The sequence below is a fragment of the Puma concolor genome, chromosome C1 (assembly GCF_028749965.1).
Source record: "Puma concolor isolate L17-30 chromosome C1, mPumCon1.1.hap2, whole genome shotgun sequence".
Taxonomy (NCBI): domain Eukaryota; kingdom Metazoa; phylum Chordata; class Mammalia; order Carnivora; family Felidae; genus Puma; species Puma concolor.
In genome coordinates, this window is record NC_141674.1 from 134,510,260 (window position 1) to 134,642,561 (window position 132,302).

At 35.6% G+C, this 132,302-nt stretch overlaps 1 long non-coding RNA gene and 1 other non-coding gene across 2 annotated transcripts; both read left to right on the plus strand.

Moving 5' to 3' along the window:
* The first annotated feature begins 3,680 nt into the window (after window positions 1-3,680).
* LOC112849062 (U6 spliceosomal RNA) lies at window positions 3,681-3,783 on the plus strand. Its single transcript, XR_003222511.1, has one exon. It is a non-coding gene; the product is annotated as a U6 spliceosomal RNA (small nuclear RNA).
* Window positions 3,784-32,991: 29,208 nt separating this feature from the next.
* On the plus strand, window positions 32,992-110,237 carry LOC147578447 (uncharacterized). The gene is made up of 2 exons (XR_015254277.1): window positions 32,992-33,165; window positions 110,042-110,237. It is a non-coding gene; the product is annotated as an uncharacterized LOC147578447 (long non-coding RNA).
* The last annotated feature ends 22,065 nt before the right edge of the window (window positions 110,238-132,302 follow it).

The window sequence follows — 132,302 nt, forward strand, 5'->3', positions numbered from 1 at the left end:
TCCTATATTGAGATTGGAATTTATAGGATTATTGCATGTAGTTTGAAAATGCCTTTTGGTTTTACTACAATTATCTTTAAGATATTTAAAAATGAATTTTATTTTTATATATGTAATAATTTTTTTCTATTCCTGCCAAGAATGCAGAAGTACCTTCTTTTAACATTTTTTAATAGTTTTGTTGAGATATGATTGACATGTACACACAAAAAAACTACACATATTTAATGTATACAATTTGATGTGTCTGGACATATGAATACACCCATGATACCATAAGGACAATCAAAGTAATAAACATATCCATCCTTTCCACCATTTCTTTATGTCACTTTGCTATTTAATTTTTCTAGTAAGAAAACTTAACATGAAATCTTTTAACAAATTTTGAAATTCACCATACTGTATTGTTAACTATAGGCTCTATGTTGTATTATAGACTGCTATAACTCTTGTTTGAACTATATTTTAAGTCAAGAATGTCTTTTGTCTTTAGATGAATCCAAATATCTGTAAGCATTCAGTCACTCAACAAGTGAATGTTGAAATCCAAATTTTATATATATATATATATATGTATATGTATGCATATATGTATGTGTGTGTGTGTGTGTGTATATATATATATATATATATATATATATATATATATATAGGTTTAGCTATTGTAGGCATAGAATGATCAATGCTCTTGCAAGATCTACAAGCATCCCTATAAAACTAGGAGATCCCTTTTAAATGCATATTTCAACTCGGTTATTCCTGAGATAAGAATAGTGAGATATAGTCGTAGGGTTTTCAGATCACGAACATAATCTTAACAGTGCACATTACAGCCTAATCCTGGAGTCAATTAATAAATTGGTTGAAATAGCAGTTTGATTAAAATCTCAGATGTGCTAATTCGCTTTCCTAGTGCCCTTTAATTAAGGCTTTAATAGAGTCTGCAATTACCTGCAAATTTTTTCTTTGTCTTAAATATTTGTGCTTTATCCTTAACTTTCAAAGCTCCTTCAACTCGCCAAAGCACAAGAACAACTCCTCTTAGAAATTAAGTTAAAACAGAGAATAGAGCCTTCTTTTCCTTCAAACAGACAGTTCTGTAGAACTTTAAATGCTTATTGAAATTTAAGTTGTAAATGCATATTTAACTTATGGTGTGAGTTTTTGTTGTTTTTGTTTTTCATTTTTGGGTTTTGTTTTTTTTGTTGTTGCTGTTTTTGTTTGTAGTAAAAAAATTACTTTTGGTGAATGTGATAGTATTCTGTGACATTTTCTACTTAAACTATTTCATACTTAATTTAATATAGAATACTTAACATTCAAATTTATGTTTTTTGGTGTTGAAATTTTAGCCATGGGAAATATAAACAACTTTACCTCATCTTGTTTTTAACTACCAATTTGTGAGCTTTTACTCTGTATCAGGCATTGTTCAAACTGCTTCACATAAATTGTCATTTATTACTCCAATAATTGAATTCAATAGATACTGTTGAATTGAATTCAGTATGCTGCTGTTATCCACATTTTAAAGATAATAGAATTAAGAATAACAGATTTGAGGTAAGTGGTTCACAGTTACAGGCATGTAAATAGCAGGATTACAACTGAAAGGCAGGTCTGTTTGACTCAAGAATCTGTGTTGTTACCTATGCAAGGTTTATCTCAATTGTTTGAGTTTGTTGGATTGTTATTAACTAACTAGCACTTGAGGGCTCATGCTTAAATTTCTGTTGTGTGATACGGCAAATGTTTCTATCAAACTTCCAAATACAGAGACTAATATACTGATCACTTCTTTTTAAAGGGAAATACAATGTATTGATATTGTTTTGTGGTGAATCATGACTTTACTCTGAAGAAGTTATTATCCCCCAAACCTTTCTTAAGAAACAAATGAGCAAGTAAACAGATCTCAGTCTGAAGCTTTTTTTTTTTTTTTTTAAATAAGTAGATATTCACACATGAAAAACATTGTAGCAAAAAGCCCACCCTGGATTGAACTGTCATCCAGGACAACTGCCCTCCCACTACCCTCAAAACTGTTTTTTTCAGAGGATAACTGAGTCTGTCGCTAGAAAACATGTCTAAGACTGAATCAGGAGACCTAAGAATGCTATAAAAATATGCTGTAACCACATACTAGAAAGCACCAAAGCAATGCAATGAAAAAAAAAAGGTAGTTCCCAGCTTAGTTTAGAAATATGCAAACTAATAAAGATGCCAAGTTTGGGGAGTTACCACTTAAAGAGACATTCTAGCACATTCACTAATTCAGAATAGAAAAAGTTCATCTCAAAAAATATATAGATGCTAGAATTATAATTGATAATTATAATAGATAATTGAAGAAATATACTTTGGGGGCGCCTGGGTGGCGCAGTCGGTTAAGCGTCCGGCTTCAGCCAGGCCACGATCTCGCGGTCCGTGAGTTCGAGCCCCGCGTCAGGCTCTGGGCTGATGGCTCAGAGCCTGGAGCCTGTTTCCGATTCTATGTCTCCCTCTCTCTGCCCCTCCCCTGTTCATGCTCTGTCTCTCTCTGTCCCAAAAATAAATAAACATTGAAAAAAAAAATTAAAAAAAAAAAAAAAAGAAATATACTTTTATGTTTTGCAATCACTTATGTAATGTAGGAAATTAGGTTCAAGAAAATGCACTAGTATTTCCTCTTACATCTCTACTCTTGATATAAGCTCATGGCAATACTGGTACAATCAGAGATTAAAAGATTTGGAAAGCAATTACAATTACTTTGTATAGGAAAACATGTTTAAAACTCATGTGTATCACATTTTTCACAGATATTCAGTTTTAAAAATTGCAAAATTGTACATTACATAAAAATTGTAGGTCACCTCTAACCCCAACAGCATTTGTGGGGGTAAGAGGTATGTGGAAGGAATTTTGTTAAGTGTTGGCAATAACAAGAATATTTCAAAAAAGTACTTAAGAGAAGTGGCCTATCTTTCTAGGTATTCAACTCATACAATAATTTAAGCAATATGGAAATGGTGCAAAGATTGAAAAATAAAACACTGGAAGAAAAAATATTTCAGAAAATATCTAGTTTATATGAAAATGAAGATTTTAATAAAGGAAACATTTACACAATAAAGGAAAACATATGCCTTTTAACTTAAAAACTTGGACTATATTTAAATACCCGGGAAAATAAATAAAATGTTAATTCTTATTTGATCTATTAATATTCAAATAGTTGGTATTTTGGTTACTACATCTGTTAGAAACAAAATATTTATAGATGAAGCAATTAAGTTTAAAATATTTCTTTTGGATATATATGATAATATCTGACATTAACCAATGAAATATCTATTATTTAAATATTTCAAATGCTTTTCTAAAAAAAAAAAGCAATGAGGTTTTTCAGAAAATCTTTGCTGTAATGGCGAAACTAACTTATAAATTATTAATAAAATGCTGGTGCCAGAGCCTCAGAAAAATACACATTACCTGATAAGTGTCTTAGCCCTGTCCTCTCTTCTACCACACATTTCTTCTGTTTCCCATTTTGATTGGGCGAGTCATTGTGGTATAACATTTTTTGTCATTGTTATTTCAGAGTCTTTCAACAGCAAATAACATGTTCTCTCTTCTTGGAGTGCTTTCCATATAGATAATCCATCACCATATTTACATTAAATAATGAGAAAGTAGCGCTCACTTTGGCAGCACATACACTAAAATTGGAACGATACAGAGATGAGCATGGCCCTGTGCAAGGGTGACATGCAAATTCGTGAAGCTTCCACATTTTTTGTTTTACACTTGAAACTAATGTAACATTGTGGCAACTATTTTTCATTAAAAATATAATAATGGGAAAGTAATAAGATGACATCATATATTTGAAACCACATTTCCATGCTGAGGAGCTGTAGACTCTGATTAGAGAAGAATTTTTAGAACATGTTAATTCTGGAGGAATTTGTGGATTATCTCCATAGAATCTAAAAAAGAATCTATAAATGCCCATCAAACACAATGGCATTCATTAGAAGTACTGACTATTTTGCACACAATAAGCAGGTGTTAACTAATATATATTGATATGCTTTTATAATTCTCAGCTTACTTGATATAAAAATAGGCATTTCTACATGCCCTGTTATAATTAGGATATCTTGAATCTCCATTAATAAAATTACATGTAGTAAAGTTATAAAATGAAGAAATGGGTAATTAGGTAGCACTGAATCTAGTAGTTAAGACTTAATTTCATTGATAGCAATTTTAAAGTAAGGACAGGCAATAAATTCAGAGACTCTTCTCTTCCTGATAAGTTTTATGGGCAGGCTCTAAATGCTAAAAATCAAAAATGATATTTTACCAGGAATTAGGGGCAGCACTATTTAAATACTAGTTGACTGAGCCAAGGAAACACATCTTAGGTAAGAACTCTTTCATGCTTTGTAAAATCAGATCTGTGAAAAGGAAGAAAGAGCCTGAATTACTGATAATTACAAAACTTAGAATATTTGGTAGATTAAGAGTTACATAAACTGGGGCGCCTGGGTGGCTCAGTCGGTTAAGCATACAACTTCAGCTCAGGTCATGATCTCATGGCTTGTGGCTTCCAGCATAGCATCAGGCTCTGTGCTGACAGCTCAGGGCCTAGAGTTTCCTTTGGATTCTGTCTCCCTCTCTGCTCCTCCCCTGCTTGCACTCTGTTTCTTTCTCAAAGATAAATAAATATTAAAAAAAAAAAAATTAAAAAAGAGTTACAGAAACTTTTAAGAAACTTTGGAAACACTTTAAGAAATAAGACAAAATGCTGAGCTAAGTGAAATGAGCATCTGGAATTGGCAGAAACAAAGTAACCCAGCCTTTGAGGAAAAAGGTGAAAGGAACAAAAAGATGTTATTACCTTGGCAAGGTGTACTGACTGATCTCTGAGGATAGAAACTGTATTTGTTTTGATTAATGTAATTAGGTGCCCCCCCCCCCCCGTAATAAGAGCATTGAGCATATCACCTTTAGAAAAGTTGAACTCCTGATGTTGCTCATTCTTTTGTAAAATAGGGACATATCTGGTATCCAATCTCACATGTTTAGCTAGCAGTTATGGTAGAAGAATCTGGCTTCCACACGGGCACAATTAAGATGGAAGACTGCATTTTAATTATTCTTCAGTGTGAATACACTTTCCTTGCTTAGGAGAGACACAGTATAAAAGTTTTCATCTCACCCCTTAAATTCTCTTTTCTATTGAGAACAACGAGAGCAATGGAAATCAACATGTTTATCCTGCCTTGACTCAGCCCTCACCATTCCTCATCTGGACTATTTTAAGAGCTGTCAAACATGATGCTTTGCTTTTAATTCTAGCGGATATGATCTGGCCACTACCCTTGCACTGTTTTGTTTTTCTGAAACAGGAATCTGACCATGTTACTCTCATGAATAAAATCATTCATTGCCTTTTTACTAGCATGAAGTAAAATTCATGAGCAAAGCCTGCCACAATCTGTTCATTTAGCTCTTTACTGCATTTGTACACTCTTGTTCTCCTCTTCTCCACTTGCCTTGTGTTCCTGAGAACCCAAATTTCTTATCCATCGCTAGAAGTCATGCTATTTTCCACCACCTACAATGAGAAAGCAATTACTCCTTCAAATATCCCTATGATTTACATTATTCTTAACACTTGCCCCTCCCCTGGAGTCTAACTCAGAGTGAGTAGATCTTTCATTAAGATGTCTGTTGGAAATACCACCTTCTATTTTTTTGTAATGTAATTTCAGGGACCTTACCCTCTTTTTCCTTTTTCTCTGTCTATGCCCTTTTCTTTTTTATAATAGCTAAAAAATTCTTATGATAATCAAGTTTTCACCCACATATTGTGTATCCCTCTACATATCATCTGATTGGTGCAAAGAGAAAAAATGGGATTGTCTCCTCTACTAGATTCTATGATGCTTGTTTTAATCCATCCTAAGATTGCAGTAGCTTTTTTTTTTTTTGGCAACCATAATTTCTCATTGGTTCATACATACATACGTATATGCAGTAAAATAAGACACAATTTTTTGATGAGTAATAATTGTTTTGTAATATAAAGACTTTGATTAATCAAAGAAAGCATGCATTATCTCAAGTGTGCTCTGAGAGGCTAACCAAGTAAGTACTTCCTTTTTAAAATACTTTTGTTCAACCATTGATTTATTCATTAGCCATTTTGAGACATCTATTCTATGTGCATTGCAGAAGGATTTTTTTCCCTAAGTGGTTCGACAGCTAAATCAGATAATTGAATAAAAACATAATTATCCAAGGGAAAGCTTTTATTTTGTTGTGTGTTATCTAAATCACTGTAAGCAAATAGGATTTTTTAGTATTCTGAATAAAATAGAGTTGTTTGTGTTTACTCTGATAGACTTCTTGTAAATTATTTCTCATGACCTTTGCATTATAAAGAGCACTAATGAAGAACTTGTTGCCAAGAAGCAAGGCAAAGGAACATTTCAGGGATTGTAGATTATTGAAAAAGAAACCCAGTAGCATTGCTCATATATTAAAGATCACCTTACCATACAAGGAAGCAAAAAAATATTTTTTGAGAAGACATCCAATCTTCTATTCAACTGTAAAAAAAAGAAATTCACAAACATGACTGCTTGAGTCTTGCTTTCTGACTCCCCTCTCCACCTTTCTCTCATTCTAATATTTATTAATCTGCTCTAGGGTCTATCTGTTCCATCTGTATTCATACACCACAGATTTAATGGTTCTTCAGCAATCTCAACAGTATGACCATATATCTAAGAGCAGGGAATATTACAGATTAAATGAAAAGACTTGGAGATAGGTTTGAGTTCTATGATTTATCAACTACAGTTTTGGACATGTGGCTTGACCAGAAAAAATATACATTTCCTCATTGGTAAAATTGGGGAATAACACCAAATCATCATGTTATTATGAAGTTTAAGTAAACTAAGTAAATATTATATAGTAGCTGATGTTTTAATTATTACTATTATCGTCATTCTCAGTATCCAGTGTAGAAAATGCATTTGTTCCATTGTGCCGTAATGGCTTGATAATGTCTATCCCAGCAATGAACTTTCCTTAACATATAATGTGCACATATATTGATTTGTTATCTACCTTGCTCCTATACTTTTAACGCTAGCATGCCTCTTCTTCTCAGACCTGCCATTCCTGCCATTTTCATCAACAACTTTTCTCAAGCAGTTGCCATGTTCTTACATGTCCGTGGTCATTTGGTTTAACAATAGGAATCTTACTTGAGTTTAAAATTCATTTAAGGCTACTCTGAAGTTTTTTGGATCTTTCAGCTTTTTGTTTGTTTTCGTCTGCATACATAAGTTTAGAAGAGTACTTTGCCTAATGTGGTTAGTAAGAATTTTATAAATTTTGTTAAAAAAGTGATTGAATATATCAAATATAGTTAAAAGAACTTGTTTCTATAAATTTTATGATTAGGCAATTGGCTGTGGCTTGTTACCTTTTATTCTTTTATATATTATGCAAATGTTTGTAGCTTTCTTTAGGTACAAGAATTTAATTTTCTCCTTTATCACAGTAATGTATGAATCTCAAATTACATTCAAATAGGACACTTAGAATTTATTGGTATTATATAAACTATACAGTAAACAAGTAAAGAGTGAATTTTCTCCAAACTATAAAAATTTGAATCTTTATATTAGGCAAGAATGATATAAATCATATAGATAAGGGACTGAAGACACAGGGAAATATTGAGATAAAAGGGAATTTCTAAATCTTTGACTTCCAGTCTGTTTTACTCAAAAACTTTGCCTTTTGTGTATTTAATTCACAAAAATAAAAAAGGGACTTCAATCCATGAGAAATATGAACAAAATTGGGGTTTGACAGTCAATTGATTATGATTGATTGGTGACTTCATCGTTAGCAATTTGATCATTGTTTTCCAGTTCCCACAGTCTGCTTGTCCAGCTCTCCAAGAAATGCTGCTAAAGTAGGCTGTCTCCCTTTTCTCTCCCATCTGCTGTTTTTATTTTTATCTTTAATTATGAAATTATATTCAGAAGAATGGAAAATTTTGCAATATACTATAACTATAGTAAGTTTTTCTTAATCATATGAAACAGTGGTCAGTCATGTGGTAGAAGTCATCGGGCAAGATCTCACATGGCCAGGGTTCTTATTCCTACTTTATCAAGAAAAGTAGCTGAGTAACATTTAGTCAGGTATTTTGTAACTCTTTTTTTCTGTGATTCCCTCACTTGAAAGGTATATATTGGTGCAGATTATGGATAAAGCAAAGTATTAATATTAAATCTTAAGAAATTACTCTCATATAGGTCTATTGCTATAAAAACAGATTTAAAAAATCTGTCTTAGTTTGGTCAAAACTGGCATAATGGCAGACATATACACCAATGGGTCAGAATAAAGAGCCTAGAAATAAACCCACACATACATTGTCAACTGATTTTGACAAGGGATGCAGTGGGGTAAATACTGTGTCTTCAACAAATTGTGTTAGATGGCCACATGGAAAAGAATAAAATTGGACCTATATTTTACACTATAAAAAAAAGTAAGCTCAAAATGTATTAAAAACTTAAAGATAAGAACTGAAATTGTTAAACTCCTAGGAGAAAACCTAGGTGGAAAGCTCCATGGTATGCATGTTGGTAATTATTTCTTGGATATGACACCAAAAGCACAGGAATCAAAAGTAAACATAAGTAAGTGGGACAATAGCAAACTAAAAAGGCTTCTGTATGGCAAAACAAACTTTTGAGTGAAAAAGTGACCTACAATATGGGAGAAATATTTGCAATCCATATATCTGAGAAGTTTTTAATATCCAAAATATATAAGGAACTCCTAAACTCAATAGCAAAAAGCCAAACCAAAACAAACAAACAAACAAAAAATAGCTGTGAAAAAAATGTGAAATGGACTTGAATAGACATCTCTCCAAAGAAGACATACAGACATATGAAAAGATTTTCCACATAATTAACCAACAGGGAAATGCAAATCAAAATCACAATGTGATGTCACCTTCCATCTGTTAGGGTAGCTATTATTTAAAAAAAAAAAAATTCTTGGTAAGAATGTGGAGAAATTGGAACCCTTGTACACTGTTGGTGGAAACGTAAAATGGTGCGGGTGCTATAGAAAACAATGTGGAGTTTCTTCAAAAGATTAAAAATAGAACTACCATATGATTCAGCAATCTCACTTTTAGGTATTTATGCAAAAGAGTTGAAATTAGGATCTCAAAGAAATATGTCCATCCTCATGTTCATTGCATCATTATTCACAATAGTAAAGATGTAAAGACAACCTAAACGTACATCAACAGTTGAATAAAGAAAATGTGATATGTACATATGATTGGGTATTACTGAGTCTTAAAAAAGAAGAAAATCCTGCCATACGTGACACCATGGATGAACGTTAAGAACATTATGCAAAGTGTAGTAAGTCAGTCACAGAAGAACAAATACTATATAATTCTACTTATATGATGTATTTAAAATAGTACAACTGAGAAACAGAGTAAAATGGTGATGACCAGGGCTAGGAGTACAAAAAAATGGGAAGATGCTATTTAATGGGCATAAAATTTCAGTTATGCAAAATGAATAAATTCTAGAAATCTGCTATACAACACTGTGCCTATAGTTAATACTGTTTTGTTTACTAGTTAATAACACTGTATTAATACTTAATGTATTACTTATACATATACTTATACAATACTAATGTAATACTTAATGTAATACTTAAAATTTTGTTAAATAAATAAGTACTAGAGATGTAATATACAAAATGATGACTATAGTTACTACTGCTATATGCTATATAATATGTATATGTAGCATATATGATATATATGAAAGTTATTATGAGACTAAATCCTAAGGGTTCTTATTAGAAGGAGATTTTTTTTCTCTTTTTTCCCATTTCTTTTATTGTATCTGCATAAGATGATGTATGTTAACTAAAATTATTGTGATCAATTCACAATATAGGTAAGTCAAACCTTTATGCTGTACACCTGAGACTTATACAGTAATATATATATATCAATCGTATCTCAGTAAAACTGTGAAAAAAAGAAAATATCTTAAAAAGGTAAATCTCATTTGTTTTTATGACAATTAAAAAAGAAGGAGGAGGGGGCATCTGGGTGGCTCAGTCAGCTGAGCGTCCGACTTCCGCTCAGATCATGGTCTCATGACTCGTGAGTTTGAGCCCTGCATTGGACTCTGTTGACAGCTCAGAGCCTGGACCCTACTTTGGATGCTAAGTCTCCCTCTCTCTCTCTGTCCTTACCCGCTTGTGCTCTTCCTCTGTCTCTTTCTCTCAAAAATAAATAAACATTAAAAAAATTTTTAAGTTAAAAAAATTAAAAATAAAAAGGAGAATAAACTTAAGGACATTAGGAAGTGCTCAGGTTTAGAGTAAAATTTCTGCCTCTACAAACAATTATATTGAGTAAGTCATATTAATTAGTTAATTATATTTTTAAAAAGCTATTCCATAGCTACCAATTTACCACTGTGTCTTTTCAAAGTAATTTTGAAGTCATAAAAGAAGTGAAAAACAAAGTGAAGCTTTGTCCTTCATTTTTGTCCAAAAACATTTTTGTCCTAATTAATACCCTTCCTAAATAAAATAGAACTGGAGATGATACATGGTTCACTCATATACCTGCCAATACATTCAAGAGATTCGAGCTTAAAATTTGCTGAAGAAATGAAGCAGTGACTGGGGACCAGATAGTGGAAGACTTTTGGTTGCACTGGTGACAAATCGTAATTATCTTGAAGATAATCAAGAGCCACTGTGAAGAGTTTTTAAAGTAGGGGGATAACATGATAAGATTACATTTTAGAAACATTGTTTTTCTTGAAAAACATGGAAAACAAGTTGCAGGGACACTAAAATTGGAAAATTAGGTAGTAATAAGTTTTTATAAATCCTTGGCTTATAAATCTTGGTCTTCTAAATCCAGGCAAGGGTTGATGATGGTCTGAACTGAGAGAGTGGACATGGATATCTAGAGATATAGGAGAAAAGAGAAATTCTTAGGAAGTTTAATGGTAAAACATGGTGATTGGTTTATTATTCTCAGGTTCCATTTCACAATATTCCCCCTTCTCTCATCCTTCCTTGGAAACTTAATTGCTAATGTATATTTAAAATCACCTTGAAATTTATTATTATTATTATTATTATTATTATTATTATTATTCCAAAATAAAAATATAAGTTGCTTCCTATCCTGTTGCAAATTTGGATTATCACTGACACAGAGATATTGCATTAGGGCGCTATTCCAGGAAGTGGATCTGGCACAAAGTAAAGACTTGATATTAAATGTTAGCATGCAGAAGTGAGGAAGTACTTCAGACTGACTGAAGAAAATTTGTGAGTAGTAGTTCTGGCAAAATTTAATCAAAGCGAAACCAAAAATGGAGTTTGATGGTTATACAATGATGATATTGGTTGGCATTTTTAAAAGCTATAAATGCTGGATTCATAGTTACTATGTGACTGGGAACCAAGATTCTTGAAATATGAAAATGACATTTTTGGAAGAACATTCAGTATTTGCAAACACGGTTTGCCTAGTAATTGAGAGTTGACTATGTATTAAAAAGACTTACCCAGTTTTACCATGAATTTTAGTAGAAGATACAAGCTGTACTTAAGAAAGTGAAATTGAATTTATTTTCCAAAATGGAATTGTTTGAAATATCGCCTAGTGAATTAATCTCTGAAAAGCATTATCATGTAATATTTACTTTTTCCGGACCAGAAAATGTAAATGGTTATGTTTCCTGCCTTTGAGATCTTTGTGCCTAAAATGGATGACAAAAACAATAAGCATAGAAAAGCAGACAAATGAATCTCCACTATATAGAAATTCTGAGAGGCAATGCCTTGAAAGAAGATAAGTTGAAAGAAAATAAATTCAATAAGGAAGGGTTTATATTTTGTAAGTGACCCTATGCAGGAAATTAAATACATATAAGCAGATATGAGACAAGAATTGGAAATGTTCTTTGGGTATTCCTTTCAACATTCCCAGTGTTTGTAATGATATTCATTGTAGAGCACTTTCATATCTATTATCCCTCTTTTTAAATCCTTCAAGTATATTAAAAGTTATTTACATATTATACATATTTACAATCCAACTCCCATGAGCCAGTCCAACAAAGTTTCTACAGAAATTGAATATCAATTACTTAAACCTGGATAACTGTATGCCAAAAGTTTGTTTCCCTTTACCTTTTATATTCTGTTCTGTTTTGTAAGTTAATTAATTTATTTATTTCTGGAACGTTTCTCTCTAGGCATTTTATTGCATGTGTATGCTGCTCAGAGTATTTATTCTCAAATTGTAATTAGCATATTCTCGTTTTCCTCCTTAAATATTTTTTCTTTGTGGGTATAGTTTTTTTTCTATTAAAGTAACTAGGTCTAAAGTCTATGTGCTATCACATTCAGAGTTAGAATTGCCTTATCCCCTCTCCCATCCACTCTCTGCAATTTTTCTCTCAGGCTCATGCATCTTCTTTAAACCCAAACTTTAGCAAGATTTTAAGACACCTGGTTTTAGTTTTGATTTCCCTCTTCCTCTTAGATTAGTTTTAAAGATCCACTTCATGACATCCTTCTTTCCTAATTGCCACTAATATACGAATTGTGTCCACTTCTTTCTTCCTTTAACTTCTACTCTGTCGTCTTTACAAAAACCTTTTTACAGTCTGCACTTCCTTCCATGCTAAGTTTTCCTTCAGCAGCGTACTGCCTTCTGCAGTCTCAACATGAGTAGAGAGAATGAGATACTTACCATTTAGCCAATGTTATCTTCCATTTAAATGTTGAAATAGGAAAGGTAATCAACTGTAACAGAAGTCTATTGATAGTGCCTAACCTCATACCTTCAGTGTCAGGCCCACAACTCTGTACCAGCAGTGTCTAGCACACAATCTTGTCCCTTCAGTGTCAGACCCACATTCTGTACCTTCGGTGTCAGGCACATAAGCTGCAGCTTGCTTGAATTTCTCCTGCTGTTCCAGAAGGGAGAGTCTGAAGGACTCTGCACGGGGTTGATACTCATCATCTATAACTAATATTCAAGACAATTAATTCTAGTGTGTGTGAACCACAGGCAATGCACCAATTTTAAAAAGCTCAGCATGCTTTTCTTTTCCAATGTACCTGGTAAATCTTTCCTGTCAACACGTATGACAAGTATTTTTACTGCTCTGTCTTCAAGTTTAATAAATCTTATGACTTTAGCGAATTTCTGTATCAAATTTGCATTTTCTTCTGTTGATTCTCATTCAAAATTCTTTGGCATGAGTTTTTTATATATTTTAAATATTTTCTCCTGTCTGTTTTCTTAATTAGACAACTTTAGCACAAAGGCCTATATCATGAACATAACTGGCTTATCATTTCTCTTTTCCATCTTTGCAGTATACTGCTTTCCAATGTGGAATGCATTTCTCTGAGAAGGAGCATTGGATCCATAGTCAGAGGAGAGGCTAAATGGGTGCTTAACCTCACTCCCCTTGTTGCTTTCATTTCTCTCCCTACCCACCCACTCATATGGGGATGCCTGTCACACTGGCAAACAGAGCATTTTAGCATCTGCGACATCATTCAGCAAAGCTTTCTATTTTCTGAAGGAGAACATAATTATTTGCTTGCTCAAACATAATAAATAGGGACGCTTGAGTGGCTCAGTCAGTTAAGCATCTGACTCTTGATCTCAGCTCAGGTCTTGATCTCAGTGTTGTGAGTTCAAGCTTGTCTTGGGCTCCATGCTAAACGTGAAGCCTACTTAAAAAAATAACAATAATAAATAGCCATTCACTGTTCTCCTTTAGAAAACAATTGCATTTCATCAGTCGATTGAACAGCTGTATTTTTGTCCTTGAAAGTTGACTGCTTCTACTTTAAAAATCCTTTAGTGAAACAGACTAACAGTACCAAGTATAATCGAGGTTTAATGATGCTAAATGAAGCCTTCCAACTCCATGCCTTCCCTTTCTAAACCCTTGAATTTTGGCACAATTTCAAGTATATATCCAATAGGCTTGGGAAAATTGTGCCGGAGCCTTAGATGCCTCCCTAGGGGGCATATGGAGCTGTAATCCCTAGTACCAAGTGTCTGCACCTGCCATCAAGAACTGTGCACCCAGTAAGCCCCAGCTCAAGCAAAGTTTTTATGTTTTCACACCTGAAAGTACTTTCCTCTTCTAATTTCTCTACTTCTGAATTTCTGTACATAAAAATATGAATGTACCATTTCTTAAAAATAGGCAGTGTTCTTCACACTGAAGAAATGATAAAACAATTTTCTTTACATTTGTCAATAGTCAGCCCATTGTTGTTATCCCTGGGAAAAGGAATACCAAAGAGGTGAGTACGATGATAATCTGGGCTATGTTTCTATAGGCACTTTCCACACTGTAAGGAAGTTTAGAAAGAAAGATCCAATTTTACTTCTATATAAGTAACAATTTGAAAATATAATTTAAAAAACTATTAAATATTAAGGGATGAACTTAACAAAATTTGTGTATAAAATAACAAAATATTGCTTGAGGCAATTAAAGACAACAAAGTAAGTGAAGCACTTTGCTAAGTTTCTAAATTAAAACCTTAAATTGTTGGGGCGCCTGGGTGGCGCAGTCGGTTAAGCGTCCGACTTCAGCCAGGTCACGATCTCGCGGTCCGGGAGTTCGAGCCCCGCGTCGGGCTCTGGGCTGATGGCTCAGAGCCTGGAGCCTGTTTCCGATTCTGTGTCTCCCTCTCTCTCTGCCCCTCCCCCGTTCATGCTCTGTCTCTCTCTGTCCCAAAAATAAATAAATGTTGAAAAAAAAATTAAAAAAAAAACAAAACCTTAAATTGTTAATAAGATTATTGATCCAATTTGTGTATAAATTCAGTGATCTAACACCCAACAGTCACTTTTTATCCCCCCCTCAAGAAATTGACAAGATCCTAAAATTTATATAGAAATGTGAAAGACCTGAAATAGTTCAACAATTTAAAATGAAAGAACAAAGTTGAAAGATTTTTGCTACTTAACTTTATTATTATTATAAGGCTATAATAATTAAGACAGTGTGGTATTAGCATAAGGGTATATATCAATTAAATAGAGATATCAGAAATAGACTTACATGTAACTGATCAATTTAATTTTGAAAAAGGCAATATTACGGCTCCAGCTAATTCAATGGGAAAAAAATGATGATAGTCTTTAAAATATTGTGCTCAAAGCTCTGGATATTGCAAAAGTAAAAATAAAAACAAATATTGAACCTTAACACTATATGTCAAAAATGATTCAAAATGATTGTAGATCTACAAGTAAATATATAAAACTATCAAACTCCTACATAGGTAGAAGTTTTCTTAGATTAAACCAAAAAGCAAAAAATATAAAAGAAGATTGATAAAATGGATGTTATCAAAACTAAATTTCCTCTGTGAAAGATACCAATACAAAAATGAAAAAACAATAACACCAACAAATAGAAGCAAGCCGCAAACTGAGAGAAAATATTTGCAATATGTATATCTGATGAAAGACTTTTTTCCATGTTTTATAAAGAACTCTTATGTCAGAATAGCAAACAAACAAAGAAGTAGGCAAATGGTTTAGAAAATATTAAGCAAAGAGATGTAGAAATGACCAATTCACATAGCAAAGATTTTCAACACCATTAATTGTCAGGGAAATGTAAATTGAAGCCACAATGAAATACTACTGTACATCCATTAGAATGGCTGTAATTAAAAAGACTAGCCATACATAATATTAGCAAGGGTCTAGAGGAACTGAAATTCTCATACATTTCTGATGGGACTGGAAAATGGCACAGTCACTCTGTAAACTAGCATTTTTTGTTGTTGTTGGGAAGGCTAGAATATTGTTTTGAAAAGTGAAACCTATACATATAACACAGGACCTAGCCATTCCACTCCTAGGTAATACCTGAGAATAATAAAAACATCTATCCACACTAAGATTTGTAGACACCAACTTGTATATAGCAAATTCATGCATAATAGCCCCAAACTGCAGACAACCCATGCGCTTAACAACAGATTAATGAATAAGTACTCTGTGGTATATCCACATGGTATACTATATGCCAATAAAAAAAGAATACTACTGCTGCATACTACTGATGTATTCCCAAACATGAATGAATCTTAAAAAGCATTGTATTGAGTAAAAAGCAGGTATAAAAAATAATCCTTTGTAATTCCATTTGTATGAAATTTTAGAAAAAGGCAATTTACCCATAGAGAAAACAGAGAAATAAGGGGGCTTTTTGTGTGATGAAAATATTTTCAATCTTGATTATGATGGTGGTTATACAAGTGAGTCCATTTTATTGTATTTTCCTAATAATGTGAGGGAAAATGTTCCTGCAAATTTCAGGACAGTCTGTTCACTTTTTGTGGAGCAGGGTGCCTATATTTCAAAGGACTGATATTCAGATTGGATGTATCTTATACAATTTCTCCTTGACTAGCTTTCTTCTATCTTCTTTGAAATTTAATAGGTTGCTGATTATTACTACTAGTTTTCAGTGGGATTGTAATTTGGCATTTTTTCCTCTCACATACAATTAAAATTTTTTTCTTAAGTTTATTCATTTTTGAGAGAGAGAGAGAGGGATAATGAATAGGGGAGAGGCAAAGGGAAGGAGAGAGAGAATCCCAAGCAGGCTCCATGCTGTCAGTGCACTGCCCAACACGGCCCTCGATCTCACAAATGGTGAGATCATGGCCTGAGCTGAAATCAAGAGTCAGACGCTTAACTAAGCCACCCGGGCACCTCTACAAGTTTTCAAAAATGTTTATTTTGAGAGAGAGACCGACCATAAGCAGAGGAGGGGCAGAGAGAGACAGAGACAGAGACAGAGAATCCCAAGCAGGCACCACACTGTCAGCACAGAGCCTGATGCAGGGCTCAATCCCATGAACTGCAAGATCATGACCTGAACTGAAATCAAGAGCCAGATGCTAAACTGACTGAGCCACATAGGCACCTCTGCAATATTTAAAAATAACTGAGATTGCTAACTAGTAGCCATACCCACCTGAGTGTAGCCTTCTTCTCTAAAACTCAATGGGATTTCTTTGAATTCACAGGGACAAAGTCTGTCTATTCCATTGCATCATTCTTCTGGAACCTTGATAATAGCCAATTCTACTTCCTTAACAGCATCATTGCTTGCAGTTGGTAAGTTTGCCTTAATATGACTTTTCTACCAAATATTTGCAACAGATTTCTGTTTACCTGAAGCCTTGCTGTGTTCTTGTTTTTCACACATTTTGAATTTTTGAGATGCCTTCACAGCTCTCTATGGATGAATAACTAATTCCAATTGTTATGCTGTATTTTGCCTAAACAGGTCCTTGAGCCTTTTTTAAATCAAACATAAAACTACAAACACCCCAATAGAAAAATTGACAGAACAGGCAAGTTACAATAAACATGAAAGGATTTAACTTCATAAGTAATCAAAGGAATGCAAATTAAACAGTGAGATTCCATATTTGCCTATTGTCAGAAAAAAGTAGGAATACTCATTGTTTTAAAAGCTTCAGAGAAAAGACACTGCTAGTGGGAATATCAATTGCTTTCTTAAAGTGAATTTTGAATAGATACTTTTAAAAACCTTAAAATGTATATTATATCTTGCCTAGAAATTCTACCTAATAGCTTTTTCTAAGTAATCAGACAAGGGCACTAATATGTAGGCACAAGCATATTTATCACAATGCTTTTTTAAATGTTAAAAACTCTACATTTCTAATAGTGGTAGTAACTGATGATATATTACATAAATAATGTCTGTCTATTATTTGGTCGTTCAGAAAACTGTTTAGCATTTCACATTGATGTCATGAATTTTGGTTTAAACTATATATGTATATATAGAAAACAATCTAGAAATTAATATATTGAAATGTTAACCACCAATTTCTATGTTGTGAGATTGACCATATATCTATTTTATTTCTTATGTTTTTCTCTATTTTTCAAAATGTCTAAAATCCATATGTAATGCTACTCTTATATTCAGATTTTAGACATATGATTAACTCTGTATCCCATAGGCCTATTTCGTACCTCTTGGTTTCTTTGCAATCTGTCTGCATTTGGTCTCATTTGCATTCATCCAGACTGTTTAGGATATTCCTTAAGAAGATAAAATATCATGTGACTTTCCCATAGGTTTTTGGTGACTTGTTTGTTCCCAAGTTCAAGCTACTTGCTTAGTGCATAAAATCCATCCTACTCTAGTTGTAATCTGCCTCTTCAACCTCATCTTCAGTCATTGCCTCAATCCTAATTTAGTCTATATTGTAAATTCCCCATCATCACCTTTCTCAGCCTCATGCTTTTGTGCATGTGCTTTCTTATTTCTGAAGCATCGTTTCCTTTCAAATTATTATGCCTGGCACACTACCCATCCTATATATCTAGTTAAATTCAAGATTGCTGTGAAAACTTTCCCAGATATTCCAGATCTTTTCCTTCTCTAGCCACTCATAGTATTTTGATTATATTTGAAAATTATCTTTTAGAGTGGTATTTGTCTCAGGGCTAAGATGGGGAGTAGACACCTAGTCTTACAGTTTTGCATCTTCAGAACCCAGCACCTAGAATTTAGTACATCATAAACCTCATTACATGCTTGTGGAAATAAAAGGAGAAGGAGGACTAAAGCTTGTATCAAAATGAAAGTGAAATTCACAGCAACAAAATCATTACTCACAAAGAAGTCTGGCCCAAGATGGTGACAGAGGAGACTTCTGAATTTACTGCCTCCTATGGACACACCAATTCTACAGCTACACATGGAATAGTTCTTTCTGAAAGATATCTAGAAACTATCTCATAAACTACTATGGATTAGGTGAAAGTAGACAGCTTAAAAATAGACTCTTATAGATGCTTTATATAAGCCTTATTGTAACCAAAAAGCAAAAATCTATAATAAATACACAAAAGATAAAAAGAAAAGAATCCAAGCATATCACTACAGAAAATCAAGTCACAAAGGAAGAGAGCCAGATAAGAAGAAAGAAACATAGGAATTATAAAATATATAGAAAATAATTAACAAACTGCAAACAGTATGCATCTATGAAAAATTACTTTAAATGTAAATAGACTAAATTCTTCAATTAAAAGATCCAGAGTGGCTAAATAGATAAGAAGAAGAAGAAGAAGAAGAAGAAGAAGAAGAAGAAGACCACCAAACTATATGCTGCCCATAAGAGACTCACTTCAACTTCAAGGACATAAACAGAGTGAAAGTGAAGGATTAGAAAAAGATGTTCTCTGCAAATGGAAGCAACAACAACAATAACAACAACAACAACAACAGAAAGGGAAAGCTATACTTATATCAGACAAAATAGAATTAAGCCAAAGAATGTAATAAGAGACAAAGAAGGTTATTGTATAATGATAAAGACATCAAAACAAGAATCTATAACAATTGCTAAATATTTATTCACCTCCACATAGGTGCACCTAAATATATAAAGCAAATATGAACAGATCTGAAGGGAGAAACGTACAGCAATACAATACCCCATTTGAACAATGGACAGATTATCCAGATAGAAAATAAATGAAGTGCTTAAATTATACAATAGACCAGGTTAATTTTACAGGTATTTACCTAACATCCCACCCAATAGCAACAGGATACATATTCTTCTCCAGATGTCCATATAACATTCTCCAAGATAGATCATAGTTGGGCTACAAAACAAGTGTGAATAAATTTAAGAAGATAGGTGCCTGCATGGCTCAGTCAGTTAAGTGTCCAACTTTGGCTCAGTTCATGATCTCACGGTTTGTGAGTCTGAGCTCCATGTCAGGCTCTATGCTGACAGCTCAGAGCCTGGAGCCTGCTTCGGATTCTGTGTCTCCCTCTCTCTCTGCCCCCACCCCCCCACTCACTCTCTCTCTCTCAAAAATAAAAACTAAAAATATTTAAAAAATTAAAAAATAAATACATAAATAAACTTAAGAAGGTTGAAATCATATCAAGCATCTTTTCCAACCAAATTTTATGAAACTAGACATCAATTACATGAAGAAAACTGGACAATTCACAAAATGTAGATATCAAACAACATGCTACTAAACAATAAAAAAAAAATGAGTGAAATAAAAAATCAAGAGAAATAAAAATAATCTGGAGAAAAATAAAAAATGGAAACACAACATACCAAAATTGATAGGATGCAGCAAAAGCAGTTTTAATAGGGAAGTTTATATTGATAAATACCTACATTAAGAAAAAAGAAAGAGTTCAAATAACCTAACATTATACCTCAGGGAAATAGAAAAGGAAAAATAAAAAAGCCCAAAATTAGTAGAAGAAAGAAATAATAAAAATTAGAGAAGAGATAAATTAAATTGAAGCTAAAAAAACAATAGAAGAGATCAATGTAACTAGCAACTGGGTTTTTGAAAACATAAAATTGACAAACATTTAGTTAGCCTCACCAGGAAAAAAGAGAGGACTCAAATAAATAAAATTAGAAATGAAAGAGGAGACAGTACAACTGTTACCACACAAATAAAATAATCATAACAGTCTAATATTAACAATTATATGCTAACAATTGGACAACCAAGAATAGATAAATTCCTAAAAACATAAACCCACTAAATCTGAATCATGAAATAGAAAGTCTAAACAGAACAATTACTACTAAGATTGATTCTCTAATAAAAGTCCTCCAACAAAGAAAAGGCCAGAACTAGATGGCTTCCCTGGTGATTTCAAACATTTAGAGAATTAACAACAATTCTTCTCAAACTCTTCCAAAAAATAGAAGAGGAAGGGTGTGCCAGGATGGCTCAGCCGGTTAAGCCTTCGATTGGGTTTCAGCTCAGGTCATGATCCTATGGTTTGTGATACAGATCCCACATTAGGCTCTATGCTGATAGCATGGAGCCTGCTAGGAATTCTCTCTCTCCCTCTTTCTGACCCTCTCCTACTAATGCTCTCTCTCTCTCTCTTTCTCTCTCTCTCTCAAAATAAATAAACATTAAAATAATCTTTTTTTTTTTTTTAAATGGGAGAGAACATTATCAACTGAACAGCCTTATTCTCCTACCAAAACCAAACAAAGACATTAGAAGAAAAAAACTTGCACGCCAATATCACTGATGAACATACATGCAAAAATCCTAAATAAAATATTAACATACTGAATTCAATAATACATTAAAAGGATCAAGTGGTAAGTGGGAATAATTGTAGGGAAACAAGCAAGGTTCAAGAAATACGAATCAATATGATGTACCACATCAACATAATAAAGATTAAAAATACATGATTATCTTCATAGATGCAAAAAAAATTGACAAAAATTAAATATCCACTCACTATATAAACTCTCAATAAACTGGGTATAGAGGGAACTTATGTCAACATGATAAAGGCTATGTATGACAAGCCCACAGCTAATATATTCAATGGTGAAAAGTTGAAAGTTTTTTCTTTAAGAATAGGAGCAAGATAATGCCCCTCTTTCCACTTTTATTCAACATAGTGTTAGAATCCCAACCAGAACAATTAGGCAATAAATAGGAATAAAAGATGTCCAAATTGTAAAGGAAGAAGCAAAATTGTCTCTGTTTAAGAATAATTTAATATTATCATATATAAAAAACCCTAAGTACTTTAAAACTAATAAATTATTTCAGTAAATTGTGGGATACAAAGTCAACACACAAAAAATATGTTTCTATACACTAATAGCAAATTATCAGAAGGAGAAATTAAAGTAATTCCATTTATCATTTCTTAAAAAAATAAATTTAACTGAAGAGGTGAAAGATTTCTACACTAAAAAATTATAAGATACCAATAACAGAAATTGAAGAAGACACCTATAAATGGAAAAATATTTGATGTTCATGTACTGGAAGAATTAAAATGTCTATACTACCCAAGCAATCTCTATCAAAATTCCAATAGCATTTTTCACAGAAATGGGCAAACAATTCTAAAATTTGTATGGAGCCACAAAAGACTTCAAATAACCAAAGCAATCTTAAGAAAGAACAAACCAGAGGCATCACACTTTCTGGTTTCAAATTGTATCACAATGCAATAGTAATAAAAACAGTATGGTATTGGCATAAAGGTATACAATGGATTAGTGATATAGGATAGAGAGCACTGTGCTCTCCTGTGAATCAGGAGATCAATGGAACAGAACAGAGGTCAGAAATAAACCTGTGAATATATGGTCAATTAATAGATGACAAAGATCCAAGCATATACAATGAGGAAATGATTGTACCTTCAAAAAATGGTGGTAAGAAAGTTGGACAGCCACATGCCAAAGAGTGAAACTGGACCACTATCTTACACCATACACAAAATTAATTCAAAATGGATTAAAGACTTGATGGGGTACCTGGATGGCTCATTCGGTAAGTGGCGACTTTGGTTCAAGTCATGATCTTTCAGTCCATGGGTTCGAGCCCCACATCAGGCTTTGTGCTGAAAGCTCAGAGCCTGGAGCCTGCTTCTGATTCTGTGTCTCCCTCTCTCTCTGCCCCCCCTACACCCACACCCCACTCATGCTCTCTCTCTCAAAAATAAATAAAGATTAAAAAAAATTTTTTTTAAATGACTTGAATGAAAGACCTAAACCATAAGACTCCTAGAAGAAAACAGAGGGGTTGGCTCCTTGACATTGGTGACGTCAGTGATTTTTTGGATTTAACACCAAAAGCAAAGACATCAAAAGCCAAAATAAACCGGTGGGTTTGCATCACACTTAAAAGATTCTGTACAGGGGCGCCTGGGTGGCGCAGTCGGTTAAGCGTCCGACTTCAGCCAGGTCACGATCTCGCGGTCCGGGAGTTCGAGCCCCGCGTCGGGCTCTGGGCTGATGGCTCAGAGCCTGGAGCCTGTTTCCGATTCTGTGTCTCTCTCTCTCTTTCTGCCCCTCCCCCGTTCATGCTCTGTCTCTCTCTGTCCCAAAAATAAAATAAATAAACGTTGAAAAAAAAAAAATTAAAAAAAAAAAAAATGGGGCGCCTGGGTGGCGCAGTCGGTTAAGCGTCCGACTTCAGCCAGGTCACGATCTCGCGGTCTGTGAGTTCGAGCCCCGCGTCAGGCTCTGGGCTGATGGCTCAGAGCCTGGAGCCTGTTTCCGATTCTGTGTCTCCCTCTCTCTCTGCCCCTCGCCCGTTCATGCTCTGTCTCTCTCTGTCCCAAAAATAAATAAACGTTGAAAAAAAAAAAAAAATTAAGAAAAAAAAAAAAGATTCTGTACAACAAGGGAAACCATCAACAAAAAGAAAAGGCAACCTACAGAACGGAAGAAAATATTTGCAAATCATGTATATGATAAGGGATTAACACCCAGAATTTATAAAAAGCTTACATAACTTAATAACAAAAAAGCGAGGAGCGAGGTCAGGATTGCGGTTCAGACGCCGGGCGCCGCGCGTGGCCAGACCTCAAGCCTCTCGGAGTCAGATAAGAATGCAGCCCAGCTGAGATGGTCATCGTAGCTGGTGAGCCTGAAGCAGAGAACATAGCTCCCCCCGATGAAGACTCCTGCCAAACTCAAACTGTGAGATTCCACCTACACCTGCCTAAATAACCCAGAAAACCGCCAGAGGATTAGCAGAACGGAGTCCCCGGAGCCAAGCGCAGACAAGAGGCCCACGGAAGAGGGTAGGAAGGGCAGCGAGGCGGTGCTCGCTCCACGGACTGGCGGGAGGGAGCCGGGGTGGAGGGGCGGCTCGCCGGCCAAGCAGAGCCCCCGAATCTGCCTTGCAAAAAGCGGAGGGGCCTGCCGGACTGTGTTCCTACAGCAAGCGCGACTTAGCGTCTGGGAGGTCATAAGTTAACAGCTCTGCTCCGAAAGCGGGAAGGCTGGAGGACAAAGGGAGGGAGAGCTGCTGAGCCCCCCGACGACAGAGCTCAGTTTGGTGGGGAACAGCGCCATCTCCTCCGCCCACCCCCCAGCCAAAATCCCAAAGAGAACCAGTTCCTGCCAGGGAACTTGCTCGCTCCACGCAAACACCCAACTCTGCGCTTCTGCAGAGCCAAACCTCCGGCAGCGGATCTGACTCCCTCCTGCTGCCACAGGGCCCCTCCTGAAGTGGATCACCTAAGGAGAAGCAAGCTAAGCCTGCCCCTCCTGCCCCTGTGCACCTTGCCTACCAACCCCAGCTAAGACGCCAGATCCCCAGCATCACAAGCCTGGCAGTGTGCAAGTAGCCCAGACAGGCCACCCCACCCCACAGTGAATCCCGCCCCTAGGAGAGGGGAAGAGAAGGCACGCACCAGTCTGACTGTGGCCACAGCGGTGGGCTGGGGGCAGACATCAGGTCTGACTGCGGCTCCGCCCACCAACTCCAGTTATACACCACAGCACAGGGGAAGTGCCCTGCAGGTCCTCACCACGCCAGGGACTATCCAAAATGACCAAGCGGAAGAATTCCCCTCAGAAGAATCTCCAGGAAATAACAACAGCTAATGAGCTGATCAAAAAGGATTTAAATAATATAACAGAAAGTGAATTTAGAATAATAGTCATAAAATTAATCGCTGGGCTTGAAAACAGTATAGCTGACAGCAGAGAATCTCTTGCTACAGAGATCAAGGGACTAAGGAACAGTCACGAGGAGCTGAAAAACGCTTTAAACGAAATGCATAACAAAATGGAAACCACCACGGCTCGGATTGAAGAGGCAGAGGAGAGAATAGGTGAACTAGAAGATAAAGTTATGGAAAAAGAGGAAGCTGAGAAAAAGAGAGATAAAAAAATCCAGGAGTATGAGGGGAAAATTAGAGAACTAAGTGATACACTAAAAAGAAATAATCTACGCATAATTGGTATCCCAGAGGAGGAAGAGAGAGGGAAAGGTGCTGAAGGGGTACTTGAAGAAATAATAGCTGAGAACTTCCCTGAAGTGGGGAAGGAAAAAGGCATTGAAATCCAAGAGGCACAGAGAACTCCCTTCAGACGTAACTTGAATCGATCTTCTGCACGACATATCATAGTGAAACTGGCAAAATACAATGATAAAGAGAAAATTCTGAAAGCAGCAAGGGGTAAACGTGCCCTCACATATAAAGGGAGACCTATAAGACTCGTGACTGATCTCTCTTTTGAAACTTGGCAGGCCAGAAAGAATTGGCACGAGATTTTCAGTGTGCTAGACAGAAAACATATGCAGCCGAGAATCCTTTATCCAGCAAGTCTGTCATTTAGAATAGAAGGAGAGATAAAGGTCTTCCCAAACAAACAAAAACTGAAGGAATTTGTCACCACTAAACCAGCCCTACGAGAGATCCTAAGGGGGACCCTGTGAGACAAAGTACCAGAGACATCACTACAAGCATAAAACATACAGACATCACAATGACTCTAAACCCATCTCTTTCTATAATAACACTGAATGTAAATGGATTAAATGCGCCAACCAAAAGACATAGGGTATCAGAATGGATAAAAAAACAAGACCCATCTATTTGCTGTCTACAAGAGACTCATTTTAGACCTGAGGACACCTTTAGATTGAGAGTGAGGGGATGGAGAACTATTTATCATGCTACTGGAAGCCAAAAGAAAGCTGGGGTAGCCATACTTATATCAGACAAACTAGACTTTAAATTAAAGGCTGTAACAAGAGATGAAGAAGGACATTATATAATAGTGACAGGGTCTATCCATCAAGAAGAGCTAACAATTATAAATGTCTATGCGCCGAATACCGGAGCGCCCAAATATATAAAACAATTACTCATAAACATAAGCAACCTTATTGATAAGAATGTGGTAATTGCAGGGGACTTTAACACCCCACTTACAGAAATGGATAGATCATCTAGACACACGGTCAATAAAGAAACAAGGGCCCTGAATGAGACATTGGATCAGATGGACTTGACAGATATATTTAGAACTCTGCATCCCAAAGCAACAGAATATACTTTCTTCTCGAGTGCACATGGAACATTCTCCAAGATAGATCATATACTGGGTCACAAAACAGCCCTTCATAAGTTTACAAGAATTGAAATCATACCATGCATACTTTCAGACCACAATGCTATGAAGCTTGAAATCAACCACAGAAAAAAGTCTGGAAAACCTCCAAAAGCATGGAGGTTAAAGAACACCCTACTAACGAATGAGTGGGTCAACCAGGCAATTAGAGAAGAAATTAAAAAATATATGGAAACAAACGAAAATGAAAATACAACAATCCAAACGCTTTGGGACGCAGCGAAGGCAGTCCTGAGAGGAAAATACATTGCAATCCAGGCCTATCTCAAGAAACAAGAAAAATCCCAAATACAAAATCTAACAGCACACCTAAAGGAAATAGAAGCAGAACAGCAAAGGCAGCCTAAACCCAGCAGAAGAAGAGAAATAATAAAGATCAGAGCAGAAATAAACAATATAGAATCTAAAAAAACTGTAGAGCAGATCAACGAAACCAAGAGTTGGTTTTTTGAAAAAATAAACAAAATTGACAAACCTCTAGCCAGGCTTCTCAAAAAGAAAAGGGAGATGACCCAAATAGATAAAATCATGAATGAAAATGGAATTATTACAACCAATCCCTCAGAGATACAAACAATTATCAGGGAATACTATGAAAAATTATATGCCAACAAATTGGACAACCTGGAAGAAATGGACAAATTCCTGAACACCCACACTCTTTCAAAACTCAATCAGGAGGAAATAGAAAGCTTGAACAGACCCATCACCAGCGAAGAAATTGAATCGGTTATCAAAAATCTCCCAACAAATAAGAGTCCAGGACCAGATGGCTTCCCAGGGGAGTTCTACCAGACGTTTAAAGCAGAGATAATACCTATCCTTCTCAAGCTATTCCAAGAAATAGAAAGGGAAGGAAAACTTCCAGACTCATTCTATGAAGCCAGTATTACTTTGATTCCTAAACCAGACAGAGACCCAGTAAAAAAAGAGAACTACAGGCCAATATCCCTGATGAATATGGATGCCAAAATTCTCAATAAGATACTAGCAAATCGAATTCAACGGCATATAAAAAGAATTATTCACCATGATCAAGTGGGATTCATTCCTGGGATGCAGGGCTGGTTCAACATTCGCAAATCAATCAACGTGATACATCGCAATAACAAAAAAAAAGAGAGGAACCATATGATCCTGTCAATCGATGCAGAAAAGGCCTTTGACAAAATCCAGCACCCTTTCTTAATAAAAACCCTTGAGAAAGTCGGGATAGAAGGAACATACTTAAACATCATAAAAGCCATTTATGAAAAGCCCACAGCTAACATCATCCTCAACGGGGAAAAACTGAGAGCTTTTTCCCTGAGATCAGGAACACGACAGGGATGCCCACTCTCACTGCTGTTGTTTAACATAGTGCTGGAAGTTCTAGCATCAGCAATCAGACAACAAAAGGAAATCAAAGGCATCAAAATTGGCAAAGATGAAGTCAAGCTTTCCCTTTTGGCAGATGACATGATATTATACATGGAAAATCCGATAGACTGCACCAAAAGTCTGCTAGAACTGATACATGAATTCAGCAAAGTTGCAGGATACAAAATCAATGTACAGAAATCAGTTGCATTCTTATACACTAACAATGAAGCAACAGAAAGACAAATAAAGAAACTGATCCCATTCACAATTGCACCAAGAAGCATAAAATACCTAGGAATAAATCTAACCAAAGATGTAAAGGATCTGTATGCTGAAAACTATAGAAAGCTTATGAAGGTAATTGAAGAAGATTTAAAGAAATGGAAAGACATTCCCTGCTCATGGATTGGAAGAATAAATATTGTCAAAATGTCAATACTACCCAAAGCTATCTACACATTCAATGCAATCCCAATCAAAATTGCACCAGCATTCTTCTCGAAACTAGAACAAGCAATCCTAAAATTCATATGGAACCACAAAAGGCCCCGAATAGCCAAAGTAATTTTGAAGAAGAAGACCAAAGCAGGAGGCATCACAATCCCAGACTTTAGCCTCTACTACAAAGGTGTCATCATCAAGACAGCATGGTATTGGCACAAAAACAGACACATAGACCAATGGAATTGAATAGAAACCCCAGAACTAGACCCACAAACGTATGGCCAACTCGTCTTTGACAAAGCAGGAAAGAACATCCAATGGAAAAAAGACAATCTCTTTAACAAATGGTGCTGGGAGAACTGGACAGCAACATGCAGAAGGTTGAAACTAGACCACTTTCTCACACCATTCACAAAAATAAACTCAAAATGGATAAAGGACCTGAATGTGAGACAGGAAACCATCAAAACCTTAGAGGAGAAAGCAGGAAAAGACCTCTCTGACCTCAGCCGTAGCAATCTCTTACTCGACACATCCCCAAAGGCAAGGGAATTAAAAGCAAAAGTGAATTACTGGGACCTTATGAAGATAAAAAGCTTCTGCACAGCAAAGGAAACAACCAACAAAACTAAAAGGCAACCAACGGAATGGGAAAAGATATTTGCAAATGACATATCGGACAAAGGGCTAGTCTCCAAAATCTATAAAGAGCTCACCAAACTCCACACCTGAAAAGCAAATAACCCAGTGAAGAAATGGGCAGAAAACATGAATAGACACTTCTCTAAAGAAGACATCCGGATGGCCAACAGGCACATGAAAAGATGTTCAGCGTCGCTCCTTATCAGGGAAATACAAATCAAAACCACACTCAGGTATCACCTCACGCCAGTCAGAGTGGCCAAAATGAACAAATCAGGAGACTATAGATGCTGGAGAGGATGTGGAGAAACGGGAACCCTCTTGCACTGTTGGTGGGAATGCAAATTGGTGCAGCCGCTCTGGAAAGCAGTGTGGAGGTTCCTCAGAAAATTAAAAATAGACCTACCCTATGACCCAGCAATAGCACTGCTAGGAATCTATCCAAGGGACACAGGAGTACTGATGCATAGGGGCACTTGTACCCCAATGTTCATAGCAGCACTCTCAACAATAGCCAAATTATGGAAAGAGCCTAAATGTCCATCAACTGATGAATGGATAAAGAAATTGTGGTTTATATACACAATGGAGTACTACGTGGCGATGAGAAAAAATGAAATATGGCCTTTTGTAGCAACGTGGATGGAACTGGAGAGTGTGATGCTAAGTGAAATAAGCCATACAGAGAAAGACAGATACCATATGGTTTCACTCTTATGTGGATCCTGAGAAACTTAACAGGAACCCATGGGGGAGGGGAAGGAAAAAAAAAAAAAAAAGAGGTTAGAGTGGGAGAGAGCCAAAGCATAAGAGACTGTTGAGAACTGAGAACAAACTAAGGGTTTTGGGGGGTGGGAGGGAGGAGAGGGTGGGTGATGGGTATTGAGGAGGGCACCTTTTGGGATGAGCACTGGGTGTTGTATGGAAACCAATTTGACAATAAATTTCATATATAAATAAAAAAAAATAGGAACAAAAAAAAAACAAAAAACAAAAAAGCATCTGATTAAAAAATAGAGGATCTGAATAGCCATTTTCCCAAAGAGGACATACAAATGGGCAATAAGGGCATAAAAAGATGCTCAACATCACTAATTATGAAGGAAATTCAAATCAAAATTACAATGAGATGTCACTTAACACCTGTTGGAATGGCTATTATCAAAAAGAAGAGATAACAAAAGTGCTGGCAAGGATATGGAGAAAAGTAAACATTTGTGTACCTTTTGTAGGAGTGTTAATTGTTATGGTCATTATGGAAGACACTATGAAAGTTCCTCAAAAATTTAAAAATTTAAAAATAAAACTACCATATGCTCTAGCAATTCTATTTCTGGGTCTTTCATGTATATATGAAAGAAATACATATTCTTTCATGTATATATGAAAGAAACAAAGTCACTATCCTGAAGAGATATCTATACTACTATGTTACTTACAATAGCCAAGACATAGAAACAATGTAAATATTCATCAATGGATGAATGGGTAAAGGTGTTGTTGTTATTATTATTATTACTATTAATTATTATTCAGGCATAAAAAGAAGGAAATCCTGCCATTTTTGACATGGACGAACCTCAAGAGCATTACATTAAGTGAAATAAGTCAAACAAAGAAAGATCAATTCTGTATGATCACACTTATTTGTAGAATCAGAACTCATAAAAACAGAAAACAGATTGGTAGTTGGTAGTTGTCAGAGTTGGAAGGGTGGCCTATGGGAGACATGGGTGAAGGTCAAAAGGAACAAACTTCCAGTTGTAAGTCTTGGAGATGCCATGTACAGCATGGTAACTATAGTTATTGTGTTGAACATTTCACAATGTATACATAACTAAATCATTATGTTGCAGTCCTTAAATTATTATAATCTTATGTGTCCAGTGTATCTCAATACAACTGGAAAGAGTATTAACCACATATTAGAGCTAGTAATTAGAGGAATCAAATATAGTACTTAATGTTCCCTGATCAGTATTGTTTTTCTTTAATCCATCTGTCTTTGTAAAGTGTTTTAATGGCACTACCTGTATTAAAAATCACACAAACTTCTGAATAAGATTTGTAAACTCTAAAGCAATAAATAATCATTTTTAAAAACAAAATTGTACAGAAATCTATTAACTGCCTTTGGGGATAGCTGTTATCCACACCATGGTGTTAGACTATATTTGGTTGATGCTTATAAAAGTTCTATAAAAGAGAGTTCTGTTATAATCCTTAAAGCTTGATGACTGAAATTTCTTTCTTTCTTTTTTTTTTTTTTTTTTTTTTTTGTTCTGAGTAAAGACCAGATAAAATATGCTGCTTGGTTTTTATTGAGGAAAATATTCCCTTGTAAGATAATGTAAAATATCCTATGATTTCTAGAAATGTATTCACTAAAGCAAAATGGATCAATTTGCCAAAAATTAAATGAAGCAATATTCAATCTAACCATCTGGGCAGGATGATATTTGTGTACCTAAACTCTTCTTGACATTTTCATTGGTTAAGGAATTACTCTTCACTTCATGACTCAAAGTTGCTTATGCTTCAGTAAAAACATCTGCTTAGTCTCTTTCCTGAAATGACTATTCAAAAATTATAAATAAAGCAGTATTTGAAAGTAATTCATATATTCATTTATAAATTACCTGGAAGTTTTAGATTTAAAAAGTAGGTATTTTATATACATTTTTACAATTCTATATGCTATATGTACAATTTCTCATCACCACAATGTTAAGAAAATCATCAATGAAAATATTTCCTTTGTAAGAGAAACCACTAATACGTGAACATGCCTTTTGGGGAAAAAAGGATATAATCCCTTTCAATAATCTGAAATCCAATTCTTTTCCCTCAGAAATGAACACAGTTTTTGGTTTGATGACCTCCTCCAAAAACAATTTTGTATACTGATTAAGTGTAAAACATATACCTGTAATTTTAAGTATTAACATAATATGTTTTGTGTCACAATTTGATTTTCTTCAATTATTAATCTCTTTCTTTTAAACTGTACATACCAAGAATGTATTGTAGATTTTTTAGTCATTCTTCAATTTGAAAGGGATTTAGGTCATTTATTTACTTATTGTTGTTTATATCCAACACTATTTGAGGCTTTACTCTGTACCCTTACCTTAAGTGGTCTAAATAAATTATGTAATTTATTTTTCACAAAAACTCAATAAATAATTTCTGTTATTGTCCCTACTTTACAGGCAAGGACTAGAGAGAGAAAACAAGGTCACACTGCTAGTAAGGTGTGGTTTCAGGATTCAACTTCAGTAAATCTAACTCCAAAACTGTGCTCTTTTCTGCTATTTTGTATATTTTGCTACTGCTATTTCAAACATTGGCCTTCAACTCTTAAAAGACCACCAGGAAAATCTGTAACCAGGCAATGGTAGGTTGATTAGATTGACTTCGATAAGAGAGAATATCAAGTTGACATGGTCTTAGGGATGTCTTGGAAAAGGGAATCAGGATTTTAAGATTTGGGCAAGGTGACTTTTTAAGAAAGTCTTACATGGTAAAGAACTGAGTGGGATTGAGCAGAATTTATAACATAACACTTTCAAATTGGTGGGAACAGACAGGTGAGGTTCTGGAAGCAAATTTTGACAAGAAATCTGTTACTCTTGATGAGTTAGCCTGTATTATAATTGATTATTAGTCTTATCTTCCTGGAGTGTATATCTAAGTTCTTTTGCCTGTTCTTGATATTATTTAACAATGGGACAGGAAGGTATATTTATCTTCTCACCAATACTGATACCGTAAAAAGAGTTTTGCATGACCGTTCATGTATGTGCACAATAGTTTTCCACTTTTTTTTTTTAAGCTTATTTATTTTGAGAGGGAGAGAAAAAGAGAGGGAGAGCAGGGAAGGGTCAGAGACAGAGGAAGGAAGAGAATTCCAAGCAGGCTCTGCAATGTGAATGTGGAACCTGATGTGGGGCTCGATCCCATGAACTGTGAGGTCATGACCTTAGCCAAAATCAAGAGTTGGACACTCAACCAACTGAGTCACCCAGGCACCCCATGCACAATATTTTTCTATGATAGATCTGTAGAAGTTGAAATTCTGAGGCTCTACATTTGTGTAGTTTTTAAATTAACAGGTACTGTCAATTTGTGTTCAATAATGCTATAATAATTAACATTTCCAACAAAGATATATGATGCTCAATTCCCCATACTCTCACTAACACTATATATGATCAAGCTATTAATTTTACCAACCTGGTAAGAGGAAAGTGCTGTTTTATTTGATATTTTAATTATAACTCCCTTGATGTTTTCCCCTATATTTTCCTAACAAATTTGAACAACTTTCTTATGGTCCTCATTTGTATTTTGTCTTCTGTGATGTATTTGGTTTTTCCCTTTGTCATTTTTTTGTCCTATTGATTTGCAGGACTGTTTCATATAATAGAGTTTCTTGCTCATGTGTTTAAGGAATGGCTTGGTCAGCTCTGATAAAAGACTTCCACTGAGTTCAGGTAATTTCACCTGTACCAATTTTGGACTTTGGTTGAGGACAGCAGATACAGGGAACATTTACTTTTCATGGAGGAAATGGAAGTTCCTAGAGAGGTGAGTGGAAATATGTGATTTCTCCTCAGAGTTAATATATCTTCACTTCCATCCATATTTTACTGCTGAAAACAAATCACATGGACCATCTCCAAATCAATAGGGTGGCTGAATTTACTCTTCTCATGGGTGTCACAGGAAGAAGGTAGTAATTATTTGTGAACAAAAATCTAATCTACTCACTTATAGTTAAAGTGCACTCTAGCTTAAGCCCTACCAGAAGATAGTCATGATGCAGACTTTAGTGAATATCATCTCTATATATGTTTTTGTAACTACTGAACAAATATAATACATGTGTGTATGAACTACATTGCATAAATTGTTGTATTCATGATTTATCCATGTTTAAAAAATAATCACTAATAGACATGAACAGATTCTCAATCTGGTAATTAGGGAAACAAATTTAAATAATAGGATATAAAATTTTTGTCTCTTTTATACAAATAAATGTGATAACCCTTAGTGTTGGTGTGTAACTATGAACTGGAGATTTTTATTTATTGGTAATGAAAGTATTTATGGAGAAATAGGGATTTGGTTTTGACTCATCAATCTGAAGTTTCACAAGCCCCTACAATAAAAGCAACTTCCCTTGTCTTTCTGAAAAAAATTACATAATGCAGGAACTTTCTATTTTTTCAAAGTTTTATAAAACTCAGCCACATAAACTTTGGGGACTAATGTATATTTTGTCATAAAACATGGACTACACTTTTTTCCTATGGTTATTATACTATACAGACTTTTTTCTTGATTTGTGAATAAAATTAGATAATTTGTGTTTTTCCATTAGATATTATTATTCAGGGACCCTATTGATATCTATATTTTCTCTGTATATCTCTCCTTGGTTTCCAGCACTGCTCTGAGGAATTGCCACTTTTTAAATCTATAGTTTACATGGCTTGGTTTGGGGATGTGAGATAAGCCAGTCTATCTAGGTTATCAACGTGATTTCCTCTATTCATTAAAGCTGTGAGCCTGGACAGACAACGTGTTAAATGTGTTATCTTTGACATGCCACATCTCCAAATTTTAACACTTAGTATACATACTTCAAATTTCTAATTACTCAAAGGGTAATGCATATAGAAATCCACATGTTTATTTTTTTTAATGTATTTTATTTGAGAGAGAAAGCATGCATATGCACAAGTAGGAAGGGACAGAGAGAGAGAGGGAGAGAGAGAATCCTAGGCAGGCTCCATGCTGTGAGTGCAGCATCTGACTTGGGGTTCTGTCTCAAGAATCATGAAATCATGACCTGAGCTGAAATCAAGAGTCAGATACTTAACTGACTGAGCCACCCAGGTGGCCCTAGAAATCCAAATGTTTAGGTTTCCAAGAAAATGTAGTAATTTCCAATGAGACTTGTTACTGCTCTTGACCATGATTATATCAGAGAAAGTCTCATTGATTTGACATCTTTTTTCTCTTTTCTTTCAGCTAGCACTAGGTAAGAAGTCAAAGGTGGTGATGTTATTATTTCTTCCTCAGTTTGCTCTATAGTACATATTCTGTGTTTCACTGTTTTTATGTTCATGAAAATTCTTCATGTTCACATGACTTGAGGAATGTGGCCAATTTTCAAATTGAAATGGGGGATGAAACTTAATGTTATCTGGCCAACTCAGAAAATAATCTTGATTTTGAGATTCATATTTGGACAAATTATAGCTACTTCATTCTGTATAATTAAAGTTTATGTGCACATTTTTATATACATATTTTACACAGGTTTTAGTAAATGTTTATATGGATTACTGCAATGTATTACAGATATTTTAATTAAAAAATTTTTTTTATGTTTATTTCTGAGACAGAGAGAGACAGAGCATGAGTGGGGGAGGGGCAGAGAAAGAGGGAGACACAGAATCAGAAGCAGGCTCCAGGCTCTGAGCTGTCAGCAAGAACCCCACACGGGGCTTGAACTCACAAACCATGAGATCATGACCTGAGCCGAAGTTGGTCGCTCAACTGACTGAGCCACCCAGGCGCCCCTATAGATATTTTAGAAATTATCTAGTTTTTCTACGCACAAAAAATTATCTGGAGTTTGGAGTCTCACATTTTTTTTCTAAGACAGAGAATTCCAGTTATATTTTATGAACTTAACTGAAGTTGGGAAGATAATAAAGGCAATAATGCAAAAGTTAGAAAGTTGAGTTATTCTAAATTATGAATATAAATAATTGAGGTGTTTGGACAATTTGTAGAGTTGGATCTCTCAGAGTTTGCTCTTGACCAAGAGCAGAATAAAAATCTGCCTAATTAAAAAAAAAAAACTTTAAGATGAAATTAGTGGCAAAACAATCATCACAACCCACCTGCTCTGCCCAAGCGATCCTCATTGATAACTAATAATTCATCCAAAAACCTTTCCATATTCCTTACATTACAGTTTTACCAAAATATTTTTCCACATAAATATATAATATGGCTGCTACAAATACAACCTTACCTCAAAGTTATTTGGTGAGAGGGTAACTAAAGTTCCTATTATTTATTTTCTCACCAAGGACTTTGGGCTAAGGTTATATTTAGAATATTCATTGAGTAGCCACACCAGTCCCAACCAACTGGCCCATAATGAATTAGCCTGCTGTCTAATATATTTCAAAAATGAGATGAGATACATATTTTAATGTAACCCCAAATGTTCTTTTTATAAATAGACAAAATATCTCAGCTTCAAATTCACAGTTTATATATATCAAAATTAAAAGGACATAGTGGGATTTTAACATATTTGAACAAATTTGGAGGTCTCAAGCTGCAATTGTGTTTTAAAACTTCTTTGTATGAACGAAATTGCTATTGGAAATGATAATTGCATTTCTCAAATACCAATATAATTCCAAACATTAAAAAATTCAACACATTCCCACTCATTATTTGTACTTCAAGCATAGTGCTGTTCATATTCTAATTAATCATTATCATGTAATTTCTAATTACCTCAATTTTAAACCATTAAAAATTAGAAGATCAAAGTTTTAAATGATAGTCGCAATGAATTAGCCACCAAGAGTTGTGAGAGAATTGAATTTAATATAAGAAAAGAAAAATCTATTATTTTCAAATGTCATTTTTTTCATTAAGTGAATTTTACTTTGTATTAGCTGAAAATACCATATCCGGTAATTTTAGAAGTAAATTGAAAGACCTAATTATTGAGAGGAAAGATCAACTGATTAACAAGATAATATTTCAAAAGCTTCTATTTCCTCTAATGATACAAAACTATAACATATTAATATATTTTTGCTGTTGACTCATCCCAGAACAATTTTCAGTTTTCCAAATGAGAGAGTACTGCTAAATAATCTATAACATTTTACAGAACAAACTTCACCAAAGTGCATAGTTTCTTTCTATGCCACAGAGGTGATCATAGGAGATCAAAGTGAATTGAAATTTTATGTAAATATCAATTAAAAGAACTTCGGTTCTGACAAAAATAAATCCCATTTCAACAAGCGAATGAGCTCAAGTGACATCACTGTTGGGCTAGTGGAGGAGGGTAACATTCAAAGTGCTTTAGGGGTAAAATAGCAGTTTCTTTTGGAGGTTCAGAGTTCTAATACAGAAAGTAAATATGTCATGTTCACCTAAATAAATACTTTTTAGAATAATAGCTGAAAGTTAATTCCAAATTCAGAGAATGCAAACTCTGAGAAGTTTTATAGTAGAGCAGTGGAAATAAAGAGCTAATTTAGTAGACATAGAAAAATGTAAGACAAGGAAATCTACACAATAATAATATGAGAAGCAATTTAAAACTGGGACAGACCAAAGGGGTCCATGATTCACTGTGAAATTTAAACATGATTAATAGGAAGCGATGAGTTGAAATCATATTTTGCCATTTAAGGCACTGGTGTTAAGGGCAAGTTTAAATGAAGGAGCGGTTCCCAACAAAAGGTAAGAGTTCTGCTAAAGATAATTAGGATCAAGTCTCATTTACATGAACAAACAGTTTTAAATAGTTACAAAGTTTGCTGGTGTCATTTTGTTGTAGATGGAGTAGAAAATATAAAGGATAAGTTGGAGGGAAAAACAATTCTCTAAGAAAATTGAAAAAAAAAAAAGAAACATATCCTGGATTTAAATAGGTGTGTCATAGGAAAAAAAGTAGTATAGCAAAATAATTACTTTATTTTTCAAAGTACAACCCCAGGCCAGAAAATAAAACAGGAATTATGGATTTCCAGATATACAAATATAAAATCTTTTAATACTTATAGGATTAGATCTCAGATCTGGAACATAAAAATATAATTATTTTTAAAAAGCCCTATGTTACCCAAAGAAATATAATCAACTGGAAGTTTGAGGAGGGTAAGAAATTTTAGGCTCTATGGAAATACATAGACATCATTTGGACAAGACTAAAAGAAGACAAGAGAAGTAATTACATTGTAGTAGTGTACTACTGCCTTCCATGAAGAAAGAGGATATTGGCATTTCTTTTTTCCAGTAAAGTTTGTTGAGCCATTTCGGTGGGAAATTGTAGAGTGGTTATATGTAATACAGAATATATGAAATGTTTCCCTTTTCTAAATTCAAATTTCCATGAAGGCTTAATTTGCCTTGCTGAGCACCAAAAGGATAGAGGAACAATGAGGTGGTGTTTTTTGAGGTTTTTTTTCCATATCAACAAGGAAGAGCCAGTTCATAAATTGAAAATGATAAGAATGCAGTGGGAATTGACCCTACATTCCATATGTGTAATGCTGGAGGACAGTCAACTGCAAACTAAAGATTGAGTTGTTTCCTCCTTTGAGGTTCTCCATTGATAAGAACTCAATTACATTGCACTGGCATTAACTATTGATATTCCATTTTCCCAGATAAACTTTGAACCCTTCAAAATCAGCCATAATATTTTATTCATCTTCCTTAATGCATAGCACAATATGTCTTGTTTGGAAATTCAATGCAGTTGATCCTCATTTTTCATAGATTCTATATTTACAAATTTGCCTACTGACTAAAATTTATTTGTAACCCTCAAATCAATCAATGCTCATGATAGTTTCACAGTAATTTAGAAACATTCATATGTACAGAGAGGTAAGAAATGTGAATCACCCAGCATATGCTTTCCCAGCTAAGATCAAACAAGAAGGTGGTTTGCCTTCTTATTTTGGTTCTCACAGTATAAACAAGTGTACTTTTTGTGGGTTATTTAATTCGATGTTTTTCATATTTCATATTTTAATATTTTATTATTGATGTCACTGTTTAAAAAGGCGACCAAGCAGAGTGTTGGGTGCTATCTACTGTTCCTAATTACAAAAGGCTATGATATGCCTTACTGAGAAACTATGTGTGTTAGACCAGCTGTGTTCAGGCGTGAGTTATAGTGCCGTTGACTGTGGGTTCAATGTTAATGAATTAACAATATGTAAATAAGGTGTCTTTAAGCCAAAGACATGTAAAACAAGGTTATTTATGCAAAAATGTGTGGCCATCTAGATGTAAGCATCTAACCCTGCATTTTTTCAAGGAGCGATGATTCAGTATTTGTTAATTCAGTGTTTATAGTAACTTTACAGAACATAACTGCAGTGAATAATGAGAACCAAATGTATATATTTCCTTGAAAAAGTGTTCTTTCAGGTATGTATTTATTATTCATGAAGCTAGTTAGACTTACTTTTTTAAAATAAATGCTACTCATATTTTTTTTTTTTAAGTACAGTTAATCTGCAATTAAATAGATTCAGGTTTTTATGTATTGAGTGGCTGAAGTTCTTGGATTTAATTTCTACCTCCACCAGTTGCATTCTGAATGACATGCTATAACTTTACATTGTCTCTAACTTCTTTTCCCTCATGTATATAAATAATTTCCTCAGGCAGTTATCCAGACACAAAGAGCTAGTGTACAACAAAATATTTTCCATACCCTACAATGCTGAAAAAATAATTATCCTTTGATTATATAGATTTGATCTATGGTGACAAATTAAACTTATTTAAATAATTACTACTGGTATAAACATTTTACTCTTTTTTTTAATTGACTCAGCAACTACTAGATATTTGGAAGGCATTATATGTGGGGCTGTGAGCATGAGGAATGTAAAACTATAAAGCTCCTATTCTCAAAAGAGCTTATAGTTTAGCTGGAAAAATTTGGCATTCGTTCATTTTTTTAATAACAGAATAAGGTAGTAAATGATAAACACAAAAAAGTCAATTTCCATTAGGGCACTAAGAAGGGTGAGACTATAAACAAAACTTCCCTCAAAGAGCCAGTATAAGTGATAGACAGTTCTTTCACATGGAAACAGGAAGAAACAAAGTGAAAAATTTATGTTTGGGGCATTTTATTTTTCTGAATTTTAAAAATTATTTAAAATTTGTGAAGAAAAATATTCCTAAGAAACATTCCTGTGCAATAATTTTTACCTAGATGAGGTACAATATGTTTGATGTCAAGTTTGTTCCAACAGGCAATTTGGGGATTCATCTAACACACTTTGTTTCTTGCAAAAAATAACACAGACTTTTCTTGACTTGGTATATGCTTTAATGATGTTTGCTAGTTGTGACATGATCTCTATTTACACTAATTACTAACTGCTGTAATTATATAAATCATACTTATACATGCCAATGTACTTAAGATGTTATTTAAACAAAAACTTATTTTCCCTACCTGCAACAGGGGAGGATGAGGTGCTGAGATGTATTAAATAAGGAGGGTCAAAAACCAGAGATAGCATGAATTGTGCAAGCAAATTGGTGGGGAGAGGAGACAGGCATTCTTTATTTGTGCTGAATGGCCCTTCTTGTTTCTAAACCACTTTCTTATCCCTTAGTCATAAGTACAAAATGCACAAAAGTTGGGATTCATGTAAGAAGGAACAGTCTTATTGGATGATGTAGCAGTCCATCCCAAATGCTATTTCTTTGTAACCAGATTCTGTGTACCTATTGCATCCTTTACTTCTCTAACACATTTTGAATTTTGCTAAGCATATCAATAAATCAACAGCTAGTGCTATCGGAAGCCACTGATAAGCCTGGTTCTTCTATATATTATTTATTAGAAGAGAAAAGACAAAGAATGTATTAAACAGTGATAACATATCTGACATTTGACTTTCAATATTCCACTTGAGTGTCGTGACAATCCGATGAGATTATGATTAGTTCTATTTTGCCTATTGAAAAAAATAAGCTGGTTTTGATGAATAGTTTTCTAAATTTACAGTGAATGAATGGTAATATTGGTATTAGAACCCTGACTCTAATAGCTGCACTGGTACTATATTATATCAATAGCACCTATAGAACCCCTGTTGGAATCCTCTTAAGCCACAGGCATACACACCCCACCACTCAGACACAGTTTGGCTATAAAATATGTCTGAAAGAAAAGTTCCTTTTCTCTATGGCAAAAGCTGACAAATGTTTGTTCCATTATTTTTTCCTTTGATTCTGGATCTTGCTTGCCTGAGCCTGCATTTCCTACTAGGATTTGGGTCTCTGGCTCTTTGGGCTCTTGTTCCCTTCCCCATTGCTATTCATATTCCATAAGTACTGGTTAGTGTAGAACAGAGATCAAGGTATCAGTAGTCCTCTGATAAAATCTCAACCTTGGTGTTGGAGTAAATAGTAAAATGTACTTTATCTAGAAGCCTTACAGAGTTCAATAGGTTTGGTTTGGTGGTTGACATCAAAAAGGCAGAAGAGTGTTTTTTTAAGGATTGGAGGTTAGAAATTTAAGAGTAGGAAGACATGGAGAACTGTGGAATATAGGTTCAGTTAAAAAAAAAAAAAACAGCTTCTTATACTATCTCATTTTGTATAGACCCCAAACTAATTTATTTTTACTTGAGTATAGTTGACATGTAATGTTACATTAGTTGCAGGTGTACAACATAGTGATTTCACCATCTCTATACTTTATGCTGTGCTCATCACAAGTACAGCTACCATCTGTCACATGCAAGTCTATTAAAATATCATTGACTGTATGCCCTGTACCTTCACCCATTTTGCCCATCTCCCCCATCCACCTCCCCTCTTGAAACCACCAGTTTTCTCTACGTATTTATAGTCTGATTTTACTTTTTGTGTGTTTATTCATTTGTTTTGTTTTTTATTCATTTGTTTTTAGGTTCCACATATGAGTGAAATTGTTTAGTATTTCTTTTTCTCAGTCTAACTTATTATCACCTAGCATAATACCCTCTAGATGACTCATGTCATCTTACATGGCAAGAGCTCATTCATTTTTATGGCTGCATAGAATTCCAGTGTATATATGAATACCACATCTTCTTTACGCACGTGTCTATCAGCAGACACGTTGTCTCCATATCTTTGCTATCATAAATAATGCTACAGTAAACATAGGGGTGCATGTATCTTTTCACATTAGTATTTTTGCATTCTTCATGTAAATACCTAGAAGTGGGTTTATTGGACACATGGTAGTTCTATTTTTAATTTTTGAGGAACTCCATATTGTTTTGCGTAATGACTATACCAATTTACATTCTCACCAATAGTTCAGGAGGGCTCCTTTTTCTCCACATCCTTGCGAATACTTTTTACTTCTTGCCTTTTTTATAACAGCCATTCTGACAGGTACAATATCTTGTGGTTTTGATTTGCATTTCCCTGGAGATTAGTAATTAGTAATGTTGAGCATCTTTTCGTGTCTCTGTTGGCCATCTGTGTATGGAAAAATGTCTATTCAGTTTCTTTGCCTAGTTTTAATCACTTTTTTTTTTTGATGTTGAGTTGTGTGGATTTCTTATGCATTTTGGATATTAATTCTTTATTGAGTATACAGCTTGCAAATATCTTGACCCATTTAGTAAATTACCTTTTTGTTCTGATGATGGTTTCCTTTGCTGTGTAGAAGCTTTTTTAGATTTGATGTAGTTCCATTTGCTTTCTTTTGTTTCTGTCTCCCTTGACTCTGGAGTCAGATCAACAAATATATCACTAAGACTGATGTCAAGGAGTTTCCCACCTATGTTTTTCTCTATGACTTTTACGGTTTCGGGACTCACATTCACATTGATGTTGAACATTCAGGCTTTCATCCATTTTGAGTTAATTTTTTGCATATGGTGTGAGATTGTAGTCAAATTTTATTCTTTTGTATGTGGCTGTCCAGTTTTCCCAACATTTATTGAAAAGACTGTCCTTTGTCCATTGTATGTTCTTGGCTTTCTGGTGATAGATTAATTGTCCATATGTGTGTGAATTTATCTCTGTGTTCTCAATTCTATTCTGTTAATCTGTGTGTCTGTTTTTGTACCCATCCCATACTGTCTTGATTATATAGTTCTGTAATATAGTTTGAAGTCAGAGAGCATGATATCTCCATCTTTGTTCTTTATTAAGATTACTTTTGCTATTCAGGTTCCATACAAATTTTAGAATTATTTGTTCTAGTTCTGTGAGGTATGCCCCTTGAATTTTGATAGATGTGAGCAATAACTTCATTTGTTTTCTAAGTCAGTCTTCTATTTCATAAATTTGTCTGGTGTGTGTGTGTGTGTGTGTGTGTGTGTGTGTGTGTATACACATATATACATAAAGATATACATATTTACATGAGTATATATTGTACACATACCATACACATAGCTTTATTACATTGTTTCAACATACAAAACTAATATTATACATATTCTTTTGCTTGTGAGATACTTGTTAGTAGACTCTTAAATGTTCATGAAAATGACCTAAAAACTATAAAATCCTATTCTATCAAAGTTATAGCTGTAATTATTTTTTTTTGTTATGGGTTGCTTTAGTTTGCTTTTTTTTTAATGAATTTTGAACAGCATGATATATACCTGTTACAGTAGATGAGATTTAGGGGAGAATTCCTAATTAAAGTACGTGTGTGTGTGTGTGTGTGTGTGTGTATAAAATATATATGATATATTTATATATTATATATATATATATATAATATATATATAATTAGCCTTTAGAATAAATAGCTTTGTAAGTTGTCACATTTTCTCTGAATGTTGTTAGAAATAAATACTAGTCTTTTAGGCTTAATTTTGCTACATTTGTATTCTGGCTAGGGGGATTGAATGGATAAAATTTTCTGGCATTCTGTTTCTTCAGGCAAGTATTCCAACTCGTAAAGAAAGAAATGAAGTGTAATTATCTCACATTTCACCTCTATACTGCTGGCATAGAAACCTAAGACATGCATTGTATTTATCAAACACAATTACCACTATTTGTCTGTTTCCTCATTTATGAGCTCTTTGAGAAAAATGACCCCATTTTAATGTCTTTGTTTTTCCAGTACCTGGCATAGTACTTGAACATAGGGGATACTGGAATAGTTTATTTGGAGAACTTTCTATGAGAAGAGGTGGCTAGGCCAAGAACAGGGGACACTTTTTAAAAAGAAGAAAAATGGTCTCTTTACTTCAGCTGTCCCCCTTACCGTATCTGTCCCTACAAAACACCTGGCCCATGACTCTTAAAATACATTGGTTGCATTTCATCGAACATTAGTTAAGTCTTTATTTCGACAAGTGGGAATATCAGTATCAGTGCCAATATCAACTGTGGGAGTGGGTCAGTTTTTATGTTAATTGCTAACATAGAAACCAAGATGTTAACTTTTTTTAATGTGTGCCATTGAAAGAATTCTTACCATTTTCTTTATTCCAAATTTGTGAGTAGATATTTCCTGATATGATGTTGAACCTCATGACAGAGAAATGAGCCTTTTCAACAGCCTTTCAATGAGTCAACAACTGGCCTTTTCCCATATGTGGTAAAATATTAAATATTTTAAGTATTCACATTGATAATTCATTAAGCTGACCTCTAGTAAAATGTGGATTTCTGGGTTTTGGTCTGTTTCCGTGCACAGGCTTCCCCATGATTTATATGTTTTACAATGACTTCTACTTTCCAATCTTCTTGTCACCAATTTTACTCTTTCTGATCAGTCTTTTCTGTTGCTCTCTCTGGAGTCTCATTTCAGTCTGCCTCATAAAAAATATATTAGTTATCATCCTAAAAGACTTGCAGCTTCTGTTTCTGTTCCCATCTACATGCAGACTGCTCTAACAGGCATCAGTGGGTCTGCTTGCTCGAATATAGTAGGGTCCAGGATTATTATTCAAGGTAGCTTCTCCAGGTCCCAATGATCCCCTGGCCTTGTGCTAATGGGTTTTTCTCCTAAAGATGCAAATAATAGCTGCCTAAAATCCTGTTTTAATTGTCTGAAAATGAGACAATCTGGCATCCTTGCAGACCCATAAATAATCCTCTGAAACTACTTGCAGAAATACTGTATCAAGATGTTTTTTTGAAACTTTGTAGTAAAAAATGTGCAATGCCAAATTGCTACCATAAACCAGATCACATCTGTAGGAGGAGGGGGTTTGCTGAAAGAAGCTTCTCTCTGAGTCTCCCCTTTTACTATAGATATAAAAATCACCTTTATTCATTAATATTGCTGTACCAGTGATGTTAGGATTCAAACACAGTATCCAAAGAGCCAGTGTAAGGTTGGGGCTTTAAGAAAATGAAAAGTGAGGCTTAATTTGTGCTGCAGTCAGATTAATTGTGCTTATTTTTTTAAACCATATTGGTTAAACTACATTCTATCACTATTTAAATGTATACTTCAAAACTATCCAGAAGTGCATTTTAAGCACTTTGATAATTTGTACCTAGGATTAGGAGAGTAAATAGGTTAAATTAGAGTAGTAAAGAGTTCTTGATGAAACTTATTAAATAGAATGTAGCCGACCCATATGGAAAATTGAATGCAGAGAGCAAGGGTGTTAATGTTAACCAAGCCTCAATATTTATAATTGGCATTTATATTTACCATTACGTACTCAGATGTACAGTCTCTGAAGCATAGTAAGTATGCAATAAATATTTATTCAACACATGAATTAATGACTATAACTTTTAATACCATCCTTAGTTTCTGATAAAAACATTGCATATAGTTTCATAGGTATTCACTTCAACAGTAATTAGACATTCATCCAGAAATCTAATTTCCATAATCTTAGCCCTCTGGAAAGGAGTCAAGAGCCCCACACTCTGCATGTGAGAATATTGTACAGCTTTTGGTGTTCACAAATGAGTAACTCTGCTACCACAGATATCAAGTAGCATTGTGTTTAAGAGTTAAACAGAAAAAAAAGATGCAAAACACAACTGCTTAACATTTCAGGGTATGGATACAGAGAGATAAGTTTCAGTCATATAGAATATTCATTTTCACTGAAAGTTTATATATTGTTATACCTTGATAAATAAGTGATTTTTTTTTCATTAAGACTTTGATGAAAACAAGATGCCGGAGAAGGAGAGGGTAGGAAGAATATGTGTCACGATTCATCATTATCAGACTGTAGTGGGGACTGGATTATTTAGTGAGCCAGGCACAGTGAACGCTAATCAGTGAAAATAGAAATTATCTGATTAAGCAATCTTAAGAGACAATACACATTACAAAAATAGAGGATTTGGCAAAAAAATTCATTTATCCTGTTCAGCCTTATTATTCTTCCAGAAAAAATTATTTAAAGAATTTATGAAAGAAAAGTTTCTTCCTTAATTTATTTCTAGGGGAAAATAACGTTAGAATAACTTTTCTTAGTAGCCTGCATTATCTCTTAGCAATCTCTACTCTCAAAAGGCACTTCATAATATTGAATACAAAATTTTGCCAAGTGACAAGCTGATAAATTATCCATGCAAATATTTAAATATTTACCAGCTTATATTTCAACTTTTTATTTCTTTTCATGGTTCTCTATTCAATGTTTAAAATGTTTTGGGGGCACATTTTTTTTCTGCATTCTCTGTATCAATTAATAAAAATTTCTGGGCCTCTTCAAAATAGTATCTGAATGTATAATCTGTTGAATGTGGAAACAAATCAATCAAAAGATAGTTACTGATTTTAATTTTAGGTCTATATGAAATAAAAAGATTTATGTCACTGTCTCAAATAACAGGAAGATTGGATAAAATATTAAAAACAACATTTTTTAAGATATTGGGCAACAGGCAGCCAGGATGGTGATTCCTGAGTGAGAGAAAACAGATAAGGTGAACCCTCTGATCACCTCAGCTTCCTGCCTAGAAGCAGGAAGGGGTTGTAGTGCAGGGCGAGAAAACCTGCAGAGAATGTGGTGGTCACTAATATAAGACGATATAGATCGAAGTTCAGGGAGGTCTTAGTGCTTATAATTTGTGGCTCAATAATGGAGAGGGATTGTTGCCCAGAGGGAAGGGCAAAGAGCTTTGAAGAGGACCCCTCAATTCTTCAGCTGAGTACCCCTCAATACATGTGTTAAAGGAAGTTACACAGGTTGGGGAAAGGCTTTCCAGAAAAGAGGAAACCTAACAATTTGCAAATCTCACACATGGTTAGGAATAGTTCATATTACCACCAGTCCAAATGGAAAAATCTCAATAAATAAGGCATCATAGTTCTCAGAAAGATACCACCTTAATAATAGAGCTCAATTGGCCATAGATTAAAGACTGCTCTGCACTGACCTAAAAAAGCTTAAAAGCAAACCTCAGATGTATTAAACAAATCCCAAGTAATGTAAACTACATGCTAAAAAAGTCCAATACTACTTACATGAAAGCAATAATATGAGGAACCCAAAAATGTAAAATTCATACTTCAGCATCCAAATTTCCAGACATGCTCAGAAGCAGGGAAATATGACCCATAATGAGGATAAAATTCAAACAATGCAAACAAAATCAAACAATGCATGAAGTAAATTTTAAATTGTAAGTTCTAATTATAATTGTATTTAAAACAGATCCAGAAAAATAAAATGTGCTCCCTATATACAGAAGAGTGAGGAGAAAACACAAACCTGATAAAGAGAATAAAGTGAATAAATGCAAACAAGAAACACAAATGGAAATTCTAGGGAGATAAAATGTGATACCAAAATTGGAAATAAAATAATGAAATTAGCAATAATTAGGTATTGAAGAAGAAATCAATAGACTTAAAGACCTGGCATTAAAAACTAAAGTGAAGCACTTAGAGAAGAAATAGAAGCAAAACAACTAGCAATTCAGTCACCTGAGGAACGATATTAAATGTACTAAAATATCCATAATTTAGTTCTCAGGAGAGAAAGCATACAAAGAAAACTTGAAGAAAGTTAAAAAATAAAAAATAAATTAAAAGAAATTGATGGAAACTATAAAACTAAATACCCTGGAAATTCTAAGAACACAAAGCAGAATAAACAAAGAAAACCATACCAAGGCACACTGAAATTAAACTTTTAAAAACTGATGATGGGGCGCCTGGGTGGCTCAGTCGGTTAAGCGTCCGACTTCGGCTCAGGTCGTGATCTCACAGTCTGTGGGTTCGAGCCCCGCGTCGGACTCTGTGCGGACAGCTCAGAGCCTGGAGCCTGTTTCGGATTCTGTGTCTCCCTCTTTCTCTGACCCTCCCTGTTCATGCTCTCTCTCTCTCTCTCTCTCTCTGTCTCAAAAATAAATAAACGTTAAAAAAAAAAAATTAAAAAAAAAAAAAAACTGATGATAAGGAGGAAATCTAAAAGCAGAGAACAAAAAAGGTAAGAACAGAGAAATCATGAGTGAAGTGATTAAGTGATATCTTTAAAGTGCTAAAAGAAATAACTGAAAAACTCAGATTTGATAGCCAGCAAAAATAATTTTTTAAAACATAAAAGCAAACTAAAGACTTTTCAGACCAAAACAAAACAAATCAACAAACAAAAAATAAACCTGCCTTATCACATATGTTTAAAAGTCTTTTTGGCAGAACAAAAATTTGGAGCACCCCAAACAGTAATTATGCAGTTATCTACAAATGGCATTGCCTATCTTTAAAATGTTCTTTAAAATATAACTGCCCCAGGGCACCTGGGTGACTCAGTTCGTTAAACCTCTGATGGCTCAGGTCATAATCTCCCAATTCATGAGTTAGAGCCTGGAGCCTGCTTCAAATTCTATGTCTCCCTCTCTGTCTGCCCCTCCCCAATTTGTGCTCTGTCTCTCTCTCTCTTAAAAATAAATAAATATCGGGGCGCCTGGGTGGCGCAGTCGGTTAAGCGTCCGACTTCAGCCAGGTCACGATCTCGCGGTCCGTGAGTTCGAGCCCCGCGTCGGGCTCTGGGCTGATGGCTCAGAGCCTGGAGCCTGTTTCCGATTCTGTGTCTCCCTCTCTCTCTGCCCCTCCCCCGTTCATGCTCTGTCTCTCTCTGTCCCAAAAATAAATAAACATTGAAAAAAAAAATTAAAAAAAAAAAAATAAATAAATATTAAAAGCATTAAAAACATCATTTCATCAGAAAATACCTAAAAAATAAATAAAATAAAATATAACCTCCTCTTTATAGCAAAAATAATAAAATGTATCATAGTGTTTACAACATATGTAAAAGTAAAATACATGACATCTGTAATGCAGAAGAATAGGAGGTGGGAAATAATGGCAAAAACAAATCTCAATAATTTCATTCAATAGTCTTATAACACTCTTCATGAGAACTGTAATGCATGCCACATATGGAATTGAAAATTTTGCAATAGCCACATGAAAAAAGAAACAGGTGAAACTAATTTTAATAATATATTTTATGCAACTCAATATATGCAAAATATCACTGCAACATGTATCCAGTGTAAAAGTTATAGAATATTTTATATTTTCCTGTACTAAATCTTTAAAATCCAGAGTGTATTCTATGCTTACCGCATTTCTTAGTATCAAGTGCTCACTGGCACTTGTTGGCTATCATATGGAACAAAATAAATAGATCATGATTGCAGTGCTGGTTGTATGAACTATAATACATTTGGCAAAACTTACCTAATTGTATGCTTAAAATGGGTAAGTTTTATTGTATTGCATTATACTCAGCATGTAGATACCACCCAAATCACACTATAGAATATTTCCATCATTCTTGAAAGTTCTCTCATGACCTTTCCAGTCAATCTCAACCTTACCCATAGAAGTTAACACTATTTTGACTTCTATCACTGTGGGTTAGTTTTGCCTATTTTTGACCTTCATATATATAAATTAATTTATCATTTATTCTTTTGTGCCTCTCTTATTTTATTTGACATGATCTTTGGAAGACTCATTCATGTTGTATATATAGTTTTTTGTTTTGTTTTGTTTTGCTACTAAGTGGTATTCCATTATATGAATACAATTTTGGTATCCATTTTTCTCTTGGCAGACATTTGGGATGGTCTCAGTCTCTAACCATTATGAATAAAGACACTATGACAGTGCCTATCACAGCTCTTTGTGTATATATAAAAGTATTTTTCTTAATACCTGATAGTGGAATTGCTATTCATGGACATTGCATATGTCATTTGTGTTGTTTATTAGGAAATGCCAAATAGTCTTACAAAACAACAGTGTTTTATATTCTCACCAACAATGTATAAGAATTACATTTTCTTCACATCCTTGCCAATATTTAGTATGGCCAATATTTATAAATTTTAGTGATTTGAAAAGGTATGTAGTCGTTTCTCTTTGTGGTTTTAATTTGCATTTCCTTGATAAATGATAATACTGAGAATTTTTCAAATGTGTATTGACCATTATATATCTTATTTGGAAGGTGCCTGTTCATTTATTTTCCCCATTTTGATTTTTGGAATGTCTCTGTTTTTATTACTGAGCTCACTTTCCCTCAGTCATATTTCCTTTCAATGATGTCATCTCACCTTTCATCTCTTATTTGATAAAATAGATAATTCAATACATTGAAAAGGAAAACTTGGTGATTGTAAATTTTATGTGTTTTTAATAACAAACTATTGTTCCAAATGATACTTGCTTTTTTCATCTTGCATCAAAATTATTTAGCAGAATCTTTTTCAATACCATGTACTTTTTCCCTCATTTTAGGCTGATAAAGCCTCTCAAAGTCTGGGTGACTAATTTTCATTTGATCTTTTCAGTCTCCTACATTTCAGACTTTCAGCTGAAGGACACATTGAGGGAAGCAACTGCAGACCAAATTTCTCCTCTCGAATGATGATTCTTTTAGCATGAGGAAAGGGCCTCTATTTCCAAGGACTGATGATCATGGAAAAGAGAATTTATTCTTTAAGGTGTTTTGTTTTGTTTTGTTTTGTTTTGTTTTGTTTTGTTTTGTTTTGTTTTGTTTGCTAGACACTGTGCTTGAAAAGCTGCCATATAGAGAATACACTACTCCCTTGACTTTTTTCTGTGTTTGCAGTTTTTCTTGATGACTTCCCAATCTATAATTTTCCTCCATTATTTTGACCCTGATATTTTTTTATTTTATGATATGTGGGCACCAGGTTGATTTTTTAAAAAGCATAAGATGAGAGGTTATTCACTTGGCTGCCTCAGGAAGCAGATCATGGTCAATAGGGAAAGTGGCTCCTGACTGTATACTACATCAAATGGTTTCTGTAACACTTATCATATCACGTTATAGTTAGCTTTTTTTTTTTTTTTTAAGTGACTGCTGGCGGAACTCAGAACTCATTCAAAGGCTGCAATAACTATCAGAACACTTTTCACCAAGCCTTGTATTAAACATTTCACAAGCAATATTTTTGTTAATTCTCAAGATAATATTTGAGGTAAATACTATTATTACCTCTATTTTAAAGACGAGAAAACTGCTGATGAAAGGTGTTAAGTACATGGGCCAAAGTCACACAGCAAGGTGAAAATAAATGAAAGTAAAAGTCTCAGTAGGTCTTTTAGGGGTATAAAAAGCATATTGGTAGAGTCTCTCCCCTTTGTATTCATCATTTTCTTGCAGACTTGACTCCATATTGATATTGTTCAAGACCAGTTGCCTGAGTAACACTTTCTTATGGTGATTCGTTTTTATCCTATGCTTTCCTGAGCACCGACATACTGATGGTGACAGTAAGTAATCATGGATAGAGAGGAGCCCACAGATAGTGACACAGATAAAACTCAAATCTCTCCTGTCCTTCCATAACTCCCAATTTCCATTTTTAAAATTTTTTAAATGATTTAATATCATCCCGTGTGGTATTTTTCAAAATTCCAAAGTAATAAAGTAGCTTCATATGTAATTAATTACCTCTAAATACTCAAAAGCAAGAGCTAATTGAAAAAAAATCTGCTCTGTGAAATGAATTTTCCTCTACTTTTAAACTTATAAGGGGCGCCTGGGTGGCTCAGTCGGTTAAGCGGCCGACTTCGGCTCAGGTCATGATCTCGCGGTCCGTGAGTTCGAGCCCCGCGTCGGGCTCTGTGCTGATAGCTCAGAGCCTGGAGCCTGTTTCAGATTCTGTGTCTCCCTCTCTCTGACCCTCCCCTGTTCATGCTCTGTCTCTCTCTGTCTCAAAAATAAATAAAAGTTAAAAAAAAATTAAAAAAAATAAACTTACAATACCTTAATATTCTTGAATAAAATGAAGTTCTTTGTTAAAGATATTGTATAGGAAAGTAGGGAAAACATAAACCTTTCCATCTTAGAACATTTGTACAAGTAAAATATAATCACTTTTATTAAACTAGACAGACTAACAAAAAAGCAAGTTTAAAAGAACTGTCCTGAAATCTCAGTACCATGCATCTCTTATCTTACCACATTTTCTTTTGTAAAGACATGACAGGAAGGGCAAAAACGAAATAATTCCAGACATATTCTGGTTGAGTTGTGTGGGGCGGGAGAGATACAATTCATTCAACCACTCAGTAGATCCACCCTCTTTTAATGAATGCTATAATGTTCTCTAATGCTAGACGTTTTATAGTTTCAAATGCCTTTAACTTTAAGTTCTTATTTATATTCAAGATGTGAATTTCCTGGCAGTTCCTAACACTTTTTCATAAAAAACTTATGATTTTGTCAGATGACATACTCTGCTAAATGGAAATATTTCAGAGTACATAAAGGGCCTACTAATACCATAGACCAGGGGTTGACAGTTTTTTTCTGTACAGAGCCTGATAGTATATAGTTTAGACCTCGTGGGTCAGACCTTCAAAAGTCCTTGCTTTGCAGGGTAGATGGAGAAGGTCCAGAAAAAGATGACTATGGCAAGCTGAAACCATGCAAAGCAATCTCATAATTAATGGATAAAATTATGATTGTTCCGTAGTTTTAAAACTTTTGTCAAAATATTAAATGGTCACAGCCAATTGTGAGCATACAGGAAAACTTAAAAAATAGTAAAACTAATATTTATATAGTATACTGTGACTTCAAACATTGAAAATGTGGAGAATTAAAAAAAATTAGACTTATTATTCTGGTTGTGATAGTGTGTTATAATTTTGGAAGATGTTTACCATTGGATAAAGGGCCCATGGGAGTTGTCTGGTTGTTTCTTAGCACTGCATGTGAATTTACAGTTAAAAGAAAAGATTGATTAAAGAAGTAGTTTGAACAATACTTGCTTTCTTCTTATTGTATAGCTGAATAGATGGAGTGGGCATCTTTTCTGTGCACTGGTGAATTGTCATGCTTCTTTCTAAGGTTGCATCAGCTTCCAATGTTTTATCCTTTGCTCTTTCAATTTCAATAAAATATATCCAAATTTTCCTTTATTGTGAAGATTTTGCAGTGTCACTTCCTCTGAGACATCTTCACCTTTTGCATCACAACCACTTTATTACACTTACTATGTTGATAAATTCTCCTTCATCAAATTCCTCAAGCTGTATATCCAGTGTCTCTCTAATGATAGTAGTGTTAACATTCTGATGGTCAGCTATAGCTTCTCTAGCTCCATTTATGTTAGACTCAAATTTCACCTCAATCATTATTACTTTCTATTTCTTCAAAACACTTTTTGAAGTGTTCAAAAGTGGCTAAGTCTCCTTTTGGCTAAGTCTCTTTCTTGATTATTCATTAAAAAAAATACCACTTGGGTTTATCACTAGGAAAGTAGGAGGTAACACAACAACATGCTTTTCCGTCTGTGTGTGAACTGAACAGTTGATGCTCAAGGATCATTTGATGATTGGGGACTGAAGAGCTAGCAGCAAAGTCTGTGCTTAATGGAAGTACAGTTAATATAACGTGGTGACTGAAACTTGAACCATGCTCTTGGGAGACTAGTGTTATCTAAATAAACTGTGATAACTAAAATTGTAAACATCAGAACCATGCAAAGCAAAGACTGCCTGTGCTCTAACCTGACATTGCAGTATGAAAGCAGCTGTAGTCAATATGTAAATATGTAGTCACTGCTGTGTTCTAACAAAACTTTATTAACAAAAAAAGAACCTGGCCAGATTTGTTCCGAAGGTCAAAATTTGAGTCTGCTGTGTTAAGTGACCAAAGTAGCAAGTCTTCTTGCACGGTAGTTTATAATATAGCTTGGACCTGCTACATGCAAGGGTCCTTTCTTGCATTGCCTCTTGTCCGAAGCTGGCATCTGGGTCAGCAGCTTAAATGAGTAAGAGCAGTATTCCCAAGTGTGGAATATGCTGTCTCCGTAACCTCAAGATGCCAAATGAGGGCTGTGCTTCCTTCTTAGTGACGGGAGATCCTATTTGCAATAATTTTGCCTTTGTTATATATGGCATATTTTGGCATATTCCAGTTCACTGGACCCATAAACACCTCACTAATATGGGTAGCTCCTAAGTCTTTATAGGTTTGAAACTCCTATTTCTTGACTACATAGATTTTTTTTTACCAAGGTTGCCAGAATACTACTTCTTACTCATCATGTCCAAGTAACATAATGACAACTGTATTACTATATTCTGCTGAATATCCATAGGATCCTAGTCTCTTTGAACTACAGTATGATAGAGAGAAGGAGACTTAACATAAATATCATAATACATACTCTTTTTTCATTCCACATGATTGTTAACTACCTCTGATCACCTTCCTAATAAAGAAGAAAAAATATTTTCTTCAGATAATGACTATATATCATATACCTATAGTTATGCTAATGTGCTTTAACTACTCCTACCAGGAAAACAGCAACTGGGGCTAGTCTTTGGTTGAATTTTTAATAGTCTATTATTAAACTTCACAATCTGTCTCACTTTTGTGATTAAATGAGATTAAATGAGAACATGATAAAGATGATCACTCCTGCATCCTTTAAGACTACAAGGGTGACACTAATCTCTGCCATTCCTAGGATATAACTTTAGGTTTTAATTTACTACCTTGACCAAGTTGTTGAAGGGAGTGTTCCAGGAACTTGCTTTGGCCTTTCCCATTGTAACTCTTCATAGGAATCGATGGAAGGGCATGGCAATTTGAATCCATTGCTTCAAAAGTCTTTCAAATTCCTCCTATTCTGTCTTTTTAAAATCTTGGTAGTTTGTGGCCAATTTGATCACCAAATGCAGTGGAAGTAATAATATATGCCTTTCAGGGCTATGTCGGGAAAGGTCATGCACTGTCTACCTAATACCCATGAAATCTTTGCCTTGGGAAAAAACAGCTATCATGTAAGAACTCCAAATACTCTAGAGACTCAGCATGCACTACTGTAGATGATGTCCTCATCTGAGCTGTTAACCAACAATCAAAGAATCAACTGGTATACAGGTGACCAAGTTATCTTGGATATATAATCCAGTTGAGTCTTCAGATGACTGCAACCTCAGCCAACAACTGACAACAGAAGCATCAGAAGTCCTAAGTAAGAACTGCTCAACCGAGTTCTTCCTGAATTCCTGATCCACAAAAAATGAGAAAAAATAAAACGTTTATTTTAAGCCATTAAGCTTTGGGATAATTTGTTGTATACAATAGTAACCAGAACAAAGGGTTATACAAACTAACAAGTAAGGTGTTCATTTTGATTATATGTTTGAAGACTTGGAAATTTACTAACTTTGTGGAACAAGTGAAACCAGAGTGAAAAGAACCTGGGCCAGATTTATTTATTATCTACTTATTATCCATTTATTATCTTTCTGCTGTATATTCCCAGGGTATGATTATTGAGTTAATATTCACATTCTTTGGGGGAAGAACTGACAGAGTCATTACATATTTCCCATGATGTTATAGGGTCTGGAGACCCAGCTTCCCATTCACTCTGAGTTCTTGGTTTATAAACTGACTTGAGTATTGAAACTGGGCTAGGTCTCATAACTTTTTACGGGGGCTGCTTCTCTTGACTGCCTTATCAGCCAGTATGGATAATGTTTGTTTTATTTTATAAATCAAGCAATGTCATTGTTGGCTGACATATAGCTTTTTCCCAGAAGCATTGTGTTCTACTAACAGTTACCATAGTGATGGTTGACATTGACATAGATTTCAATAATTTCACTCATCTTTCTCCTGACAATTAAACCTTACCACCTGGTCTCTATTAATTTGGCATTCTATCACCTTTCTTTCAATCAGATAACATCATCTTTTAAAATAATTCCTAGCCTACAGGAGATAGTCATCACAGATATTTACAATACTGGTGTACCCCTCGCTAATACTTTTCTTCCCACTTTGCTAAATAAATTGTACTCCGGGTTCTCGTAATGTTTCACAGACTTATGTATTATATGCACTCTAACAGCATATGTTCTTGAACACTTTATCTTTTCTCCACTCTTTACCAGGGTATCTCTTCATTTCTCTTTATTTAGTGAGGGCAATCACTTTTTCCAACTTTGCACAACCTACCTAGTAGTGATTAGCACCATTTCCCAGGTTCCTTGTCAAAATGTTAAATTTTACGTGACAGGAACATGTTCCCATATGAGGAAACTCTCCCTTATGTAACTGTATAGTTTGTTACCCTAATCCCATATATCCCAAGCTCAGACTTTTTCTGCTGTCTAGCATCAGAAAATAAGAATATTTTTATATATTTCCAAGGAGGTATTGTGACTTTCATATATTGCCTTAAAACAGTGATCAGAGTCTTTCTTTGTCTTTTTCTGATGCATTGTTAGTACCCTGCAAGAGTCACCTAATATCATACATTATAATGACTACTTCTCTTTTACTTCTTAAATGCTTGAGATATTGTATTCTCCAGTGCACTTATTTTCACTCATTCACTACTGGTTAAAATTTAATAATTGCATTGCTCTAGCATACCAAGGCTTCTCAGTACTCCCTGTACTATCAAAAATAGGATTCACAATTGCAGCCAGCCAGTGGGTCATCTAGCTCTATTATACCATTTTATAGTTAACTCTTTAGAATCACTCTTGATACCAATTGGCTTAAGTCACAGTCTTCAGAAACAGTATCTAAGATAGGAATTTGCATGCAAAAGCTGTACTGGGGAAGAAATACTGGAACAACAGGTGTAAAAAAGTGAAAATAGCAGGACTGAACACAGAAAGAAGTTGAACTGTAATGCAGATGCAACAGAAGGCTCAGGCAGTACCATAGGCATCTTTGGATCACTCCAAGTCAAAGTAACAGAGCCAAGACTTCAGAGATGTGCAAGTACCAGTCACTGAATGTAAGCTGACACCAGCAATGACCATGACCTTGGGAGAGGCAGCTTTCTTAGGCTGAAGGCAATTTCTAAAATGAATCAATCATAGGCCGTCTGTAGCCAATAGTCATGACTGTTGGAGGAATGAATGTCTCCATCCTGAGGATCTGTGAGATATACAGCAAGATGCACTACAATTGCCAAGTATGTAAATAAGGTCATTCAATGGTTATACACATATTCTTTGCGGAATCTGTTTTCAGCAAGGAACTCAAAGTTGCGAATGACTGTGTCAAACAACCCTTCACCAGAAGAGATCTTATGGTGATGGTGGCAGGGTGAAAATATGTAGCAATTAGAGTACAGATAGCATGTTTAACTAAATTAGAGGACAGTGACTGCAGGAATAATAAGTAAAAAAAAAAAACAACTAAGAGTTTGAAGTTTGTGATACAAAACAAAACTTCTGTAATTAAAGGATGTTATTATGAACAAATGCAAATATAAAACCCAAAAGTTGTCTTCAAAAAGGGGTAGACCTGGAAAAAAGGGAAGTTATCTTTAAGTGGTAATGAGTCTCCTATGTGGCAGCATAAAAGAGTATGGAAACCAGAAAAGAAATAATAGACTTGAGCATTTCAGACAGAAAAGGTAGCCCAACAAAACTTTTATAGAAATGCAACCCTTAGACTCCCTCCCCAATTAGAGGTCTCATCATATATTTTGTGAAAGAGAAATCATAAACAGACTTCACTGAAGGGTATATCCAAAGAGAAATGGTTACAGTCCTCTTCCCCTTGTAGACTTTGGACAAATATAATTATCAGCATATAGTCCATATTAAACAATCTGCAAGTTAATAAATGACTATAGAATACTTGTGTTTAGCAATCCTGCTAAGCCAACTCTGCCTGGTTGTGGCAACCAGTATTCTATGGTCTCAACAGACAAAATTAGTAGCCTCTACGTATAGCAGTAGCTTTATAAGTAAGTCTTAGACTTACTTCTGCCTAGATTGACTGCCTGTAAAAACCATTGCCCCAGTCACAAGAATTTTGATAGAATTTAACTGTTAACAAGACTAAAAACTCAATTTGGAATGAAATTTTTAAAAATAAAATTAAAAATAAACTACATTGAGAGAATCAGAAATACTTTAGTAATATAAAGTTTATAAAACATTTTAATTGGCAAGAAATGGGAGAGAGAAAACATTAGAGTCTTTCTGCTTCTCTAGATTCTAAGCAGTGTGGGGGCAAGAGATGACTGTATTATGTTCACTTGTGTAGTTGCACTGATTAGCAGGCTTGATACTCATTGATCAATGAGACGAAAATATGCCTCAGCAATATTTTAATGTAATTGTATGGACCTCTAAAGCCTTGTACTTCATGTTTTTTTGTTTGTTATTTTTTTCTTGAAACTTGTTCTGCTTTGACATTTGGATTTAGGTTTATCATATCCTTCTCTTTCCCTGTTTGTGACCTATCTTATCCAGATCTGGCCATTTAATGTCATTTCCTACCTCCTAATGCCTGATACAAGTTTTTCTCCAGTGTTCTCCTTCTGTCCTAAATTCAATTAAAGCTTTTCACCATACAATGTTGACCTTCAAATCCATGCAGTAGAGCCCTTTTTCTTCTTACTGACTAAAGTCAGAAGGAAAACATTTCCATCCTGTCAGCTCTTTGCTATCCTTCATGGATTTCCTTTGCTTATAACTTTGGCTGTTTAAATTTAAAGTCACACTTTAAACTCTGAAATTCAAAAAGTGTAAGTGAATCACCAGAGTCATTTAACTAGTAAGAGGACAGCTTGTTAAGAAAGATCAACTTTTGATGATATAACAAGTAACAATGATGATATATCACATAACAATTTTATTTATTCAAATATTACAATGTAGTGAGTCTGTTAATATCTTGGAATTTTCAATACATTCATAGTCATTTCTCAGTAATTAAAAGAGTTTCAGTTCAGTATTTAGTATGCCATCCCACTATTTAAGAAACATTCACATTAAATTAGATTCAAACGTTTTTTCTTCTTTCCACCATTTCAGACAAAACACTTGTGACTTTAGTGTTTTGAAAAAAGAGCAGGAAAGGGAAATTCTGACAGAATCACTATTTACACACTCCCCTCCTTTCTTTTCTAGGGCTAATTAGAAAGCGGAATAGAGAAGGGGAAAAAGGAGTGTTCCCTGACTTCACTGTGAGAGGTGACTATCTAGCAAGGTTGATTATTGCTGCTTCTCTAGATAACTGAAACTGGCTACTCGTGCTTTTTATGTAGCAGTTACTTAAATGCTGTCTTTCTTAGAAGGATACCTATTGATGTTAAGACTCCCAAAGTGGTGTTCAGTAGCACAATTTCTTAATATCAGAGATAAGGCTCTAGTTAGACCCATACCAATGCCACTTATTTCTGACCAGCATCAATCTACCCAAGAGCCTGTTACTGATGAAGTTCCTTCTGTCTGTTCACAACAGACACTGCCAAATGATGAAGGACAAGGAGCTCCGCTCAGCTCCCTCTTTCTTATCTCTACCATTTCTTTCTAATCCTTTCTTCTACCTGTGTAGTATAGGGGCACAGTTACAAGTGCACTGCCTAAGCACTTAGGGAACATAATTCTTTCTCTTTCTTTGGGCACCCGTTCTTAAGAAGTGATCCCTTGGTTTTGGAAAGGGGAAAACTTTTCTCTAATAACTTTTACAGCATTCCCCAAAGACTTGTCTCATTTTAGTTCTTTATTATACAGTCTTCTCTGATTGGGTCACTTTTAGAAAACAAGAAAAATCCTACGTAACTCCATTTGACATTAATAAGAAGTGCAGCCAGCACTATTAAGTTTCTTCTACTCCTTCATCCTTCAAGGGAAGCATGGAGGGGAAGACCCACCAGACATGGGTCAGAAGGATTTGAGTTATGATAAAACTGACAGATATTTTCAAGTCAAGCAAGCCCAAAGGTTTGGCTGAGATCTAGAGAAGTCTGGCCAGATGGTAGTCAAAGAAAGAAAGATAAACGGAGATAACTTTTGTCAAAGTTTGGATCAGTATATGCTGATTTCTATGAGATGTCAAAAGGAAGTTCTTTGGAGAATTATCTTTGGGGTAAATCTGGGTGTTCATATATAAAAAGCATTTCTTGGGCCACAACAAATTAAGTCTGATATAATTGGAGTACAAGTAACCAGGAACAAATAAACTTAAGATCATGAATAAAGTGTAAACTTTCTGACTTGTCCCCAACTGGAATCTCCATACCTAGGCCTTTCTAAATCTCTCACAGTTGTATATGGAGTGCTGTGGGGATACCTGTATGAGATTTCAACAGCAGGATTGGATTTGTACGACTTACAGTTATTTGTAGGTGCCATGTTTTGCTACAGCCACTTCTTCCGCAAACCTCATGCACCATATGCAGTAGCATGAATATAGCATTGGTCTGCCCTGATTTCTAGGAACATTTCCAGCCATTATGGATATGAATATTGTGCATTTCCTTTGTAACCATTACTATAAACATACTTTTCTATGTTTGATCATAAAAGCAGTAGTGCTTTGTGCTCTTTGTTTTATTCAGAGACTTTAGCTATATGGTACTTTAAATAAGCCAACCTCCTTCCAGATTTCTTTGCCCTGATGTAAAGGTGCTATGGGGGGGGGGGGGGCGGGGGGGAACTAATGTGTATGGAGAGGTGATGCTGAGATTGTCTTCATACACGTCACACTTTAGACCTTCTTTTCCTTTCTAGAATGCTGCCTGGAGGATGAGGAGTGACCCCTAATGAGGCAGGTTAGGCATCTCAGTCTTGGTGACATAGGAATAGGGATCTACTTAGGTATCACGCATCATCCTAAAACTGCTGTTAGGTTATCCAGCCCTATAAACCATATAGATACATCAGACTTTGCAACCCAAAAAGCACCAGGTCTTCACTCTGAGATCTGTTTCTCACATATATTCATTTTCCTTAAAGTAAGGTACATAGACACACATAAAAAACAATATATTTCAAAGGCCAAGAGAATACTCAGTAAGGAAAGAGCCTAAAAATAAAAATGAAATAAAGTTCTGAAAAAGAGCCAACTAGGCTAGCATTATTTCAAACGTACTTTTTCTTTTTTTTTTTTTTTAATTTTTTTTTTCAACATTTATTTATTTTTTGGGACAGAGAGAGACAGAGCATGAACGGGGGAGGGGCAGAGAGAGAGGGAGACACAGAATCGGAAACAGGCTCCAGGCTCTGAGCCATCAGCCCAGAACCCGACGCGGGGCTCGAACTCACGGACCGCGAGATCGTGACCTGGCTGAAGTCGGACGCTTAACCGACTGCGCCACCCAGGCGCCCCACAAACGTACTTTTTCTTAGAAAGTGTGCTGTCAAAATAATTCCCTGCTGATATTACAACTTTAAAGCTTTTTTCCTATTGTTTTTCATTATTTTTTTCTGACAGAGCAAAAAACCAATTGGCTTTGTTCATCTATAAAGAGAATTTTATCCAATTAGCAGAAAAATTTTCTAATTAATTACTATCAATTGGCAATTATCAAGAGAATTAAGATCATGGAAAATGATTTTTAATCGTTTGGTATAATAAAAAAAAGGATTCTTTCCAAGTCGTCTTTTAAAATATATTTCTTTATAGGTGCATATTTTATTGATGTTTTATAGAATATGGCTCCTGTACTTAGTTTATATACATCATTTCCTGATGTGACTTAGTAAGCAACCTGAGACAATGACATCTGATGAGGATGGAAGAATATGGAAATCAGTTTTGTGAATAAAAATGCCTATTGAAAAACAAAGAGGGCAATGGTAAGGGAAAATCATTCTATGTTTTGAAACAATGCTGTATTTTTCTCTACCCCTTCCATTTTCTGTTCCCTGTTGAAAAATTGAGTCCACCAATCAAGAGGTGGGGCTGAGAATAATAGATGTCCATGCCAGGGATGGGGGGACAGTGGGGCCAGTGCTCAGTGTGCAGTTTTGGAATCAGTGTGAGTGAAAAGGACATTTATAGGGGAGGTGGCCCAATGGAGAGGATCAAAACCCAAGCCTCCTTAGGAATGCCCACTAAGAGGGCAGCTTGATGTGGGATGTCAGAACCAAAACATGGTGAGAAGTGTGTCCACATGATGGTGTGGCTAGTTATAGGATTTCTGATGTAAGTGGGGTAGAAGTGTGTTCATGTGGTGGGTAGAGAGTTGCCCTCTTCAGGATATTGAATCTCAGAAGGGATAAGGTGAATATCCATGGTGGGGGGAGGGGGCGGGGGGAGAGTCTTAAGAGTTCAAGCAAGGTGAGAAAAGCATGTATAAAAGAGAGGATTGCAAGGTGGTCTTGCATAGGGTGTTGGAGCCTGAGGGGACTGTGGAGGAGTTAATTCAGTGCAGTTGTCAATGTTTGAGTGGCCTATGGAGGACATTCCAGTGTGTGTGCAGGGAGGGAAGCTTAACATGGAGAATTAGATTATGAACAGTATGAGGAAGATGTCTCCAGAAGGATTATCTCTTCACTGGGTGTGTGACCCCAAGTGGGTTGAGAAGGGCATCTGCATGGTATCACTGTCCAATAGAGCTGTCATAACCATAGCCAGGAAAGAGTATGTTCACCTGGGAGACCATATCATCATGAGGTATTTAACCCTAGGTAGGGTAAGGAGTGTAGAGTGATAACATTTTCCATATTATAGGGTAATTCCACCCAGAAAGTTGGAGGAAAAGTAGGGAGAAAAAAGCATTCACATGTTGTGGGGGAGCAGTGCAGCCAGGTGCAAAGTGTTGGAGCCCAACTGGATCCTGTTTGTATTGGAGAGGTTTGTACATGAAGTTTGTACATGAAGAGGACGGCAACAGTATTGAGAGAGCAGTCACATAGAGGAGCATTGATCACCTAAATAAATATGTCAGGTAGGGATAATGAGAACTGGACTTCTCACCATCAGAGATAGAAATTAAAAATATGGAAAGAGAGGGGCGCCTGGGTGGCTCAGTCGGTTAAGCATCCGACTTCGGCTCAGGTCATGATCTCACGGTCCGTGAGTTCGGGCCCCGCGTCGGGCTCTGTGCTGACAGCTCAGAGCCTGGAGCCTGTTTCAGATTCTGTGTTTCCCTCTCTCTCTGACCCTCCCCCGATCATACTTTGTCTCTCTCTGTCTCAAAAATAAATAAACATTAAAATTTTTTTTTTAAATATGGAAAGAGAGAAAACTAATTTGAACCCTACAGTATTATATTGAAATTAAAGACTTTAGTGTAAACCTGTGGTTTTCAATATAGAATTAAATATAGAATAGAGATGTAAATATATGTGTGTTTACATATATTTTTTGTTGCTTTTCCATTTGGAAAGCCTGGAAACAGGGGCATCCCAATAGTAGTAAGAACATCTTAAATCCAGGTGTTGGTTTCTAAATTCTATTCTCCCCCCCCCCCCCAAATAACTAGAAATCCTTGCAGAAAAGTCTGATTCCAGTGGTAGGGCAGAAAAGGATAACATGAGCCTAGCAATCATGTACCAGGAATAATAAAAGTCTCAAACAATGAGGGTGCATGCCAAAAGAACACAGAAGGCAGCAGGAAGGACTTCCGCTGGCCAACTGTGGGACAACTAAGTATCAAAATAAATAATGATGTTAATGGATTACCAACACACTGAATAAAATAGACAACCATGGTTCATAGTGATACACAAAAATAAATGAATAAACTGAAAGTTTGTATAGTGGAGAAACACAGTAGATACCACCTTCACCAAGTGATCAAAATTAACACTACCAGTAATAGGGCAAAAAGAAATCTTGGGTAATCTAATAAGATGCAACAGTAACATAATATTACTTCTGTGATCGTCCTAAAATGCACAACCTGAATCTAACTATGAGTAAACATCAGACAAACTCAAATTGAGGTATAGACTATGAAATGTCTAGCCTGTATCTATGAAGGTGCAGTGTGATAAAAGCCAATGAAAGACTGCGAAAAGGTTTAATAATGAAGGGGAAGATTAAATGCCCCATAGAATTCTGAGTTTTATTCTTTTGCAGTTAAGAACATTTCTGGAACACTTGGTAAAACTTAGATGGTAACTTGAATTCAACTTTTTGAGTGAATGGTAGTGATGTGTCAATGTTAATTTCTCTATTTCAATGGTTCTGTTGTGCTCTGTAGAAAAAATGTTCTTGTTTTAAAACTATACAATAAAGTATTTGGGGAGACATCATGTAAATATCTCTTTCAAATTATAAAGGGCAAATAATTTATCTGTGCACTACTTAGAATTTTTTTGTAACTTTGTTTCAAAATAATAAGGAATTAAAAAATAATAAGTAATTAAAGTTTAAAAAAATAAAGCCAAGGCATTTTCAACATATACTAATGTGAGCAAAGGAAAAAGGAATTTGATGTTCTTTCCACTCTGCATATGACAGTGTAATGTAAAGAAGGTATAAAATAAAATTAAAAATCCTGATTTTGGACCAGATAGCTTTAGGAACTACTCCAATTCTTACTCACTGTGTTGAACTTGAACAAGTCTTCTTCAGGTCTCAGTTTTTTTCATGTAGCATGTGGTATCAATGTGTAAGCATTTACATCAATTCTTATATTTGAGCTGGGCATCTCAAAGGGGTTGCTCATGAAAACATTTTGTAGGCTGTAAAGTGGCATAGAAAGTCAGCTATTAGGTAGTAACATGATCAAGCTGGGCTCAATCTGTAGCCTTAGAGTGCACTGCAAAATTCCTGGTGTTTTTGTTCAAAGTCTATCAGTTCAATTCTGATTCCATTGCCCCTTCTGTTGGTCTGACATAGATCACACTCCACATCTGTGCCATCTGGCTCAAGAAGGGGGGCAGCTGTAAGTGTGAATCTATGGTATTCCATCCAGCTCTGTTCAGCCACTGAACTAAAGCCACCTCACTCTTAACTGTCAGAGGTTTGTGCACCCACTCAGCCAAGCAGAGCTGCATTTCTGTAAGTGTTTGCTTTTGGATCGGTGAGCTAAAGTCAAAACTTTTTCCTGGAAAATTCATCTTAACTTTGAAATTAAGAACATTTATATCTGAAGTCAATAATGGTCAGGGGACATAATTATTTTTAAATTTTTAAACATTATTCATTTTTGAGAGAGAGAGAGTATGGTATGGGACAGAGAGAAATGGAAACACAGAATCCTAAGCAGACTCCAGGCTCTGAACTGTCAGCATGGAACCCAATGCGGGGCTTGAACCCACGAACCAGGAGATCATGACCTGAGCCACAGTCAGATGCTTAACCAACTGAGCCACTCAGGCTCCCTGATAATTTTGTTTTAATTTCACAATGCAATAATCCTCTGAAATTAATATAGTGGGAGTTTTTGTTTGTATTTCTTGTTTGTTTGTTTGTTTGTTTGCATAGTACTATTTCTAACCATGCAAAAGGTTAAGATCCAGAGAGACCATTGGTTGTCTTAAGTAAACTCAGTCAGACAAGAATCTGTATCCTCTCTGTTGTTTGTTGTTTATAATCTTACTATAAACACTGATGTGGAATTTATTTCCAACTTGATGCTGCAAAGAGGTAGGGCAGTGAGGGTGTCAAAGGAAGTGGTAACTCTCTCAGCTAAATAGTATACATTATTTTTTTTTTTTACAGAGATCAAGAAAAAGCACAAACTGGGGAGGAGGAGGGGCAGAAGGACAGGGAGAGAGAGAATCTTAAGCAGGCTCCAAGTTCAGCATGGAGCCCAAAGACAAGGCTAGATCCTGACTGTGGGATCATAACTGGAGCTATCAAGAGTCAATGCTCAACTGAATCAGTCACCTAGGAGCCCCAACAAGTGTACATTTTAAATGTGCCTTCAACTAAAGGCTGTTAGTACAGCCTTTGTTTGTTTTCTTCTTTCTCCTCCCTTCCCCTCCTTTTCTTCCTTCCTCTTCCTTCCTTCCTTTCTCCTCCTTCCTTCTTTATTTCCTTCCTTCCTTCTTTTCCTTCCTTTCTTTTTCTTTCTCTCTTCCTCCCTCCCTCCTTTTTTTTCTTTTCTTCTTTCTTCTTTCCTTCCTTCCTTCCTTCCTTCCTTCCTTCCTTCCTTCCTTCCTTCCTTCTTCCTTTTCTGTTGAATCATAACTCTTAACCAGAACCAATAAAGGCATCATTCTGAGACATATGAGTGACTGAGAAAAAAATCAGTACTAATAATTCTGCTTTTATTTAAAATTTTGATATAATAGTCCATCATGGGTTTTTGCATCAGTTTTTATTTTTTTTTAATATTGCCATAAAATATATTTATCTTGATTACTGAGATCTGGGGTGCCTCCTTAAATTTTGTGCTGAGGCAAGTAACCTCATTGCCTCACCCTAGGTCTAGCCTTGGGCCCTAGAATAACCTTGGTTACAAAATAAATAGTGATTGTTACTATTGTTATTATTACATGAAGTCTAATTTTCATAACATCATGGGACCTGGCTGCACTCTGAGGTTATTGTCTCCATGGTTGCTGAAACCTATGCACATGTCAGCATGTGATTGTGCATGGAATCCTCCTCTGCAAAAACTGAAGGAACTGTAGGAAAATGTGTCTATTCTCACCCAATCATAAAAGAGATGAAACTCTGAATGGAAGAAGCTTGAGAAAGCATTCTCTATAAGAATTCATCTTTTCCTCTTAAACTAGAATAATCACCCACTAGTCCAGTGGTGCCCATTCTTCAAAGGAATTCCAAGGAAGTTCACTCCAATGTACTGGCTTAGATTTATAATCTAACTTGCTCTCAATTACCATGTCTTTTTTCCCTGCTCTAAGGCTTAAAGAACTCCATTTATCCATCCATCTTCTCATTAATTTAGCAAACATTTTCTGAGAACCTACAGAGTTCATAAAAAAAGCTTGGGAAAGCATTTAAGAAGTGACACTTGACAAGAATGTTTAGAAACAAATAGGTGATCCTAGATTGCATAAGAGCAGGATTTGATGCAGAAGAAATAGACACATGAAACCATAAAGTTTTCCTGAAAATTTTAGTCATACAGAAAATCTAGACAGTAGAGGTTGCTGTTGTGGCAAATAGGACTCTGGAAAGGAAGTCAGAGGTCACTTTATGAATGGATGTGCAGAAGATGAGAAGGATATAACAACATTCTTGTCACATAGGTCATAGACTGTTTAAGCAATTTGGTTATAATGCATCTTGGAATAGTTTCCTTCATATTTCTTCACTTGGGCTTCAGTGAGCTTTTTGAATATGTAGGTTTGTAGCTTCATCAAATTTAGAAAGATTTTTACCATTATTTCTTCAAATATTTTTTTCCTGCTTCTGCCAGCTCTCCTCTCCTGGGTCTCTAGTTACATAAATATAGGCCACTTGATTCTGTCCCTCAGCTCACTATCCCTCATTCAGTTATTTTAATACAACTTACAGTTTAGAATAGTCTTCAATTTAAAGAAAAGTTGTGAAGATACTATGGAGAATTCTCACATACCCCACAACCAGTTTTTCCTATTATTAATATCTTACATTATTAGTATGATACATTTGTAAATTATATTTTCTCTCTGTTTTTCATCTTGTACAGTTTCTTTTCATGTGTATTTAACTTCTTGTATCTTTTCTTTGCAGAATACAATCTGCTATAGTCCTATTCAACACATTTTTCATTTTGGGCATTATTTTTTTAAGTCTAGAAGTTCATTTTGGCTATTGTTGTATCATATAAGCCTCTCCTTTTTATACTCATACTCCCTTCTATATTTTCTTGCATTTATGGAGCATATTTGTAATAGTAGTTTTAATTTCATTGTCTATCTTTGTGTTGTCTATCTATCTTATCTATCTATCTATCTGTGTTTCCTTGTCTATCTTGTTATCTTTGTGTCTCCTTTTTTTTTCTCTTGGTTTCTATTGGCTATTTTTTTTATCTCATTATGGGTTGTATTTGCTTGAACTCTTTATATGCCTGGCAATTGGTTTGTTTGTTTGTTTTTCATGCCACTTGTGAACTTTGTGATTGGAGTGCTATAATTTTTGTATGCCTTTAAATATTTTAAAATCTTATTCTGCATGCAATAGATAGTTGGAAGTAATTTGATTCTTTTGAAGTTTGCTGTGCTATGTGGATGTAGAGCAGTAGTGTTTTAATATGACCCGATTACTGAGACAACATCTTTCTAAGATTCTATTCAATATTACATCATTTGAAAATTTCTTTAAAAAAAAGTTTGTTTATTCTATGAGAGAGAGGCAGAGAGAGTTGTCAGCACAGAATCTGGAGTGGGCTCAAACTCACGAATCTTGAGATCATGACCTGAACTGAAATCAAGAGTTGGATGCTTAACTGACTGAGCCACTCAGGCGCCCCTGAAGATCTGTCTCGTGAGACCAAACTGTTGTCTAATGAGAACAAACTGTTTCTATCCCTGTGTAAACTCTGAGGATGTTCTTTAAGTTCTCTTCCAGTGGTTCTTTTCCTAGCATGTGTTGATTATACTCAGGTGAAGCCTCAAGGGAAAAACCTCTGCATAGTTCCATGTCTCCCTCCCTGTCCCTCTTCCACCATCTTCAGCTCTGTCCTTTATGACGCTCTGTCTTGCAATTCTACCTGACTTGACCGCCTTGAAATCTAAAGGTGTGTCTCTCAACTCACATTTCTAAATATGCAGTCTACATAATATCCTGATGTTATCAAAGAGCTCACTTTTTTTTTCTCTCTCCAAGATTATCATCCTGCTATGCCTGTGGTCTGGTGTCTGTCATTTTATAGATTTTTTTTTAATTCTTTAAAGTAGAAGAGTAAATCTTGTTACTATTATTCTATTGTGTCTATTAAGGAAAATATTAAATATAGAGAGATTTGAGTTCTTTTCATACTAACACAAAGAAAACATTTAGATGTGTTTGACCACTGATCCATTTCTTTTACATTTTCTCAGTCAATTGATGTCTCTTTCTTGTTTAGAAAGGGATCCATTGTGATTTTTTTTCTTAAACTAAAATCCGCAGAGAAAGAAACTAAAGTTGCAGACTGGCCAGGAATGTGCAGGTGTTGTCGATGGGGGAGAAAAGTAGAAGGATAGGACCCTTGTTTGTTTGGGGTAGTTTTAAATCTGCTTTTTCATGCGTCACTATCTCTGTCTCTATTACTTAAGAATGTTCGACTGAAAGTAACTGATTTTAGGAGCAGTTGGGTGCCTCAGTTAGTTAAGCATCTGACTCTTGATTTCAGCTCAGGTCATGATCTCATGGTTCAAGAGGTCTAGCCCCCCCCATCAGGCTCTGTGCTGACAGTGCCAGCCCGGCTTTGGTGGGATTCTCTTGCTCCCTCTCTCTCTGCCCCTCCCCAACTCTATCTCTCTCAAAAATAAATAAACTTAAGAAAAGAAAGTAACTGATTTTGTATCTGTGAACCCTGGTTGTCTTTGGTGAATTAGAAAACAACCACATTCTTTGATTTTAACTCTGGGACCTTCTTTCTTTAATTTGCAATCATTGATCTGAATTATGCTACTAAACTACCACAATTATAACAATTCCTTGACATATGAATCAGTTGATTCATATTGTTTTCTCTCAAATGAGCACTATACATAATCTGAATATATTTTCTGATGCATTTGAAATACAGTCAATAATCAAATGGTTGTATGATGCTGGATAATATAGTAAAGCTGAGATTCTATTTTGGTAAACAATAAAGAACTCACATTTAAAGGTAAATATAGAAAATAACCTCATATTTATAAAGTGATTCTGGAAATAAAATAATTATTTTGAGAAACTCTATTTTACTATCATACAATATTTTCTGATTTTGTTCATAAGTTATTATTGAATGATAAATCTGGTGGACGGTTATGTAATTTTTTTCCACAGAAGATAAACCTAATATTGCTTTCTAATTTTTTTGACTAACTTATATGGAAGCCTCAGTTTTGTCAGTGATGATAAGAATGCATTTCTCTTTGTATTAGAAAATGTTTATATCATTCAAAAGGTGAGAAAGAAAGGATATTCCAGGAAGCTGACCTTGTAAAGCTAAATGGATTATCAATTAGTCTGCCAAGTTTAATTTTTGATCAAGAAAGAAAGGTGACACTTGAGCACATTTTAATTTGCCGATTTTAAATTTTTCCATCATTGCCATTGCAGATCTGCAAGAAGAGATTCGACAAGTGATGCCATTTATTCTCATCTCTCCAAAGACATGATCATTTAGATGATTGTAGTGGATAGCATAATACATCCAGAAGGCATTAGCAAAGCTCTTTCTTTCCCCTGATCTTTGATTTGCTAGAGTCCATATTAAGAACTGCACATTGCATCTTACTTACCCTAAAATCTGTGCTGCCACTTGAAATATTTCAGAAAGTTTTCTTCTTCTGTTATGCCATCCAGCAAAGTTTTACAAAACAGCATGCTTTCATTCACAGTGTTTTCCAAAATATATCTTACAAATGCCAACAACTGAGCACAACCTGAAACATCTGTGGATTTGACCATTTATGGGGCAAAGTAATCACTTTCCATACTCTTTAAAACCAGCTGTTCACAGGCATTAATTGCCATGTCACTTATACGCCTTAGAACAGCAGCATTTGACAATGGTGCACGTGTTAATTTGTTTACCACATCTGGTTCTTTTTCAGTGAATACCGTCTTTGTGGCAGATGGCAATAGAAGAGTTGCTGCAATTATGTAGTTTAAGAGGGCTCTGAGTTGTGATGGATACAGTATGCATTTAAGTGACTACATTTTTATATTAAAACGCATATGTAAATGCCTTCAAACTTCTGGCTAAAGACTTCCATAACCTAGGTTTTGTTTTATTTTTGGAAATATACATGTTGTCTGTATGATGACAGAATGCAGAATGCTTTTAAAGATTTACTACTTTTATATGTCAGATCTTCAAAATATATACCACGGCTGTCTTAAAGGAGATAACACATGTTGATGTCTTCTTTTCTTCAAATGATCCAAGAACACTAAAGCTTACTTACAGACAGAAAGATTAAACATTGCCAGTTTCAAGCACCAAGGTTCTTTCTCTGTTTCTTCTTCAGTTTGTACACACACAAACGCGCGCGCGCGCGCACACACACACACACACACACACACACACACACACACTACCCTGAAGAAGATCCAAGTAGCCTGGAAGAAGAGATGTAAGAATTTTACCAAATATTTAGTTTCATTAAATCCCTCTGGAATAAATATAAATCTCTTATAGCCTCTATCTCTTGGCCCTGCTTTGATTTGGCTCCTTAAAGAATTCTACATTCTTGGGGCACCTGGGTGGCTCAGTCAGTTAGGCATCTGACTTCAGCTTAGGTCATGGTCTCACAGTTCGTGGGTTTGAGCCCCGCATCAGGCTTTGCGCTGACAGCTCAGAGCCTGGAGTTTGTTTCAGATTCTGTGTCTCCCTCTCTCTATGTCCCTCCCTGCTCGAGCTCTGTCTTTCTCAAAAATAATTTATTTATTTCTCAAAAATAAATAAACATTAAAAAAAAATTAAAAAAAAAGAATTCTACATTCTTGATGCTTGGTATTGGCAGTCTCCTGTCTTACTTTATGTAGCGGATGATGAATTCTCAGATTTTAATTCTTCATATCCTACCTTTAAATATTAGTGCTCTCAGCAGCAATATCAAAAGACAAACAGAACAATATTTGCAGAATTAATGACAAATGAGGAAGTCTTTAAATATATCTTTTCCATCAACCATGCTGCAACATCTATCATGTCAAAAAAAAATTCTTTCCATGGCCTCACAGCTCCTGCGCTCCTGTGCTATTGTCAGGGCATTTCTCTTCCTGCCTTTAGAGTAAATGTGAGGCCTGTTTTGCAGTGTCCAGTTATTTTCCTGTCATTTCTCTTGACCTTCTCCACTGAGTTCCTCCACCACTGAGCTCTCATTTTGGTGGCCAGTGCCATCTATGTTGCTAAATTTGATGAGGCTTTGAAATCCTCATTGTTCATAATGTATAGACAACATTTGACATAGTTAATTGTCTTTCTTCAAAGACTTTCCTCACTTTGCTCCTAGGATAAGACTCTGCAGGTTCTCCTCTTCGCACTTAACCTCTCCCACCCCACCCCCAGCATTCTCTTTCTTGGCTTGTCTTCAAGTCTAGGATTTCTCACGTTTGGTGTGTCTCAGAGCTCAGCCCTCAGATGTCTCTGCTTTCCTTTGTACTCCCACTTCCTAGATCATCCCATCATGGCTTAGGTAATAGTGTACTACTTGTATGCTATGTCTGTGGTCTATAGATCTCAATTTCACATTTGCACATATAATTGCCTATTGGAAATCTTCACTTGAAGTGTAATTGGCATCTCAAACTTAAATGGATGTTTAAATAAAGAGGTAAATTAAAAAGCGTAAAAACACATATTAAATCGAACATAAAATCCCACCCTATCCCCAAATTTGAAGCTACTATTTTGTTTTTCTGTTTGCCTTGATCAAAAGCCTTGCAGATATTCTTGTGTCCTCTCCTTATCTTATGTTTCACAGACAGCCCGTCTGCAAATTGGGTCAATTTTGTCTCTAAAAAAATACACCCAGAAGCTCACTACTTCTATCCTTTTCACTTTTCGCCTTCACCATCATCTTGGGCATGTGGACGGCAATGACCTCCTAATTGGTTTTCCTTCTTTGCCTCTTTCTACCTTCCAGTGCAGTCTATTCTAAACACAGCAGACAGAGAGATCCTCTGAAAACAAAAGTCAGATCACATCTCTTCTTTCCTCAAAACCCTTCAGTGACTTCCTATCTTTCTGAGAGTAAAAGCTAAAGTCGTTTGAAGGTATACAATACTTTCTATTTTTACCTGTGGATTTCAATTTTGGCTACACACTAAAATATCTTGGCAAGCTTCCAAAATATATGAATTCTGTAGCCCTATTCCAGAGTTTCTGATTTAATTTCTATGGGATGAGTTTTAGCTATTGGTATCTTTTAAAGCTTGTGCGGCCCATAGCTACTACTCTGACCGTCTTTTCAGCCACTCTTCCCTTTGCTTGTTCCACTACAGTGTGTCGGCCTTTTGGCTATTCCTCTGGCATACCAAGCACATTGCCCCCCTTAGAGCCATTTCATTTGCTATGATACTTTTCCTATAATGACTTTCTCCCAGTTACCTCCTAGGTTCCAACTTCTTCACTTCTTTCAAGTCTCTGCTCAAATATTGCTTAATTGATGAAAGTGTATCTCCCTACCCTATGTGAAACAGCAGCTCTACCACCACTACCACTGGCCATTTTTATATTCTTCTTGTATATGAGATATTTATTTATTTACTGCCTGCCCCTTTCCCCCATTAAATGTAAGCTTAAGTTTGCTAGATTGTCCATACATAGGCTACAGAGCCCAGAACAAAGCCTGACAAGTGCATAATAAATATTTATGTAATAAATAAATGAATACAAGTTATTTTTAAAAATTAAAAAAAGACTTAAGGTAAATTTTTGAAAATTGAAGGAATATACATGAGCAACTGTCTCAGCCAAGGTAATTAAAACATTCAAAATGTAACAATACAAAGGCAGTTTCTTTGTGAGGTAGGTAAAACACATGACATAGGTGCAGACCCCAGATTTAGTAAAATTTCAGCTAGTACCAATCCTAGGCTCTAAGGGGGAAAACAGGAATAGTTACCAGAACCTGGAGGGACAGAGAGTTGTGAGAGCCTCATTGCCCTCAAAGGCACTGTGACCTTCAGTCCAGGGACAGAGTTGGCTTACGGTGCCTGATGGTGGGGAAAGAGATTAGCAGGGAACAAATACTTGGACCTCCTTGGACAGGGAATAAAGAAAGCACCTTCTTGCTTCCTCTTTTTATTCTTTGGGATCCCCATTAGCTGAATCAATTAGAAGCTAGAGACAGTGAGATCCTTGAGGAGCCTAGGTGAAAGCCAAAATCCTTTGTATGATCTTTCAGGCCCAACCATGGGCAATTCTAAAGTCTTTCTCGGGCTCTCATGGGGGGAACGACCCACCTCATACCAGACTTGGTGCATAGCCAGTTGCAATGAAATCTCTGGAGATAATTACATTAAAGGATTTATTCCTCCCTGCTGCCTCCCACTAGCCAGCCAAACATGCTCTTATGTAGATCTGTACTCGTACCCCAGGTGCCTGCATTTGGAGACCTCCAAAGCAAGCAAAGACCTTAAGACATTTTCATCTACTCTGACTCAGTACCCAGTACTTTTCCATGTCCCTTCCCCTCTCTTGGCCCCTAGGTCTATAGAATGACAGGAGCCTTTTGGGTTGGAGGTTCTTTTGGCAATGAGATGATCCCTTTCTTAGCATTGATTCACCTGACCCTCATGCTAGTGCCATTCTGTGGGAAAGAAATGGGAACTCTGGGGGAGCCAGCAATTTCTTTCTAGTCTCCTTCTTCAACTATCTCAGTAAATGAATAAAGACTTGGCTATTACTTTGAGTTTGACTTTTGTCCTAACTGACTACCTCAACACCTAGCAGTGCACACTCTCTCTCTCGCTCTCTCTCTCTCTCTCTTTCTCTCTCTGACAGTCCCTTTGATGTAGTCTTTATATGTTAACATCTCTGGACAGATAGCAATGTAGAAAAGATGAAACATGGATCTGGAGAATAAATAAAACATCAAGGGACACCTGGGTGGCTCAGTCAGTTAAGCGTCTGACTCTTGGTTTTGGCTCAGGTCATGATCTCATGGTTCCTGAGCTCAAGCCCCACATGGGCTCTGCACTGACAGCATGGGGCCTGTTTGGGATTCTCTCTCCCCCTCTCTCTCCACATTTCCCCGGCTCATGCGTTTTCTGTCTCTCTCAAAATAAATAAACCTTTAAAAATCTTCAGTAAATTTTGGTACTTTTGCCTCTCAATTACCACTCCTGTCCTGCACATTAGCTTCCATCCTTGTCCTTCACTTAAGTAAACTTTGTGTCCCTAATATGGGGAGTGCATGAAGTTCCATTTTGCAATATTCCTGTAAAGTGTTGCCAAATTAATCCTATTCTAAAACCTAAATTAAACAAAGGATAAAACAGGGAGAATATAAACAATTTAATTCTATAAAACACAGCTGCTACAGCAACTGCTGCTATAGCTGATCACAAGATGTGTATTAAATAACATGGCTGATTTTCTTCAATTCATTCCAGGTCATTTTACCCTCTGCCCCCAGTTTATCTAAATGTGTTTTCTGCCTGGTTGTGTGACCAAATATTTACTCTTATAACATCGGAATCCTTGATGATCTTTATTTCTGTTGAATTGCTGCAGATCTCCATTGATCATAACCATTCATTTATATTTTTTCTTCCAAGTTTTTATTTAAATTTAATTTAGTTAATGTATAGTGTAGTACTTGTTTCAGGAGCAGAATTTAGTTATTTATCATTTACATATAACACTCAGGGCTCATCACAGCAAGTGCCCTCCTTAATGCTCATCACCCAATTAGCACATCCCCTTTACTCCTTCCCCTCCAGCAACCTTCACTTTGTTCTCTATAGTTAAGGGTCTCTTATGGTTTGCGTCCCTCTATGTTTTCATCTTATTTTATTTTTCCTTCCCTTCCTCTATGTTCATCTATGATTTGTTTCTTAAGTTCCACATTTGAGTAGAATCATATGGTATTTGTCTTTGACTGACTTATTTGGCTTAGCATAATACCATCTACTTCCATCCAGTTTGTCACAAACGGCAAGATTTCATTCTTTTTGATGGCTGAGTATTATTCCATTGTATGTGTGTGTATGTATATACACATCTTCTTTATCCATTCATCAGCTGTTGGACATTTGGGCTCTTTCTATGATATGGCTATTGTTGATACTGCTGCTGTAAACATTGGGGTGCATGTGCCCCTTCAAATCACTATTTTTGTATCCTTTGGATAAATACTTAGTAGTGAAATTACTAACTCATAGGGTAGTTCTATTTTTAAATTTTAAACCTCCATCCTGTTTTCCAGAGTGGCTGCACCGGTTTGCATTCCTACCAGCAGTGCAAAAGAGCTCCCCTTTTTCCACATGGTGGAAACATCGTGTTTCCAACATCGTGTTTGCCAACATCGTGTTCTCTGACTTGTTAATTTAGCATTCTGACAGGTGTGAGGTGGTATCTCATTGTGGTTTTGATTTTGTATTTCCCTGATGATGAGTGATGTTGAGCAGTTTTTCCTGTGTCTGTTAACCCTTTGTATGTCTTCTTTGACATGTCTTCTGCCAATTTCTTAACTGGATTGCTTGGTTTTTGGGTGTTGAGTTTGATAAGTTATTTATAGATTTTGGATACTGGCTTTCTATCTGATATTTAATTTGCATGTATCTTATCCCACTCGGTAAGTTGCCTTTTAGTTTTGATGATTGTTTCCTTCACTGTGCACTTTATCTTGATGAAGTCTCAATAGTTCATGTTTACCTTTGTTTCCTTTGCCTCCAGAGACATGTCTAGGAAGAAGTTGCTATAGCTGATGTCAAAGAGTTTGCTGCCTGTATTCTCCTCTGATTTTGATGGTTTCCTGTCACACATTTTGGTCTCTTATCCATTTTGGATTTATTTTTGTGTATGGTGAAAGAAAGTGGTCCAATTTCATTCTTCTGCATGCCCCTGTCCAGTTTTCCCAACACAGTTTTCAGAAGAGACTGTCTTTTTTCCATTGGATATTCTTTCCTATTTTGTCAAAGATTAGTTGACCACAGAGGTATGAGTCCATTTGTGTTCTCTATTCTGTTCTATTGATCAATGTGCCTGTTTTTGTGCCAGTACCATACTGCCTTGATGATTTCTTTGTAATACAGCTTCAAGTCCGGAATTGTTATGCCTCCTGCTTTGCTTTTCCTTTTCAACATTACTCTAGCTATCCGAAGTCTTTTCTGGTTCCATACAAATTTTAGGATTGTTTATTCTAGTACTGTGAAGATTGCTGATGTAATTTTGATAAGGATTCAATTGAATGTGTAAATTGCTTTGGGTAGTATAGACATTTTAACAATATTTGTTCTTCCAACCCATGAGCATGGAATATTTTTCCATTTCTTTGTAACTTAAATTTCTTTAAATAAGTGTTCTGAGGTTTTCAGAGTAGATCTTTTACCTCTTTGGCTAGGTTTATTCCTAGGTATCCTACGGTTTTTGGTGCAATTGTAAATGGTATTGATTCCTTGATTTCTCTTTCTACTGCTTCATAATTGGTGTGTAGAAATGTAACAGATTTCTGTACTTAGATTCTATATCCTGTGACTTTATTGAATTTGTGTATCAGTTCTAGCAATTTTTTCGTGGAGTCTTTCAAGTTTTCTACCTGTCTTTGTCAGATTTTGGAATCAATATAATGCTGTCGTCATAGAATAAGTTTGGAAGTTTCCCTTACATTTCTATTTTGGACAGTTCCAGAAGAAGGTCTATTCAAATTTTCTATTACTTTCTATTTCAGTTTTGGTAGTTTATATGTTTCTAGGAATTTATTCATTTCTTACAGATTGCCCAATTTGTTGGCATATAATTGCTCATAATAGTCCCTATAATTGTTTGTATTTCTGAGGTGTTGGTTGTGATATCTCCTTTTTCATGCCATAATTTTATTTATTTGGGTCTGTTCTCTTTTCTTTTTTATAAGTCTGGCTAGGGGTTTATAAACTTTGTTAATTCTTTCAAAGAACTAGCTCCTAGTTTTGACCTATTCTATTTTTTTTTTTAATTTTGATATCATTTACTTCTGCTCTAATCTTTATTATTTTCCTTTTTGTGCTGGTTTTATGCTTTATTTTCTGTTCTTTCCCCAGCTACTTTAGTGTAAGATTAGGTTGTGTATTTAAGACTTTTCTCCCTTCTTGAGGAAAGCATGTATTGCTATATCCTTCCTTTTTAGGACTGCCTTTGCTGCATCCCAAAGGTTTTATTTAGACTGCCATGTTTCCATTTTCATTTGCTTGCATGTATTTTTAATTTATTTTTTAATCTACTGGCTAACCCGATTATTCTTTAGTAGAATGTTTCTTTAATCTTCATGTATTTATGGTCTTTCCAAATTTTTTCTCATGGTTGACTTTAGGTTTCATAGCATTGTGGTCTGAAAATGTACATGATATGATCTGAATCTTTTTGTCCTGATTGAGGCCTAATCTGTGACCAGTATGTGATCTATTATGGAGAATGGTCTATGTGCATTCGAGAAGAATGTGCATTCTGCTGCTTTAGGGTGCAATGCTGTAAATAATACCTGTTAAGACCATCTGGTCAGTGTGTCATTCAAAGACATTGTTTCCTTGTTGATCTTCTTAGATGATCTGTCCATTGCTATAAGTGGGGTGTTAAAGTCCCCTACACTTATGATATTATTATCAATGAATTTCTTTAAGTTGTGATTAATTGATGTATATATTTGTGCACTACCAAGTTAGGGGCATAAATATTTACAATTGTTCTATCTTATTGGATAGACCCTTTATTATGATATAGTACCCCTCTTTATTTCTTACTGCAGTCTTTTGTTTAAAATCTAGATTCTCTGATATAAGAATGGCTACTCCTGCTTTATTTCGATGCCTATTAGCATGATAAATGGTTCTCCATCCCCTCACTTTTAATCTGGAGGTGTCTTTGGGTCTAAAATGAGTCTCTTGTAAGCAGTATAAGGATGATATCAATGAGTCTTAGTGTGTGTGTGTGTGTGTGTGTGTGTTTATCCATTCTGATACCCTATGTCTTTTGATTGGAGCATTTAGTCCATTTACATTCAGACTAATTATTAATATATATACATTTAGTGCCATTGTATTACCTGTAAAGTCACTGTTCCTGTAGTTTTAATCCATTCTTTTCTAGTCTTTGTTGCTTTTGGTCTCTCTCCCACTCAAAAGGTCCACTTTAATATCTCTTGCAGAACTGATTTAGTGTCCGTGAACTCCTTTGTTTTCCTTGTTTTGAAAATTCTATCTCTCCTATTTTGAATGACAGCCTTACTGGATAAAGTATTCTTGGCTGCATATTTTTCCCATTTAGCATGTTGAATATATCATTGCCACTCCCTCTGGCCTGCCAAGTTTCTGTGGACAGATCTGCAGCTAACCTGCTGTGTCCATCCTGGTGGGTTAAGGACCTTTAATTTTCTAGTTGCTTTCAGAATTCTCTCTGTACCTTTGTATTTTGCAAGTTTCACTTGTAAAAGTAAAACTTGGTGTTGGCCTGTTTTCTTGATTTTGAGGAGAGTTCTCTGTGTCTCTTTGACTTGGATGCCTGTTTCATTTCTCAGATTAGGGATGTTCTCAGCCATAATTTGTTCAAATATACCTTCTTCCCCTTTTTCCCATTCATCTTCTTCTGGGATTCCAGAAGTCTTCATTATTTTCCATAATTTTATCTTGTATATAACTTATTCATTCCTTTGCTTTTTCCATACTCATTGTGATTATATCGAGTCAGTTTTGCATCTCAGTTGTAGCATTTTTTATTTTGGCCTGACTAGTTTTTAGGTCTTTATCTCTGCAGCAAGTGTTTCTCCCCAGCTAGTATTCTTATGACTGTTCTAAATTTTTGTTCAGATATATTACTTATATCTGTTTTTATTAAATCCCTGGCTATGATTTCTTTTCAATCTTTGTTTTGGGGAGAATTCCACTGTTTTTCATTTTGTTTAGGTTTCTGTCTTTTGTGTGTTATGAAAGGTTGTTATGTTTCCTGTTCCTGAGACTAATGCTATATTAAGAAGGGGTTATACACTGTTCAGGGCCTGGCACTTCAGGAAATGCTTCTATTGTATTCTGTGTGGATTCTACTATTGTGTTTTAGCTGTTCTTTTCCACAGGTCAGTCCTCTGTAGAGTGGGGAGTGTTTGGACCGTTAACTAGGTGTTCTTTGATTTGTTCATTAAAATAAGCCTGGTAAAAACAAACAAATAAACAAAAAACAAAACAAAACAAAAGCAGCCTGGTCCTATTTCTACCAGAACTGAAGCTGATGCTTCGGAGTACTCCATGATCAGTAGGCTTGGTGCATGCAGGCCCACTGTGCTGGTCTTCTGAGAGAGAGGTCCTCTGCACTGGCTCACAGTCAGACCTGCCCTAGTAAGGATGCACTTGTAAGGTGCAGAGGAGTGGGGTTTGGTAGACGCCTGCAGCCTCCACTCGGGGTGTTGTGTTGCTCACTGAAGTCTGACCATGCTGGTAGGCAGGTGGAAAATGACATTAACCTACTCTCTCATCCCTGCAGCGGGGATTTCAGGAAGCCCACCTGTCCACTGCTGTTCATGAAGCTGTCACAGAAAAGCAAACAATCTCCCCTATTGTGTCTCAGGCTTCTATTGGATTCCTGCCCTCACCCTGTCTGTTCCCAGGCCATTAGCATGCCTGGTGCCACTGTTTTCCTGGGTTTTGTCTCTGGTGCCTAGTTGGGACTCAAAACTCCAGATCTTAAAGGACCCAGCAAGGCATAGACCTACTCCCCTCCTCCAGAGGAGAGCCTCACCATGCTGTGTCTGGGACACTTTCATCCCAGAAAAGCAGTCGCAGGACTGCAAGAGTGCTTGGAGTTTATGGTGAAGCACAGCAAAAATCAACAACCAGATTATCTGTCTTCTGTGTGTATTTCTGTCCTTTGCTGTTGAATGGCCACTCCTTGGTACCCACTAAGTCTTTTGTCCTTGGAGAGGCAATATACCCTTTTACAAAGGTGCTCTAGAAAGGGTAGCATTCTCTCCCAGTGCAACCCTGGGGATCCCTGCACCCACTCTCTGCTGCGCGTCTCTGCCCTCCTTCTCCCCAGGAGCACAGCTATGCCCATGTGGCTCCACTCTGGTGAATGGTGTGACTTCAAAAACCTCAGAATTTGAGTTCTGCTGCCTGCAAAAATTTGCAATAATCAGTTGCTCTTGACTCCCCAGTCAATGGTTTTGGTAAATTTTTTTTCTTGTGCAAACCCAATATGCTGCTCTCTCTCCCCATTTCTCTTTCTTTCTCTCTCTCCTCTCTCCATGGAAAGGGCTCCCTCTCCTATGTGGCATTGTGGCTTTTCTCTCCCCCAAATATCTTCAAACCTCATACCTGCCACATCTCCAAACCTCATACCTGCCATGTTTTCTACCTCTAATTGGACAGATTGTTCTCTTAACCCTCAGATCAGTTTTCTAGGTGTTCAAAATGATTGGATATTAGTCTAGTTGTGTTTAAGAGACAAGACAAGCCTAGGATCCCCCTACTCTGCCATCTTAACTCCCTCCCCCTGACAAGAACTATTTAGCAATGGACTATAAAGATGTACTCCAAATAAATTACTTGAGTTTCAGACATAGTCTTGCAAAAATTTATGTCAGCAACTCATTGCCCTTTAATAATTGGGTCAAAGTTCTTAGCTAGTAACGTACTTCTCTTCCTAATGGTTCAGAACAAAAATTATCCATGTTCTACATCATCTGAAGATTGTCCCAAATTCCAATTTATTGAAAGCATGGCCATGTCCCCTTGTAGAAACATTACTTCCTTCAGCATAAGAGCCCCCAAATTCATTGAGCCAGAAGTCATGAAGAAAGGGAAACAAATTCTTCTGGTAGGCCATTTTCACCTGTACCATTTGCTTCCTGGTCCTTACATTTTGGTTAAGGGGAAGAAGACACAAGATAGTGGTTAGATTATGAGACATATACTCCATTCTGTAGGACTTCACCCAAAATTTGCTGAGATGGATCCTCTACTGGCATGGTAACTAAGCCTTTGATAGTCCATTCAAACTTTCTACCAGACCAGTTGTATATGAATGATGGGACATACCATAAGTGCATACTATAGGACTGAGCCACTGCCACAGGCTCTTCACACACACAGATACACACACACACACACACACACACACACACACACACACACATATGTCCTTTGGTTCAATGAAATGCTGTGTGAAATAGTGTGCTGAAATCCATAATTAGCAGAGGTTTTTTTGAGAAACAGGCAAATCTATATTGAAAATACCTTACCTTATGAAGACAAAATGTGGCATCTGTCATGACAGGTCGGATCCAGTATACTTAACTTCCCTTCAAGGAGCAGACACCACCCACTATCAGGAGATAATGCCATATTGAAGCTCAGCCTCAGCTGAAACCAAATAGAAGCCAGGGTTACTTTATGTAATTCATCCATGCTAGAGTAGGGGAGACAGAATAGAGAAGGGAAGGGAGAAGGTGGATCTGTGAAGCAAACAAGAAAAATACAACACAGCAATAAAATAAAAATAAAAATAAATAAACATATAACAAGATTATCAATTTAATTCATAATTAAAGTACTACTCTTAACAATGGCAAGCTATATTTCATCTGTTAGGCTGGCAAAAATTTTTTTAACAGAATTGAAAATAGACAGTATTGGTGGATAAAGAATGTGGTAGAAGAACTCTCACATGCTATTGGTGAACATGAACATTAACATGACTTTGGGGAGTAAGTTTTCATTGAAATCCAAATGTACTGAACTAAAATCTACTTCAAGGATTATAGGAGCAACATATGTAGAAAGAGCTCATAAATATTAAGTTATTAATTTCTCCACTATACAATAAACTAAATATAGAAACACTTTGAAAGTCTGTAAACATGGGATAAGAAATAATTTATTGCACAATGAAGTACAATGGAATTTGATTCACGTATTTTAAAAAAGATTAAAAACATCTACCTATACTACCACGGAATGAATTTTGTGACAAAATGACAAAAAGAAGTTAAAGAACAATTTGTAGAGTATGCTTCTATGAAAGTAAAAAAAAAGTATATGTATATTACCCAGATATTACTAGGAAATTTTATAAAATTCAGCCATGATCTAATTCTAAATGTCCTCTCCACATTTTCTATTTCTGATGCTTTCTTCTTATCCCTGTCCAAATATGAAGATAGATTTGGAGCACAAAGTTGCACAGCCTGAAGTTTTGTTTTGTTTTCTTTTGGAACTATTAAAGTTTAAAAGGAAGTCGAAGAGAAACACAAGTAGAAGGTCCCAGAAATTTTGACCATCATCCTTGTTCCCACCTCATTTTTTTAAACGTACTTCTTATCTCCTGAGAGAGAAACACAAATTATTCCTCTTCTTTACTGAAAGTCCTTCTTTATTTTGCTCATACTTCAGTTCTTTCAGTAAGTTCTCTAGTGAAAGATATTTTCCAGACCAAATATCATGCTCTATTTGAAACTCTGGTGAGTGCCATTTTCTCTATTTACTTATTTAAATGATAGGTTTGCATATTCTTAAAATACATATTCAGAGATATTTACACAATTGTTGATAGTGAGGCTATGCAGTACCCCAACTAGTCTTATGGTTGGAACCTTTATTTATTTATTTTTCCAACAAACATGTATTGCTTTTATAAGTTGGAAAAAAAGCTAAAGCTTTTAATAAAAGTATTGGCATGATCCAAGATTAATCTAAGTTCACATTTCCTTCTATTTATTTTCCTCTAGTCATTCATTACATTCTCTCTAAAGGCTTTAATTACTCTCTGTATGGCTATTATTACAAATCCATATTTCCATTTATATATTTTTTCAAGCCACAAATATATGTATTTCCTATTGGATATTCATCCTTTCGTGGAGATATATGTATTGCCTGTGTACTATATGCCAAATGCCACAATAAGTGATGGGCACACAGTATCTAAAGCCAAGTGGCATAGTCCCTGCATTCATGAAGTTGAAAATCTTTGGAAGTGCTGTATAATAATTAGACAAATAAATAAATGTATTTAACATATTGTAAGCAATGCCCTTCAGAAAAATAAATACAATGCTGTAATAAAAAAATTAGATTTCAGGTTAAAAAATTTAGTAGCTGAGGAAATTCTTTCTGAGGAGATGATGTTTAAGGTGAGGCCAAATGGAGAATTGTCCAGCTATGTCAAAAGTAGTTTCAAGGAAGATGGACAGCAAGTGGGAAAGTTGAGCCGCAAGTGGGAAAAGAAGGACAGCAAGTTGGGAAAGTGCTTGCTGTGTTTTACAAATGGAAAGAGAGCTATGTGATTTAGGCATAGAAATTGAGGAGGGATGAGGCATAAAATAATCTCAGAGACATAAGCACAGGAACTCAGTCATGGCAATCTTAGACCATATGGAAATTTTGGACTTTACCTTAAAAGCAGTGGGACTCATTGGAGCGATATATGTAGATTAGTGATGTACTTGGTTTGTATTTTTAAAAATTCTCTTTGTTCTATTATTTATGCTATAAAAGTAGGTCAGAGGTAGGGAAGAAGCAGATCATTAAGAACCTATAAGGTATTTAGATTTTTCCCTATTAGCATTTTCCATTTCAAAAATTTGGATATGTTTGACTTCTCTATTCCCTTCACTTGTTCTACCATTCTCAGATCAAGCTTTATGAATTTTAGATACTTAATAACTCTCATAGGTATAATTTCTTCTTTTTCTCCACATTTACTTCCTTAAATTAGGGCTTCATAATCTTTTATCTGGACCATTAAAATACAATAGTCTTTTTAACACATTTCTTTGGCTACCATCATGCATATTGGCCTTGATTATGCAAACTGATGCCTTAGTCATCTTAATGAAATAAACACTTAAGTATGGCACCCCACTACTTATAACATCATTGGATGTCCAGAATTAAGTGCATATATTTATTTATATAAGAAAATACTATTTATTGAGTGCTTCTGTTGACAAGGTTAGTATATCAAATCTTCACAACAGCCTTATATATTGGGTTTTGTCATTGTCCTTGCTTTACATATGAAGAAGTTGGGACTTGGGGAGATTGGATAATAGTGAAAGTGAGTTATTTATTTGGTCCATTGAAGAGTAAAGGCACTCCTAGAAACTATTTGATAGATTGCAAATCACCTTGACATTATTTTTGGAGGATCTCCTCTGCTCAAATTTTTTTTTTTTTTTTTTTTAATTTTTTTTTTCAACGTTTTTTATTTATTTTGGGACAGAGAGAGACAGAGCATGAACGGGGGAGGGGCAGAGAGAGAGGGAGACACAGAATCGGAAACAGGCTCCAGGCTCTGAGCCATCAGCCCAGAGCCCGACGCGGGGCTCGAACCCACGGACCGCGAGATCGTGACCTGGCTGAAGTCGGACGCTTAACCGACTGCGCCACCCAGGCGCCCCACCTCTGCTCAAATTTATAGGTGAAATGTATCTTCTTTAAGACTTTAAACAGTTTTAGGTTCTTTGGTATGGATCATCTCGCCAGCAATTTGGAATGCTGTCATTGAGAACTTTAAGACCACTTTATAAAATTGTAACAATTTCTGATTAAAACTAGTAAAACATTCTTTGGGGTGGTTTATCACAATGTTTTATTTTGTTTTCGTGGGGGGGTTGGCATTAAAATTTATGGCCTACATACTCGTAGGAAATTTCCCAAATTTTGCCTTTTATGATACAATTACTCAATAAATAATTAAGCATAGCAGTTTCAAATGACTGATTTTTAAAATGAGTAGAACTACATCTCATTTTCTTAACACAGGGATAATCTCTATACAATAAGGAGTACAGGTTTCTATCAAGTTGTGAATCATTAGAACTAAAGCTTGTTTTGTCTTCCAGTCAAGGACCTGAGCCTGGTATGCTCAGTATCTACACTTATTGTTCTCACTCCTCTCTTCCCTATACCATCATCCCTTCAGAATCAGCTTCATCTACTGAAGAAGGTTACCAGCCAGCCCGACCAATATTGGTGCCAGTAGGCCTTAATAAAGCAAGCTTTAATAAAAGAAGATAACATAAAGTGACAACTATAGAATTCCACAGAGAACTAATCTGTTGTCAAAACATACATCAGATTTCTCCTTCTCACCCCAGCCTTTTAATGCTTTCCTTTTCCTCTTATAGTTTAGATGGGAAAGAACTAAAGGTAATTTGTAAGTTTTTGGATCAAGGTTTCTTTTCAACATGAGGATTTGTTTTCCATATAGTTGTTGAGGAAACAATTTCATAATCTTTCTGAAGATTCTTGGTTGTTCTGAGATTCCATCCAAACTTGGCTTCTGGGTGTGAAGAAAATTGATATTAACAGTAGATGTTAGACACAAATAAAGGCAATGAACAAAATATTATAAAATCACATGACTTTCCTACTAGGGTAGAACTTTGCTTTTCCATTGTCAAAAGATAAGAGCTAATTTAACAAGCTCCAACCCATCCCTTATTTATCTCCAAATAAATCAAAATTTTCAAAAAAGGAAAACCTAAATGATATGCAAGTATAAATGAGCCCCTTTCAGAAATTTTCTTCAACTCATTAAGTAATATGGTGTTATATCCTGAATCGTGTCCCCTCTAGAAATTTATATGCTGGAGTCCAGCAACCTCCAGCACCTCAAATTGTGACGATATTTGAAGACAGCATTTTATAAGTGGTAATTTAAGTTAAAATGAGGTCATTAGGGTGGGCCCTAACCCACTATGACTGGTTTCCTTATAAGAAGGGGAGAGTAGTGCACAGATACACACAGAGGAAAGACCATGTGAAGACATAGGAAGAAGATGACCATCTATAAGCCAAGGAGAGATGATTCAGAAGAAACCACCCCTGACAACACTTTGATCTCAGAATTCTAGTCTCCAGAACTTTGAGGAAATAAATTTCTATTTAAGCACTCAGTCTGTAGTTCTTTTTATGACACCTCTAGCAAGTGATACATTTACTAACGTACAGGATCCCTAATAAGGGCAATGCACATTTGACCACATTTTTCTATAAGTTAACTTCTAGCCCAACAGAGTTGTCCAATAGTCTAGCCATGGAAAGTCAATAAAAAGTTCATACCCCTATAGAATCAGATATTCCTCCACATGTCCAGTAGATAAGATTTAATTTCACTTAAACAATGTGCACTGATCTCTTTTGTCCAATTCTAAGTGTTAGACAATTTTTTATTGACATCTTAAAAACTCATACCCTACACACATCTCCTATCTCATGCATGTAGGCATTGCTCACTATATCTCATAATATATAAAAACATTTTCCTTGCATTCAGTAATACTTATAGAAGTAGTTTGCCTAGTAGCATCTACATACATGCCATTCAGGACAGGAGAACATTCTGGGCCCTGGATGAATCTCCTCATCTGTTATTCTGGTCAGGATGTAGTTTTCTACCATTGTCTATCAGCTAATATTCAGAAATTCTCTCATGCCCAGATGAAGCATACAATCATCATTCCACATATACACAAACATCAGATTCTCATTAAAATAATGAGACTGCTCACACACCTCAATAAAATGGTTGAATCTATCTCCACACATACAAATCTGTTTTGAATTGTATTACTTCTTTGAAAGAATTAAATTCAAATGTTTTGTTAATTATTCTTTCAAGTAAACATAAAGATTCTAACAATTGTGTAACAGGTGGGAAGTGAGTATTATAGCAGAAAAACAGACAGGATTTAGAAAAGGGAGGGGTGAGACAATTATAAAGTTTTGCCTGCTACACAGGATTTAATAGACCACTCCTGCTCTTAGGCCATATACTCCCTGGCTTCATTCATTCATATTCTGATTTGTTTTTAACATTACATTGCAATACTTTAAAATTTTTTCAAGACCCCTCTGATAATTAGCTTAAGGTTGAAATATCTTTTAGTTGAACATTTGAAGAGATAATTTAACCAAGGTAAACTTTAACACATCTTTATCACAGACATTCTACTTCCTTCTCTCAGCCTATTTTCAGCATTACGGCCTAAAGTCCAATGTTAGGGACACATGGGAAATGCCACATTCTCTAATCCCTCTTTCCCAAAGGTTTGGCTGTCAATTTGGACCTCATTTGCTTTTCCTATTTTAAATCAAATTTTCTCAACAAATTGAAACATTATTTAAGTTACTCCAATGCCCAGTTTAAAAATCAAAGGGAGATGAAAATTTGACTTGGCAATGATTTGTGAATGACAGTAATGAATGTGGGGGAGATGAAGAACATGAACTTTTCAGAGTGCCTTAAAAATGACATTGTTATTTAAAGTGCTGATCACTTAGTGATTTTTTTTTAAATACAATTTTCTTGCTTCACCAAGAGATTAAGCTGTGCTTTTCATTACACTCTGCTCCAAAGCACTGGAATTATCCTCTTTGTTCAGTTCATGCCCAGCTGCTGCCCTAGTAAGCCCCATAAACTTGGCTTCACAGCTGTGCTGGCTGTTCCACATTTTGGAGTCGGAGTTCTCCTCTCAGTAGTCTTGGTGATGTTGTCCCAGATACCAGGTGAATGAACGTTGTCAGAATCCACTTAAAAGTACTTTTTGTGAAAATCACAGTGATTTTTTAATTTAATTTTATTTTTTCTTTTGTCTGTTGTTTTGTCTTTTGTTTTGTTTTCTCTATTTTTTTTTTTTTTGGCTGTACTTTCTTAGTATTGTTGGAGATATTTAAACCAACTTAACCAATTTCTTAAAGAAAATTCAGTGTTTTAAAAGGTATTCAATATCACTAATCATCAGGGAAACATGAATCAAAACCACAGTGAGAATACCACTTCACATCTGTTAAGACAACAGTCATTAACAAAGATAACAAATGCCAAGATGTGGAGAAATTAGTAACCCTCTACACTGTTGGTGGGAACGTAAGATGGTACAGCTACTATGGAAAACAGGATGGAAGTAAAAAATTAAAAATAGAATGACCATATGATCCAGCAATCCCATTTCTGGGCATATGCAAAATAATTGAAATCAGGATCTCAGAGAGACACTTGCACTCCCATGTTCATTGGAGCATTGTTCACAATAGCCAAGATGTGGAAACAATCGAACTGCCCATTGACAGATGAATGGATAAAGAAAATGTGATGTATACATATAATGTTGAATATTAGCCTCAAAAAAGGAAAACATTGCTGTATGCAACAACATGAATGTATCTGGAGGACCTTATGCGAAATGAATTTTGCCAGTCATAGAAGGACAAATACTGCATGATTCCACTTATAGGAGGTTTCTAAGATTTTCAAACTCATAGGAGCAGAGAGTAGAATGGTGGTTGCCAGGAGCTGAGGGGAGGGGGAAATGGAGAGTTGTTTTCCAACAGGATAAAGTTTCAGTTATGCAATATGAACAAGTTGTAGGCTTCTGCTGTATAACATAGTACTTGTGGTTAACAATACCCTATAACAATACACTTAATTAACATTTTGTTGAGATCTCATGTTCAGTGTTCATACCACACACACATGTACACACAATAAGGCATGAGGAAACTTTTGGAGATGATTGATACATTTATCACCTTACTGAGGTGAGTACATGTCCAAACTCATCAAATTGTATACATTAAATATGTGCAGTTTTCTGTATATCAATTATATTTTGATAAAGCTGTTTAAAAAAGCTTAGGAATGTGAAGATAAATGGCCTAACATTTCCAGTGACCAAGTGAAGCTGAAAATCTGAGTGTTTTCAAATAATTCTATTCCAGCCCTCAACTATCTCCAACTAACTTTGATAGTAGCCAACGGCATGTATATATCAATCTCTATCTTGGGCACATCACCCTGGAATCCAAGGTGTTATCCAGTCTCACTGACATTTCCTTCCTATCCTTTTCCTTCATGAGCTTCTACTCAAACAGAAGAGTCCAGTGTACTTTTTCTAATTTCTGTTTTTGTCCTTTCAGAAAACATCTTATGCTTTGAATCTTTGCCCAGCCTTTCCTAGAAAGCAAAATATAATTGTCTTTTGTTTTATCCCATGAATGGTCTATTTAGTTCAAGGCCAAGTAATCCTATAAACTTATCTCATAAATTATGAAATTGATGCTTGATAGTTTATCACATTATTCCCTCTATACTAAAGTTATGATTGTGCTCTTTTGTCGGTTACTAGATTGTGAGTTTCTTGAGGGCAAAATTATGTCTTATTTATTTTTCTGTCACTGAAATTAAGCAACTAGTTACTTGGTAAATGTAAATTCTAACCTGAATTGAACATTTGAACTTCAGGGGGCTTGTGTTGTCTTGAACCAAACTTTAGTATTAAAATAACAGGTAAAAAGAAATTTTAAAAAAGAATTATGAATAATCACAATGGTAGCCCCTTCTCTGCTTTCTAAGAGAGGGAAAAGGTTTTGTTGCTTAGGACCTCAAATTTTATTTTGTTGTGGGTTTGACCAGATTAAGTAGAACCATAACTGAGAAAACGTGAAATGGGCTATATTCATTCAGTGGCAAGATCTGAGACCTACCAGATAAAGTTAATTATGGGATCTGGAGTAGAGGCTTAATATATAAAAGCAGCAAATTCTGATTTTTAAAGGGATTTTATGTGGAGTCTAAAAGATTAAAAACAATAGTAACAACAACAACAAACCAGGGCAGAAATCTTCTCTGGCATTTATGAGATTTAAGTTAATAATTACATTGCTTTTCAAGGTTTCTGTGTGTGTGTGTGTGTGTGTGTGTGTGTGTGTGCGTGAGTCTGTGTTCCAATAATTTTTTTTTTTTTAATAAAAATAGGAGGTGGACCAGATTTGGCCCAAGGACAATACATGTGCCAGCCTATGCTCTAGAGGGAATCAAACACTCCTCAGAAAATAGACTAGGTAGTCTATCAGCCTACTTCTAATTCAAAGTTTTATGAAGGTATGCTATTGTGGCCAAAGACCTACTGCGATAACATGGGTAGACCTTGAGGGCATTAGGTAAGTGAGATAAGTCATACAGAGAAAGATAAATACTATATAATATCACTAATATGTGAAATCTAAAATTGCTGAACTTGTAGAAACAGAGAATACATGGTTACCAGAATACATGGCTGGCATGAGGGCGGGGTGATTGAGGAGATGTTGTTCAAGGGTAGAAACTTGCACCTAGAAGATGAATATATTCTCGAGTTTATTTTCAGTGTCGGTATTCCTTTTGCATGCTGTCTCATGCAGTAAACAGACTTTAAGAAAATGCATGTTACGTGGTAACTCAACCTCTGTGGCAAAGCCAATGGAAATGTGGGAATGAGGAAGTGGTGGTTTTGTGACCCTGAAATCATACCACACAATAATGATGTAAACCTGATTTGACTCACGCTAAAGGCCTTCTAAGATATTTTAAACACTTCTCAAGAAATAATTTAGTTCAGAGATATTCATTACATAAATAAAATATTTGTAAACTTTACGTTTACTGTACAGGTATTTCATATGAAAACTGTATTTTGCTAAATAGCAAATTTTATGTTATATTATTTTTCTTTTTATAAAGGTGCCGTATATCTACTGTAATTAAAAAAAAATGATATAGGGTGTGGTATCATAGAAAGATACTCAGTCTTTTCCCTAGTTCCTAGCATAGTTCTCCTAAAACCTTTGGAGTTTCCTGAGTGATAAAGGTGATGGGATCTTTTGTTATGATGAGTTGCACTTGATAGCTCCTATAGCTTCAGGATAGTGGCTGATATCCAGAAAGACCAAATCTTTAATTAGAAATTTGGAACTTTGAGCCTCAACCTCCAGGAATTAGAGAGAAGCTAGAGACTAAGCTAGTCACCATTTGCCAATAATTTAATCAATCACAGCGATATAATGAAACCTTTATAAGAATCCCTACTGATGAGGTTCAGAGAGTTTGTCAAATACATTCACATGTCTGGGACATGGCACACCCCAGCGCCATAGCAATAAAAACTCCTATGCTTAGGATCCTTCAAGACCGTGCCCTATATACCTCTGCATTTGACTGCTCATTTGTATGCTTTACAATAAACAAGTAAATGTAAGTAAAGTACTTTTTGTTATAAAAACCGAGGAAGTAGTTGTAAGACTCTCTAGATTATAGCCAGGCAGAAGTATGGTGGCCCATACTTCTGGCATCTGAGGCAGGGGGCAGTTTTGTGGGACTGAGCCCTTGAACTTGTGAAGTCTGACTCTAATTGCAGGTAGTTAGTGTAATAATTGAATTGAATTGTAGGACACTCATTATCAGAATGAATGTTGGTGTCAGGAAGGGAAAAAAACCCTCTCAGAGAGTCAAAATATAAGAAAATAGAAACACAACCTTTCTCACTCCCCAGATAAATAGTTAAGATAGATAGATAGATATACAAATACATACATATGTACTTACTCTTTCTTCAAACACATTTAAACACAGAGACAAATGGTTTGAGACCATAGCATACAGATTTTTTTCATTGTCAATGCATAGTTGTTGAAAATATTTTCTTTAATGGAATAGGAAGTCATTTTATTAATATATATACATATATAATGTATTTAACTAATGTCAATTGTTAAATATCAAGATAGCATTAGTAGTCATTGTAGTGTCTTAGAAGTGTTAATATCTTGGACAAACTATACTAAGAAAATATCTCACTAAAAGTTATAGCATAAAGCAGTAGGCTATGACTGTCCATAAATCTTTTTGTCTTCTCTCCAACTAAGATGAAACCTGAGATAATGCTAAATTCTATGAAATACATATAATAAGATGAAAACGTATTTATTATCTAAAATCTGAAGTTTCCATGCTCCAAACTAACTTTTAAATATTCTTTTTATTAAACCAAGTTTCATTGGAACAAAACTTTCAATTTATTTGAAATGGAATACACAGGAGGATTTTGGATGACTGAATCTTTGTGTAAGATGAGATGTTATATTAATCAAAAGAGACAAAAGGAGCATAAATCAAATTCCTCATATAAACTAAAATCAATAGGATTCTGTCAGGCTGAATTAAGCAATATTGTATTATTAACTTCAAATATTTTCTAGTGTGGTTAAATGATGTTATTTATTTTTTATATGAGTTCATTTTTCCTTGTACATAGAATCTAGAGTTATACAATTTTTGAGCATAAAGAGACAGTCATACAATACGTGGTTGAAGTGCAAACTCATTTGGGATAAATACTGCATTTTCTTCATCTTCAGTTCAATACAGTGATTTGTAAAGTGTACCTATTTTTTTATTTAATTGAATCAAAAATAAGGAAATTATGTCCTAAAATTTAAGTGACTTATCCAGTGAGTAATAGAGACTTAGATATAGCTAGGCTTTAGAGTTTATTTTTTAATCCTAGACAATTAGTAGTATTATTATACCAGACCTATCTCAACTTAAATTTCTTTAAGTATGTGAATGTATTGGATATGGCAGTTTTTGTCTAATGGAATTTTATAGTGGTATGGGTTTATTTATATTTGAGGTTCTATACTGAAATGTCCACAAAGCATAGGATACATAAAGTAAGTGAGAAAATATGTCCTGTATTGGGTGTCTGAGTATACATTGAGTAAATGGAAGAGGTTGAGATAAATTGGATAACTCAGGTCTATCTAAATAAGATTTCTCTCTTCCAGCTTCAGGAAATGTTACAAGCTTATTACTGTTGGAGGTGGGTCAAGAAACGGTCTCCTGCTCAATACTCAAAACAGCTACAAGGTAGAGTTTGGGCGACATTAAAAGAAAGATTCAGGGATGCAGATAGACAAAACCCCACCCCAAGGGCCCAGGAACACAAGACACCTAAGATGGAGAATGAGCCAAGAGAGTAGAGAAGCTCTCCCCTGAACACAGATGTTTATAACATCTTAATTCAATATTGCTAAAACTTGCAGGCAACCAAGATATCCTTCAGTAGATGAATGAATGAACTGTGGTACATCCAGACAATGGAATATTATTCAGCACTATAAAGAAAAGCCATGAAAAGACATGGATAAACATTAAATGCATATTACAAAATGGAAAAAGCCAATATGAAAAGTCTATATATCGTATGATTCCAATATAAGACTCTGGAAAAGGCAAAACTATGGAGACAGTAAAATGATCAGTAGTTGCCAGGATTGTGGCAGAGGTGGGGGAGGGAGGGATGAATAGGCAGAGTACAGAGGACTTAGGGCAGTAACAGTTCTCTCTATGATATCATAACAATGAATATATGTCACTATAAATTTGTCTAAATCCATAATATGGATTCACCAAGAGGAAACAATCATTCAGATTATTGCCTTTGGGTGACTGTGTGTCAAAGTAGGTTCATCATCTATAATTAACACTCTAGTATGGGATGTTGATAGTGAGGGACGCTATGCATGTGTGAGGGCAGGGGTACATGCAGAATCTTTGTACCTTTCCCTCAACCTATAACAGCTCTAAAAGTAATAAAAATTTTAAAAACTCAAAAAAAATTACTTAATAAGAGAAGTTCCTTAATCAGAAGTATCATCAAGGAAGCTAATTAGATCTATGCAAAGAAATGAACAGGGCTAGAAAATAAAAAATGCATAAATAATTACAATCAATATATTCTTCAATTGTACTATGAATAATTGATAGAGTACACAAATACTATAAATATGTATTATGGGATTTATACACATGTAAAAATAAAACACATGCCAACAGTACAAGCAATGGATGGCTCTAAAATTTTTATACTGTATGGAAATGATATGGTATTATTCAAAATTGTACTATGATAAACCCAGAACAGTGTTTCTCACATGTATATGATTACTCCTCCACCCCCCCCTCACACACACACACACACACACACACACACACACACACACACGTATATACTCACATACATATACACAGGATACAATCAATAATGTCTGAAGATGTTTTTGGCCATCAAAATTGAAATGTGCTACTGTGTCTACTTATATAGTCCAGGGATGTATTACACACCTTAGAATGCAGAGGATATACCCTACAACAAAGTGAGAATTGTCTGAGTCAAAAATATTGTTGGTGATTAGGTGACAAATACTGTTTAAGAATTATCCTAATTTTTTTTCAAGTGATGTATATAAAGCCAGTAGTGAAGAATAAAATGGAATATGAAATTTTATACCCAATTAGTCCAAAAAGAATCAGGAAAAGAGAACAAAAGGAATAGAGAACAATTGGAAAAAAAGGAAACACCTTGTAAAATGCTGGATTCAGATACAACTATAATTACATTAAATTACATTAAGATGCAATTTAGTGTTGACATTAAATGTGAATGGTCTAAACACCCTTGATTAAAAGGCAGAGGTTTTCAAATTGCAAAAGACAGCAAGACTCAAATATATGCTATATGAAACTCAATTTAAAGGGTAATGTAGATTGTTTAAAAATATTTTAAATGTGAAAATATGTTCCATATAAGCATTAATTAAAAACAAAGTAGCCTGGTTATAATAATAACAGGCAAAATAGAATTACAACAAAGAATATTACCAGGTATAAAGAGGGGCTTATATAATATAGAATTTAATTAATATAGAAGACCTAGGTTCCTAACTGTGTAACAGACAAAGTTTCAAAATACGGGAAGCAAAACTGATACAGCAAAATAAGAAATAGACAAATCAACAATTACAGTTGGCCAAATCAGTACCATACTCATTAATTGATAGAAAAAACATACAGAAATTTAGTAAAAACATAGACAACCTGAACAATACTATCAACCAATATCATCTAACTGATATTTATAGACTACTTTCTTCCAAGAACTGGATACATATTCTTTTCTTTTTTTATTACATTGATTTATTTTTGATAGAGAGAGACAGAGCACAAGTCGGGTTGGGGCAGAGAGAGAAGGAGACACAGAATCCGAAGCAGGCTCCAGGCTCTGAGCTGTCAGCACAGAACCCGACGCGGGGCTCGAACTCACGGACCGTGAGATCATGACCTGAGCCGAAGTCGGACGTTTAACCGACTGAGCCACCCAGGCGCCCCTACGTATTCTTTTCAACTGCACATGGAACATTCACCATAATAAGCAGAATTCTAGGGCATTACAGAAAAAAATCAAGAAATTAAAAAAGATATAAATCATACAATCAATGAATGGAATTAAAATCAAAATAAATAACTTAAAACCACTTCTAAGTAATGCAAAAATCAAAGAATATATCACAGGGAAAATTAGAAAATAATTCAAATGAAAATAAAATAAAACATTAATACTGGAGGAACTAAGCTAAATTTTGAGGGAAAATTGGTTACACTAAATGCTTATATTAAAAAAGAAAAAGGTCTTAAATCAATAAGCTAAGCTTCTGCATTAGCACAGTAGAATAACAAGGGCAGACTAAACCCAAGCAAGCAGAGGGACTAAAACAATTAAAATAGGCACAAAAAGCAAGAATATTAACAAGAAACCAATAGAGAAAGTCAGGAAACAAAAGACAGGTTATTTGTAAAAAATCAAGAAAATCAATAAGCCTCTGACTATACTGAGCAGGAAAAAAAGAGAGAGCATACCAATATTATCAATATCGGGGGGAAAAGGGAATATCACTACAGATTATACAGACATTTAGCAGACAATAGGGAAATGTTATAAAAAACTATGTTAATAAATGTGATTACTTAGATGAAATACAGACATTTTGGGGAAGTCACAAACTACCAAAAATTACACAAGGAGAAATAGTGTAATTTGAATTACTTTTGTCTATTAAATAAATTGCATCTATCATGAAACATTTCTGACTTCTCTCTCCTAAAACAATAACAACTCCATACCAATGGCATTACTGGTGAATTCAACCAAACGCATAAGGAAGAAATCATTTCAATTCAATGGAAACATCTTTCCACTATATATTTAAGGGAAAAAATAACCTGGCAGCATTTTAACCAAGTGATTGATTACAAGTTAGCTTTGCCAGTAATAGTATAAATCCACACAATGTGCATCTTGATGTGATGCACTAAGAGCAAAGTATCTCTTCTGTAGTATTCCTGAAAAACATACATAACAGAATTAAGTCATATTCTACAAGATGATAGTCCTGTCTTCTACAAAATTATAAATCTCATGAATTACAAAGAAAAACTAAAGAAATCAATACCTCAGTTCAACATGACTGAAATGAAATTTACTTTTTTCCACCCAAACATATTATTACATCTGATTTTTTAAATTGTAAATAGTGGCAATGCCACACACACCACATTCACAGAGATTAATCAGAGGATGCCATTTTATTAACAATCTCATTCATCAACATTCTAAGTTTACAAATTACTAAATTCTGCTAATTTTACCACTGAAATATTATTCAAATCCACTCACTTTTTTTTTTATTTTTGAGAGAGAGAGAGAGAGGAGAGGGAGAGGAGAGAACACGAGTGGGGGTGAGGCAGAGAGGAGAGAGAGAAACCCAAGCAGGCTGCACCTTGTCAGCACAGAGCCCAACTTGGGGCTCCATCTCAGGAATTGTGAGATCATGACCTGACCCGAAATCAAGAGCCGGATGCTTAAATGACTGAGCCACCCAGGTGCCCGTGTTTGCTGCCATTTTTAGGAGTTAAGATTTATGCTAGATACAAAGAGAAGACACAGATAGTTTGTAAGGAAGAAATGGCAATCTGATTTTTGATTTTGGAGGATAGTTCACAGCTACATGATGGATTGATGTGAGAGGGTAGAAACTGAAGACAAGAGTCCATTTGGAAGTCTACAAGACAATTAAGAAATGAGTCCAAAAATAAAAAGGACTTAATTCAAATAGTTACTGTAAGAATAAAAAGAAGTGGGTGGAAAATGGCAAATAATACTATTAAGAAATTAAAAGGTAACCTACAAAATGTAGGTGAATATTTGCAAACCATTCATCGGATAAGGGCCTTGTATTAATAGATAAAGAATAGGGGCACTGGGGTAAACATCCAACTCTTGATTTCAGCTCAGGTCATGATCTCACAGTTGGTGAGTTTGAGCCCTGCATTAGGCTCCATGCTGACAGCACAGAGCCTGCTTGGGATTCTCTCTCCCTTTCTCTCTGCCTCTCCCCTGCTCTCTCTCTCTCTCCCTCTCTCTCTCTCTCTCAAAATAAATAAATAAACTTAAAAAAAAATGGCATCAAACACCTTACATATTGGTTCCAACCTTGAATTTTAGCATTATCTCAGATTATCGGTGCCCTTCTATTCTCTAAACGTTGAGTTCCCACCACCCTGCCCATTTATTAGGTTATTTACACAATTACTTCCATACCTCTGTAATTTTGCTCATGCCTGAAACATCTCTTCCTCCATCTCTACCACCAAATCTATATTTATTCTTTATGCCATACTTGGAAATTAGCTCCTTCAGAAAGCCTTTTACCAATCACTATGCCCCCAGCATAATCTTAGCATTTCTTTTATTCTCTCTTATGAAAATGGCATGGAAATGATACGAGGGTTAAACATTATAGGTAATGGTGTGTCTGTTTCACTAGTTGTTAAACTGCTTTCTTACATAGTAGAACTATATATACCATACTCCATGTCCAAGCATATATTGCATATACCAGGCATGTGTTTGTTTAATTAATACGAAATTCAAAATTTTAAGGAGATCATTTAGAATTTGCTACATTACAAAATAACTATTTACTTTATGAGAGGTTAACTACAAAGTACTTTTGTTTGTTTACTTATTTGTCTTAAGATTGAAATACCTTGGAGAAAATTTCATCATATTTTAGAACAGACTTTATTTACAATCTACTTTCAGAATATCTGTCAGCCTGATCGGAACATCTATATTACCTGTATACAAATAGGCTTCTGTAATTCATATTACCACCAATGGACCTGATTCCAGAAATAAGGTGGTTTGCTTTGTTTTATTTCTCTTCTTCCTTAGCAATTTACATATGTGGGAAGAGCCACATTTTTCATCTTGTGCATTTGTAACCTCAGTTCCCTTATTAGTCAAATAATTTCATTAGATCAGATGATTTCTAATGTTCTATTTAATTTCTAATATGTGTCATGTGCTGGATATTTGCATATGATCTCTGACAGCAGCCACAGATTTGGGGTGTTTATTTTCCCCATTTACATTTACCACCAGCATTTAAATTTCTGCTCCTTATTTAGTGGAAATATTGTTAAAATGTTTCAGTTCATCCAAAATGGTGGTGCCTTTCACTTTTCAAGATCTTAACAGGATATGCATGAAATTTCCACAACTGTAAAACTGAGCCAGTGATCCATTCTTAGCCTCTAACTAGTTGTTATAAGAATTTGTGAATATTTTAAATGTGTTCAACTCATACTTTTCCTTCCCCTTGAATTCCCAATGTGATTTTACCTGCTCTGCCTTTACATGGAAAACGAATGCTGATGAGAAAAATTTGATTTGATTCTATAAAATTATATTTATTCTTTGTTTCATCCATTTTAACCAATACCTTTTCTCATTATGTATTCCAATTTTCTCATATCTCTCATCCAGACTAATACAATTAGCTGTAGCTGATTTCTTAGGCTAGATTATTTCCTTTTTATGCCTCGATATTTTTGAAGAGACTTTCTCCTCTTCCTCCTGTTCATCTCTACCATTCTTATCATCATCATCTATCAATAGTAATAATAAAATAATAATAATATATCATTAAGTTCCTTTTATGGGTCAGAAATCATTCTAGGTGTTTTGCAATGTTTTTTCTGTCACTATACAATCACTACAATGAATGGCATGATGAGGCGAATATTATTAAATTCAATTTACAGCTATGAAAATTGAGAATCAGAAAGATAAGGTAATTTATCCAAGGTCTTATTGTTCGTAAATGGAGAAATCTGGATATGTGGAAAGAAAAGTCTGACTTCAAACCACATTTTACAGGTTCATATTTCTACTGAATAGATTTAATTTAAAATAAACAAACAGGGTGGCTGTTTGGTGGCTCAGTTGGTTAAGCATCCACTTCTGCTCAGGTCATGATCTCACTGTTCATGAGTTTGAGCCCTACATCCAGTTCTGTCCTGACAGCTCAGAGCCTGGAGCCTGCTTTGAATTCTGTGTCTCCCTCTTTCTCTGCCCCTCCCCCACTTGCACTCTGTCTCTCTCTCTCTCTCTCTCAAAAATAAATAAACATTAAAAACTAAAAATAAAATAAACAAGCTCATGCATATTGAGGGTTTCCAAGTGAACATTTTTTTTATAAATATATACAGAATTTTAGAAGGCTGAGACTAAAATCATAAAATTGGAATGTAAAGAAACAGTTTACTAAACTATATAGATCTAAATTTGAGTCTCTGTCCATGACAGCACTATCTAGCCTCACACTCCCCTCATTCAGTGGATCTCTCAGGGGTTCGGTTTTTCCCTCTTTCAAAAAGGAAAAGAGTTTATCTGCATGAGTTTTGTAAAGATGATAGATGTCATTGTTATTTCATATGAACTTAAAAAAATAGTATATGGTTTTGAAACTGGCCAAAATTAAAATTGTTTTTATTTACTTCCCAAAGAAAGTATTTCTTTTTTTTTTTTTTTTTTTTAAACGTTTTTTATTTATTTTTGGGACAGAGAGAGACAGAGCATGAACGGGGGAGGGGCAGAGAGAGAGGGAGACACAGAATCGGAAACAGGCTCCAGGCTCTGAGCCATCAGCCCAGAGCCCGACGCGGGGCTCGAACTCACGGAGCGCGAGATCGTGACCTGGCTGAAGTCGGACGCTTAACCGACTGCGCCACCCAGGCGCCCCCCAAAGAAAGTATTTCAACTAGTATTTTACAAGATGATTTTTCTGAATTATTATATATCGATACATACTAAAAGGTCAAATAAGAGACTTCTAATCTGGACAAGATGGTGTAGAATTGCTTTTCCCTGCATCTTTCCTCTAAAGACAACTATATACCCTGGAAAGGGTACAAGACACAATCAAAGGACCCTGAAGGGTGGTATGAAGGACACTGGGAATGACACAGCAGCAGCAGGGCATCTTGTGTTTCCCCTTCTGACAGAAGAAGGCCACCCAGACTCAGCATTTCCCAAATCCTAAATTAGCAACAGAAGGAAGGTCATTCCTCTCCAAACAGAATTCCCTCTGACAAAATCAGGGAAGCCCGATACTACTTGAAAAAAGGGTCAGTTGGAAGTCCTACCAGAAATAAACAGCCAGGAGAGGTACTCTTATTTTCCACTAGGCCTGAAAAATTCCACGCCTCTTACCCACTAAGAGATACCCACCTGGGCAGGCAGAGCTGGCAGGAGAGCCAATATACAGTAGGTGGCCTGGTTCAGGAAGCCTCATTGTCCCTGCTGTATCTACACTCACCTCCCCTGCCTAGCAAAGGAGAGTGGGCAGCTGGAACTGGGAAAATGGATGCAGCCACATCAAGCTTCCTGGTCCAAGAGGTCCTTTTGCTTCAGTGAAACCCAGATTCTTCCTGTCTGCCAAGAGTCACTGGGTTGGGCTACTAGGGCAAAGGACCCAGCTACTTAAAGGGGCTTCATCTGAGAAGCACCTGTATCGCTGCAGGCAGCAGACTTTCCTCCCCCATCTGGAAATACAATGCAGAGGAGGAACCCCAGTAGGAGAATCCCCCTATATCCTCCCTGCTGAGAGATACCTGGCAGCTAGGACTAAGGAAACTCCTTCCACACCCCTGATGCAGCACCAGCAGGGAACAGCTGGAGCCACTGTAGCAACAGCTGAACGAGATTGATCAAAATAATACCACAAAGGCTCTGATAATTAAACTGACGTTAGTACCATAGTCCACAAACATAGGCCAAACCCCAGGTTCTAAATATTCCCACTAAAATAAAAAGAAATGTTAAATAGAACCCAGATTCTCCTAACACAAGAGACAAAAGGTCCAGTACACAATAAAAAATCACCCATCATAGAAAGAACCAAGAAAAGACAATCAACTGATGCCAACACCAAAATAAATCATATGTTGGAATTAGCTGACAAGACTTTTAAGGCAGGTGTCATAAAAATATTTCAACAGATTATAATAAAAACTCGTTAACTTAAAAAATAGGAAATCTCTGGGGCGCCTGGGTGGCTCAGTCGGTTGAGCGGCCGGCTTCGGCCCAGGTCATGATCTTGCGGTCCATGAGTTCAAGCCCCGCGTCAGGCTCTGTGCTGACCGCTCAGAGCCTGGAGCCTGTTTCAGATTCTGTGTCTCCCTCTCTCTCTGACCCTCCCCCATTCATGCTCTGTCTCTGTCTCAAAAATAAATAAACGTTAAAAAAAATTTTTAAAAAATAGGAAATCTCAGCAAAGACATAGAAGTCATAAAAATAAACCAAATTGAAAATATAAAACTGAAAAATACAAAAACAGGGTAAAAAAACTGGGGTGGGCTCAATTGTAGAATGGAGATGACAAATAATAGCATCAGTGAACAATATAATTGATGCAATCTGAACAATAGAAAATAAACAGAAGCAACAGCAACAAAAACATGAGCATAGATTCAGGGACCTGTGAAACATAAAAATGGTCTAATATTTGTATCATTGGAATGCCAGAAGAAGAAGAGAAAGACAATGGGACTGAAAGAGTATTTTTAAAAGTGGTGGCTATAAACTTCCCAAATGGGTAAAAGACCAACCTATAGATAAGCTGAGTGAATTTCAAGCAGGCAAATCCAAAGAAATCCATGTCAAGATGCATTATAGTTAAACTTTTGAAAACTAAAGAAAAAAATTAAAAACAGCTAAGATGGATGTCACATTACCCCTAGGGATCACTAGTTTGGACTGGAATGGATCTCTCATCTGAAACTGTGGAAGGCAAAGGGAACTTGGCATAATATTTTCTCAGTGCTGCAAGAAAACAATTGCAGTTCCTGATGCTATAATACCTGGTGAAACTATCCTTTAGGAAGAAAAAGGAAATATAGACATTCTAAAACAAAACAAAACTAAATTTGTTGCTACCAGACTTACCTTACCGATTGGCTAAATGAAGTTCTTCAAACAGAAAGGAAACAATAAAAGAAGGAATCATGGAACATCAGGAAGGAAGAAGGAACAGTGGAAAGAGAGGAAATAGGGATACATAAAATAAACAATTCCTTTTTCTTGAGTTTTATAAATCATATATGATGACTGAAACAAAAATTATAATACCATCTCATACTCAAGACAATGATATTTAAATGTGTGACCTAAATGGAAGTTAGATTTCCACACTTCACTTGAACTGGTGAAATGTTGATTCCAGTAGCCTATTGTATCACACACATATATATTTTAATACACAGAGCAACCCCTATGAAAACTCTACCAAGGGATACTCTCAAACACATTTTAAATAAATGAAGATGGAATCTTAAAAAATATGCCTAAAACCCTACAGTAAAGCAGGAAAAGAGTAACCCAGGTATGAGAACCAAAAGAAACAAATAGAAAGCAAATAAAATAGCAGATTGAAACTCTAACATATCAGTATTATCTTAAACGTAAGTGCTCTAAGTACAACAATCAAAAGACAGATTGGCAGAATGGATACAAAAAAATAACCTATATACATGCTTTTTGCAGCAAAGGATTAACAGAGTAGGCTGAGACTATCAGGCCTTAAAAGCACCATCTTGTAAGATTGGCCCCTACCTGAAATCTTGGAACTTGGTTTTCTGTGATAAAATTGACTCTTTCTGCCTAAACTATGCAAATAGTATGGTCTGTACCAAACACCTGCTTTTTGGGGGAGAATCTGGAATTTTGGTACATGCCGAGCAGAAGATGCCTACATGACCTGTTGCCAATTAAAAAACAAACAAACAAACAAACAAAACAAAAACAAACAAACAACAAAAACAACAAAAAACACCTCTGGGTATTGAGTCTCCAAGGAGCTTTCCTAATGGAAAACATTCCACACTTGTTATTGCAACACATTGCCTGAGGAATTAAGCACTTACTGTATGACTCCACTGGGAGAGGACTCTTCTTCAAGAGCTGCACCTGGTTTTCTCTGAATTTTACTCCATATGACTTTCCCTTTGCCAGGTAAATCCTTTGCTCTAATACATCGTAGCTGTGAATCTGACTATATGCTAAATCTTGTGAATACTGCTAACAAATCATCATATAAGGGGATGGTGTGGAGAACCACCAACACATGCTGCTTATGAAAAATGACTTCAAATTCAGCAATATAATTTGAAAGTAAAAATATATCTCTATATACAAATACATATGTGTATACATATGTGTGCATATGTGTACATATACATATATAATGCAAATATTAAGCAAGAAGAACACAGCAGGAGTGGCTATATTAACATATAATAGAGTAGATTTCAGAGCAAAGAAAAATATTAGAGACAAAGAGGGACATTACTTATTGATAAAAGAATGAATATACCAGGAAGTCATATCATTCTAGGTATAGACACATGTACCATTGAGAGAAACCGGGCAAAGTGTTGAAGGAATCTCTTTGGATCTTTCTTGTAACTGCATGCAAATCTACAATTATCTCCATAAAAGTTTAATTAAAACTAGAAAATAAAAGTCAAGTAATCCATAGGGCTTGTAGTGGAAAATGTTTGAGGTTGAAAATCATTGTTCACTTAGTGACACAAAGAAATAACTTAATTCATTCTTATAAGAACGATGCTACTGGATTCATCTACATAGGTGCCCCTCATTCCTACTCCCATTCAAGAATTTTAGGATTTCCTCAGTGTATCTAAGTTTTGATAATTTTTCATTCACTTGTGTTGGATTCAGGCCTCTCTAATATGAAAGTATTTAACTCAGAGAAATTTTCTTGTATTAATATAATTGTTATTGATAGCTTTCTCTGACTTTTCCAATAGTTGATACTTTTTATCTCTTATCTTTTCTGTCATATTTTTACTTAAATTTATTTTTATGCCTTGTATTCAGGGAGATTTCTTGAAATGTATCTTTTAATCTTTTTTATATTTTGGTTTTAGCTTCCAGGAAACTCTACTTATTTTGTGATTATTTTTTTCATAGTATCTTTTTTAATTAATGCAACACATACATATATATGTATATGTGTATATGTATATGTGTATATCGATCTATATGTTCTCTCTCTCTGAAGATTTTAATTAGAATTTGGGTTTGTGTTATTTAGTTTTACATATTTTTTTCTGTTTCCTAACTTCTATCTCCTTCAGAATTGATCTTCTTTTGTTTATCTTGGTCTTTGTCTTTCAATGTTAGGGTCTTTTGTGGGGGGCCAACAGTAAATTATTCATATTTAAGTGAGCCAAAGAAAGGTTCATTCACAGTTGTGAATATGTGTGTGAGTTTTATGACCTGGAGGAAGTATCTTCTGGTACAGGGTCATTTTGCTGGGGAACCCTTCAGTGCAAGAAAAGGAATGGAAGCACTAATGCCTACTATTTCTGCCCAAGTAAGTCATCCCTAACGATTTGGTTTTTTAAAGCAATGCACCCTTATTTTAGATGATCCCATTTGTGGAGTGGAATTGTAGACAGGCAGGGGCAACCACTCCTGTGACCTTGCAATCAACCCTGCTTTACACTCTTCCCTTCTGTAGCCTGGCAGACAGTTTAGCTAGCTCATCAGTTACAAACCTGTTTGCTTGTCAACTAGACTATGGCTTTCTCATGTCATCAGTCAACACTGTGTCTACTGTTTTCTGTATTCTAGAAATTTACTAGCCTTTCTTATTTTTTCATGGCCTCCATTTGATATTCTTTATTGTAGTGGTTCATAGTACTTACTATTTTACCATTATTTTAATGATGTATCAAGAGAAAGAGGAAATATGCATTTGTGTTGTCTGCAATTTTCAAACATTAGTCACCATTAAAATAGTCTCGACATAAAAATATAACTGTTGCACATTTTACCAATGGTAATTTAAAAATCAATAAAAATTTTTCTTCATCCCCAGAAATATAATCAAAAACTAAAGCCATAATTAGATTTTGCCAAGCTAGCAAGTAATTGAATCATGGATTTCTTTCACTTTACAACTCATGTTTCAAGTGATTTTCAGCTACAAACCTTTCATGATTAAAATAAGTAAATTTGATTTCTTCCAAAGTATTTTAAAATCCTAACTAGAAAGAGTTTTGTTTATCTATAGAAAAATGTTTTCCTATATTATATTTTACTAAGTCACTGCTAGGCACACAGTATTCAATCAATTAATACTTCTTTGTAGAAAACCACAAGTGTAATTTTAATGTGCAGTGATGTGCAGTTTTGTGTTCTGTGAATCTCAGTTGGTTTTCTAACATCATCCCTCCCACCCCAAAATCAATCTCCCTTCCAACCTTGTCATAAGTTTCACTGACAGTAAAGTCACTCATCTCAGTGGAGCAGAAAAGTAAAAGCAGAATCATTGTTTGGAACTACTGGCACATTGTACATTTATTTCATTTAGTTCAAGAACCAAAACATCTAAGTCATCTTAACCATGCCAATAATAGCAAAATATGTTCTGAGCCCTTCAATCTCTTAACAGCTACAAAACTTCAATTATATATATATTTTTCCCTTCTTCTTGACATCCTATTTCTCAGTGAGGCCATTTTATGTAACTGTGTTTGTGATTAGAAGACTGGAACAAAGGCAATGATGAAAATAATAACCAAGAAAAACACTTAGAAACACATTCCCAATTTAACCACTTTCTGTGAAGGCTTACGTTAAGATATAATATTATTTATCATTTGGAGGGCTACTATTAAGATTTAATTAACAGTGAAGAAAGAGAAGAACAGAAAACTTTGTGTTAAGGGAGCTTGACTTTGAATAACTAAACATTGACGTGGTGGCTTTCTCTTGTTTCTCTTCATAGCTACCAAAAAAAAAAAAAAAAAAAAAAAGATGAAGTTTCTCAGGAAGAAAAACAAAAAGCCCAATGCAAAGCAGTAACTCAATATAATCTTGCAGTTATAAAATCATTGTGAAGGTCTAACTCTTTCAAAGTCCAGCTTAAACCAGGGAATGGCTTATTTCCCATGGTGTGAATTATAAAAATATAAAATCCCAATTTAAGTTTTTCTCGCCAGTAGACCTGATAGGTTTGAGGAAGCAGAATTGAGTCTAGGTTGTTCCAGTATTTTTCAAGATTATTCTTATTTATTAACTACAACTGAATAAGCAGTTGTTATTTTTGGCATTACTTCTATTGTCATATCTAGAAATATTATTTCTTGCTCAGGTAATAATTAGGCTACATCCTCCAGTTTAGTATAAACTATATTTTATTACGAGGAGCCAACTATTATAATAAACAATCTTACCAGATCAAGGACTTAATATAATGAGAATTTATTTCTAGCTAATATCACAGTCCAAATCAAGGGGCTTTGCTCCACGGTGTCATTCAAAAGATCCATTTTTGGTTTGTTTCTACTTTTTTGTTTTTGTTTTTGTTTTTGTTTTGTTTTTACAAATATATCTTCAAAATTAGTTGAGGGGAAGAAGGGAAGTAGCTATTTTGATCATTAGCATCTTTCTTAAAAGGTTTTATTGCTTGTTAAGATCTAATCATCAGGATACCCAGATTCTAGCTCTGTAACTAAATGCCTGTAATTTTAAATATGCTTTTTCTTTTCTTGGCTGTATTTTCAGTATTCCGGATCCTAAACAAGACATGGTCATGCAGGATTAAGAGTTTTCTCCCTCTACACATTAAGAAAGGAAGGAAAGAGAGAGAGAGAGAGAGAGAGAGAGAGAGAGACAAAATGAAACAAAACGTGTCTAGGCTGATTTCATAGGCATATGCCCTACATAGATGCAGAAGCCTCCTCAGTCAAAAAGGCACTGTGCTCAGTTCTGCTCTTGACATCTTGAAATTCTTAAACATTTTATCTTTGAACTTGTGTCATGTAAGTTATGTCAAAGGGTCAGTTGAGCAAGTGTCCAAACAGAGGTTTGATGCACAATGTGTGTATGCATCCTTTCCCTGCAGCACCTTTCCATATGCATGTTGTTCACAGTGCTCAGTGAGCACAGAATTCCTGATAGCTCCCCCAGACTAGTGGGCCCAGAAGTTCTTTACACTGGTACATCCTTACTGAATCCTCTAATTCTTGGTGGCAAAGGAAAAAGGAGAACCATGAGAATTGGGATGTTTTAATTTAATTTAATTTAATTATTTTGTTTTAGGGTCCTTCCCCAAAGTGGCATAACTTATCTCTGTCAATGTCACTGGACAGACGTCAGTCCTATAGTCTCTATAGTCTACTCTATAGTCCTATAGCAGGACCATCTACATAATTTGGGGTCCCAGTAAAAAATGAAAATGTGGGCCCTCTTGGCCAAACATAATTGAGAATTTCATGATTATAACAACAGAGCATTGAACCAGGCACAGAGCCTTTTTAAGTACAGTTCATAATGTGACTGTGCAGTCCACATGCCCATGTAGATGACCTGAAGTTTCACTTAAATTCCAGGGAATCTGGGAAATGTGGTTCAAATGTGTATCTGGCAGGAAAAGGTAGTGGTGTTTGGTAAGCGTGTTAACAAGCCCACCTGGATAATCCAGAATAATCTCTTCAGTTTAAGATCTTTAATCACACATGCATGGTCCCCTTTGCCATATAAAGTAACCTATTCACGGGTCCCAGGGATTAGGGTATGGTTATTTTGAGAGCCACTATTCTGCCATCACAGCAAGCATACAGCCTTGTTTTCACTACAACTTGCTATATCATGAGATTTGGTATAAATGATTTCTTTAATGAATTCTACCCAAAGAAGTTTAGTTTCTAACAGCAATTAGTCCAAAATAAAGTGTCTGGTCAGGAAAACTATGGCTCCAGTGATAGCTCTGGTGCTATCCTTTCTTTATATATTCTCCCTAAAATGTTTTTCTTTTCAAGATCATATGACTGCTATTCTTTGAAGAAAGCCTATTAAATCACTCATTCCTAGATCTCTTTTTCTACCTTTGTTCCTTTGTTGTGCCTAATCTTATTTCTAAAAACAAAACAAACAAAAAAAGCAAAACAAAACAATATAAAACAAAACCACAGCTATTTGAATTACATGAAGATTGAATTAATAAAGTTGAACCAGGGTGAGAGAAAAAAGAAGGAAAAAAATGTACGTGTATGTACACCTAGTCATAATTAAATCTAGTACCCATAACTATTTTCTTAAAATCATCTCTTTTCTTTATGTTAAATGCAGTTGTTTTGAATTGTGATAAAACATAGACTGCCAACTCAGGCAGAAATTTTTTAAGCAATTCATTGGTACCCCCCAAAAGCAAAAAAATCACTAACTTTTCTCTCATTTTTTAATTACTAGCAGCAAAATTGTTTATGAAATGTTTACGGGCATGTTCAGACGATGTAGTGGGGTTCATTGAAAGAAAAATCACATTTTATTCTTCCTTGGGCAACTTTGATTTAGTTCAACTGTTTCCAAAAGAATGAAAATCCCGCTTAAATGCCCTCTGCTTGATTTCCATTATGTTTCATTTCTTGTTTCTTTATTAATAGGAGAATTTAGAGAAAGGATGAGGATTCACATTTGAATAAAGAAAGAGAGTAGATGGGAGGAGCAGTTCTAGACATTTTATTTTCACTTCATCTTACCTTGCCTGTGTCAGAAATAATGACGGGCACTCTGTATGTAAGATGAACTCACCAAATACAGTCTGTGGTAATGGCTAAAATATACCTGTAGGAGAGGAAGAAAGATGACCCTCAGGTGCAAGTGACCTCTTAGATCATGTTTGCTTATCAAGAAATTTTAATAACATCAGATGAGAAAAAGTAAAATTTTCAAGTATACATGGGTACTAGAATAAGTTACTTAAGTATTTTAGTATTAGGCAATTTTCACCAACTTTTGCAATGATGATAAGTAACCATAACATCTTAACAGCACGTAATAACATTTGTTTGGTTCTTGCTTGATATGTCTATGGTTCTCATCTACTTTGCTTCTACTGGATATGCCATCTCCTTTCAGAGCAGAGGCCAAAGGTAGACCCCCATCTGTGATGTGGTATGCTTATGGCAAAGGGAAAAGAACAAGACAGTTTATGGAGACAGACAATAGCACATAAAGCTTCCTCTAAAAATAAGCTTGTACTACTTCTGATTCATTTTATTGGCTGAAGTAAGTCACACTGGCATACCTGACATTGAAGAAAGGAAATACATTTCACCTACAGTAAAGTAATGCAAGATATATTGCAATGTGTCAAGGTATGTAATTCTCCAAGACAAAAAGAGAGAGAGAAGCAAATGATTTGGAATCATAATGCAGTCAACCACACAAATAGTAGAAGAAAGCTATTTTTTCTTAAACCACTGAGTTCCTCAAATTATATCTCCTATGTTATAAAAGTTACAGAAATTACCATAGAAAATTAAAGTAGAAACATTTCAATATGTTTAGGGTAGTTACAAATTTAAAGAGCTAGTGTAAAATTCAGGGAAAGCTGGAGTATTCATTGGAATACTACTATTTTTCCCCCTAGGGAGAAAAAGACTTTGTAATCAAAGAATACTAGTTTCCTACTTCAGGTATATTCTGTTTTTCTTAGAAATGAATTACTAGTTTATTGCTCGGCTGTGTGCCCATAATAGCAACTGCGTTTCTCAGGCTCCGTTGCAGCTAAGGTGGTCAATTACATATAAGGGGGAGTTGACAGATGCACTTCTGAGAAAATTCCTTGAGGGAGGGACAGACGGCTAATGTGCACCTCTTTGCCATCTCTTTCATTTCCATTTCCTTCTTCTTGTGTAGAACTAAGACCGAATGGATGAAGATCTGTAGTTATTTTGGACCTTGACATTGAGGATGGAAGCTGAGTGCTAAATTCTTGGGGCTATTAAAGGTGTGTGCCTCTTTGCTGGCAATAGACAGCTTTCCTATCAGTCCTGGAGGGCTGAACTCTGTACTTCTTTTATGACAGGGCAAAATAAACTTCAATTTTATTTTACTTATTTTGATTTTCTATTTCTCTTACTGGGCATAATTACTGTATAAGACTTAATTAAGGAATATTGATTTAAAATTGAGGGAAGCTCATTGCAGCTTTTCTCAGAGAGACCTGTATGGGTGTTTAACTGGGAAATAAAATGATGCAGAATAAGATGCCAAAGAGAATAAGGCAAGGTTATAATGTTGAAGGCTAGGAAAAGATTGAAACAGTGCTAGTATTCAGCCAAATGAGTAAAACAAAAGAAATAGTATTGTATTAAGTAAGATTACAACCACATGAAGCTTAAACATTTAGCTGTAATGATATAGATATATATTTGATCATATATGGATACACACAAATTTACATACATAAATAAAAATATCACATTTTTTTATAGGTGGGGTCAAATCAAATGGACTCCTCAGATACTTAGGTTGGGACACTATAGAACTATGAACCCTTCGTTAAGTACATTGATATAAAGTTCTCTCTTTGGGCCACTTGGCACCATTGGCAGTCATTCTGCATATTTCTCAAAAATAGCTACCCTCAAACAATGGGCACTCTTCAGATGAGTCTATTAGTCATGGGATTGAGGTTTGTGTACATACAAGTGCCCCTGTTTTTTTAAACCTATTATTCCAACATTTTTTTCCTTCTGTTAGTTCCTATTAGATATAAAACCAGGAAAAAAAAATTCATGGAACTTCTCATTCCATTCTGCAGAATCTCTGTTCCAAGTATCCAGGATCCTTACCAGACAGTGGGCTCAGCAGGCACATCTCAGCATTTCTTAACTCCTATGATGTGCTTGTCTTTGTCTATGCCCTGATATTGTCCACTCTCATTTACTCATCATCAGTTGAAGACAGCAAATCTAAGATGCCTCTTAGTTGCTGAAAGTTTTAGCTTTTAAATCTGCCAGAGTAGGTATTTGAATTTTATATGGATTGAGGAAAAGAGCAAGAACAAAATATTCTCAAATGGTATGTCAGGAAATATCATCAATTCACAAGAGTGACTTAATCTAAAGCATGTGTAATCAGTGCATATAAACTGATAGGTCCACAGAGGTTTTTGACAACCAATTATACAATAAAAAAAAAGATTTTAAGTAATTATAATTGCAGGAATGGAGGATTCATGGCAAATCCCTGTTTTAGTTTTCACAGAGAAGTGTTTCAGAGTTTTCTTGGAGGAATTAAAAATATTTGATTGGTTAAAGTAAAGAAAGTATTATTAGTATGTGGAGTTCGAACATGAAGAATGAGAAGAATGAGCAGGAGGAAAAGGAGGTAGAGAAGGAGGAGAAAGAAGAGTGTGTGAAATTGCATTTTAAGCAACTGAGAGGGTAAAATGAACAAATGTTGGAGGTGAGCAAGGGAAAGTTGGCTGAAGACCATAGGGTAATAAAAGAGCTGGACATTCGCAGCTAGCCAGAGTCCTATAAACTAGCATGTTTGGGCTATTTGAATTTTTGAAGCAATTTGTACTGACTGAATTGGAAATTCACTTAGATATTTCAGAGAGCATATGAACAGTGCACACTGTTTGAATAATATTTATATCCTGATTATGTGGGGATGTTTAGGTAATGTCTTGATTTTGTAGTGTGCTTTTCTGTTTTTTATTCAAATAACTAAATGCATAATATGTTTGTATAATTGCCAAACAGTGGTAGGTTAAAAAATATTAAATAATTCTTAAAATGAATCTCTTGTCAGTTAGTCAAGGAAATATTTTAAATATTTTTAATATAAAGAAGCCAATGTTTTATTTGTACTTACATATTCCTTTTTATTCTGGGGAAAGAGGAGTAATTATATATATTTTTTCTACTTCAGAATCTGCTCTTAGAAGTGTATCAATTGCATTCAAGTTCTTACAGTTAAATATGTCCATTTAAAGTTATTTTCTGTATTTACCTTGCTGTTGCTACTTAAGGCAGAATAGCAAGCTATCTTGTTGAAATAGAAATGTCCACACTAGATGCTTTTTTCCTTTCAAAAATGATTTCAAGCCTGATAAAGAAAGAAAAAGATAAAGGCAGCAAAGCACTTGTCATTTTTTTTGTAAGTGCTTCACTTGTTTCTTTCAGGCATTTGGGAAAGGGCTGAATATGTATTATTTGATTTGTTTTACTGTCTCTCGAAGTACATTTGGTTTTGTGTATTTTAAACAGAGAGACAGAAATGACTTGATAAACAATATCCATCAAAACAACTTGGAAACCACTTAAGATGTTGGTCTTTGTAAGAAGTCAAGATAGCTTTTCCATCCAAGTAGCTCTGAGTGCTTCTGTTAAAAGTATATAGCAGGAGGGAGATGAGGAGGGCAGTAAAGCAAAGAAGCAGAAAGTTTTAAGTTGGAAATACGACTTTAAATATTGTTAGTGCCTTTCAAAACAGATATCCCAACCGGTAAGCTCCTGTTTGTTAGCAGTTGGTGTCAGTATTTGGTCTGAAGTTAAAGCACTGTTGAAAAAGCTCAATTAGGTAAGTATGAAATTCTGTTTACAATAACAGACTTTCAGATGTTCTTATTAATTCAAAGTGTCTAGCTCAAAGAAGATACCCAATGTATGTACATGAGATTGCTTTATTACCTTTCAGAAGACTAACTAGGACTTTCCATTTCAGCTTTAAAATATATCATGGCAAATATTTAACAGCAAACAACACTGATTAACAAGAGAGGAAAGGAATGGATATTGTTCCAGTAAAATAACAGAGATTCAGGAAGTTGGTAAAGAATTATCCAACTTGAAATTTGGCCAGAAAACAGTGCCTGACATACACCCACACCCTCCTTTGGCAATATGTTCTCTTCTATTTTAAATGGCCATGAACAGCTGTAACATTAGTTTTGTAGCTAAGTGACGAGAAAAGGATTGTTAAACCAGTGCCCTGAATTCTAATCTCAAGCTCCCTATTTATTTTTTTATGAGCATATATCATTTCTTGACATTAGCCTATTTTGTGGAGGTCTAAGGGGCTTAACTGATGCAATATAATTAGTATATTTTCTGCCAAGTCCCAGTACATTAGAATGACTAATCCATATGTAGTAATGATCATGTCTGATAAGAATAATATGGATGATCAGGATTGAATGGGTAAAAAAGTGAAAGGAAATTCCATCTTTTACCTACAATCAGAGTAGAACTTAAAGGCAAACCACCACAGTCTCTGGAACCATCACAAAAAGCCACACAAAAATTCTATTTTCAGTTGCTACAATTCATCTCAGTATGTTCTCTTGCCTAAATCATCTCCCCTCCTGGGCACAGTAATTCTCCAAATTTTCATGTTAAATCCCCACCGAACTTTTGACCATGAGCAGCATGCTAGACAGCAAAGGAGCATGATGGCCACTCAATCACCCACCTGATGGACAGCATGATTTTCTTTGCAAGAGTAAGTGTGGTTCATTTTTGCAAACTGAGAAAATCACATTTTAAATGGCTTGTCTACAGGCTATTTGTAGCTAATTTGAGAATCAGCTCATTTCTCTAAGGCTGAAGATTTAAATAAATGTTAAGAGTATCCAGCTAACTTAGAGCACTGATAGATTCTGCCTTGTTCAAGCCAGTAATCTACACACTTGATCATGTCCTTTTATTCAACCTACCTCTACTTCACCTCTCTTAACAAATACACACAATTTATGGAAAAGAAAAAAAAGAGGAAGAGACAGTGAGAGAGTAGAGGAATAAAAAGTTATTCCAGCAGCTTATCCAAAAAAAGATTACCTGTTATATCTAGGTTGATATTTTCAATGGATATTTTTAACTCTTTCTCTTATTTGAACTCATACTAGTATTAGTATTAATCATTCTGTCTCTCAAAAGTTGCTTTTCCCTTGGCTTTCATGAGCAATATACTCATCTGATCTACCATATCTCCTACCTTTCTGACCCATCCGTGTTAATCTGTAGTACTTCTCTTTTTTTGGGGGGAAGGGAGGGTTACATATTTGAAGGCCCCAAGATTTGGTCCTAGACACCTACAAATAGCCCCAGTATAGCCTCTCATGACTCACAATCGCTTCTTCCTATCACAATTATTACAACTTATAAATATACATGCATCCCAAATTAGATGATGATTTCCATAAGGTAACATTTATGTCTGATTTTATTCACCTGAATGATAAAGCAGTGCCTGACATATACATTGTAGACACTCAAGAAATTTTTGTAAATGTCTACAAGAAAGACCTAGTTTCTTCTGTATATCATCAAGGTGAATTGCATCACTTTACTTGCTCCATGTTACCTGTGTTCTCCCAAGTTCATGCATCATAACTTTATTTTAATAGCGTCTTTCTCCCAGTGTTGCCTCAATGTCTTCAGTGATCTATAAGGGAGCATAACACAAGGTTAATAATATGTTTTATAAAGAAGGCTGTATGTTTCCAGTGACTTGTCTCCTTTGCTAGCTTTGAGATACTTGGTAAACTAATTGCTCTATGTGTTACTTTCGTCATCTGTAGAAATGGGGATTAGCATTGATTTGTAAGGTTATGTGAGGGTTAAATAAAACTATTTAAAGCCCTTAGAATAGCACATAATACATGCTCAGTAAATATCAGCAAATGTTCTCAGTCATATTTTTCATGTATTGGAAAATTTGAAGGGATACACAGGGCAATACTGGGTGCAGATGCTCTGTTTTTGAGTAATTGGTTGGTACAAAGAGTTTTGTAGTAAAAATTTGATATCAATCCAAAAAACTAACTTACAAAGATGTTTGGTTTTTTTCTCAATAATGATGAAGTTTTCACAAAGTTAAGGGGAATACAGGAAAGAGACACTATCCCAGATCTTTAAGCCCTATGAAGGAGAAAAATGACAAAATACTGGTCAGCAATTCATCTTTAATTTTTTTTTACATTTATTTATTTTTGAGAGACAGAGCACAAGTGGGGGAGGGGCAGAGAGAGAAGGAGACACAGAATCCGAAACAGGCTCCAGGCTCTGAGCTGTCACCACAGAGCTCGAAAGAGGGTTCAAACTCAAAAACCATGAGATCATAACCTGAGCAGAAGTCAGACACTTAACCAACTGAAACACCCAGGCACCCCAGCAATTCATCTTTTATATAAATACTAAAAAGTCTATGCAGATGTTTTAAGTTATAGCCTTGCCTTGGGTATTACTTAATTGGTTTCTATAAGGAACATGTTTCTTCTAGACTTGATTTTTAAAAACATATTCATTTTGAGGAGGATTATTACACTTGCAGAATTTTCTAGCTTACATCAATGTTTCTAAAAAAAAAAAAAAAAACTATTACAAAGCTTACATATAACCAGAATAAGAAGCAATTTATATAACAGTTGAACTGTAATAAAAGATGGTGTGTATTTTGCATCTTTTTATCTGATAGTTCTGAAAGTTATTTCTCTTCACAATTATATTCTTTCTTTTTTGATATATTGTAAATTGGCTTTATATTTAGTTTGTTCTTGCAAATAATTATGCACTACAAATCAAAAATAGAGATATATAGGAAAATACTTAATATTTCCCCTGTTCTAAATTTAAATAGCACATAAATCTACTACAGTCATCACTTGGTTGTACAATTTTCCTTCACCTTTTATAGCAGGAATATAGCTGGAAGGCAGCTTCAAGTGTCTTTCCCAGAGGTAGAGACAGTATGAAAAATAAGAGTATATGAACACTCACTGACTCTACTGAGGAGATTTCTGTCTTGTCTTGAAAATACTGCTAGGTACCAAAAAAGTACAGTTTTAAACCAAGGTATAGGCAAGAACGAAAACAATGTCAACAGTGGAAATATTCTGAATGTTATAATATTCCTGTTAATTCACATACATACATATTAATAATTACAAGTAAATGGATATGAATTGCCAATAAAAAGACAGTCAACTTCATTACTAAAAACATGTTTACAAATTTAAAAAGGAATATAATTTTAATCTAACATGAAAAATTTAATAGGATTATAATATTCTGAGTGGAGACAAAATATGTATTTACAAACTTAGTTTATGTACATAGTACAGTGTAGTAAAGGATAACTTGAAAATATGTTTACAAAGTTTCCAAATGTGAATATTCTGACCCCAAATTTTTCATTCTTGGAAATTCATACTGAGCATTTTTGAGAGTACAAAATGTTTGTATAAGAAGCCGGTTTTTTTGAAAAGTTACCAAGGTAGAGTTCTCATACATCCCCCCAACATTTTCCCCTACTATTAACATCTTCCTTGGTGTGGTACATTTGTTACAATTAATATTGTATTGTAATTAATATTGGTGCATTGTGATTAACTAAAGTCTGTATTTTATTCAGATGTCCTTGGGTTTTATCAAATGTCTCTTCTTTTCCAAAATCCCTTCCAGGTTATCACATTAGATTTAGTCATCATGTCTCCTTAGGCTGTGTCTCTTGGCTGTGAGTTTATTTTATACAATGGAATAATATGTAGCATATTATATGTCTATATCACCATATATATGACATGGAAAAATATGTATATGCAAAAAGACAAGATACTTATTCTTAGTACGGTTATATTTTGAAAGAATAAAATAGTGTGAATGAGTATGTGTATATGTGAATGAATTTTTAAAAGTCTGAGATGAAAGAAAAATGTTGAAAGTAATTATATCTAGGTGTTGGAATTATGGAAGTCATTTTTAATTTTTTATATTATATAACTTTAAATATTTTTGTTTAGGTATTTTTCATATTGAATGCACATTAGTTTCATCTTTTTTGTCTTTAAATTTTTTCCATGTTGAGTGATGTTTTTATTTATTTACTTAAAAAAATTTTTTTAACGTTTATTTATTTTTGAGACAGGGAGAGACAGCATGAACGGGGGAGGGTCAGAGAGAGAGGGAGACACAGAATCTGAAACAGGCTCCAGGCTCTGAGCTGTCAGCACAGAGCCTGACGGGGCTCGAACTCACGGACCGCGAGATCATGACCTGAGCCAAAGTCGGATGCTTAACCGACTGAGCCACCCAGGCGCCCCTTGAATGATGTTTTTAAATGCACATTATTATTCAACTTTGACTGCAGATTTACTTTGTTTTTGTGTTATGTATAGTGACAATCAGCTCAGTCCAGTTCTCTTTAACTAAACCTTTCCACCCATGGAATACAAAGACCTGCTATTTGTTACATGTAATGAGTGCTATGTCCTCTGTACGCACCCTCGGATTTCATGATGCAAACATCTTTGTGTCATTATCATCATCATCATCACCATCTTTATCACCACCATTATCATCATCTCCATTACAGAGATGAAATTTCTGAGACAGTTGGTAAAGAGAAGCACCGAGTTTAAAAAAAAGACTTGTTTGTTTGTTTTTAATTTTCTTGTCTTTTTTTTTAACGTTTATTTATTTTTGAGAGAGAGACAGAGCATGAGCAGGGGAGGGGCAGAGAGAGAGAGAGGAAGACACAGAATCCAAAGCAGACTCCAGGCTCTGAGCGCAGAGCTTGACACAGGGCTTGAACCCACAAACCCTGAGATCATGACCTGAGCCGAAGTTGAATACTTAACGAACTGAGTCACCCCGGCGCCCCAAACAAAGACATGTTTAAATCCAAAGTTCATGTTCTTAGTCATTATACTACACATAGGAACTCTTGCTTCTGTGTTGTACAAGACTGCCTCCACTCACCTTTTTAATACCACCTGTTTTCTCTTATATCTTCCCTGGCTCTGTTCAATACTTTATCTTTATACCTTAAGTCAAAATTTCTCCTTGAGTTCTCCCTTATTTAATAACTCATCCAAATGAGTCATCATTGTTTTTTCCCTTAAATTTCAAATGTATTAATGGGATGATGCACTACCCTCTGATTCCACACGCCTCTAGTTATGACTTGGATAATATCTCTTACAAATTTGGGCAATATCAGGCCCACATTATTATAAGTTATATTCATAAAAGCAGGGTCTGTTGCATTGGTATGCTGTATTTGTGATGCACATAGATTTTTTTCATGAGCTTTTAATATTAATTCCATAGAAAGAGAAAATATAACCCTTGCCCCTTTGAGAAGGACAAACATAATTTTAAAAAATGAGATCCCTTTCAAGAAAGAATTCTGTTTTAATTAAAGGCTAAGTATGAAGTAATCACTCATTCTTTTTCTTTGACCAGGTTTAATAAATCGTCTGTGCACCTGAATATTTTAAATACATTATGATCACAGACCTTGACATCTGGTGCAGTTGTGCCGAGACCAAAAGTCTTAACTGAGGTTGCATTCTATAATGACCTGCTATATTTCAGTGAGTTTTTGCATGCTTTTTTTCTGACATCTTAGGCCCTAGGAGGCATGTATCTTATTAATATTTAAGGATCCTGTGTTCAACTTCTTTGTAAATATAACTTTTAAATTTAAGTTTTAATGTTCTTCAGTTATTGTAACATGTTTTAGGTTAATCACATGAAGTCATAAAACATGGCTACTGTAGGAGATAGTTAAACTTCAAAAAATGAAAACTGCTGTTAATTATTTAAAATGTAAATGTGTTCTAGGGAAATAACTAGCTTCTTTTTAAGCTGTCTTCTCTTTTAGCTCCCCCCCACCCCATCACATAACTTGATGTTGCATAGTTCACAAATTACATAACATGAAACTCAATAGAGTATATCTAATTTTGAGGTATTTATTCATTTTTCCTAGCTGTAGAGGTTATCAGAATCTTGTATTTTTGAAGATGCTACTTACTATGATGGATTTGCTATCATTTTATAGGAGAGTGGCGGTACTATTAGTTAACCTTTTGTATTATTGATTTACTGTTGATAATAAATATGATTGTTCCTCTCAACCAGTCACCATCCTTAGATTATGTTTTTGGTGTAGACATATGACCAAAGACATCTTCTTTGTGGAGATGGTCTTTGAAAGTGCTTAATTGCTGTGAACAATAAGGTAACAATTAAGCAAGGTTCAGGTTGATCCCACTTAAAAGTTTCTATCAGTTAAGAAAATCTAAATGTGTATTAAATTTGGTAATGGAACACTTATGAATGATGGTCAGTTTAGTAAAGTTTAACAACACAAAAACAAAGCAAAACAATCCCCCCCCCCCCAAGCTATGAAGTCCTTTAGGACAAATGCATAATAACATTGAAATTATAGCAATTATCCCTTCAAATTGTGCCTCCAAAATGTCAGAATCCAACCATCCATGTGGAGGCAAGAAGCTGGATAGTTGCATATTTAACATTATACAGAAAGCATGTCAATAAGTAAGTTGCAAACTGGTAAGAGTAGCAGATGGGAAGGTATTCAGCCAACCAGTGTCAAACAATACACTACTGTTGTTCAAAGCTAAGAATTTTGACATTCATCTCATTTAATACTCATGACAATTAAGAGAGGTAACTACTGTTTCCTTCACTTTACAAATGAGAAAACTGAAGCTAAAGGTCATTCTGTGTAAATATATAGGTCAAAGCATTAAAGAAACAGATCTAGGCAGGTGACATTGAGAACAAAGAAAAAGGACCTTGGGAAAATAGTGTCTTTTGCTTTATTTTTTTTATTTTTATTTTTTGGCAAATGCAAGAGACTTTATCATCAGAAACTTACATAGATAGAAATCAGCAAGTACTAGTGAAAAACAGTTCTTCCAAGGGAGAAAAATCACAAGCCTCTATAAAATCTTGTATGATTCTGTCTCCAGTCTTAAGACCATATGTGGCCACAAGATGTTTAAAAACAAATGAGTCACATCACTGAGCAAAAAGTCTCATTGATTACAGTATTTTTAATGCTCCAAAGCATGTCACTTTGGTCCCCTTCCTCTGTACCCACTGTCACATAATTATTCTACTGAAGTTTTTCTATTTGTGCTGTTAGTTCAGGGAATGAAAATAAATGAAGTGGAAAGGCATTGATGGCTCTGGTTAGTGAAGAGGTCAGATGAACTCCTGGCTCTGCACTTTGTAGCTACATAAGGCAATGGTTTCCATGATAAAAAGATCTGCACAATAGGAAGTGAAAAAGTTGGTTCTTTGGGGCTACAATGCCAGAAAGAAATATTACTGTTTTCATCATTTTTTTTTTAATTTTTTTTTTCAACGTTTTTTATTTATTTTTGGGACAGAGAGAGACAGCGCATGAACGGGGGAGGGGCAGAGAGAGAGGGAGACACAGAATCGGAAACAGGCTCCAGGCTCTGAGCCATCAGCCCAGAGCCCGACGCGGGGCTCGAACTCCCGGACCGCGAGATCGTGACCTGGCTGAAGTCGGACGCTTAACTGACTACGCGACCCAGGCGCCCCACTGTTTTCATCATTTATGTACAAATGATCTTATTGTTAATAACTAATCAGGAGAGATAAGTAGGGAGTGATAGGTCTGGCTAAGACAAACATTTCCTTTAAAAGCGTATGTAGTTTTTTTTTGTTTTTTTTTTTTTAATTTTTTTTTTTCAACGTTTATTTATTTTTGGGACAGAGAGAGACAGAGCATGAACGGGGGAGGGGCAGAGAGAGAGGGAGACACAAAATCGGAAACAGGCTCCAGGCTCTGAGCCATCAGCCCAGAGCCCGACGCAGGGCTCGAACTCCCGGACCGCGAGATCGTGACCTGGCTGAAGTCGGACGCTTAACCGACTGCGCCACCCAGGCGCCCCAAAGTGTATGTAGTTTTAAAAGAATTACTATGTTTAGGGATTGCCAGACTTAGCAGATAAAACTACAAGATGCCCAGCTAAATTAGAATTTCAGATAAACAATGAATGATTTTTTTTTTAATTTTTTTTTCAACCTTTATTTATTTTTGGGACAGAGAGAGACAGAGCATGAACGGGGGAGGGGCAGAGAGAGAGGGAGACACAGAATCGAAACCGGCTCCAGGCTCTGAGCCATCAGCCCAGAGCCCGAAGCGGGGCTCGAACTCACGGACCGTGAGATCGTGACCTGGCTGAAGTCGGACGCTTAACCGACTGTGCCACCCAGGCGCCCCAATGAATGATTTTTTAAGTATAAGTATGCCAAAAATATTTCATGGTACATATTATATTTAAAAAAAAAATTTATTGTTTCTCTGAAATTCAGGTCATCTAGCGATTCTATATTTTATTTGTCAACACTACTAGAAAATGTATCGACTAGAAGACATTTGGGGAATATGGAAAATAAGATGATGGTTCAATAACACTTCAGGAAGAAGAATGGATATATCAAAATAAAAATCAGATATATTAGCCCATGAGTTAACATATGTCTAAGCCAAAGCACATAAGACTTAAAAAAAAATTGACAGTTCCCTGAAATAAGGGCGAGGTGGCTACTCCCTTTCCAGTTCTGCGGAGGTAAATGCAGTGCTTTCCACAAATGATGCTGTTTTACTTGCTAAAGATACAAAGGCTCACATACCACATTCATTGCATCTCCTGGTTTTTCTAATCTTTATTACTAAGATTCATTGGCTGATATTTATTTAGTTTTGACTGCAGACTTAATTTTGATCAGTGTTTTTAGGTATGCATAAGCTTTGTTTTGAAGGACTTCTAGGACTTAGAAACTAAATAGAATTCTTGATTTTCTTTGTATGGCCATGCCATTTACATTTTGTAATGTTGACAGATGAGAAAATGAAAAAACAGGGCAAGTTTTCAAAAAACTCAATGAACCTAGTAGCTTTAGACATTTAAGTTTATAAGAATGGGGTTCAAAATATCACCCCAGCTAAAGATGAAATAATAAGGGCTTTCCAGCCTTATCTTTATGAACATACACTTATTTGTTAAATTTAAGATCAACACACTGCCCTCACCCCCATTTTCTCATTGGTAAACTGATATGCAGTGTAGAAATAGTGTCAAAGCTTAGTACAGCCTGTGACATTCATAGGATTCTCTAAAATATTTGTAAGCACGTGTTTGAGAGAGGCAGGACACAAAGGTGGCTTGTTGTAACAATCCATATAGAAAACTGGGACTTCATGCCTCAGAGATTGGCAAAGCATTCCACAATTGGTCTGGAGAATGAGGTGCTAAGCTGGAACTAAGTTTCCCTGAATCCCTAGCCACATGTATTAATTGTGTGCCCTGTAGCAAGAGTCTCAGAAGATTTCTATCTTTCAGTTTGAGATTTTCACAATTAAATCTTCTTCTGCCCTGTTTTTAGGCAACTTTTATTTATAAATGGTATTAATGCTTGGGTATTGTTTTAAAAGCCACACAAAAACACCATGCCAATTTTCTGTCATTCATCATAAGCAAAGATTGAAAATGTTTTACCTTATAAATATTTTTTCCCTTTGTGGACTTCATATTTATATAGAGATGCAGATAAATGGATACACACACATATATTAAATTCTGAATTTTATATATGTATATTTACATAATTACATACACAAATATTTATTTTCAAGTGATTTGGTAAATTTCTAAGATGATGCAGGCCATGATTCCATCTTGGAAATATGCTCCCCTTTGGAGGATCCAGAATGCACATTTGTAAATGTGTCACACTTGTGTCACATTTTTGTTTGCCTCATTTGGTCAGTGTTTGCCTAGTAAGCTGCAAGTCGCTAGCAAGAGCATGAGGCTTTCCCTGGGCACTGTAGGTGCTCAGTGAATAATTAATCATCAAATGAAGCTGCAGTGGTTACCAGGAGGTTAGCCACCAGGCATCAACTGCTGTTGTGTGCTGGCCTGTGAGGAAAATGGCTGATCTGAAATCAGGTAATTCCTAATGAAATTAGGACCTTCATTTAAGGAAAAAAAGATCTGCTGCTGGAATTAATATTCAATTGTACTATACTATTATTCAATAATAATAATGATAAAGGGAATGAGAAAAAAACAAACAGAATCTCAGCATTGTTTTTCAACTTTCCTACAAGTGAGTTGATAAAAAGCCATCTATTGTGACTCATAAATGCATTTCCAGACTTCATCATTTTTTCAACTTCCCTGACGCTCTTTTGGCAGTTTTCTTCTTTTTCCCCCCAATTGTAGCACCTTACTACGCTGCAGCAGTTTTGAGTTACTGTGTCTTCCTGAGACATTAATAATTTCCACCTCATGCATTGTAGTGCTTGCGACTAGGAAAGGAAAATTGTGATGTGTCATCATCTTGTCTTTAAGAGATTTCATTTGCAAAATTCTCTTAGTGCATACCTTGCTATGATATCAAGTTAGACAACTTGAATATCACATTACAACCTGGCAAATCCTAACATATTCTAAATTACTAGCAAGGAGATCAAATAAAGGGTACATAAGTTTGCTAGTCTGTGGGTACCTTGGGGAGAAGGGAGAAGGCAGAAAACATAGAGAACTAATACAGGTTAGAAATTGTGTTCCTTGAATAAAATTGGCATAACTGTTGAAACATTAAAATGCACTGGAGATACAAAAAGGCCAGACAAAGGAAGACAGAAATAAGATAAACTCTTTATCACATAACCAGAAAAAAATGAGGCTGAGATATTGTTAAAAGTATATTGAAGAGTTGTCTGAAACTTTTTATCACCCCAAAACCTATGATTCCTTTGAGTTCTCTGGTCATCAGTTGGTCAATTGTAGGAGTCACATTAGGTCACCTGATTTTCTGTCTTCCAATCAAGTAGATCTTCATTTCTGGTCAGGATAACCAAAACAAAATCTGTATGAATTAATCAAAATTGTCTTCTTTGATACTTTTTTCTTGCTCACCCCCTTCCAATACACTCTCCTGGACATTTTATTTTTTCATGTTTACTGGTCTGAGGTGTCTTTTCCATAGGAAGCCCAAAGGCAAGAGACCCTGGCTTCAGGATCTTTGACCCTCTGAGTGGGCTGGCTTCTCCATTCTCTATAAACTCTGGGTCTCAATCAAAATTGTTTTCATCTGCTTTTCTCTTTGTTCACTGTCTAGGCTAATATACATAGAAATGCTTAACTATGAGATTTCACTTTCAGCTTTTAAGTTAAACTCAAAACTTTGTCAGTCATTTGAAAACTGGTTCTTCATTATCCCTGTTACCCAAAGCATTAACCAAGTGAGAGAGGTAGCTAAAGTGATGAGGTATGCAGGGAATCTTCCCTAGAAGTAATTTGTTGTAAGAGCATCAGTCTCTCTCCCTCTCTCTCTTAACAAATATCTGTCTTTAGAGAGACTTAAAAGTCACACATTGTTGTCCTTCAGTAAATGCTAGAAAATATTATAAAATTTAGTGTATATTCATATGTTTAAGTATAAAATAAATATCTTACTGAAATGAGGGTTTAGAAGAGATGACTCCAATTTCTCTTTTTTAAGGGCTTTGTTGAGGTACAATTTACCATAAAATTCACATAGTTAAAGTGTATGTATAACTCAAGGATTTTTAATATATTCAGAGTTGTACAACCACCAGCATAATCAATCTAGAACATTTTCATCAACTCAAAAAGAAACTTGATACTCTAGCTGTCATATTTCAATGCTGCCCACCTCAACCCCTACACCTAGGCAACCACCAATCTACTTTCTGACTATGTTGGCCTATTCTAAACATTTCAAACCTTTGTGATTATCCAAGCCATCTTTTTTCTTACTGGCCCCCAGTGTTGAGGGTGTGCTAACACCTATTACTGTTCAAGAGTGCAGGATCATAGCACCTGGGGGCAAGCTGATGGTTTGTTTGTTTGTTTGTTTGTTTGTTTTGTCTTCTAACCTCTGTGCTGGGTCTGGGTGCATCTTTGGGGTGGGGGCATGCTCTTGTGTCCATGAATAGTCTTTTTTGTTTGCTGTAGTCCTGTAAGACTTGTGAAAGCAAGTTCCATTGACTGTTAGAGCCAGATGACCTAGAAGCCTGTCCCTTGGGTGGCAGCAACAAAAGCTGGGGTGCTGATCGTGTGTACACATCCCTTCTAGGTAGATATTAGTTATTTGGAGTGGGCTTGAATGAGAAGGCAAAAATGATGTCTGCTGGCTTCCCTGGTCTCCAGGGAGATCACAATTAGCTCCTAGATGTGTGCTAAATTAGAAGCCTGACCCTCAGGCAGCAGCTTTTAAATTATGTAAATAGTCCTCTTTCAGGGAAAGACTAGGAAATAGGATTGTGCTTGCTCTCTCTGGGCTGAACCCTTGGAGGATAGCCACAGTGTCTTTGTGAACCCATTAAGATCTATTTCTTTTGTTTTCTATACTCTGTGGGTCTCTGGATGCAAGTTCTGTTGGCTTTAAGAGCTAAATGTTTTAGGGGGGACATTTCTTAGGTGGCAGTCTTAAAAGTTGGAACTTTAGATGTAGAGTGCAAACCTTCACTCCTTGGAGTGAAGTTGGGAGTTGTGAGCTCCCTCCTGATTGAGGAGTGAAGGGATATTGTCTCTAACTATAACCCCTAATTATGAAGTACCATGATCATACACACTCCAATTATGAACATCTCATGTATGCTGTTTTGTGGGATTTAAAAAAAAAAAAAAAACGTTATTTGAGGAGCACCTGGCTGGCTCAGTCAGTGGAGCATGAAACTCTTGATCTCAGGGTTGTGAGTTTGAGCCCCATGTAAGGTGTAGAGATTCCTTTAAAAAATGAAATCTTAAAAAAAAAAAAACAAAACACTTTATTTGAACTTCTTATATCGAAGCATTACTGAAAACATAAGTTAAAACCACAGGCCAAAAAACTGAAGTGTGTGCTTAAAAACAATACAAAAAGAAAAAAAAAAGTCAAAGGAGGTTAGTGAAGTATTAAATTGGTAGAAATTAAAATGATAAATAAACGACCAAAGTTATCACTCTTCCAATTATAATGAGAGCATGGACATTGACTTTTGAGGAGATGATGAAGATTAATTTACACTAGTGTCAAATGCAGCTGTAAGTAGTCTGAGAATACTAAATGAGTATTTTTGCAATATCAGAAAATTTAAGGGCATTTGTTCTCTTATGCGAAAGAGTTAGAACTAAGGAAAAGCTTCCCTACCAGACATTTGTTTCCCCTGGAAGCTTATTGTACATGTTTCCTGGATTACTTAAAAAGTGTTGCTGCATAGCAGGGACATGATCCTGGTGCCAAATCCATCCTAATGCCTATTTTTGTAAATAAAGTTTTATTGGAAAACAAACGCACCCATTTTGGCAATTGTCTGTGGAGCTTTTACCCTATGTTGCAGGGTTGACTAGTTGAGACAGAGACCATATAGCCACAAAAACCTATATATTCTCTGGCTTTTTTTTAGGTTTATTTTTGAGAGAGAGACAGAGACAGAGACAGAGCAAGAGCAGGGGAGAGGCAGAGAGAGAGGGAGACAGAGAATCCCAAGTAGGCTCAGTGCTGTTAGTGCCGAGCCCAATGTAGGGCTGGAATTCATGAACCCTGAAATCATGACCTGAGCTGAAACCAAGAGTCTGACACTCCATGACTGATTTACCCATTCTCTGGCGTCATACAGAAAGTTTGTCAATGTCTGTTGAACAGTAAACTTTTTAAAGTTATTTTTAAAATTGGATAATTAGGTTTTGTCATCTCAATAAATTTAATTGTATGCATGTTAGCATAGAAATGATGAAGGTAAGGAAGAAAAAGAAATAAAACCTTTATTGCTTTGGGACACCGCTGCTAATGACTAATTTCATGTTTACAATTACAAATCTCTGCAACACTCCACCAGATATGGTCTGCATTGAAATAAGGATACTGCAGTTAGATCAATCCAGAATTATTTTCCCTGAAAGTTTAGGATTTAGCCACAAAAATGAATTTTTTTTAAAAAAATTTTTTTTTCAACGTTTATTTATTTTTGGGACAGAGAGAGACAGAGCATGAACGGGGGAGGGGCAGAGAGAGAGGGAGACACAGAATCGGAAACAGGCTCCAGGCTCTGAGCCATCCGCCCAGAGCCTGACGTGGGGCTCGAACTCACCGAGCGCGAGATAGTGACCTGGCTGAAGTCGGACGCTTAACCGACTGCGCCACCCAGGCGCCCCCACAAAAATGAATTTGATGAGACTAAGGGCTCAGCCTAGATAAATTGTTTCTGTTTAATGCCATGTCAGACACCAACGCTGAGTTTTGGCCATTCTCTCTCTCTCTGTTTTGCTCTCTGTTTTTCTCTTTCAGTCTCTGCTTCAGTCTCTCTTGTTTGTGTGTGTGTGTGTGTGCGCGTGTGTGTGTCTTCCTTGAAAGAGCTGCGTCTGGTTCTCCCAATCTCTTTGCTCCCTCTCTCTTCTTCTCCATTCCTCTATTTCTTGTTGTCCTCTTCTTGATTCCCTAATTCACAAAAGCCACACAAATTCAATAGCTGTGGCTTTGTTTCTACATTGTAACTTTCAATATTTTATTAGAAAACCAAATTGAAAGCTGCCTAATGATCCCAGGAGAAGACTCTCCCAATTTAACATAACCTCTAAACAACATTTGAGAGGCAATTTTAGAGGTCCACAGTGGAGTGGGTATTGCAAAGCCACCGGTGCAGGGGCAGTTTAAAGTAATATGCATTTTGGTTCCTCCTCTTTGCTTTTAGCACAGCCATGGGGTCCTGCAGACATTTGCTCCCGGTACTGCTGGCTTCTCACTTCCATTTTTATTAAAAAACTAACAAGGAGCATTAAGCAGCTCCCTGTTTAATTTCCCATAGAAAAGCAATAGTTTCAAGCAGCCCACTGGTGGAGGGATATTTAAATGCAAAATGCACAGCTGTGCCAAATGTATGCGCTAGAGCAAAAAGGGTTTTTTAATATGACAGGTTAATACCATGGATTTTTATTTCATTTGCCACTGAAACAGCTAATCAGGGAGAATTGGACCAGTGGAAGCAGAGGTGAAATTGGGTAGTTGTTAAGAGACAAAAGATATTGCTTGTCAACCTTCTATGGTTTTAATATTATGCTACTAGAGTGCTGCAGAATTGACCAAAAGTTACCCCACTGAGGAGATTTGCCCTGACCTACCCTCACTTATCAGAGATTCTAGAAGCTTCTTACACAGAGACACTAAGTGAACCTTGTTTTCATCCAGCCACCTGCTCGGTCCCTGCCTCTTTCCTACCCACTGGAAAAAAATATATATTAAAGCAAAGGCTAGAAAAGATCACACAGAGGAAATCGTTAAGGCTTCATATCAGTCTGAACACTTGGCTTCCCTTTGGCTCTGGGTAAATAGACACATAGTAATGTGAATGATTGCAGAACACAGAATGCCCTGGGCACAGATTCCATGAAATCTCTGTATAACTCAGGCAACCATGTTAGATGACCAGCTTAGCCCAGTCCAGCTTTATAGGAGAACAATCGTTTAATTACATTTTTAACAGATGTCACTCTTAAGCCGATCCTGCTTCCTTAGGCCAGGTTTCCACAATGACCCTTCCTTTTCTTTAGTTCATAACATACACATGATAGTGAAAAACCATGTAATGAATAATAATGTTCTCTGATAGGAAATTTGGCAAAACTTCTCAATGGCATTTAAGAGTTAGGTCTGTTTTGGGGCACCTGGGTGACTCAGTCAGTTAAGCGTCCCACTTCAGCTCAGGTCACAATCTCGCGGTTTGTGGGTTTGAGCCCTGAGTCGGGCTCTGTGCTGACAGCTCAGAGCCTGGAGCCTGCTTTGGATTCTGTGTCTCCCTTTCTTTCTGCCTGTCCCCTTCTCACACTGTCTCTCTCTGTCCCAAAAATAAACAAACATAAAAAAAAAAAAATAGGTCTGTTTTTCCTCTTAAAGTTCAAGGCTTTGTCAAAAGATAGGTCAAAAAATAACTTTCAATGTCAAAATGAATATTGACAAATATGCTCTGAATTGTCTCTCTTAGAATTTTTCCTTTTGAAATGAATGTTTCTTGGCCCCAGGGCACTTTCTCTAACATCACTATTCAAGTTCTAGCATTCAGCTTCTCAAGTCCAGACCCACTGGCCACCTAGATTCCATTAGAATACATCTATAAAGTTTTGACAAATATGTTCTGGTTTCAAATAGTAGAAAGGTCAAGTGATTAAGGTGTGAAAGAGGCCACAATCCACATACCTGAAAGGAACAAGGTGTTATAAGGTCCTAAGCAGTAGATAGATTGCCGCAGAGTAAAGGAAGGAAATGTTTTCCATTAATTTGTTTACTGATAGCTCAGGGAACAGTTCCTTTGCTTTCAAATTAAATCATTTCTGCTCTGCTACCCAAGACAAGCATCATGCAGTAACCATCTGAGGATTTGAGTGATCTTTCAACAATAAATTGAAAACAGCCATTTACAAATGACTGCTTTCATATAGGTCCTTCTTCTGTTAGCTAAGGCAAAAAGAGAAGGGGGGTGGGGAGAGGGAGAGAGAAAGAAAGGGAAAAGGAAAATGTATGTGTAGAAATTAATTATTAAAGGATTGAACTGAGGGGAGAGACTATTATATTTCCAGAGGAGGATAGATCACCTGTACTTTTATTAAGTAGGCACCTGTTGTATGGATAAGTCTGAAATGATGTTTCCATTTATTCTGGTTAAATGGTGGTATGCATGTATGATGTAGCATCTGAACACTGAGGCCAGAATACACATGGATAACAATATTTGCTGCCATTTGTTAAGTGTCCGTTACATGTCAGGTGTCACATTAAGTGCTTTGTAAAAAAAGAAACTCAAAACCTTGTTAGATCAACAATGAGAATAGCTGGAGAATGATATTTGGGTGTTAGGCCATATAGCGAAAATCTGATTACCATAAAGCATAATTCTTCCTACTTCCACTCTCTTCTTTCTTCATCCTTGCTATTGTCCCATTGGTACCAACTCTCCTTCCATCCCTTCAATCCTAACAGCACACAATCTGCACACTGATGCAATAGCCTTTGGTCTAAGTCAGCACAATTGGGTCCCCCCCCAGCTTCATTGGGGTATAACTGACAAATAGAATTGAAAATTTATCTTCATTTCTGAGTATAAAAAGAAAAGTTTACAAATAAACAAACTCCCATGTCTCCTTTCATCTTCTGCTTCCTTCTTCCTCTTTTTTTTGTCAATAAATGTAAACAGGCCAATGGTGCCAATTCATATGCCTAAAGTACTCATGTTTTTCTGCTGGTGACCTACTTCAACGAACACTTCAAAAGCTAACCTTGTGCCTTTAATTTATATAATAACTCTAGGAAATAAGTCCTATTCTGATCCCCTTGAGTTAAAAATGGCTCCAGCAGCACAGAGGTCTGTCTGGCCTTTCTCAAAGTTCCTCTCTAGGTCTAAAATAGACTATGAGAATAGCTTTATTCCCTTGAGCACAGTAAAAGGGTATTCACAATTAAGCCCTACAATTTATTTACTTATAATTATGTTTGTCTCTGCAGATTGCCTTTTCCTTGGCTTTTCAATGCCTGAGTCTAAAGGCATCATGTGCTTTTTATAGGCCAAATATCTTCTAAAACTTTTTAAAAGTGGGTTTAGTTTTTCCACTAACAAGAACTTATTCACTCAGAGAAAATCAGTAAGACAGAAGTAACCGAACTAGTAGAGTTCTAGGTGATAATGTTAATGAAGTTCTAATTTGGCAAAGTCAAAATGAGGAGTTTCTGTCACTTTATAGTCTGTATTTTTGATATTTTATTTATTCAATTTTACCCCTTTATACAAAATCCCTACAGGGAGAAGGTAATACCTAAGAAGTAAGAGTTGGCATTTAGAAGAATCTAAAGTGATTCATTTATTCTTTAAGAAAAAAAAATCATTGTAATCTGAAATTGGTTGGAATTGATACCAATAATGACAAAGGGAGCATACTGTTTATATTTTGTCTTAACAGAGGAGACAAAAATGAAACTTTGAAAGCTAAACAGAGGCAAAACCTTTATTACCTTTTTGTTCATTGATGAGGGAGCATAAGGCAGGCTAAGGTCAAAGTACAGGCTAGCACACCCAGCCCCATCCCCCACGTGGGATAAGCGTGATATTCCTCAGGCACTGCTGGCTGCCCAAGAATGAAGGAAAGGAGACAAATGGTTAAGTGGTACAGATCACAGTCATGCAGGACATGAGTCTCCATCAGAGTACAAATGTCTTAATAAATTATAAGAAAAAAGCAATTCTTATCAATAGCCTAGTCTCTAGAAATCTATAGGTTCAGTTTCCTAGAACCCCAACATCACCCCTCCATAATGATATGGGGAACAAAGGCAAGAAGGAAATGGCAGATAACATTAAATTTCCTTAAAACCTGCAGCCCATTGACAAATACTTGAGGCTGACAGAGTAGAACTTTTCTCCAGGGACTCCCTACTGTTTTAATGTTAATGTTTTGCTAGTGGGAAAAACAACCTTAGCTTGACAATAGCTAGGCCTGGAGCATCTTGTGAATCTTCTTTGGCAACTTCCTGTTTGCCTTTATGTCCCCAACTACATGGTATATAACCAGTCACTGCAGCTCTTTATGCCCATGGGTCCTGTCTATGTGCTTTAATAAAATCATCTTTTTGCACCAAAGATGTCTTCAAGAATTCTTTCTTGGCTGTCAGCTCCAAACCCCGTGAACCATCACCCCAAAACTTCATCACTATCCTTTTGATAAATTCACAAAATCATAACCTAAATTCTACTTCAAAAGAGCAGTTTGATTTTAGGTGTACCCATGTTTAATTTTGTCCACCTGACTCTTTTCTTCTACTCCTATTCCTCATTTTCTCCTTCCCCCTCTTTCTGTTGCCCTTCTTTTTATTTCCTTCCAAAGTTCACAGTTTGTCAATAAGGATGTACATGTGGATGTTTGTGTATAAGTTAAAGAATATGCCTCTTCAGACATCAGCCTTTGGGAATTTCAGGATTCAGGAGCAGGTCAGAAGCTGGAATTAGTTGAAAAAGGCAAAAGAGACTTTATGGCCAGTAAACAACACTTGATCACCCTGGAATGTACAATTCTGCCAAGCATCAAAGTGTGATAGAGGCCCTCCCTAAGGAATGTGGTGGAGGCCTTCTCAGAACAAAGGAAGGCAACATGCAACATGGCCCAATCAACTCCTATACATGTATGCATAGCTCTGAAACAACTCTGTAACTTGGGCTATGTCCAGTCAGACTATATGTGTCACCATATATGGAGACAAAGAAATAGAAATTGCATAAAAGTCTACACCCCACTGCACTCAGGCTCAACCTTTATGGGGTCTTAGCC